This window comes from Aphelocoma coerulescens, chromosome 2 (genome assembly GCF_041296385.1).
Source record: "Aphelocoma coerulescens isolate FSJ_1873_10779 chromosome 2, UR_Acoe_1.0, whole genome shotgun sequence".
Taxonomy (NCBI): Eukaryota; Metazoa; Chordata; class Aves; order Passeriformes; family Corvidae; genus Aphelocoma; species Aphelocoma coerulescens.
Window position 1 is genome coordinate 73,796,744 of NC_091015.1, and position 114,845 is coordinate 73,911,588.

At 39.3% G+C, this 114,845-nt stretch overlaps 1 protein-coding gene across 5 annotated transcripts; it reads left to right on the forward strand.

Annotated features, from left to right (window-relative positions):
- Positions 1–7,640: 7,640 nt before the first annotated feature.
- On the forward strand, positions 7,641–112,294 carry KIF13A (kinesin family member 13A). 5 transcript variants are annotated; one of them, XM_069008025.1, is made up of 40 exons: positions 7,641–8,056; positions 8,283–8,373; positions 47,808–47,820; positions 53,862–53,922; positions 61,276–61,368; positions 61,865–62,045; positions 63,050–63,137; positions 64,411–64,545; positions 65,038–65,150; positions 70,136–70,247; positions 70,649–70,861; positions 73,018–73,128; positions 74,139–74,273; positions 75,432–75,562; positions 77,322–77,408; positions 77,517–77,683; positions 82,837–83,047; positions 87,582–87,744; positions 88,372–88,512; positions 90,181–90,330; positions 90,482–90,646; positions 91,205–91,378; positions 91,898–92,049; positions 92,164–92,296; positions 92,387–92,533; positions 93,500–93,538; positions 94,829–94,928; positions 95,017–95,143; positions 96,192–96,247; positions 97,365–97,489; positions 98,497–98,673; positions 99,060–99,152; positions 99,986–100,138; positions 100,553–100,630; positions 101,159–101,206; positions 101,674–101,785; positions 102,724–102,875; positions 103,422–103,505; positions 108,888–109,977; positions 110,834–112,294. In XM_069008025.1, the coding sequence occupies exons 1-40, from the start codon at positions 8,002–8,004 to the stop codon at positions 111,118–111,120; spliced, it is 5,943 nt and encodes a 1,980-aa protein (XP_068864126.1). In that variant the 5' UTR covers positions 7,641–8,001; the 3' UTR covers positions 111,121–112,294. The 5 variants fall into 5 exon arrangements, with proteins under 5 accessions (XP_068864126.1, XP_068864121.1, XP_068864123.1 ...); XM_069008020.1 differs by lacking the exon at positions 103,422–103,505 and adding an exon at positions 78,801–78,923 and having other exon boundaries at positions 7,642–8,056; XM_069008022.1 differs by lacking the exons at positions 93,500–93,538; positions 103,422–103,505 and adding an exon at positions 78,801–78,923 and having other exon boundaries at positions 7,642–8,056.
- Positions 112,295–114,845: the final 2,551 nt, after the last annotated feature.

A 114,845-nucleotide genomic window follows, 5' to 3' on the forward strand; every position in this document is an offset into this window, starting at 1 on the left:
TTACTTGCTGACGTGCCAGTGTGTACTGTTCTCCTTTCTAATCTCTTTCAAGCAAGAGCTTCTTTCCTTCTCCACACTTTGGAAAGATAGCACATTTGGCTACAGTGCTTGTTTGCAGGCATCGCTAAAAAGTAATTGCGCAAGGAGAAATTTTGGCTTGGCCATCATGGTTAATAGCTCAGCTTACTTAGTAAGCAAGCTTGGTGCATGTACTCCTCCCTCCCCACCCTCTTCCTCCTCCCAGGGGCAGGGCCCCAGTTCCAAGTCTCTCCCATGGTAGCCAGCAAAGTTCATCTTCTCTCTCAAAGCAGAAAGTAAACCAACAACGGGACTGTGACTAAGTGCAGAAGGGTTAACAGGAATGCTGCTCTTTTGTTCCAAGAGGCTGCTGCCACTAATCAGGCTGTTTATATTTACAGCTTTCCCACTCCTCCCTACTGAGCATAAAGCTCACTTCTGAAGACAGAGTCTGAGCACTGCTGTGTGTTTGACAGACTGCATGTAGTATCTGTTTGCTAACTGAAGACACTTAGAGGCTGCAGACTCACTTTTCCTACCTGTGCAAAGGCACACACCTGCACTTAGCAAATGCATAATAATTAGTGATGCTCTGGACAATGTTTGTGAGCCAACTCCCTGCTCACAAGTGCCCTTAATCTCAATTTGGGACTTGTAGTCACAAGAGAACTGCATGGATGTGCTGGAGTGATGCTTGCATACCAGACATTCCTAATCATAAAGATGAAGAGGGGCGAGAGCTTTCTGAGTAGGGGGAATAATGGCAGGGTTGTCCTTTCCTTCAGTTCACTGAGGCCTGCCTACTGATTTAAATTGTAAATAACTTTACAAACCAGCTGTGGCAGTTAATTTTTTCTCAGGCAAAGCATTTGATTTCTAGTAATAGATAGTAGAAAATTGAAAGAAAAAAAAAGGGAAAATCTCTATTAATGTAACATCGATCCCTCTTCATAACTTGATAGTTATGTTAACCACAGATAGGTGATGTCAGTTCCTTTGGGACCTTGTGATCTTACTTTTTAGCAGTACAAAACTGTTTCCTTTCCCTTCCCTTTCCACTACCATAACCTATTATCATCACCATGATGTTTAAAGGCTGCATGGTGGCACATATCTGATAGGGTCAGCAGGAAATGTTCCCTGCTCTACATCACCTAACCCAATCAAGCTCACTCTTAAAATTAGCTTAATTTAGTTCTCTGGTCTTCTGTGTAAGAAGCCATTCATTCCTCTGGGGGTAGAAGTCAATTCATTTCCAGCCTGAAACAGAAACACAGAAGGATTGAGGTTGGCAGGGACCTTTGGAGCCCATCTGGTACAACTCCCCTTCCCAAACAGGGCCACCTGGTTGTACAGGACCATGTCCAGATGGCTTTTGAGTATTTCTGAGGATTAAGTTTCTACAACCTCTGTGGGCACCCTGTGCCAGTAGTCAGTCACCTTCACAGTGAAAAAGTGTTTCCTGGTGTCCAGAGGGAACCTCCTGTGTTTCAGTGTGTGCCTATTGCCTCCTGGCCTGTCACTGGGCACCACTGAAGAGGGCCTGGCTCCCTCTTCTTTGCACCCCCCCTTCAGATGAATCGATATGATGATAAGATTCCTCCCCTTGAGTCTTCTCTCCTCCATGCCAAATGGCCCCAGTCATCTCAGCCCTTCTTAGGAGATTCTCCACACCCTTCCTTGTGGCCCTTCACTAGACTGTCGCCATTATGTCCATGTCCCTCTTGTACTGGGGAGCCCCAAACTGGACACAGCATTCCAGGTGTGGCCTCACGAGTGCTGGGGTAGGATCACCTCCCTTGACCTGCTGGCAGTGCTCGTCCTAATGCAGCCCAGCATTAAAAGGCTGTATAAAAGAGAGTTTACACCCATTTGTTCTTGTCCTAGTGTTTTTCCTGGAACTTCAGTAGCACCATGCTTTTGACTGGCCTGAAAGGAAGCATAAACAGCCATATCCCTTCTCAGTCTTCATTTTGCTAGACTAAACAAACGGAACTTTTTTAGTCTGCTCTTCTTTGATAATGTTCACCATTCCACAGTTCTCCCAGTAACCCTTTAATGGGTCTGTTCTGTTTTGAACTCCTCCTCCTAAATGCTATACTGAGTTTTCCTCGTGGAATCTCAGCCATGCTTTTTACGATGTCATCTGTACCTCTTCTTTCACTGTAGGAAATAACTGAAGTGATAACTGAACTACATAGGTTTTCATTCAGGTATTACTTGGTTGAGTCCAGGATGAAGACCCACAGCTCTCCCTGGTAGAAACAAATTTAGGAAGGTATTTGAGTTGGGGGTGGAGTGTTTCCTGAAGTGAAAAATGGATGGTATACAGATAAATAACATCAATAGCAACAAAAATATAAATAAATCCGCCATTTCTTTCCTGGACAACTAAGGAATGTGAGCTACATAGAACATGACTAGCTGTCACAGGAAGACACAACTGTTGCTCATATCTCAAGTACAATTGCAGGGATGTTAAATTCCCTGCCATAAACCAAATCCCTCCCAGGATGTCAGTAAGGTTCAGTTTGGATTCAGTAAAAGCTTTAGTTAAACCTTTGGAGTGTAGGGAAATGTTTCTGAGCAATATAAAGAAATTTTCTTTTTTCCCATCAGTTTCTTTGCTACCTTTCCCCACTTTTTTACTTCCCATCAGTTTCTTTGCTACAGTTGCATTACTCTGCTTCTAAGCTCACTTATTTCTATTAATAGGGCTTCTCATCTCTAGGTAGTAATGACCATTAAAGTTCCCACAGTAATTTGAAACGATTTCTCTGTTCTAAGTGATAGGAGATGGGGAACAGGCCTCCCTGCCCCCCTTCTTCAGTGAGTGGAGCAAAGAGATTATCCTCTGCAGAATGGTCATGGAGTTAAATGTAGCTAAAATTGGGCAGCTCCTCTTACAGGTGGGTTAGTATCCTTTACTGCGCTGATCTTGGGATGAAGTTTATAAAAGCCTATTGCAATATTGTGTCAGAGGTAGGGAGAAAACATCAGATCTGATCAGTGAAATTGCATGCAATATTTTTTCCCCCCACAGCAAGGAATGTTTCAGCTTGATGGAGATGTGACTGTGCCTGTCCTGGGGACATTAATTTGTTGTAATTGTTCACCTCTGATCCCAGTGTGAGATCTACTGTTGAGCAGCCAGGGTGGGCATGGAGGCAGAGGTAGGGTCTGGCAGAGGTCATCACCCCAGCCAGGTAAAGCCAAACAGGTAATTCAAACCATTTGTAAATTAGCCCGTAAGAACAGATTTAGTCTGTTCATCACTGACAGCCAACTCTGTACAGAGCTGAGGTAGGTTTAAACTGCAGGGCCTGTTCAAAGCTATATACCTTGTGGAGCTTTGAGCAGCACCTGTCAGGCAGGATAATGTTTAGGTGCATATATCCTGCATTTGTTCTTAATGCTGGCAATTCAAACTGCTTAATTTTTTTCTGAGTGTCAGAAGGGCATTTGTCACTGCAGCCCCTTTCTGGGCCCAGAGTGTTGCCATAAATATGCTGGACATAGAGAACAATTTTCATGCCTCCTGCACAGCTTTGGAGAAACTCAAAACAGATCTTTGATAAGACAGAGGTGGCAACCATCCAGCCTGACTAAAGTCCAGCATGAATTTGGAGCAAGAAGGAAGTGGAAAAGCGGCCTGAAAAGTGCCCTCAGACAGGTCACTGGCTAAAATCCTGCCCTCACACTCTTTTGTAAATTCTGTGCATCTGTCCAGCAGGGTTACTTGCAAAACCTAGTGATGTGTGACAGAAATTTGGTTCCTGGTGTACAATTATGGGCAGACATTTGCTTCCCCAGGTGCTCTCTAAATGCATCTTATTAAATGAAAAAGTCAAGTTTGTCTGCATAACAGGACACTCATTTGTGTCCTGTCACAAATATAGTCGCATTTTATCCCACCTCTCCAACATGAAATATTTCTCCTTTCCATAATGACCATGCCTCCTTCCTATGTGCTAAATGCTATTTTTAAAAAATGCACTAATTATTATCCATTCTTCTTTTTCACCAACATGAAAAGTGAATGATTTATCAATTATTTGGTTAGAGCTATGGTTTCTTCCTGTTTTTTTCCTAAGTTAAGCATAATATATTAGATTATTAACCTTAAAAATATCTGTTGGTTTTATTATACAGTGTTTGTTCATTTTACCTCTTTCTGACTGGATGATGCTGGAATGTATTTGGGTTCAAAACAGAATTTGTTTTCTCTGTTAATTCAATTTTTAAAAAATACTCAGTAAAATTTTGGAAACACAAATAAAACTTTTATTTTGGTCAGTCTTATAAAATACACTCCTTGGGTTAAATTTTGTAGTAAAACCTTCATTGTAAGCATCTCTTGGATTTCAGGTGCTATAAAATTAAACACTTTGTCTTTATCACTTTCAACAGCAAAAGAATAGCACTGCTCTCACTGCTGCCAGCTCCTCCTCCTCTCTGGCTCCTGTGACACAAGATGAAGTCAGATGTGCCAGTGACAGCATGCATCAGTCAGGCACAGTAAGGTATGTGGTGGGGATGCTGCTGACAAGATGGATATTCTTGGCAGGCTCCATGACATTTCTCTTTGCCCTTTGCTGAGAAGGGAGGTCACTGGAACACCAACAGGGCTTCAGGCATCAACCTGGATTCACACCATCGCTCCCCCATTTCCATGCCATGAAGCAGAGCAATTGATCCTCCTGCTCAGAATATGTGGGAAGACATAGGCGTGCCTTCACATCAAATCCCATTACCGGTGTTATGCCTTGGGAAGATGAGGAGCATTTGGAACTTCCCACCAGACCAAAGGAAGCAGCAATGTTTTCTTTATGCTCTTTGTTGAACTGTGGATCAATGGGCAAATGTACAGAAATGCTCTAAGGCAAGAAAGAAGAATGAAACAGATGGAAAACAAGAAACAGACAAAAGATTCAAGCCTGGCCATAGTAAAACTCCAAAATTCCTATTGACTGCAGTAGTACAGAGCCAGAATAAAATAGAGGGTGGAGGAAAACAGGGAGAGGAAAGGGAAATCAGGGAAGGATTGCTCCGGATGATTTTGTTCCCATGTTTCCATATGAGTTCCCCTCACCCACCATCAGCCTCCACTTTCTCCAGTTCTCATCTTTCCTCATTGCTGAAGCAGTAAGCTGTCATTTCTCATCCAGTATCTACCATCCATCCATCAGCATGTCTGGGATAGCTAGCAGCTAATTCCGATGGGTTAGTGACCCATCAGTATCCCTTGCCAGTTCCCACGGGGCATGTAAACTGATCAAGCTAACAAATTCTGACAGGTGAGAGACATTCATCCACAGTTGCTACCAGTAGCAAAGACAGAGATGTAAAGGGTTCCATATGGTATTCAATGGGGAGATACAATGCCAGAAGAGAAATGTTGTGTCGGCCTGAATTCACAGATTGCTCTTTGAACTACCTAATGATCTCATGGGGCCTCTATAATATGACCCTATTCCTATCCTGCCCTAATGGCAAAGGTGTAGGCGAGACCAGAAATATGTTCTACTGTAAGCATGCTGCTCAATAGGTGTGGTCAGGTCATGGTACAAATGTTGCCAAAAGCCCTTTCTCGAGAGGGCAGAAAAACCTGGTGGAACCAAGACAACATTTTTGGCAGCTGTTTCTCAGGGTACATGGATGTGAATGAAAGAGTAGAAATCCCGTTCTCAACTACATAACACTAGAATAAATCAGAATTTCACAAGAAGTGAACAGTTACAGTCTGAGTTAGAACAAACTAGGTCGCATCTGCCTTTTCAAACAGTTTTGCATGGCTAGCTTTCTGTACCTGCAAGTGGTGGAACAAAATTCACATGCCTATACCAGACATTCGTAAAAATTTCTTCCCAAGACTCTTCCCACAGCCAAAATTATAGTCAATCTCATAAAGACTCCCTTTAGTTTCTCTTCAGCTAATGTAATTGTTTTTATTTAATCTTGCAATGATGTAGTTTTTCCACTAAGAGGTGGAAAATTGAGACGGAAGGGAGTATTTTCCCTTCCATCTGTTGGCTGTCTTCTTTTTCCCAGCAGTGTCCAAGTTTCACAGAACAACTCCCTTTTTGCACAGCCGTTTCAGACCTCATGCCTTGTCTTGAGCCAGCACTTACTTTGACCTGGGTTCTTAGTCTACAGCAGTAAATAGAATGTCTCGTGTCAGCATCACTCCTTTTCTTTACTCGTTGGGCCACATGCTTATGTTGCATTTCATAATGAACTTCATTCCTTATGCCTGCTTCTACAGGCAAGAAGTCCATGTGCACCAGCTACTTCTGCTGACGTTCTCCAGATGCCCAGCTCTATTTGGTAACTTTTCTCTTTTGCTGTGCTAAGTACATGTCTCGTTTCCTTTCAGCATTCCTGCAAGTTGTGGCCATTTGGGGCAGCCAGGCCTCCTCCAGAAACATTCCTCTCAGTCACTTTGCAAGGCTCTTCTGGTTGGTGTGCTGGCAGCAGGGAAGGGGTTGATCTTCTAAGCCTCCCTCCATTGTTTCCACCTCTGTTTGAAAGGTCTGCTCTTTCTCAGTGCAGCTATCTATTCATCATTGGTTATTTAGCCCATTCTCCCTACAGTGGTTTAGCCCCAGAGTAGACAGAATAATCCCATTTAGGTTTGATCCTGATCCTGTCTTCTGTAAAGAAAATGTTACAGACATCGCTGTTTTGCACTGGGATTCCTGCCAGTTAGCTGCATCGATAATAAGGATTGATTCTTTGGAAGATCTTTTGCTGAAGCTAAGGAAACACTTCTAGGGAGAAAAGGTTTTAAAGGACACTTCGAAAAGAGGCCAATTGCATTTTAAGCTAAAAATCTTTCTTGGCTTGCCCACTGGAAGCTCAGCCATCCTTGGAGCTCTCGGCTGCTGGATAAAGCACCACTGTTTGTAACACTTTCCCCCAATACTGAACTGGCCACTGGTAAATGCACACTACCCTGTCCTGCGGCGTTTGAGCTGGCACTCGTCAGTGGTGGCCCATCGCTGTTTGGAACAGCGGGACAGCGCGAGTGGCCCCGGCTCTTCGCAGGTAGCCCTTCATAGTCAAGGAGGTGACGTGCAGGCTGGAGCCCGAGTTGGGCTCCTTGCTCCATCACCTCGAGGTGCTGCATCGCTTCCAGGCCTCCACGCACGTTGCACCCAGGTCATCCATACTGTGCCAGAACCGCGCCAGGCAGCTCGTTGTTTTCTAATGGAGCGTTGTGCATATTTTGTCAAAAAACATCCCCTGGCGCCACGACATTTTTTTCCGTGGCAGATTGTGGCTTTCCCTTTCCTTGCCACAAGGCAACATGGTGTATAGTCGGGCAAGCCGGTGTCTCTGTGGTGGCGGCGTACACCTGCACGAGGCAGGTGGCTGTCGGGCAGGGCCGGCGGACGCAGCCCACTCCCGTAGCATCCCGCTCCCGCCAGCGTCGCCTTCCCGCGCAACGCGCATCCCTCCGCGCGTGCTCCCTGGGAAGCAGCGGCTGGCCGAGGATGGGGCGGGGGGAGAGGGAGTCTCCCCACGCCCCCGGTGCCGAAGGCGCTCGGATGTTTCCGTCGCTTTCCGGCGGCGCCGCCACCGCCTTTCCCCGCCCTCTCGCCGCCTGCCTGGGCGCCCGCACTCCCGGCGGCGCGGCGGGAGGAGGCGGCGGCGGCGGAGGAGGAGGAAGATGGCGGTGGGGATTGGCAGGGAGGCGGCGGCGGCAGCGGTTCTGCGAAGGAGCCCATCGGCAGCCAGCGCCGGCGCGGACCGCGGCTGAGCAAGGAGGCGGCTGGGGCTGCGCCACCACCGCCCTCCCCGGCGCCGGACCCTCCTCCTCCTCCTCTCCTTCCCTCCCTCCCTCCCTCTGTCGCCTTCCCCGCCTGCCCCGGCCCTCCGCCCTCGCGCCCGGCCCGGCATGGACGCTGGTGCTCCGCCGTGTCGCTGCCGCCGCCGGCGCTGAGCGGGGCCGCCCGCCCGCCGCTCCCGGGAGCGGGGAAGATGTCGGACACCAAGGTGAAAGTTGCCGTCAGGGTCCGGCCCATGAGCAGGAGAGGTAACCGGGGTCTGGGGGCACCTCGGGGCGGGGGCGGCACCGGGGCGCGGCGTCCCCCCGCGTTCTGCCCGGGCTGGCGGGAGGACGAGCCCCCTCGCCTGCCCCCCGCCGCCCTGCCCCCTCGCTCCTGGGGCAGCCAGGGGGGGCCGAGCTGCCCCGGCGGGCCGGGAGAAGGGGGGTGCGCTCGCTCGCCTTGGCTACAGCCCCCCGCCGTGTCTCCTTGCAGAGCTGGACCTGAATACCAAGTGCATCGTGGAGATGGAAGGGAACCAGACTGTGCTTCACCCGCCGCCTTCCAACGCCAAGCAGGGAGAAAGGTAAAACCCCGAGTCGCCGTGCCCTGAGTGAAAGCCCAGCCCCGGTTCCTCCGCCTCGCTCTCGCAGACGCCTCGCCTGCCTTTGTCAGGGCAGCGGTGGGGTCCCCAGGGTGTCGCTCGGTGCTTTTCGGGGCTGCGGTGGGAGGGAGAGGGCGAGAGGCGAGCGCTGAGCGGGGCTGCTGCGTTGGGCTTGCATCCATGGGAAGTAAGGATCGGTTCTTTACCTGGCTTCCTGGGGGAGTCGGAGGTACCCAATGTGGAGACAGAAGATCTCTGTTAGTCTCCCAGGTTCAGAAGTTGATTCTTGATTGACTGCTCAAAAAAATAAAGTGTGGAGTAGGTAATGACTTAAGCTGTGTGTGCTGTTTTCAGAAATTTCCCTTGAGTGTAGGCTGTTAACAACTTGGTGTAACCTGTGGGGGAACAAGAAACGGAATCTGATTTTTATGCTAGGGATGGATGGTTTTTTTATATAACTTTGTTTACTAGTTTTTAACCTATTTGCATTTGAAAAGGCTGTAATTGCTAGATCCTTTATTAGTTCGGTGTTGTTCTGTGAAGTAGCCTATGAGAATATGCTAAAATAATTTTGAAATCTGGCATTTAGTTGTGATGCCCCAGTAAAGAATACCCTTGGAAATAATCCAAAATACCAATGCACTAGACTGTAAAAATAGATCAGAACAGGAAAAGATTTCTTTCCTTTGAGGGAGTGTGGGGAAAGATGGGGAGGTGCAAGGGGAATAGTTATGCTGTATTCTTATCTGCTCGGTTACCTGTTGACTGCTCAAGTTCAGTTGACCTCTTAAATGCATTTAATGCCAAGGATTGAGAAATCATTTGAGTGGGTATGGAGATTTTCAGCCTAGCACCTTTCCAGTACTTAAGCCTTTTTAAAAAATACTTTTGATTCAGTTCGTTAATAATTATGACAAAAACTGTGGTGTGAGAATATTTTTTTTTTGCAAAGGCAGAGTGTCATACTTTTACTGCTTTCCAGCAAAAAAAGTTGAGACCTTTTCTATTTTTGCATGTCTAAGGTGTGAAGGTGCTTCTCATGTTAACCCACATACTAGAATATAGGTGTAATCACACCAGTTTATTTTAAATCTAGCTGGCATTGTCTTCAGAACTATTGTTGTGGCTAAAGTGCTGGCCTGCATCTTGAAAGATATGTGCTTGTTTCCTGCTTCTTTCGTCGATCTTTGTGTGATCTTCTGTAAGTTGTGCTGCATCTCTGGGTCTTAGCATCTCATCTGTGAAATGGAAATTTTGGGGGTTTTAAAAAACTATTCTGTTTTGGAATGTATGGGGGGTTTTATCAATAAACAGGAGCTTGTTGAAATGTATATATAGTTTCTATCACAACAGTGCTATAAAAAGAATAACGAACTCTTCAGAGTGAGTTGAATTGACAGGTATGAAACATAAAATACACATAGAGTTTATAAAGCAAAACCAGAATTAAGATTTAAAAAGCACTATTTTAATAGACTTGAGAGACTAAGGCAGTTTAATGAGGAGCCCCTAATGTGGGAATTTTGCTTGTGCACATTGGCCCACAGGTGTTCAGTGAGACTGTGCAGTGACTGTCTTTTGAGAGCTTATGTGTCTTGTGTTTATCAGGCTTTAATATCTATAAAATATATAAATTCTCTTGGTGGGAACTGGCTTCTGTTTCTACGTCAAGAGCCTTATGGGTGAGCTGTGACGCTTGTGTGCGACCACACCGTCGGCAGCTGTGTTGGCAAGGGATAGCTGTCCTGCTTGCAGCGCAGTGTGAGGCTGGAATTTGGCTGGCTGCTAACTTGTGTGTTTGAAACAACTGCCAGATGTGTTATTGGAAAGAACTGTCAGAAATACTGATCAGAAGTAGGTCTCATTAGTGCAAACAGATAGTTGGGGTGCCTGCTTAATGGCAGACCTTGCATGTAATCTGTCAAGATGCCTAATGGGCTTTCTAGCGCCTCATGAACATCCTTACATTTCCTTCAGTGCTAAACTGCTGGTTTATATATTTTACTCATATAAATAGTTTAATTTCTCATGATGAGAAATGGATTCTGTTCTTCTATGTGTACCCACCATAAAATGTCTGTATAAACTGGCCCTGAACTGCTGAGTAGCTGCTGCTTGTACTTGGATTGATGCCTTGGCAGGGTTAGAGATGTCAAACGGATTTTTGGTTTTCTTTGTGTAGCTTGTTTTTATATAGCTTAACTGGATTTTTCTTTCAGAACAACCATGTCGTTGCAAAAATGATTTAATTTGTTAGGGTGATTAATTGGTCTTTCTCTAGTCTATGCATTATTTTAATATTTTGTTTAGTCTTACCTTTCCCTTTTTACATTTTATCTTTTTATATGGAAATTTCCCTTTTTCTAGCTGAATGGAAGTACAAGTTTGTGCTGCATTTTGGAATAAGAATAAGTAGCCTTCTAAAGCAAATTTGGTTTCCAGGGCTGCTTTTTTTAATTCAGCTGAAGCCAAGAGACTATAGGGTGTAGGAAGTAGAATTCAGGACCATACTCTTTATTTGCTTTGTTCTCTCAGTTATAATTTAAAAGGTACTGACAGAATTTTCTGAAGTAAAATTAGGTAAATCTTTAATAATTATAAAATTTGCTCTCAGAAGAACATCCAAAGTTAGGAAAATCAGATTTTACTAGCTTTGCCTATGCTGTAAGGAGTTTTTGAATTAAATTGAAATTCAGTTGCATTATTTTAATTAGTTTCTAGGCATTATTAAGTATAGTTCTGAAGAATTTTAGATGGGCAAGTAATGCTAGTTTTACAAGTGATGTAAAAGGCCTAAAATCCCAGACAGTGCTGTCATTTGTCCAACTTTCATTATTGTATTAGAGTAAAGTTACACCATAAATTAGAGCGGGATTCTGACTGCACCTCCTAACTCCTAGACCACACAACACTCGCACCGTAACAAACACAGCTACAAAATAGTAATTGTTATTAAATGCAAGTGTTCTGTCTTTTTATAGGCAGCAGGCCTGCTGTTGCCCACAGGCACATGACTTCCAGTGTTCTAAACTAATGAAGGAGGAAAACCAGAACGTAGTAAAACTGAACAGTCTGAGTCTGAAAGGCACAGGAAAATCTTTATCAACTGAAATAATAGGAGACAGAGTTCAAAAAGGAACGGTTTTCATTAGCTGCTATCAGGTATAATCTCTGATGCTGGCAGAGTTTCTGGAAGTTCGTTGTTGGACTCATACCTTTAACCCTTGTTTTGCTTTTACTGGTAGCATTAGTTTCCTTTATATCTGCTGAAGTGTGCTTGTGTGTTCTTTTAATTACCTCTCCTGTCTCTCAGCCATTTCCTTCCCAAACCAATATAGATTTCCATTTTTTCCCAAGAAGAAAGTTTGTGGGAGCTCTGATTTTTTTTTTTTTTCCCTGTCTTCACCTGGGAACCTTAATTTCCTTTCTCAAAGTACTCTCTCTCTTCACAGAAAAAAAAAAACCCCTATTCTAACTTACTGTCTTTCAGAAATGGTTATTATGTTTCAAAGTCAATTGAATCCTTCTGTCCTGCTATAAATGTTTGTATTTGGTTGTTGGCAACAAGGTGCCATATTAAAATGTAACTATAAGATAATTAGAGTATGGAGTCGCAGACAATCTTGCAAAATGAATAATTTTTTACAATGGAGATTTCACATCTCTATGTCTACTAAAGATCTGACTTTACATTATGGATGTTACTTTTCAGTAGGACAAATGAGGTCTTGCTGCGTTGGTTCCTCCTCTGTTTCTGATTGTTAAAATATGCTTTCCTTCTTTCCTTCCTTTCCTTTCAGCTACCCTTTTTAACACATAGGATCTGAAAAGTTTTATTTTGGCTCCCTGATAACAGTTCTTCATGACATGATTTTTCCTTTAGTAAGCAAAATATTTGTCTTGACAGAAATAAACAAGGAACCATGGAGACACTAGAACCGAAATGCTATTTCATCTGTAGTTTTAACTGAAACACAAATTTGTTTATTGGGCAATTCATTCCATTAGAGTACAGTAGCCTGTTGCAAACTTTGCCTTAATAAAAATCTCGGAGCACAAAATAAGAAAGAAGTCCTCAGATTGTAGAGCTGAACTCAAAATCTCACTTTTTTCTGAAAGTGTCTTTCATGCCTGTCTTAACTCTTTAAAAAAACCCCAGCATGTTATGACTTGTTTGTTCTGTCCTCTTCCATCCTCATTTTGATAAGACTAAGTAGCACCAAATCCCAATTCTACTTAAAAAAACCCTCTTGTTATAGTGCTAAATTATTAAAGATTCCAGAATATATGGGGGCTTTTTTTATTGTTTGTTTTTTTTTTTTTTTTTTTTTTTTTTTTTGCATAGGTTTAAGCTCTTTAATAAAATAAATAGCTGGGAACAGATGTGTGTGTGTCTATCTAGTTTTTGTAGGTCATAATAGTTTCAAAGATTAATATCTGAAGCACAGATTTCATCCCTAGGCAGCTTGTCCTAAAACTCTTGTATCCAGAAAACAGCTGTTGCTCCTTCTGCTTTGGAGAAAGCATAGTTTTGGATGGTCTTTAGTACACGGTCCTTCCCTTGGTGGTTGTGGTACTTCATCATTTTTGGTACATTGCTTTGAGTAGCATCAGAGATGAGAGAAGAGCGCTGTTGGAGGCCTTTGGGATAGTGGTAAGTTTTTCGAACTGAGACTTCTGGAAGCTGAAACAGGACAGCTGCTAATTAGTTCTTTATCTGAAGGAATGACTGACAAGATCACGTCTTTGATGTGTGAACTTCAAATTATCACCTGTCAGAGGTGGATCATAAAATAGTAGAATGCGGCAACTTTTATCTTTGCAGGAAGTTGTAAAAGTAATCTGACTTTGACCTGTCTAACTTTCCTGTTAGACATCAGTGTTCAGGATGTGAACTGTTAGCTTTGAACCTTGGCAGAGGAGATGGATTTGAATTATGAAATGTGTAATTGGAAAATGTAATTTTGGGAGCTACTTTTGCATTGCTCTAATCCATTCATGCCTCAGATGTGACACTAGATGCAGTTCCTTGAAACTGTTGCTCTAAAATTCCATGTAATTTGGAACACAAGACACGAACTTGTAGTCCAAAATACTGTGTGACATGGTTCTTGGTTCTTCATGAGGTGACCTGAACTGTGAGTAAATGCAACATCCATTATTTTACCGTGCTTGCAAAATCCAGACGGCTGTTAGGACCTTGTGATTTGGTCTTTAAATGTGATTGCTAGAGGAAACTACTGTTGGAGGCTGTTGGGATTGTGGGTAAGCAGCCTGTAGTACTTAGCTGGCAAAATTTCAGAACAAAAATAGATAAAGTGTTTGAGGAGAAGGAAAACTGTTCTTAGAATGACCATGTTTAGGCAATCATTGCTTTGTAGCCATTCTCTACTTTTGGACTACTGAGTGTTATGTTCAAATATTTCTGAGTTGAGCACAGTCAAATGAGATTTAGCTTCAAACCTGTCCAGTTTTTCTGTTTTGCCGTGTTGGAAGGACCTAAGTTGTGGGATATGAAAATATGTGTAAAAAGATCAGTAGAACTTTAGATATGCTTAGTTTCTGTGTTTAGAAGGTACAGGTACCTATGCACATGTTTATTTCTGCAGCCAGGGGTGTTTTTGAGGTCTGGATTACTAGTCAATACACCTTGAATATGTTGTCTATTGAAATGAATTACAAATTTTTAAAAATTGTAGCTCTCTTAAAATGGAGATTTTTTTTTTCTTTCTCCTTTTTTGGGAGGATGTCAGGACTAAAGGAAAAGTTTTATTTGCACCTCCTTATCACCTTAGTGTAGAGGCAGCTGTCTTGTTTTGAAAACAAGATTCTCTGCTCTGTTATGCATCTAGTAGGTTTATTAAATGTGCACGTGGTAATACTTCTAATTTGCTGTTACTTTAATAGTTAAAAAACTTAGACTTAAATGATGCTTGTAAACATATTGTGACCCATGTGTGGGTTAGATTCAAGATACTTCAGGAAGTCCTTAAGAAGTCCTGGTGCTGCAGAACCTGAGCTCAGGGAGCAGCAGTGCACACCAGCTGCCCTTCTGTGCAGGTCTGTGTGCCGAGCAGAGCTGGGGTGTTAATCTTGGCACAAAATTTCAGGGACCAAGCAAATGCATTCTTGGTCTCATCAGGCCTGCAGGGCAGCATGTGCAGGCAGGCAGCTGCTGTTCAGGCATTCAACATGGTGGTACTTCTAGTAATAAGATTACAGCTAAATCTTTAAATTGACGAATGCACTTGTTGCTATTGTTTGAGACTTTATCAGATTTGAGCTCCTCTGTTCCTCTGGTGCAGACTGAGTAGTGGTGGCTGCCTCTGGCTGCACTGCCAGTGTTCCCTGCATGGACAGACTGTCCTTAATGATGGGAAAGTAGTGCAGTGCCTTTGCTTATTTGGTCCGCCCTGGGCATGGTTTGAATCTATTAATGGCAACAATTACTGCCCGCTGTAGCGAGATGCCAACTGCTGCAGCAGTGCTGTGCAGATGCTGTTGCTTAACTGAGTAATTTCTCTGGTTGTTTGGTATTTTGGGAGAATGTCTGTTACTGATGGTAGAGTGGAGAAGGCTCTTTAAGGAAGTATGAAAGTGTTGGCTGGAGACAGTGAGTACAGCCGACAGCGAAAAGGCCCATGCTGTGCAATGATGTGCACCACACAGGACTCAACTCTTGAGTTAACTTATGACCCAAAGCACCAAATTAACTAACAGTTGTGTCCTTGCCTGGAAGTAATGTTGCTGTGTGTTACCAGAGGCAGTACAAGGGCCGTAGGCTTGTCTAGCTAGTACCTGACTTCGTAGGTTGATCCAAAATTGGTCATCAGAGTTTGAGGGAGCTTCGGGTGATTGTATGTGTCTTTGTGGTTCTTATGTGTGAAGCTTGAGATGGGTGTTTGCTGGGGCGTGATGGAGGAGCTCAGTTAGTTATCTTAGAATATGAAGGTCAAACAGAAAAATGCCTTGCTGATGGGAGTTGAAAATCAATGACTTGAGCTCAAGATATCCATGTTGGTGAAGAGCAGGAGTTACACAAGCTGTTTTCAGTGCCAGAGGAGAGTGTCCCTTTACATAATTCCTCATTTCGGGTGAAAAGTGAATAAGTGGCTTTCTAATGCTGTTGTGCTTGGTTAGTGTTATCATCTGTAATTCTGGCCTTTATTTTTGATAGTTGCCTTCTAATATAAAAATAATAGTTTAAAAACCCAACTGCCAGCCATCAAAACAATTATAAATTCATAACCATATCCTAAGCTAGTATATTCTTTAGTCATCAGCCATACCCTTAATTTGGCATTCTGTTACATCCTAAATAGAGACTTTCTCAAGCACATACATGCTTATCAAATATTCCTACATCACCTTTGGATAATCTGAAGCTAGTGGCTTGTAAGGTGAAACTTTTTCAAGAGGAGGTAATTTGAATGTTCTGTCTCATTTCACTTGGATCATTATAGGGAAATCTGTGTAGTCCCCTCATGAAGCCCCTAATGGCTCATCATCCTGTAGTGACGTATTTGTTATTTAAGTGTTATAACTCATGGCAGAAATTTATACCGCAACTACTGTTTTGACAGATTAAGCCATGAATTTGTTTTGGTGCTTATTAATGGTACAGTGCTTATTCTGAGGTACATCAGTCAGCACAGCAGAAGAAAGGTGTGCCTGAAACATTTCTGGATGCTTGTGTTAGTGCATGGTAACTAGCATGGTTAATGATGATGCTGCAAATGGGTGCAGAGGCTCACTGTGGACTAGCAACAGGTCCTGCACTTACCTGTTTCTTAAAAACTAGTCTCTACTAAGCCTGTGCTGCTGCGTCTTCATGTTCAGTAACAGCATAGACAGCAGGCTAGTAGTGACTGACTTGGAGATTCATGGTGTCACCGCATCTTCTTTTTGCAGTGTGTATGTATATTCCAAGAATTTTAAGCATTTCATAAATGTGAATCAAAGCAGCTGCTGTGGCTGGAATGGCATGCTTATCTCTGCATGTACTTAGGAAGTACTGTTCCATATGTTTAAAAAAGTGCCAGGGTGCATTGTGAACTGTAAACTTTCTATAAAGTAACTTGATGCTTTGTTTTAAAAACACTTTGCTGAAAATGTCAACACTTGAATATTTTCCTCTGAATTTTTTTTGTATTAGAGAATATTTTAGGCTTACAAATGCAATGAAAAAATACACATCATATTTTATTTAATGAGCTTACATTTTCTTAATTTATTCCACAGTCTCTTTTTAAAAATAAGTGTTAATCCCAAGTAAATAGTGTACAAAAGCCTCTAGTCAAGAATAAATTTTCTTCTAGTGTAAGGCTTTAAAATTCTGAATCTGTCTGTTGAGCTTCTGCAATAATTTTTCTAGTGTTAAATGCTAGTATGTGGAGCTGTCTGTTTTGCTTAATAATTCTTACATGATGACAAGGAACAGCAGATCTTAGATAAGAAACTGGAGGATTTGATACTTCTTCTCATGTGGTTTCCACTTTCTGTCTGACTTAATGATTAAAATCGTGTCCAGTGTAGCTGAGGTGGCCTTTCACAAACTTGATTCTTTCAGAGCTGAAGCAAAAAGGATCATGTGAGGTGGAAGGGGTAATTTATCTGCCAAACAAATTGACTTGTATGGTTACTGGCACTGGCTGCAATGTAATTTTTAAAACTTAAGAGTTCTTATTCTTGTTGAATATTTACTTTAAGTTCAGTTTTACTTTTTGATTCAAAAACCCAGGCTTGTTTTACAGTTGATAAGCTTTAGCAAAAGGTGAATCAACAGAGCATTCCCATGGAGGCACAGAGCTGGTGGAAGTCTTCTTGTGGTAAAGCTGCTTTATGGCCCTGAATGAGCGGCATGTCCTGGTCTGGTTGGGAAAGTTTCTTTGTCAGCATCTGTCAGTGTGAGTTTTTTAGATATGCAGTGGGATGTGAGTCTGCAGTGCTCCAGACTTGTTTTGGCTCAGTAGTACCACCTCCCTGAATGATGCAAGTTCTAAACATTTTGATGAGTTTTGGCGTTTTTTTCCTTCCTGTCATACTGTGTTGTCATTCCCTATTTTGAGATACTTCTCAATTTCTTTTAGACTTAAAATATGTTCTCAGAGAATTTTATCTAGCGAAACCAGACTGAAATAAAATTGGCCATTTGGTAAAACAGACAAATGTTCATTTATTCACTGTATGTAGCTGAAGACATTAATACATTACTTATGTATCCTCTGAATGCTGAGCAACAAGTAGTTGAGTTTGAATATATTTTCTTTGAAGAGAACCATGCAGCTATGTAAGGGAGTAAGAGCAGAATGTATTTGCAGACCTCCTGCACGTTGCTGTTTTACTACATTGAGACAAAAATGGGGTTCTGGAAGTCTTGTTCTAAGTGTGTAATGGAACAGCATCCCAGCAGTCATGTTTTGCTGTTTTGGAGCTTCTTCCTGGGTCACAGCAGATATGCTATTCTGAAACAAGCACTCTGGAAGGCAAGCTAGTACTTTCCATAGTGCCCGTTACATTTAAAAAGAAGGAACTTTTGAATAGTTCTAATTCTTCTGGTGTAAATCTAATCCTTGTACCTGCATTTTTGATAGGAGTGCCCTTGAGAAATGCTGCTTCAGTGTCTGCAGAGAAACTGACACATAAGGTAACCCAAGAGATGGCTTGTTAATGGATTTGCTGCTGATGTGGTGGAATATAGGGAAAGGATACTTGGGAACCAGGACAGTGATAGGCAAAAGAGAGGTGAAGAAATGTTTGCCCAACAACATGATGACTCTCCTTAAAGTATATGTTGGAGAAAATCAACCTCTCCCACATCCCCCCCCCTCCCCCTCCCCAAAAAAGCTTCTTTTCATCCTCCTGAAAAACTGGCATTCTCTGGGGTGGTACTAGTCTTCATGGGTGTTCTGGTTGAGATCCAAGTTGAAAACAAAAAGGAAAATCAGTTACTGTAAACAGACCATTGAACACTGGACAGCTTGCTCTGTAGCTTCCTTGTCGAGAGCTTCCAAGTCCTTAGAATGTTTATTGTTTGAGGTGTTTATAACATTGTAGCTAAGTTCATGGCATGTTTTATAGCATGCTTGTAACCCATATTTTAACACTGAATTTTTACTGTTTATTACAGTAAATGTCATGAATGAGAACCTTTGTAAATTGACTGAAATAATCTAGTGGGAAACAACTTGTGTGTCCATCAAAAGGATGATGAAAGTGTGTTTGAAGATGGAGCATTTAAGTGTTCTCCTAAGGTCCCTTTCAGTGGAACAGTAACTTGAATCTTTTACTAAATCTAGTAGATGTTCTGTATCTCTTAGCATTGCAGTTCCATGATTGGATTCTTCTTTACTGTCAGAATTGCTGGGTACTGAAGGAGGGAGATGTTTGTCTTCCCCATGGTGAAAGTTAGAAGTTAGCTCTTGTCAGTTCTATTTTCAAGTTCTCAGCAGGGTGTGGTGGACAAGTACTGAACCTGGATAGACATCAGTCTAATCTCTCCTCCCTTATTTACTCCGTGGGGCTGGCTGCATCCTCTCAAGTAGTTTTTGAAGTTTCAGCTTTGCAGACATGAATGTGTCAGTGGCACTCTTTTTGTCAGAAATGCTAATGATGTGCAAGCTTTCTGTCGTTGCTACCATCTACTGTCACAGATACAAGTTTTGTGCGTGCTCCGAGGAATGCATTGTACCCGTGTTCGGACTTTCAGGATGTTCTCTTGCAACTTTGGGCTAGTTTAAACCCAGAAATGCAGCTTGGCAATGTTGAGTGGGCTGAATGCCCTTAGTGTTTTGCAACACATGTGTTTTCTGAGTTATGGTTCTTCTGGTGTGTGGTCTGACCTGTACTATTGGTTACTATTTCAGAATTTCTTACCTGAATGAGGAACAAATCCATGGCTCATGTGCAAGATAGATCAAATAGACTTTGAAAACATTCTTGTACACGCATGATCAAGGTGTAAAACTAGTTTTATTAAAATCTTGCCAAGCCAAATTGATCTTAATATGTCATCCTTTGTCAAGAAGGTTGTTGTAGAATGACTTCTGAAGGATCTCATGGTTCAAATGTTTTTCTCAAGGTGTTGGCATCTTCATCATGGTTCAAAAAAGAGAGGCAAGTGAGCTTGCCTTTGCTCAGATGGAAGAGGGGAAGTAAATGCTGGGTCTTTGTGGACTTTGAAATGGGATGTTATAAAATGGAATTGCAGAACTGAATTTTGAGTGAGGAATTTTTCATTAGCGGTGTGTACCAAGGGATGGAAATAGAAATACTGACAACAAGCAGTTGTTGTGTAGGAAAAGAAAACTAAAACCAGCTAACTTCATTAATTTCAAGAAACATTTGGATGTGGTAAGAGTCTGACAATCTGTTGACTAGTAGACGTAAGGAACAATGTCTGAGTTCAGCGAGCTCAAAGTGTTTGATTTGACTAAGAAACTTGCATTTTTTTTCCAAGTAATGGTGGAAATACTTTGTATTTGAAATACTTTTGCAATTATTATTCTACTTTTCATCCAAAGTAGAAGAAAAGTTATAGATTCCCTGCAGAACTTTTCCTCTTAACAGAAGCCACAAAGGCTGCTTTGTGTTGGTGTCCTGTGGCATTTTTGGTTGGGGTTTTTTTTTGTAGTTTTTTCTCCTAAAGTACTGTTAATTTAATAGTATTTGAAATGGGATATCTGCATTAGCTGCGGCTTTTCTTGTGGCATGCTCCTTTAGTTTCATGTCTCAGTTTGCAGGTATAGTAGATGACAATAAATTAAGCTGGTATGGAATTAATAATCAAACAACATGTCAACCATTTTTTTGAGTAGAATGGCTATTTAGGCAAAAAAAGGAAACAGCTGACTCCTTATTACATTGAAAATTGAGAACTGAGGGTTGCTCTGACTTAAAATATTAGTGATGATGGTCGAAATGGGAAAGCTACACTGAAGAATCAGTGTGATAAACTTTTAAAATAATTTTCGAATTAATTCTGTATTTGTCAAACCTGAGTTTTGTTTGCAGTATTGCTCCTCACCTACTTTGCTCCTTCACATTCTTATGTTAGTGTTATTAACCCAGAACTGTTGACCTCATTAATGCTGCTCCCTAATTAATGTAATGCTTATCAGAGTTCAGAACCTGTGTGCCCTTTCATATGACTTTTCAGGGTGTTTCAGACCAACCTGCTTGCTCAGAGTCTTTCTTGTTCCTTAATAAATGGCTTCTCATTCTCTTCTAAGGATTTTTATCAACTTTTTGGGAGACCACATGTAATTCTGCTTTAGTTCTACTTGTTTTGTGTAATGCTATTCACTATGCAGGCAGATCCCTGGGGAGATCATTTAGGCCGTGGGTTATTTATGGCAGAGGTAATTAGCTGAGTTGCAGCTCCTGAAACAGAAGAATTGCAGCTTGGTGTCGTGGAAGCTGATAAGCTTTGTGGGGCCTCACGTCCTCCCGTGCAGAGTCAGATCGGGAGACTGAGTGCTGGACTCCCACAGTCTGTGTGTCTAGCAAAGCTTCATTAGCCTGTGCTGCCCATGCTGTTCCTGGTGTTTGTGGCAGTGTTGGAGTCAAGAGCAGTGCCAGGGACAGGAAAGGGCAACAGGTAGGTGAGTGTAGGCCTCCACTACTGCTCTCCTAGTTCACATGCAGTGCAGGATGAGCATGTGTTCAGGTAATGAGGCAAAGCTGATGGGGGTCCCTAAAACTCAGGTGTGAGGACTGGCTATATAGAGATAACTAATGGACACCATGGTGTTGATTTGGTGTTTGGGAATACCTGTCACATGCTTCTGAGGGTACACTCTGTTATCTGAGATTTTCCCATAGTGGTTCAGCCTACTCCCATTTTGAGTAATTTGACTGTAATGGCAATACAGATGGTACTAAATGGAACTGTAAAACTGTGTCTTAAGTAGTATTTAAAGTATTCTGCTGAATGCTAGAAACTGAGTAGTTGAAGTACTTTGCCAAAAAGTGGGGTAACACTCATAGATTGATTTAAATATACCTGTTGACCTTACTGATTGATATGAATATTAAGTTTAAAGCACAGTTATTTGCAGGACCAGGAAAAAAATAATCATCAGGAAGGAATACATTTTTCACTGTTCTTCTTTCTATGAAAGAGACTTTCCATTGTGTAACTGTGGTATACAGCATCACTTGTGAGCACTTCATATCCCAGTGCAGAATCCCAGAGCTCCCTTCTTAACTGCCTCTGAGTGGGTGCCAGCACAGGCCACAGACTCTGCAGTCTCTGGGTCACCATGCGTGGGCCCAGTAGCCAGGCCTGACTTAACACCCTACAGGTTTTTTAAACATACATAGCTAATCTAAGTACTAAACCTCATCACTTCTGTGCAAGCAGATCCATAGATAAAGTTTATGCCTTTCTCTGTTCTTCTCAAGTTTAACTTCCTTCTTCTTCTACCCTTCATTCTCCTGACCTTCTACCTGCATTCTCCCATGCTCTTTAAAGATACCATGTAAAGTGTTATCTCCAGAAATGATGGTGCTTCAGAAGAGAGCTTGAACGCTGTTAGCAATTCCCAGAAGCACTCTGCGGCCTGCTCTAAGTTGGAAGCTTTGATTACATTTAGTAGGCTGCAGTTGTTATGGTTGTGTGTGTGTGTGTTCATGCCTCAGCTCTTTTGTCTGCTTTCTGGCTCCCAGTCCTCTCAGTAACTTTCCTTATAGTAAGTACTCACTGACAGGGATTGGGATTTTTTTATCCTATTATTAACTTCTTTGTATTTATGTTTTTGTGTGCTAATTGGTAAATATCTTTCTCCTGTTCTGAAACATGTCAGGGCTGACAGCTTGATTTGATTCTAAGATGTCTGATTTAGAGCTTGGTTGTTTTTTGGTTTTTGTTGGGTTTTTTCTGCTGCAGTAAGACAAATCTTACAATGGAATAACTTTTTCCATAATGCTGTGCTTAGTATGCTGCTGCTGAATGGAAAGGCCTCAGTGAATTTCTGCAGGGTGGTACAGATTCTCATGTTCTCAAACTCTCCGTCTCTTAACCTGGAGTGCTTCTTTGCTCATGGTATCCATGGTGGGGCTGTGCTCTTTTTTGGTACCTAATCAGGTGTTCTCCACTGCATGAAAGTGTCCATGCACCTTCTCTATTTTTGGGCATTAACTTGTTTCTTTGCCACTTTTTTTGCTTTGTTTTATGCCCTGAGTTAAAAAAATCTGGCTGGAATCAGTGTTTGGGGTTTTTTTCCTGCGCAATAAATCTTCAACATGGATAAAATTTTCACAGGTAATGGCAGTGGGAAGACATTTCAAAAAACTTCTACCTTTCAGTATAATAATACAGTAGTGTTCCACTCTTTGTAAACAAATGTTCATAAAAAGATAAACCTGTCTCTGCAGTCTGAGATCACAGCTCAAAAAACCATTTTGATGGGATAGTGTTAGCTGCAAGCTGACGAGTAGGAGTTAAAGAAGAATGAGCAAGTTTTTAAGAAAGAAGGATTATCCTATCTTTAAAATATTTGAGCTGTGTATAGACTTTGGGCTATTTGAGTAAAATTCCATTGAGAATACTGTATGTTGTTTGAATACATGTTTTTAAATGTCAAAGTGTGTGTAAAGAGAAACAAATTGTTTAAGGAAAAAAGTATTTTCTGCCAGCAGCACACTGTGCAGACTGCCAGTCAGAGTTCCTGTGATGATGTCTGCTATCAATGAATGTGAGAGTTGCATAGTGTAGGAGGTCAGTTTGGGAAGGTGATTATGATGACTGGCAATCTTTGAGTAAACCGTGTCAAGAACTAGGTAGCAAAGTTGTTGACTTTATCAGTGTGGTCTTTAAAATATGATAGGACCTGAAAAGATGCAAAATCAAATTTTTGTTAATGATTATAGCCCTGTGGAATTTTAGAGGCTAGATTCTTTACCTTCCTGTTTCCTGTTGTCAGTTGATTGTGTCTGTACTGTCCATCACTGTATCTCTTGGAGGTTAACACCAGTTGCTGTGTTGGAAAGGAGTAGATGTATCCATCTTTCTTGTAGTGGCTTTGAATATGAGAAGAGTAATTTTGCCACCCAAGTCAGCATGCCACTGCAAATTCACTGGGCAAGTTCTGTGGAGAGAGAAGTTGTTGATCCCAGGTAGACATTTTTCAGAGAAAAACCCGCTAGGACTTGTTTCGAGAACATTGCAGTGTTTATGTGGAGAGCAACATGTGGAATAAATCCATGATCAGAGGTTTGGTGAAGCATGTGACAGGAGTTACAGAAGTAGTTGGGCTGGGCATGCTTGTATGAAATGCTGGGTTTTTGGGGAATGGGACAGGCTTGAATTCAAAATTAAAATAGATTTTTAATAGTTACATTTGAACTGGGCTTTGGTTTTTGGTTTTTTTGTTTTTTTTTTTTAACAAGGGCTGCAAAAGCTTGAATACTTCTTTTCAGAGTTTTAAAGTTTACAAGTGAAAAATCAAAAGAAGAACACAGATACTTTAGTAAGCAAATGTAGTAGTAAGTAAATCTCTGCAGGTTGTATACAAGTTTTGGTTTTAAAAGATTGTAAAAACAGTGTATTACTGGTTTTAGTTTGGGTTTAGGTTTTTTTACATGATATTTGGTATAATGATATAATGTTTTGGAAGTAGACATCAAATAGCTCCTATTTTCCACCCCTTTGCCAGAATTGCCTTTTCTGAGCACTTAATTCTCTGGGAGCTCAAAGACAGGTGAGGATTAATCAGTTCTGAGCATGTTCTTGTTGTCAGAAGGTTATTTTTCATCATGTTCCAAATTTTCTTGAACAAAGTGTTCCAGCTGTCTTCATTCAGTAGAGATACCATCAATTACAAGTAATTAACAGGTCAAATCAGATTATGATCTGTGGGTTTTCTTTTTGAGAGGAAAAACGATTAAAATGTCTGTTGTAATCTAATAATTTTGCATATGGCAGATCCAACCTGAAGTAGTTTCTGAAGAAGAAAAATGTATTGTGGATGGTTTTTCATATTGAACATTAAGAGTTTAAAAGGTCACGATATGAATGAGTGCTGAAATTCAACAAGTTTATGAGAGGCCAGATTACTTTGGCTTAGTAGTTAAATCTCTCCCATGCACCTTCTTACTTCTGGCTTTCTGAAATGAAGTGCTGCATAACTTACTGCTGAAAGTTCCAGGGCTTTTCCAGAGAAAAGTGAGTGGAGCTGTAGACCATTAACTTGGACTGGATGAACAACTGACCTTGAACCCAAGAGTGTGATCAGGTAGTGCCTTGCACATAAGGTGAGGTGACGTCCGAAGTTAGTACTCTTCAGCTGTTTAATACTGTGCCCTGAGAAGTAATGTCAGTGTTACACAGTTCTCTTGACAATGAGGTGCTCTGTATTTCCATTGATAGCAGTTAATTTTTTTCAGCTGTGATCCTTAGGTTTTAAATAAGAATATTAAAAAATAGCTATTTTACTACTGCTAATGTTAGGTGGATAACTTCATAGATACATCATGCAAGGAACAGAAGGTTTCTTAATGAACTAAAGATTAATAGCTGAATGCTCAAGTCCCAGTGAAGGGGTTGGGGGGGGGGAGGGCAGGCCAGAATTGCACAGTTAATTATTGGAAGAAACTGCTAAAGGAAAGAAGGAATATATCTGCTAACTTGAGGAAACAAGATAGGTCTTTCCTTTTGCATTTGATCACCTAGTGCTTCTCCTGTTTCTGGATTGTGTGGTGGGTGAGACAAGTCAGCCTCCTTTCTGAAATGTGGAATACCTTGACCTCCTGCCACTTGGACAAAGCTGGGATGGTGGCTACCATCTTCTGAGTTTCTGGTATCACAGAAAACAATCTTCAGTCTTCAAGGCTTTCACTAAGAACTACACCTGCACATTTTTCTTTCTTTAGTACTGTGTCTCAGGTTGCAGGTGATGTGGGATATTGGTCAATCATGAGAGTTATAGTAAGAAAATCTTTAAAAAGTGAACAGTTTCATCTGAGTCACAGTATGGGATTTCCTAGGTTTGAGAAAAATTATGTGATAACATATTTTGCTAACCATCAAAGGTGGTAATTAACTTCTTTTCATTGCCCATGTCTATTAGCTAGGACCACCTTCTTTTAAAAATAGCTTTTCCTTTGGTATTTGTCTGCCCTGTGTGTTTGGGCTCAGCAGTTTAATGAAGGATACGAATCAGAGATGACTTGTAAGTATGAAAAATTGGAGTGACCTGCAGGCAGAAGGTTGACCACTGAGACAAGTACAGCTTTGGACAGAAGCTGTAGGAGGACAAAAGAAAAAAGAACATTATGCATTATGAGCTGTGTCAAGAGGGTTTCTTAAAAAATGTGTAGATGAGAAAGAAAAGTTTGGGGTGAGCATGATAGAGTCAAAAGCTGGTAACAGTTCACAAGATAATTTCTACTGCATTTGTACATTTAGTAAGATAAATTAAACTGTTCAAGTTGTGGTTCCTTGGTGTTGGTGCTTACTGATGCCTACAGTAACATTGCTGTGACTTCAAAGAGAAGGGAGAATGGAAAGCCCACTAAAATAGTTGTTAAATTTCATCCTTACTGTCTGCCAGATTGTAGTTCCAAAATTCTGCAATTTGCAAGCAGAGGAGCATAAAATTCTCCAGTGTGTATTTAAGATGACAGATTGCTTGAGCAATCCAGTAGTTTGTCTCGTCTGTTTAAATTATAAAATGACATGTAAAGTCTGAATCAGTGTGCAATTAAGTGATGGTTGAGTGATAAAAAAACTGTTTCCTGAACACTTGCTTCAGAGATGCTCATTCTTCAACAGCCTCTAATAGCATTAGAAAGGTCTCCGATTTTAGAAATTTATTTCAGTTTGTATACAGGGAACAGCATATTGCCTTGATGGAGCAGCTTTTCTTTTTTTTAAAGTAATTTTGGCTCAGTTGATAGACATATTTAAGAAAACACTCCAGCATGTAATTGTGAGGCTTTTTGTGATTGTTATTAAAAACAGGTGCCAAGTAAATAGAGTAATCTTCTTTTTTTAATGGTGAAAAGGTTCATGGAGATGCTTAGTCGTCTCTCTGAGGTAAACAGAAACTTTGCTGTGCAAGACTGCTGTTAATGAGCTTGACTTTTATTATTGCCAGCTGAACAAGCAGCTCAAAGCAACTAACAGAATTTTATATTAGTCCTATACCAGCTGGAGTCAGCACAGATGGCAGTAAAGTTTCCATCACAGTGCAAAGAGAAATGGCTGCTCTGTTATAAACATGGAGGAGTGTTAGAGATCCCAAGTAATGTATTTGCTAGTATTTGTTAAGATGTATTGAGTATCTGTAAGACCAAGTCTTGAGGCGATGTTAAATTTCTCTGAACTTATTATTATGGACTGCAGTGATGTGAAGAAAAGCACCTTTTAAAATAATAATAAACTTCTTTCAAAAAGGAAGGGAGGTAATGTATTTGTAAAGAAACAAGGTTTATTGATCAGATAGTGAGTATGTGCAGTTAAAGTAAATTAGAATCATCGGTGTCTTGGATTTGGAGGAAAAGGTAGAGACAGAATTGCTGGGAAATGTTTTCTTTTTCCTCAGCTTGTGGCAGAGGTGCAGAACAGAGGCAAGGTTTCACATAGGGGCTGTGGGAGGTTGTAAATAGAATGGTCAGTGTTTAGCATTGGAAGAAAAATCCTGTGATACAAATTGAAGCTTAGATGAGTGATTTAGTTGGAATTGGGTCAGAAGGCACTGCTTGCTATTGGAAAGGGAAAATTGCTGTAAATCCCTTATCACAATTTTCTGAGATTATGGAAGTAATTTACAGTAATGAAGAATAGATGACTTCTAAAAGCTCTTCAGGAATTAGTTTGAAAAAAAAAGTTCACAAAAGTAACTTGTCTGTTTTGACTTTCTGTGAATGCAAAAACATTTGAAACTTTTTCTCTGAAGAAATACATCTGCTTGTGTGTTGTTTGGGGTTTTTTTAAAGTTTTTTCCAGACTTAGCTATTCTCTAAGTTATGGCATGAAGGAGAACAAACCATTAAATAATTGCTTTGACTGTGGAGCTCTTTGCAGGATGTGGGTAAAGCAAACAAATGAGCAAACCTGGAGGGAAGAGGAGGGCTTTTTCATTGTTCCCTGCCAGGATGACCAAGCCTCTCCTTACTGTAGGCAGCAGGCAGAATCTTTAGCATCTCACATAATCCTACAGGTAAAATGAAGTGAATGTGTCTTTGGGACAGCTTTGAATTACAGTTGTTCACATAAGTTGGTTAATGGTGTGATATACTGGAAGAATATTTCTAAGGCTGAGGTATTTGAGAATTCTTAGCACTTCTTCCACTGTTAATCTATTGTTGCTGTTGGCAATGAAGAAAGAGTAAAGGTAGGCTGGGTGTAGGTGTGTCTGCTGCTGTTGGGCACCAGAGACATTCAATTGAATTTTGCCGTGATGTGCCTCCCTTCTGGAGAAGAGTTACTATCAAGGAATAAAATTTTAACTTTGGTTTTGTGTTTGTGTGCCAGACTGCCAGGTTTTGATACCAAATTAAGATGTGTAAGAACAATAATCTTTCATTCAAGAAAATCTGGGGTATATTTTACTGTGGTGGACAGCTCAGGTCTGACCATGAAAGTACGATAGGCACATGCGGATTGCTGGAGTATAGTCAGTGTATAGTGCATAGGGTATACTTTTTTTTTTCTTTTTGCCCTTTTTCTTCATGTGTGAGGTGTGTTTTTGGAAGAGTTGCTGTTGAATGACGAGTTTTTCTGAAGAAAAACTTTCTTGAGACAATTCTTAAAATGGCCCAAGACAAGCTTATTGAGATTTTTATGTTTACAAAATCTAGCTTTAAGCTGCTGAGTTTGTTGGAAACAACCACTTCACCCAGATTTTCCTGTATTATTTTCCCTGCTACTGCCTCCCCCAATTAAAAAACATGTTTCCAAAATCTCTTTGGAGTTGTTTGCTTATGTGTCCCTCTGAAAGCTTAACTAGGAGATGGCTACTCATACTGCAGTAGCAACAGGTTTACACTGGATGGATTTTTTCCTTTGGAAAACTAGTAGCCAGTTTACCGGGGTGCTGTTGTTTGTCCATTGCTGTTGTTTGTCCCAAAGCATGAAATAGATAAAATGCAACTTTAAATTGCATTAAGTTCTTGCTGTTTTGGGATCTGATGCAGACATTTGTGGTCCTGTGGTTTTATAGACAGGTGTCTGTGTTGGAAGTACCTTTAGAAGCAGAAATAATGCTGTGTACCTGTACTCATTGTACTATTCAGAACTTAGACCTTTTCCTGACGTTCTCTGTTGTTTGTTTCTCTACATTTTAAACAAAGAAATTAACAGTCTCTGGGGTTGTTTTTTTCCAGGCCTCTGATTAGCATAGTAAATATTCTTGAGTTGTATCACTTGTTTGTGCAGGTTTGCTGCATTTCCACAGAGCTTCCTCTTTACTGTAATTTAGTGTTATGTTTGACTTGAAGTGTGAAACTTATGGGAACAAAAGGTCTGGAAGGATAGTTCAAAGACTGGGTTGCTTTTTAGGCAAGATTCCTGGTTAATTTTCATGCCAATAGTTAGAAAATACCAGTAAGGAAACAATTGCTTTTGTTGGTAATTGTCCCTTCAAATGCTTCTTTAAGGCTGTTCCTTAAGGAGAAAGGCACACGCTTTGATATTGCAATATTTTTATCACTGTTTTTCTGAGGAGAATCTTTTGGAAAAATATTAATTATCTACGAAGTATTAATACAGTGTAAGAAGGAAGATCTCGTCTCCTGTGCCTCACATATTTAAATGATGCTGAGTGTGCAGTTTTGGTGTTGTTTGTGCTGTGGGTTGAGCATTAATATGCAGTATATACACATAACATGCCCCGGGACACAGACACATGAGTCGGTTAATCCACGGCATTTCAAGCACTCTGTTTTGAAAGATTGCAGACACCTCATGAAACCCCTAAAGGTAATTTGTCTATAGAAATATGACCAAGTGTATCTCTGGATGAATTCATGCTGCATTTCTCATGCTGAAGTTCCTGCCTTTCAAGGCACAATCCTCTGTTTCTCATGTTTCTGACAGCATCTCGTTGGCGTGTACACCTGACTTGATCTAAGGTTATTACTTGCACCTTACCCTTTCTGGTCAGGATTCATAAAGCATTATTTCTTTAAGTTCTTGGGAAATCTTGTAGCCAAATACTGAAGGGTGATGAGTCTAGCTTGCCATTGGATTATCATTGGCATTATTGCAACTGTAAGTGCTGGGCTACTGCTTTTTTCTGCTTGGTTTTTATATATAATTTATTTTCCCCATGGAACAGATCAGCTGATTTACACATTCTTTTCAGGTATTTTGGGAAAAAACCCCATTCTCTCACCTTGTATTTCTTTAGTGTTGATCCTGTTATATGAAGATATTCTTGCAGAATAGGAATTTCAGAATGAATTTTGCAGAATGCTGGGTTTCCCACCAAGATCACCGGTGGGTTAGAGAGCTCTCCCCACACACCCTTATCTCCTGTTCATCACATCTGACTGGACTGTTGCTTTGGAAACCGTTGTAATGTCGCAAGTGATTTCATTATGATTAAATGAGGGGAAAAAATAGAACAAAAGAGCACATTCCTGTTTCAACATGCAACTTGGAAACTGAAACTGTCTCACATACATTCTCTGTATTTCAGAGCGCTTTTTGGTAATGGCACAGATCTGTCCTGCTAGTCAGGAATAAAATCTCTACGTTGAAATTCCTATTATTTATTTCCTTTAATTAGAATCAGTAATCAACTGATGTAGTTACAAGGATAACTGGCTTATACTCTATTAAAAGCTGGGCATAGTTCTGTCACAAAAGAACCATTTAGTGTTTACATTTCTTTGTCCATCACAGAGACTTAATTAGTTGTCTTTAACACTGAGAATGTTGTAGTTTCCTATTCTATCTGGGAGTATTTTCTATTTATTCCTAGTATCTGTATAAATATTCGGGGTTCTGAAGCAGGTCTGTAACTGCAACTAAACAGAAGATTATAAAAATGTGCCAGGATGCTGCAAAATTTTTTGGCACTGTCTCAGCATTGTTACTGATCTAAAGAGATTTCCATGTTTTTTGTGGTTATGTTGGAGTGTTTTTCTCTGTTTACGCTTAGTAACTTGTCTAGTAAATTTAAATTTTCAATGTTATGTGGTAAATAAATGAAACTTACTTCTGACTGAAGAACGGGAAGCCAGAGTTATGGTTTCCTACACCTGCCCCCCTTCTTTTTTTCTCCTTAATGCTCTAGAAGCTGTTTGCTGAAGGTTGTGTCTAGTTTTCTAAACAGTAAACTCTTCTGCCTGTGCAGCTTGCATTCAAAACCATAGAATGGTCAGGAGCCAGATCAGTGATTGTTGCTTGGAGGTGAGAGAGACAAGAACAGGAGGAGACTCTGCAGGAGTTCCCACACTCCTTGGCACTGTGGTGCATGTGCAGTGCTGGTTGGATGTCTCGCTGGTTAACTCTGGTCCTCAGCTCTGGGTCTGGGTCACTCCCTGGAGTCTGTGGCAGCTCAATGTGTTGCTGCTCAGGTGCTGGTGTTTTGCTGGGAATCTCTCCAGAGCAGGTTTCTGAGCCACCAGCCAGGCCTTGCTCTGGGCCTTACAGGGAAGGGGGCTGGCAGTCAGAGCACTCCTTGCTACGCTTGCTTCTGTGCCAAGCCCAGATCACTAACAGGTCTGCGGAAGTTTAAAGTGCTTGGCGTGGACAGCTTGATAAGTGCCGCAACAAGCGAAGATAGTTTGGGATATGTTTAAATCCAATTTTTTTTTCATTCTTCTTCATTCGACTTTATTGTCACTGGTTTGTTACAGTGAATGAAGTGTTTGATGTGTGAGATAATGTTACAAAAGCTGGTGATGTATAGAAAATAAGGGGGGTGGTAATAAGGTATAGAAAATAAGGAGACATGCTGCAGAGACGCTAGACTAGTATTTTTTCTTCAACTATATCACTATGAACTCTTAAAATTGACATTTACAGCCATTGATAAACTTTTAAGTCATTATTGCTTTCAGGTAAATTGTCATTTTCTTCCCTAAGTGTCCAACACCTTCCTTTTTGGCAAAGCAAAATGAATAAGCCTATCCTGAGTAACACATGAATTATCTTTTCCATTATCTCTCAGGAAGTTCTGATTGTTTCTGAAACGCTGTGTACTACTGATCTGCTACCTGAGGAATGTGTCCACTCCCTCTATTGTATAAGTACGTGGTGTAACCATTAATATGAATCTGTTTTTCTCTTGTTCTTTCTGGAAAAATAATTAACGATATTAAAATAGTATGGTTTTTGTACAAAAAAATAATTTTTTCTGAATGTATATTTGTGTAATCTGTCTAGGTTAGATGCAGATGAGCATCTTATCCCTAAGAATCTCTGCATAATATCATGTCTTTTTGCTTTGTGGCTGGAATGCTAAATTAATTACTGAATCATAATCTCTAATCTTCTTGTTGATCAAGACAGCCTCTTTGTCATGGTATTTCTGTACTATCAAGGAAAGTATTGATTTATCCAAAAATATATGCATATTCCTGGATAAATCAAATGCTGATAACACTCACATACAAAGTGTACACTTGTTCAGTCAGAAGTCTATCAGAGTAGTCAATCATGAATTATCATCAATTAAATAAAAGCGATAGGATGTGTAAATAGGTATTTAATTCACAAAATTCAGATGGACTTACGTTACTGAACATATTTGGTATTTTTAGCAGATACACGTTGAACTGAGGCACTATATTTGTGGAAGGCCAGTTCTTTCTGAATTCTATTTATAGACTGGCCTGGAATGTTCACATGATTATATTGTTTGTAATCTTGGGTATTTTTATTGCCAGTGATGCTATGGCAAAGAGCTTCTCAGTATTTCCATTATACAATTTTATTTCCAAGCTGTATACCTAGTGCCTAACATAAAGTTTGGCTTGGAGGTTGAGGATGTGACTCCTCTGCAACGGAATAAATCCTGTCTTTGTATTTTTGGAAGAGTTATGTGATTACAGTGACTTGTATACATTTCATTATCATGTTGCTACAACAAATATTAAAACATGTGGGAGTTAAAACAAGATCTGAAAAGTATCCGTGGAAAAATGGTCAAAGAATAGACAGAAAACTGAAACTGCGAGGCTGCAGTTTGTGAGTTTGCTCTGATACAGTGGAGTTTAATCCAAAATGTCCAAGGCATAAATGATTTTGAGCTCAGTTAGTGAGATTCTGTTGAGAATGCAGGCCAGAATTAATGTTGGCAGTATTTCAGATTTTTTGTTTCAGTGTTCTTCAGTTTTATTAGGTTTACTCCAGTTCATTAGCACAGTGTTTAAAAAAAACCAACCAACCAAAAAAAAAAAAACAAAAAAAACAACAACAAAAAAAAAACCAAAACAACAACCCCAAAACAACCAAACAATTTCATTTGAGGAGAGTAGAAAAGGAGGAGCAAAAAATAATGAAACTGTCAGGTAAATAATACCACTTATCTGTAGTTGTAATAGAATATGTCAAGGTGAAAAGGAGAAGAACAATTTTTTTTGTTTTTCTTGTTTGGGGTTTTTTTGTCAGCTGCCTAAAGGAATTTGTCTGTCTTCTACCTGACGACCACTGATCATCATTTTCTTCTATAAGGGGAAAAGAATCTTTCTCTTCCATTTGCCTGCCTTCACTCCCTTTCTTTTCCTCCTTTCCTCGTGGGTAGAACTTGATAATGTTGCCTTTTCTTGACAAGCTGGGTTGCATTTGATTTAATGTATACAATGTTATTTTCCTGAGGATTTTTTTTTTTCAGTGAGACAGGATTTAGGAAACTCGTGATACTTTCTGCGGCACTGCACAGAAATTGTATCTATTTGTAACTGCCCAGGAGTCAAGAGTTAGATTCTCAGAGTAACTGAAGTAATTACCATAAATATCTTATGCAGATTAGTCTAAAAGAGTGCCATTTGGAAAAGCTAGGCTTCTATTAAAAGGTTACCAATTTTATATATCATTATGTTGTGCAGTTAACTTATTTTTGTCTGAGCTTGACAGTAATTTTTATACAACTGATGCATAACTAAAGAAAATGTATTGAGCCTTTGAGGTTTGTTTCTGTTTGTTCAGGGTAGGTTTCATTGCCTACAAAGAGGTTGTTTAGATTAGGAAAGACACACTAAATATGAAATAATTGCACTTCTGCTTTTCTGTTGACTAGTTAGCTACAGGTGTTGCACAGAGAAGAAGATACACGTGTGTTCAGTAGGGCAAGCAAAGAACATCCATTTTTGTCAGAGGTAGCACAACGTACATTAAATAAAAACCAAATTGCAATCCCAGAACGTAGCCACTCAGTTTATACTATAATAATAGATGTGGAAAGCTGTATGTGAAGGAAGCTTTTGTGTGTTTCGCTTATCTTGATCCTCAGTATTTGGAAGGTGAGGGGTAGAAAAGCTGAGATGTTTGTATAATTTTCCATTGCAGCCTGTTGAGAAGAAAACTGCAAATAAAGCTAATATTTTTAGTCCCTTAAATGTGCTGTCTCTAACCTTGCTTTTTTTTTCTGGAGTACTATTTCTTGGATGCAGCTTTTGAATTGGATGATGCCACATAATTTATGTATAATATATTTAAAGGAAAAAAAAAAGAGTACTGAGATTTGGTTGTGCATACAGGACCTAAGGTAGAAGGATATTTTGCTTTTGAAGGATATGTCAAACCTCAGTACTGTCATTTTGATTCTGGACTTTTGTATCATTTTCTTTTATAATTGCTGCATTCTTTTAATCTGTATCTTTTTCTTCTGAAACAGCAGTAAATGGTATGCTAGTAATGGCATCATCATTTCAGATAATTGGGAGAAGCTAACCAACAGTAGTTAACTTATCAACACTTAGTTCAAAAAACTAGTGTCTAGCAAAAATATTTATAACATTTTTAAGACACACTTATTTTGTACATTTCATTTCAGCAATTCCTATATGAATAGTATTGGGTGTATAGTATAGCCAAGGTTTTGCACACGATTTTGTTCCCTTTGGAAGGAACGTGCTCTTCCTGCAAGTTTCCTTAGCCTGTTTTTTGTAAAGACTTCTGGAAGTTTCAATACTGAAAATAATTTTACAGTTCCAGTGAGTTATTTTAAGCTATCAAGGCACCTGATATTCGTGCTTCAAGTGTTTTGGAGGAAAAGAAGCCAGCCACAACCCACGGACTTGTGAGTTTTAGCTTCTCCCACTTAATAGAAGTAACAGAATCAGTAGGCATGAGCCACTTGTCCAGCCAAAATCCTTTCTTTCACCCCCAGACATCTGGTGTGGAATCCTGAAGTGGTCTCTGCTTGGTCTGGTATTTCTTCTTTTGTAAATGAACCGGAGAAGGCGTGAATATGGCTGTGATGGAATATATTGGCAAGACAGTGTTGTTGTGGCTGCTGCTGGAGTGTGGCAGCCACAGAAAGCTGTGGGAGGACCTTCAGGTGGGTTGTGGCTGAATGATAAAAGGGTACATGAAACTCATTGTGAAACACAAAGCTCTTCTGACCTTATGTACCCAGCCATGGTTTCTGGGCTCCCTGTTGCCAGGTGAATCACTTTGGAGTTGTGCACATTCAAGGGAAACCTCAGCTCAGTGCTCAGCAAGTGGGTGAAAAATGGCAAGAGACTGTCTTGACCTACTGGAAAAGCATGTCAGGAAAGAGCAGGGAATGAGGGAGGAAGTTTCATGTCTCAGTACAGCTGCAAAGTGCTCTTGACTGTTATGTTTTATTCTGGCCCTCCTGTCTCAAAAAGGTCTGCTGGAACTAGGAAGAGATAGAGAAAGGCTGTAAGGGTGGTGAGCTTACAGACCACTTCTACATGAGGAACTAATAATAAAGCAAGAAGTCTTTAGTCTAGAGGAGGACAGCTGGGGAGGGAAAAGGGATATGTTTTGAGATCTGTACATCCATGAACAGCAGGAGGAAGGATTTACTGCCCATTGCCTTACAAGAACTATGAGACTTTAATTATCAGGAGGTGGATTCAGAGCAAGTACAAAGATAAGTCTGTAATTAAAGTGAGAATTTGCCACAGGATTTCAGCTTTTAAAAGTCTGATTAAAAAATTGTTAGGTAAATTAATATGTAAAAACCCAGCCACTGAAGGCCATTAAGGTTAAACAAACCAGTCAATTCCATCTGTAGCTTCTCACCACCCATGGCTGGTGAGAACACCTGTGTTCTGCAGCTGCACTAGGCTGCTGCTGAGTTTTCTGCTGTGTTCATCAGGTGGCTTGATTAAAGGACCTGATGGCTGTCAGAGGCAGGATCTGCCCCTTCTGTGATATGGCAGTGGTCTAGCAGTCAGTACAGCTTCACCCTTTTTTCCCCAGGTTCATGTTCCCAATTACACGTTGATGTTTGCTGCATACATTCCCTGCATTGGGACAGCTGGTTTCTGGTTCTGTAAAACTAAGATAGTTTTTCAAATAAAGAATGATCAAAGCAAAGTATTGTTCCCCCCAACCCTCCCATTGCCTTGCATTTTTCTGGCAGAAGCATAGCTGAATGTGAGAGGCTGTGGCGTGGAGCTAGGAACAAGGAGTTCGAGAAGAGCAGAAACTTCTTAAACTGGCTTTGCCTCTTACAATTACAGGGAGGTATTCCTAGAGCAACTGTTGCCAGTGTCTTAGTCTGAAGCTTACTCATTCTGCCTCAGACCTGAAACAGCATGCACACTTAAAACCTTACCTGTTTTTTCTCCTCCCCCATCTCCTGCAGAGATAAAACTATCTCACCTGCAACCTAATTAAAGACACAATCTCTGCTTTCAAAGTTTTCCTTTCTCTGAGATATTCTCAGAAAGAATTTGCTAGCTAAAGTAGTTCTTCAGGTTTTGAAAATAAAGCAATTTCTACGGTTCTCACCTCCTTTCTGGTCTCTAATGCAGACTGGTCTCTGATGTGTCATGATTCTTCCCTTTGCAATTCACAGAAGAGTTAGGCAATAGTTCTTCAAGAGTACTGAAGGAATATAGCAGGGGCTGGAAAGAGTTATGCTTTCTGTGCAAAAAGATTTTTTTCTTTCCATATTTTCCAAATTTTTAAAATGCAGCTGTTCCTTCATAAACAGCTCAGTATGAATGCAACATAGGAACTATGCCCTTCTAAGAGACTCTTGGTAGTATTGGACTTGGTAATATCTCGGACTTTTGTTGTAATCTCTATATTTCAGATTCACTATGCTTAAGAAATACGAATTCAAACTGATTTGAAGAGGATAAGAACTGCAAAACCTCCCTATTTAGAAGTGTGTTTAGAGCTGCGAGGGAAGCGCAACGTATGAGAGCACATGTAGAAAGCCAAGTTTGACTGAAGGGTTAAATTACAGGACAGTGTTGGTACAAGAACAAAATTATTGAGATTAAATTTCTTCACTATCAAAATATGGGAAAGCTTTCTGGACAGCAGGAGAATGAGTCAGAATAATTCAAAGTCAGTGCTGTTCTGCCTCATGAGAGGCAACTCAATCTCAAAAGACTTTACGGCATTGTTGCCTGTGACAATTACAGACCGTATGACCTGGAGATTCTTGCTCTCTGTTTTATTGCTTTGTTCAGCCAGCTACTATGTATCAGCAGATGTAAACTCTCTCTTTAGCTGTAAGAATAGACATAAATAATTTTTTGGTTTCTGTCTTTTCAGGAAATACTAAAAATCCATTTTAGTTCTTAATTGACTGGTCACATTAATGACTTGTGTACCATTATATTGTGACCTCTTTCTAGACTTTCTAAAAGCCATCAGTGTCTGTAAGGTCTGAGATGGCTTCTGTTTCTCTTCCACTATCTTGTAAACTGCATTCTTGCCGTGCTTGTGGTCCCGTGAGTCCACATTTACTCTTTGAAATCACTATTTTTTATATTGAAAACTGCTTGTAATACTTAATCAGGAATTTTACTCTTGATCTACACTGTAGTAGTGCTGTTTGTTTTCAAATGAATTGAAATTTTTATGGGACAGAGGCCAACTCTTTTGGGTATTGTAAAAATGAAGTCTATTGTAACAAAACAAATAAATTATGCTGCTCTTCTGTTTTTGAATTAAGCACTACAAATGCTTGCATAGAGCTATGGACTCATTCTCCACGGAGGCACTTCAAAGCTGTAACTGTCTTCCCTCTATAGTAGAGTCTCTATGTGAAGTCAGCAGTAAATCAGCTTTGACTGTTTTACCCGTTTACATTGCTGACTTGCACATGCAAATCTTTTTAAGTTTTATTCAAATTTGTACCTCATCCCTTCTCAGTCTTGTTGACTATTTTTTCAGAGTTTGTCTTTAGGCATTTCGTTTCCACTGCAGCTGCCACCATCACTTTCTTAGAAATGACTGTGACCATCTGCTTGGAACTAGAGAATTTGCTACAGTGATGTTAAAAGTATACTGTCCCAGCTGGTTCCCTGAAAATCAAGAGGTGAAACTTGAATGCCCAGCCTTGCCTGGCACCATTCAATTGATGAGCACAGTGAATAATTGTCTTCGCAGAAGACTGCCTGTATTTTTTGGAGATGTGGAAAAAATTTGGTCATAAAAGCCAGCTATGAAACCCCACTGAAGGTTGCTGAGCTGCCACAAATTTTATATTACACTGGATTTATTTTTTTCTGTGAAACTACTGTATACGGGTTGGTGTGGGAGCACATGATCTAAGGATTTTTAGAGGTGTTTTTTTTTTTATTGACTTTTTAAAAATTGACACAAATCTGGGATTATAGTAATTGTTAAAAGTTCCTGAGTCTCAAGCCTTGCAGATCATATTTTATACATTTATATGTTAATATATTTTTTATATTTATATATGTAATGTTCATGCTACTGCTGTGTACCACAACGTCTTTAAAAAGTGATTTTAGCTTTTTTCACAAGAGTGTTGAGGTTGGAGGCCATCTGGTTCAACCCCCCTGCTCAAGCAGGGCCACCTAGAGCAATATGAGCAGGACTGTGTCCAGACAGCTTTTGAGTATTTTTAAGAAGGGGAGTCTACAACCTCTGTGGTCAACCTGTGCCAGCACTTGGTCACATTCACTGTGAAAAAATGGAATCTCCTTTGTTTCAGTGTGTGCCCATTGCCTCTGGTCCTGTCACTGGGCACCACTGAAAAGAGCCTGGCTCCCTCCTCTTTGTACCCTCCCTCAGATATTTATATACCTTGATGAGATTCCCCTTGAGCCTTCTCTTCTCCAGTCTGAACAGTGCCAGCTTTCTCAGCCTCTCCTCACAGGAAAAATACTTCAGTTACTAGTATTTAAATATTTTTTTCTTGTGATTTGATTATTCTCCATCATATCAAGCCAGACTTCTTAAAGAACATGAATTCAACCATTTAGAATTCAATTAGATCTAGCAAAAGAATTTGCTTAATATTGGATTCAAATATCATTTGGGTCTTTTAATTTGTTATCTGTTAATATATTTCAGTCATAAGACCATCCTTGTTTTCTTAGCCCTTCAAAGATACTAGACTTGTATTGTTACTACAAGTTGAAATATTTCCTATTTTGTTGTACAAAAGCAGTGTGTACTTCATTTTTCAGTCTAGGAAGACTTAGGGGTCTTGGCTTTTTTTTCCACAGTGCTCATTGTAGTGGTGTGTCTGTCACTCCTGTAATTTGTGATTTGCCATGTGGCACCTGGCAAGGAGGTGGTTGTCATTTCCACCAAGTACATGTTACATACATCACATAAGGCCTGGTAGAGGGGTCTGGCCTGCAAGCTTTGCTGTCAAGAAAGGAAATGCTTGTGGCTCAAAGTAACGTAGTATTTATACGAATTGTCACAAATTCACTGCTCACTGGAGAAGGGGAGCCTGTTAGATACTTTTTTTCTCATATCCCTTGTCGTGTAGAATGTTCTCTTTTACCTTTCTGGTATATACTAAAAGGGCATCTAACCTCTGTCAGAGGTCCTGGAAAAAAAAACCTCTGAGTACCATAGCAGTTGCCACCCATCTCTGCTGGGAATGATCTATTCTCAGATTGTAGAAATGCATTCAGGTTCTACCTTTCCTTGATAGATTCAGTAACTTAGTGCTTGATGTCACCTCTCTGTGGAGGTGGTTACCTGCCTATTTTGTTAACTGATAAACTTGGAGCACACACCGTGAAGAATTTTTCTAGCCTTTGGATGACTTGTGTGGTTCATTTCATGGCACATGCTGGGTTGATTCCTAAGCTTTGCAAAGCTCTGTGGAGGGATTTCTAGAGATGTCACTTGCATGAGTGCTATATAAGAATAAAATCTCCTCAGTACTTTTAGATGTCGATCCTGCAACAGCTCAGGAGATCTTATTTACTATTTATGTAGAGTTGATTTGAGTTCACTTTCTTGGTATATTGTTCCACATAATAAACTTTATTTATCCCATGAATCACCATCATCATCTTTCTCTGTATTATGTCCACTTTCTGATAAATGGTAGCAGTTGTTAATGCTGTCTATTAAAGCAAATAATGTCATCTCAAAGTTACCAAAACAGCTGGTGTTGCAGCCAGCTGAGATAGACTTTTTGTAAAATGGTTTTGGTGAATTTGCTATGCTAAAGTGTATTGTCATCAAGCCTAAGTTTTAATTTTGATTACAAATTAATGAATGGTATTTTCCATCTGATAAGTTCATTTAATAGTCGTGTCAATACAAACACTTTGTAGGATGAAACAAAAACCAGTAATTTGTGAGTTTTGCTGAATCTCAGACAATTTTTTCATACTGCAGTTGTTTGAAGAATGCTAACATAGATTGGCAGAGCTGTGTGAAAGGATGAAGTGTCAAACCCAGTTAGCATCTCTCTTGAAATCTCATTAGTAAAATAAAGTAGATGACAATTGAATGATAGTTTTCCCTGTTATGATAAAGGAATGTGACAGTGAAACCTGAGGGTTCTTGTCTGTAGTCCAGTCAGAATACATGGTCAGGACTGGTGCACATGCAGTATCTTTTAAAAAATATCCTTGTCCTGATTGAGTATGAAAAAAATGCTTATCTTGCAGCAAAAAGAGTGGGTTTTTTTCCTTTTTTTTCCATTTGTTGAGGAAAGTAAGGTGTTACAACCAAAGTTCAGATCCAGTTACTTGATTTACACCTCTGCTTTAGTTCTTTCTGGTACAGTCTTTCCACTGACAAGAGATCTTCTGTCTTCAGCCTTGTCAGTGAAGCTGTTAATGGCTCTGGTTATGTCCTTTCAGCAAATTGTAATGCCTGAGTTTTGAACCAGCAAACTAACAAAGTTAAATTTAATTTATGAAATGCTGTGTTGCTTATCAAATTTCCTTCTCATGCTCTTGGAAGTGATCTATCTTGGATTAAATACTGTATATAGTGATAAAATAGCAGTATATTTTTCCAAAGCTTTGAGCACTACCTCCACCAGGGGTGTGTATCTTCACTGGTGTTTTGATGGTTCTTACAAGCAGCACTTCTGAAGGAATGTTAAAGGAGTAGTAGTGTTGAAAGGGAACATTTTCCATTGACATGGGAAACTCAGGATGTAGTTATAGCTGTGAGTAGCTAACTCCAGTGATGGGTTGGGTGTGAGAGTCCCCATAAAGTTTGTGCAGAGTTGAAATGCCGGTTAATACTCGGGGTGTTTTCTCCTCAAGGGCACTGATAATAAATGCAACAGGATAAGAATAAGAGGTGCTGCTCATTAATATATTCACCTATTCAATAATAGGTGCATATTCATCACATTCAGGCTAAGAATCATTCACTGGAGACTGCCCTTAAGGGCTAGTAGATCTTGGGTTCTGAGCTCAGATTTTTTTCCCCCTCCCTCATTTCCTTGATTACTTAAACCTGATTAGGTGGTAAAAATCTACTCATTTAGATTCTTGCACATTCTATTTTTTGAAAAGGAGGGGAAAAGAATTGCTTTTAAAAGGTACAGGACTACTTGCTAATGCACCTGGGAATATTAGGTAGACTTTCATTCCTTTGCATTTTTGTCATGAGGCTATAGCTGGATGTTAGTAAGAACAAGCTTGATATCCTTGTGATTGTAGTTATGTTATACTTGTAATTGGTGTAGCAGGTTTTCATTACGATAACTAGAGTCTTGGATAAGTTTTGAATTAGTATGATTAAAGACTTGGGGAAAACAGATCATTTAACTTGGGTTCTAGATGGAGTCTCAGCAGGATTGCATTAAAGCTCTTGAATCTCAGAGCAGAGTGAAAATTTTAGTTAGTGTTTGCCTTTTCAGTAAAGCTAAAATTAACTGAAATGGGTTTTAAAAACCCCAGTTTACTTTATGTGGAAGAGTATTCAGGTTTTAGTTTTTTAGTGAGTTTTCTAGCAGAGTAATAAATTAATCTTTCTGCTGGTGGATGGTGACTGCTCTCCTAAGCCAGTTGCTGTGTGTGAAGTGCTGTTGCATGTAGGGCAGGTATCAGTCCTCTTTCAGGCTGTCAACAGAAGTTGTTTTTACATGACATCAAGGCTTCTGTGTAAAAATTAGAAACACTTGAACTTCACATCAACAAATTGTTGGCATTGGAATAATAATGCCTTGGGCAGTAAAAATATTCAGAATTTGGGAGTGAAGGTAAGTTAGCAGCATGATGTTCCTGGACAGCTGTCACTTTGTCTTCCATCTTGTAAATGTCAGAATATAATGCCTTCCACTTAATTTAATGAGCTTTGGTTAGTTTCATTCCTGTAGTGACTGAACTTCAGTGGAACCCTGTTATGGTGAAATAGCCAGGCGTCTTTGTTTCTTTAGTGCCATGGAAATCACTCTGCTACTGTAATGTCTTGTTTTGTTTAACTTGCACTGCAGTATTTGTCATTCTGATTTCAGTGTCTGACTTTTCTCTGTTTGCATGTGGTAGGTTTCCATAAAGCGTGTGGGAACAACTTATTATTAGAGTATGCATCTGTTTCTCATGGTGCTTCTGATTATGATCAGCTACCACCTTATTATGCAGGCACTTGCTCAAATTGCTTTACTTGTTAAAATGTTTGGGGTTTTTTGCTGTTCTTCAAAGGATTATTTTGTCTATAGAACAGGCTTTTGCTGGGTAGGAGGATTAATCAGGGCATGTGCTGCTCACCTTATGCAAGCATATAAAATAACTAATTATTTCTATTTGGGTATGTATGTGTGCTCACACAGTATATAAAGTAACTCTTCCAGGAATCCCAGTATTCAATCATGATGCCAGCTTCATTAATCAGCTGTACAGGAGATAACCTAGACAAGCACAGAGGTGGAATGTTGTTCCCTTTGAGGGCATTGTCCCTGCCATTTACTCTACTCTGTGTTTAGAAAATTCATGGGAGAAATGGGCAAATAAATGTCCTTTTTCGGGTTTCTTTGTAGAGAAAGTGGTCTACTACCAACAGCTTGCGGTGTATAATCACCTGAAACTGCTGCTGTGGCAGACTGTGATCTTTATCTAGGTAGTTTAGTACAGTGTTCATCAATAATATAAAGCCAGGCTTTTTAAGGTGCTTGGTATCAAGCCGGCAGGTAACAGCCTGCAGTGATAAACCAGGAGCCAAAGAAGGGTCTTAGAGCTGCATGACCTTACTGTGAAAGATAGGAGAAACACAATCTCTCTGCTTCTTCATAATTTACACTGTTTGCAGTTAGGAGTGCTGAGTGCTTGCTGTCTCTCTTGTTGCCACTCTGGAAGCTGCACACTCGTGGATAAACAAACAGTGCAGTTACTTCTGTCCTGGATAGTGAGGCACACTCCGTATGATGGTCCTTCCACAGGTTTGCTCCCTTGCACTCTGCCTTTGAGTGAGGCAAGTGCATGCTGCTGGTGACATGCTTAGCCTGAGCTGTAAGGCAGCTGGATTTTAAAAAACTAAACCAAATTTAAACCCACTCAAAAATACTATAATATTTGTTTTGAACAGCTGGTCTTTAGACTCCAGAGATGCTGGAGCAGTGAAATTTAAGAAATACTATTTTTATCAGGATGATCTTTGCAATTTGACCATCTCTGTGCTTACAGAGGAAAGACTGTTTTAGCTGATGAATTGAAAAAAACTTGAAGACTTTTCTCCATTTTCTTGTATATTAATAGTTGCTTGTAATAATTCTTTTGACCAGTGACCCTGAAGAGTACATCAATGACTATGTAACCACTGAATGTAAGCAATTAAATATTTGGGAAGTCAGTGAGTACCATGAATTTGCTGTGGTTGCACATGTGATGAGAGCAAAAAGTTTTTCAAACTCAGTGTCTTAGACCTTGACTTTTGGTGTAGTCATCTTACAAGAGCTGCAGAGTCATCTGGTTCATTCATTCATAGATACTATATGTGGTTATTTAAAATAGCTGGTTATGGTTGCTTCATCTTGATTAACTAATGTGAGAAAAAAAGAAAAGAAAAAGAAAGATAAAAAACCCCCAAATACTTTCCAAAAAGTGAAATAATTATAGTATAATTGTGACCTACTTGGCTTTTTAAAACAGTTGAATTGGAGATAAATTGGGCTGTGTGGATGTTCCAAAGAATCTAAGACCTATTTCTCAGAGACGCTTTGTTCCTTTGTCTCCTTTAATGTGGAGTACCTGGTTTTACACCTACCTTCTCATTTTAAAATGTACCTTGTCCCTACTGAGGGTGACTTTCTTAACTAGGGGTTGGGGGTGGGTGGGGTGATGAAGCTTCATTATATGAAATGGAGAGAAAAAATAATTCTTTCAAGGTTTTTTTGATGTATGAAATGTCTTTCCTTCTGGTGGGAGCAACATTTGGTTGGGAATGCTGACAACACTCACTAAGGAACAAAAAAGGTCTTGTTTTGAAAGTTACCAAGTCTTTAAGGTAACAATATAGCATATTTCTGGATGCTCGTAGTGCAAGGGTGTCTTCTGTTGCTTCCTGTTGCATGGGATTAGTTTTCTAATCAGAATATGCAATGTCATCTTGTATCAACTTTTTGTGTGACAAAAGGAGAATCCTAGAGAGAATGTAGATAGTTAAAAAAAACTAAGAAAGAACCTTTGCTGCTGTTAAATTACTAGCAAAATGCACTCCTCTCATGGTGTGCTGTCACAGGCAATGGGTTGAGGTGCTAGAGAGAAAATGTGAGTGCAGTCAGGAAGATTTCTCATTCATGTGCTGACACAGAGCATGAGAACTGACATTTTGTGAGTCATTTCTCTGGACAAATGTGGGAAAGATTGAGTTCAGTTTCAGCAAGAGATAACAGAAAAAAAGAATTGACATTAGCACAAACCTTTCTGTAACCTATCTTTCTTTATCTAGCTTAAAGTTTGAGGTAGCTAAGCACTCTGAGATCTTGATGTGTGTTAGCCAAGCAGGGCAGGAGAGGCTTAGTACTGTTGTGAAACAAAAAGCCTGAGTAGATACCCACAGCAGACACACTGTTCAGCACAGTTAAAAAATCATTCTAGTGATACTTTACTAAAGTCATGATGGCTTAAGGACAAAGGCAGGAGGAAGTCCAGAAATTCAGTGGACTTTGTGGTCATGAAATTCATACTTTTCCTCTGACCTGTGAGAATATTTTTCAGACTCTTGGTGTTATTTGCTTGGGTTTTGAATTCCAGGCATGTGAAAAAAAGTCAGTCTTCTGTCTGATTATACAGATTGAAGATGCCCATCAGCTTAAACCAAAATCCTCTATTGTGTAGATGCATTTCAAGGTTAGGTAACTTTGATAATTTCCTGAAGTGTATGCCAGCTGTCTGCTTCAGAGGAGATTTTGTTGTCACTCAAAAGGCATACCTGTATCTTCTCATTGACACCATGCATGACTAGACATGGAATAAATATTTTAGTTGTTGTATCTCTGATCTGTTGTCCATATGTGTGTTGTGTGTGTGTCCCTGCCTCTCCAGCCCCAGCTATGACACTGAATGACCACATCTGTATGGTCACTGTTTGCTAAAAGTTGAGACAACTTCAATTATCTATGAAGCTGAAAACTGCTGGTTTCTGGAAATGCAAAGAAGTAAGAAAGCACGTATTAAAAAAAGGCAGCAAAGCAAACAAAAAAAAAGTATGTAAAATTTGGTTAGGCTAATGCAGGCTTTTATAGCACATCTTTAAGCTGCCACAGATGTGATTTCTGGTAAACTGTAAACAATTCTTTAGTTATTAGTTTGAGTCCTTTGATTGAAGTATTTTGGAGTGTTTCCATCTGAATCACTGCCAGAATGATGGTTACACTGAGTTGATTAGCTGGAATATCCAAATAGCTTCAAAATCTATCCTGTGAGTTAATATAGCTGATTTATTCCAGAGGCCTTTGATCATGTTGATGCGGAGTTGCTGGGAGTTGCTGAAGTTGGTATTAAGAGTTTGGAGCAGTTGGATGTGACATATGGTAGGAAGCTGCAGCTCCTTGTGCTTTGAAATCCCAGAGATCAGTGATGCTGCTGGGAAGCTCTGCCATCCACCAGGGGTTTAAACAGTGACTATTACACTTTTCTTGAAACAGACATCAAAGTAAAGTTAGAGGAGACTTCCAGAAGGTAGTGGCTTACACTGCTTAAGTAAATGTCTTAAGAATTATGTGTCAAACCATTTTTTTACTTCAGTGGTGTTCTGTACCTTTTTCCATTTAGGGCTTATAAGAACGATCTCAGGAAGAAAAAGCAGTTGATAAGCTTTCTGTTGGACTTTACTTCCAAGTAAACTGTTTAGGACTTCTGCTGAACCTGTACAGCAGTCTCTCAGGAATTCTCTAGTAAAGCTGATATAATCCTGAATTATTTTTCAAGGTATGAGTGTATTTAAAAGCTTTCCAAAAAAACTTGGATGACTTCTTTCAATAGCAACTTCTCTTGGAAGTTTAGAGGTGGTGCCGGGACTCTTGTCTAGACAAGCTGATAACATTGTAATTGCATCACATCTGAAAATGGATTAAAATGGTAATATTCAGGGTAGAGCTAAATGTATTTTTCAATTAGATAAGTGCATTCTGCACAAGTTCTGAACCACCTGTTCATGAGCTAGCCATGGACAGAGCTGTGTAGTCACCACTAATGAAAGGGTAAAGCTGCAGCAAGTGGTTTGGCTGGAAGGCAAATGATGTTTGCATTACACCAGTCCTGTGTCCCAGCTCTGTAACTTCTGTTTCAGGCAGATGTGTCATCTGAGGTCCGAACTGAGAGTAGGCAGAAAAGATTGCATAAGATGTGTTTGTGGATTTGCATCCCTTCAGAATTTTTTGCTGAGCCCTTGTATTGTGGGTTGCTAAGAAAACTGCTCAAAGTGTTTTGTGTTTTCCCTGCCCTTCTCCCAAGTTGGTGGGGTTGGTGTGTACACGCTGGTGAATGAAAGCATGGCTTGGTCCCTGGTGTTTCTGCTCTGAGAGTGTAGCCTCTTTATATCTTTGAATTTTGTGTAATGCATGTATTGCTAAACTTTTCATCCGTATCTTATCTTATATACCATACTGCATTCTCTGCTTGTCTTGTTGTTTGCCTGTAGACCTTTCTCATTGTGTTTTTCCTCTTCATCCACATTTTCTTTCCTTCATCCATGCTTTTTTGATGTGAAGAGCAAGTGGAAATTTCTTCTTTCAATATATAATTTAAACACGTGCCTAAGGTTGTAGCTTTGAGGAATGGCCTAAGTCAGTCTAGTTCTGCACTGTGTGTTCACCTCCTCTCTTGCATTGGCATCAGCGCGCACAGGGCTGCATAGTGAGACAGGGCAGCGATCTCGCTTGAAACCAATCCCACCAGAAAAACCCAAGTTGATTTAATTTATAATGTGGCCACATGCCTCCCAGCAAAAGCATAAAAGCATTTAAGGACAATTTGAAGTACTCTGAGCTGGTGTCTTTAGACTGGGGGTTTGTCATCCCTGTACTATTTCTGATAGTTGGAGTTTGGTGTGAAGGGTGATGGTGTTTTTTCATTGGTTTCTTATGTGCTGTGTGGGCTTTTTGTGGCTGGGGAGAACACAGCCTACACAGGTTTCTTTTTCTTCCTTCTATAATCTCTGCAAGAAACATTTGCTTGACTCTTGCCTTGGACATGCTTGTGTAGCACTGCTGAAGTCAATGGGGCTTCATCCTGGCACCTTGGTCTGCCAATTTGCGGGCTTGGTTTATTAGCCACCAGAGACGGGCTGTGTTTCATCTTTCATGACAAAACAGATACTTGTCTTCCTTCTGGAATGCAGTTCTGTTAGATTTTTATATTTACAAAGAATCTGATGCTTTCCTTTTCATTTGGTACTGTATTAGTAATTAAATAATTATTGGTTAAAAATATGTGGTGTGTCATTTAAATATCTTCTGATATGATTACTCTTAAATACATTGTGAATTTAAAAAGTTCAGATTGTAGTAATGACATACACTGACTTTGTTTCTTTTTTTTTTTTTTTATTTGATCCCTTCTCTTTATGTGAATGGTGTATTCATGCTTCTCATCACCATTGCTGGGTTTTTTTGCCAATGATCCAGAAAACCACCTAAGGTAAGTATTTTGTCTCTTTTTACATTTTTATCTGCTTGAAAATACTGACCAGTGCAGCAGTATTGGGCATATTGCTGTAGTATGTGATCAAAACAGCTTTGATAAAGGAAAACATATTAAAAAAAAAAATCTGTTCTTCAGACTTCCAAGTTAAAAGCTTCATAATTTCGGAAGAATGTATTTTAATCCAACTGACGTGCAGGAAGGCAGATGGCTTGTTAAAGCTGTGACCAGGACAAGCCGAAATTTTAATGCAGTCGTAAAACCATTTGGAAGACTGAATAAGTGTTGTGTGTAAAACATTTCATTACAACAGTTCTGCTTAAAAGCTAAAACACAGTTTTTAAAAGGCGACAAAAAACACCAAGTAATAAATAAACCATTTTTGTTTGCACTTGACGATAGCCAGGAATTACTAATTAGTGTAAAAGTTGACAAAGTGCACCATAATTCACTTGGTAATGACTGTCTCTGTTTGTAGTGCAGAGGAAGGGTGGGAGACCAAGTGATATGTACCTATTGGGACATTTAATGAAGTTCTTCTGTCAGTTGATATACTTAATAAAAGAGAGTTTGATCGTTGTTAAACATTTTTGTATAAGGAGGAAAACCCTCCTTCTTTCTGTTGTTGTAATTCCACCAAAAAAAAAGGTTTTTACAAGGGCCCTCATTTCCTGTAGTACATCATTTGTGTTCCATTATAGGCAGATAAAGTTATTCTGGGCATTATGTAAAAGCTTATGTATGGCCTTTATTTCCTTGATAAAACCAGAACAGCTGCATGCTTGTGCGTAAATGTCACATTATTGTTAGGTATAGTTGGATGGTCATTAATATCCTTAAGCTATTGTGCTGAAATTTATGATGTTATGTGAAATGTTTATCAGATTGAGACAGAAGAAGGTTAGCATCATCAGTGGAAAATAGGCATTGCTGGGTTTGTAAAGATGTGATATGACATTTCTTGATTTATACAGTTTTTTTAGGGTACTGCACACAGTTGATTTTCAAATTAAAAGTTTTTAAATAAAGTTTGTAAATATTGGAAGTCTCTTTATCTTTAGTGTGCTAGTTTATCATCAGTCATGGATAAATTGTTTTCCCAATTCAACTTGGTAGCTCAGAAGCTGTGATAGGAAAATTTGTATAAGGATATTAGGGTGCTGTTTTGCTATTTCTACAAACATCGCATTTAAGTGTAATTTTGCAACAAAGGTAAAACCGTTGTTCTGAGCTGAGATCTGTGAGCTGTGTCCCCAGGTCCGTCCCTTTGGATTTTTTCTCCCTACTTCTTCAGCCCTGTTGTACGTCTTGTGTTTGTCATACAGTGACCAACTTTTTTTTTTTTTCAGTTCTTTAATTGCTTCCACTTACATTAAACTTACTGGTGTAGACTCTGTCTGCCATTTCCTTGTGTATGTCCTTTATTACTTATCTCCTTCAGCAGTTGTAAGAGGGATGTAGGAACAGCTGCCTGGTGAATGAAATCTTCTCCTCCTCAGTTCTCCCTTCCTTTTCTTTTTAGCAACCAGGTAGCCCCATAAGTCACCCAACCTGTCAGACTGACTGCTTCTCAATGAAAGCAAATTGTGGTTAATTGGCCATCTCTTGATCAGATGGAAATGGCTATTAAACATGGGCTATACATTTGCAACATTTTATAGCTGCAGAGACAATGTCTTAGGGATTATGTTCAATCTGGGTAATGCATGCTAAATGCTGGAAGCCCCAGACTCTGCCTGGCTTATATTGAGGATTAGACTTCAAAAGAATAATGAATGTGAAATTAAACTCCTTTTTAAACTAATTATGTAATTTGGCTTGAACTGGCAAGCAGTTAATATTGGATATGGTACTCATTACCTGTAACTTGCATACATAAACCCTTAAAATTTTTAATTCTTCAAGTCACTGATTAGGAACCTTAATGAAAACAAGTTCTGCAGGATGTTTTGCCTTTTAAAATGTGAACACCCCTTTGGCTGTCTTTTCAGATTCTGTGAGATATTACTGCAGTAGCAGGCACAATGGCTCCTGTAGTTTAAAATCTAATTAAAATCTGCAATTTCATTTTAAAGCCACAGGTACAGATGAATTTGAGACAAAACTCTAGATTTTTCACTGATGTATGAGATGGATGCATGGGCCTGCATCCCAGTTTGCCTTGTTGAAGAAGCCATAACCTCCAGCTGTCTCCTTAGCAGAATAACCAGCTGCTCTCCTAAACTGCTGCAGGTGTTTGCTGAAGCCATCAAAGCCTCATACCTTTTGTTTTTCTTAAATGTTGTGCTTACCAGAACAAATATTTTGTACAATTTCTAATAGTTGCTAACACTCCAAGTATAGTTCCCTGTAACCTAGAAATGGCATACTTAACATTTTGTAATGTGCACACTTACAATGACTCTGGATACAGTAGTACCAGGATCCAACAGTTCCCAGCTAGTTCTTTCTCATAAATTTCCATTTTTATATAATTGTCCTGAATGTACCCAGTTCATCCCTTCATTCAAAATCTTTGGTTTATAACCTTCTGCCTTAGTGTGGCAGGTTTCTGGCAGCTTCCTTTTATCTAGCTTTTTCTTTTAGATGCTAGGATGAAGTATGAGATATAGAATCTGGCAGAAAATAAGAAAATTTTAAGGCTTGTTTAATTCCCTCTGTTGTTTAAAAGCCCAGAACATTATTAATGAGAGTTAAGAATACTATTACACACCTTCCAAAATGTAGTTAAAAGCTAAGTAACATAGGATGCTTGAAGTTTAAAAAGTTGTGTTTGTGTCACAGATATCTCTGTTCAAATACATTTCAGTAGTTTTGATATAGTTGGTAGATACAGCTTTGGTACAAGTTGGTAAAGATTTTTGCTAAAAGGGCATTTTCAGTGCCTGGTAATGCCCACTTTGAATATTGGCCATTGAGTTTGAGACTTGAACATTAACAGAACTTCTCATGGCTTTGATATTCATATTTACAGGGGGGTTAATACCTTCTTCAGAAAACTGGATTCTGGGGAGAAAAAATTAATAAGAAAAAATAATTATTCTGCACACTTCTATCAGAAAAAAAGAGTAATACCCACCACTTCTGTTTTAAGGAATAATAATCAGTGAAGAGAGGAGAAAGAAGGGAGCACATTAAATAATACTTAGAATACTTAGTTTTTTCTTCATGGCATAGGTTCTGTGTCTTGACCCCAAGTATGCTTCCATGCTCAACTTGGGATTGCTTGTCCTGCCGTTCCTGCACTGGGCATCAGAAAAATATAAAATAGTTACCTTTTTTGTCATCTTTTCTGTACAAGGGTTACTCTTTTGGTAGGATACTGGCCTACAGATATTACCCATAAAGTGCCTTCCTGATGTACATGTTGAAGAGCCTTGCTGATTGGGACCATGTATCTTGCTCCTGTGTGCCTTATTTTTACTCTGTTAATTCCTGCGTTTGCAATCTGTTTTCCCAAAGGTCTCAGTTGTCCATACAATTCTTTTGCTTGGGTGAATCCTTAATGTATGGTGGCTGGGAATGTTCAAGGTTGCTACTTTGTCATCACTAATCAAAGAAACGTTTAATTGTTCACCTGCCTGTTCTAATGGAAAGGGGAGTTTTGCTGCAGCTGCCCTGCATGTTTTGCAGGTAGTGCATGCCCCAGCAGTTTCTGCCTTTTTGCCTGACACTTTCTTTTTGAAGTAATCTTGTTACTTCTGTTAGAAGGATTTGGCAATTTTTCAGAACAGATTTTATAAATAGACCAAATCCATGCTCTGGCTTTTTATGTTTAGTATGAAAACAAACTAAAATGCTATATTTACATTCGTTTTATCTTGAGACAGAATTTTTCTCTTCCTATTGCATAATCATTTTTGACCTTTTGAAAACCAGTCTGACCAATTTTTACCATTTAAAAAATATCCCAATAAAATCTGCTTTTCTAAGAGAAACACTTGGCTGCAAGCACATATTTTAGTTTTAAGAGTGTCTTTGCAAGAACAGTGTTTAAATTAGAAGTCCTTAAATGATCGTGTCATCATTTTCTGTGTTAACCTAGGGGAAAAAGTGTAGGACAATAGATTAAATTGGCCTACAGTACTGCTGTATTGACATTTAAGTCATTATGCATGAGCATGTATAGCTGGGTAACCTTTTTAAATGGTCTATGTGATCCACTGCAGGTAACAGTTTTATGGGGAGAAGAATGGGCAGTTTTGGATCCTTACAGAAGGGTGTGGGGATTTTTTTTGTGATTTAATTGCTTACCATTGGAGCATTGGAGAGACTAGGTATTGTTACCAAGTCCCCTGAGGAAAATCTCCATACAATTGGAATATGAGAAGAGAAACCATAGTTCTTGGACTACAGAAGTTAGGAAAAGGGTTAGTTTTCTTACTGATGACATGGTTTTATGCCTATATTTGATGATCAAATGCACAAAAGGTAACTTAAAATGCTCCCTGCTTATGTGAACGTCTGAAGACGAGGTGAAGTAACTGCTGCATTTTACTTGCAGTTCAGTGGCCAAACGACATCTTTGACTCAGTCACATCAGGGAACATCCTGATCCATGATAATGTCTGATTCTATTTGTGCTGCAGTGACTCAGGCCTCCCTGTTAAATTACTGTTATGAGTTTGTTTTTTCTTCAGAAGGGAATTCCAGAACTCTTCAGTCTTACGGACTAAGTGTTGTCTCAGTATTAAGTCTTCTCTCAGGCCATTTCATGTGTTTTGAATTAAGCTGGAGGAAAGGGAAGGAGGTGAGGTTACTGTGCTAACCTGATGTTACCTTCTGGAATATTTTCAGCAATAGACATCTTGGGAAGGGTTAGATTACAACATATCAGTAGATTACATTGTGTAGCAACTCTGAATAGCAGGGACTTCAAGATGTTCTTCATCCCCAAAAGCCAAAAGAAAATGATCCGTCTTCTGTCCTTACCTCAGGATTTGTCTCTAGGCAATTTACATGTTTTGGCTATCAGAGCCCGTGGCTCTTGCCCTACACTGACATGCATGCTTTGTCTCACAAAGGAGATTACCTGTTGGATGACCAGGCAAAGAAAATCTTGACCCAGGCAAAGTTTTATTAAAAAGGTGGTTTGAGATTTTCCCCACCTCTTGTGCTCCCCCCAAAAAACCCAAACCAAATAACAAAACCAGAATCTATGCTGTTAACTAATCCAGAGTCAGTTTATCATGGCAAAATGTGGAAAATACACTGCAGCTTAAGCTGTGTTTGTAGCAATCTAAAGCTGTAAAAAACTAATGTTAAATACCTCAAATGTGCAGGAAAAGAAACTTAGATCAAATCTCAATGTGTTAAGTGGTTTTACAGGACACTGTTCCAGATTTGCAAGCCCTCTGAGCACAATATTGAATCTCATTCAATTTCTACCTCACTGGAACTCTTGACTGAAGTGATCTTAAGTCTTTTCATTAAGAGCAAGCTCTGATAGCTTGTTTCTCTAATAGGACTATGTCTTCTATTTGTAGTGTCCAAGCTTCCTCTACTGAGATGCAGTACTGTGCTCTTAGTTTAGGCAGGTAGTCTAATACTATTTATTTGCTCCTTAAGGCAAATGTAGACAGTAGATAGTAATGCTCTTCACTGAGTATCAGAAGTCCATCCCATGTGGATGGACTTTTCTGTGCGTTTGTGCTGATGTCTGCTAAATAGTCATCTGACCCAATTCTGTATACTGGGTCCTTGGGGTGCTGTTTGGTTACTCTTGGCAGAAACATTTGTCAGTGCCTAGAGAGGTGTGGCATTAATTATTAGGTTTTGTCTGTGTTTTGAAATCTGTATTAGGGGATAGAGTAAGGAGTAATCTGTATAGTGTGTCATACAGATAGAAGTATTGAGCTTTTTAACTCTCAGGATTACACAAAAATGTTCCTGCTGGTGAAGCCTTTTTACAGTCTTGATTTAGGATCTGCAGAAATAGTAGAGCCTAGCTGCAATTACACTGTCATGGATATGTACTGCTTTAAAAGAAATGTCTTGTAGCTGGAGTTCCTAATTTGTCTTTTTATGTGCTTCTACAGGTGTTTGCCTTTGATCACTGCTTCTGGTCCATGGATGAATCAAACACCACAAAATATGCAGGTAGACTATTTTCTATACATTGGACAGTGTAAAGAATTTGAGAACATATGGGAGTTTGGGCCTTTGTTTTGTAGAGTTGGTTTGGGGTTGGGTTTTTTTTTTTTTGGTATTTTGCACTGTGATGCTCAAGTGACTTCTTCACAGAGGCAGACTTACACTTTTGCGAGGATTGAGTCATCTGAGTGCTAGCCCCTCAGCTGAGAAGGAATGCAAGTTTTAGGGTGCCTGGGACACTGTTCAGGAGGGATGCTTCTACATCTAAGCCGTAGTGTTCTTTTTTTTATTACCTGGAAGAGCCTTTTGTGATTGTTGCTGTCCCTTAAAATTTCATTTCTGCAGCAGCAATTACTTCTGACTGATGCTAGTGATGAACATGTGTGTTTTTAGTGCTCTGCATCTCTGTGCATGAAAGGGGAATAAAGCGTGTTCTCCTCAGATGGTGTGGTTGTCTCAGGTCTTTCAAGTGATTCATAGTCTGACTGTTCAGATCCCTAATGTGTTTTGAGTGATCAGCTTTGTGACTCCTTCCTCCCAAAAGCTGGATAATCCACGCAAGAGCGTAATCCTAGCAGTTTTCTCATAACTGGATTTGTCTATTAGTATATTGATATTTTATAAGAGGACTTGTTTTGGTAGAGAGAGCTCTGAGCACTGGGATTTCATGACTGTGGTCCATGGAAAGGAAAAAACCCCAAGCATTGTTTAGATATTCATATTATGAAGTTTTATGGCCCATAAGAAATCTTGAAGGATAATAGGGTTCATTACCTCAAAGTTTGAGATCAGTGGTCTCATAAATGAACTGCCATATACGTGTGTTAAAATATATCCCTGACTACTGTAGCCTCTGGTATGAAATGCCAAACCTTGAGGATTGCACTTGGTCATAGATTCTGCTATATTTCTTAATTGCCTGAGCAAAGAGAGGCTACTTCAGGAAAAGAAGTTTTTCACTGGTTCAGCTTTCAAGAGCTGTGTTTGCACTGAACAGATGCGCTGCACAGTATTTTTAGTTCAGTCTGGAAGAGCCTTTGGAACCCACAGCACCTTGTTATGTGCCTGCACAGCCCTGTTTCCTTTAAAAGGAAGGAGGTGATGGTGTGCACCCATATCTTCACCCCGTGTGCCTCCAGTGTGCCACGTGGGAGTTATGCCTGTTGGGTACAGCGTGGCACTAGCCCACTGGCAGAGAAGGGATAGATCTGAGAAACACTCCTAACCTGTTAAACTTGTTTTTGTCTCAGTTGAACCCATCTCCAGGTGAATTCAGTGGGGCTCTAGATGTATTTATTTTTCATTTGAGTCAAAGCTAGATCTCCCTAGCATGTTTCAGAAGTTGTAATTGGATTTGTCTTATCTGAGAACTGAAGTTTTGTTATCTGTATGTAGATTACCCTCTTGTTGGATTGGTTTCTAGAAAACTGTGCCTTGCATCTCTTCCATTTTCTTACTGGCCAGAAAGTTATGAGGTGTTTTTTGCCTGTTACAGTTAATATTCCTGCCTGGGAAAAAAGAAAATCAAAACTGCTTTTTATGTTGGCTTTGGGTTTTTTTGTTGTTTTGCTGTGGGGGGAGGGGGAGTGAGGGTGGGAGGTGGGGAAGGTTGTGTTGTTTGCTGGGGTTTTTTTTCTTGATGGAAGGCTGTGTGGGAGGCTTTGGTGGTGCTTTTCTTTTCAGAAATATGCTAAGAATGTGAGCTTAAAGAGTTGCATACAAAAAACAATGGTTTCACTGATTTTGTTGTTGTTGTGTTTGTTGTATGGTCTTGAAGCTATCCTGTGGCTGCCAGCCCTTACCTTTTAGAACATAATGAATTTGATACAATATCAAAATAAAAGTAATTGAAAACCAAACCCAAAGTGTTTAAGGCTTAAGTTACTGGGTTGTTGGCTTGTTCACCTGCTTGGGCATGAGCTGATACTTCCTGTACAATTTCTTGGTTTAGGTCTGACAAACCAAATGCTGATATGGCAATATTTCATTTTTTATATATTATTAAGACTCCTCAAGTCTGTTTCGCAGCTTGGCCTCAATGACTGTGCTTTTTTGTTAAGAAAAAAAGAAATTATGTTAACTGGATTTGGTTGGGATTTCTGATAGCTTCTTTGCCTCATGGAACAAACCTCCATTGTCTTAGGCACCTTGCAAATATACATCTTGTCTTACATCCAGAGACTGTTAATTCTGTAACAGTCTTTGGTATAATCTTAGAGTCCAAACAAGCCATCTGGCCACCTGACCTTTTGAGCTAAACTGGTATCTTGTGGATGCTGGACTACAGAAGGAATCCTGATCTGGAAGCTAGGTGCATTAAACGCTCCTTGCCCAAAGTACCTTTCTGTGGATGTGTAAGTTTAATGTCACTGGCAAGGGCTGGGATTAGTTGCAGAATTAAAAGGAAACACGTGTAAAGCTTGAAAGCTAAGTCCAGAGTGCTCGAAAATGTAAGCTGTGTATGAGCTTTAGGCTGAAGTAAAATTCTTAAAAAAGGCATGTGCGACAAATTTAGTTTCTTGAAAAACCCTTTTACCTGTATCACAGAAATACAGTGGAAGATGATACAGTGAAAGGTTTAACAAGTACTAGGCTACCCTATCAGTCGTTGCTCTCTGTGCAAAATCAAAATGTGCTCATCTGGCATTGTGTTGAATAGATAGATAGTTGTGTATCACACTGTATTAAAGATTTTGCTGATTGATGGATGGGACATGAGAACACACAGAATGGTGGGCACCACAGGCAACATATGTGGATAGCTCTTCCTTGTTATTTTTTTAAATGACCACAAACCCAAAGTTTGTCCACTCCTGGAAATGCACATTTGTTACAGGATCTTTAAAACTATCACACATGATCAGACTGGCTTTATTTCTCACTTTATTGATTAATCTATGGTACTACCATCACTTACTAGTACTGTTCACTGAAAAGCGAGATTCCTGTTTGGATAAACTTAATTCTCAGGCTCTGGGGGTGCAGGGCTGACCCTGAAATGGTATTTAGCCATCTCTTTCTTTTGTGAGAGATCTTCACCTTATCTGGCTGAACATCAAGGCTTATTTTCTTCATACTAATTTTCTTTCTGTACTCAAGTTCAGGAAGTACCTACCTTATCTTTCCAGGACTTGAAAACCTAGGTATACTGTTGCTGTTGGCAGCAGAATTGCTTTTTTACCAATTTTTTTTCTGTTGAAATGGAAACTGCATTTTAAAACTCTAAATGATCCAGTGATATCACCAACAGAAATAGTTAAGGAAACCTTTGTGTGACAAAAAACTTCTAGAATCTTTGAAACTGTCCTTGCAAGACTATCTCTCATAAAGACAGCAGGGTGTCTGGAGTACAGAAGAGAAGTAAACTCTTCACAAGACTTTGTGGAACTGGTGCTCTGATCTCTGTCCCCCAAGATGAGGGGGCTCTTAACAACTTGATATCCTGTGTTAGAGCCCTGTCCAACCTGTCCTGGAACACTTCCAGGAACGGGGCCTCCACAGCTTCTCTGGGCCACCCGTGCCAGTGCCTCGTCTCCCTCATAGTAAATAATTTTTTCCATGTATCCCATCTAAGCCTACACTCTTTCAGTGTGGGAGGCTTTTTGTTTGTTTGTTTTTTTGCACTGAATATTGATGCTGTGCATTTCTGAACAGTTTGTGTCTGTGTCATTCCAAGCAAGGAATGGCTTGTGCTGATCATCACATGGTAGCTTCTGCACCTTTTTTCTGATGATTTTTTTTTTTGAAAGACATAGTTGGGTGTTTGGTGAAAATATGGATCTCTTATTGGAAGGGGGTGGAAAAGAAGTCAATGAAGTAGTTTTTGAGGAGTGAGGGGAATTTGGTTGTAGGACAGAATGAGTTTGCCTTGATCTGAAAGAGGGATGAGCTTTGTCTATAGGTTGCAGTAGAGGTGTTTTGAGAATAAGCAAAACAGCTTATTACCATCTCTTCTTGACTTGAATGGGTGAAGAGTCAGTTCATGGCAAAAGGACACACCTGCTTGCCTTGAAAAGCTCACAGAGACAAATAACTGCTCAGCATTTTGGTGAAGAGGAGGATATTGAGAAATTCTCAAAGGTGAGAACAAAGAATTCTTTTTACAAGCCTGGACAACAGTAAGAGCCTATTGAAGTGGATTTTTAAAAGGAAGACAAGAAACCCTTCAGTTTGGGAAGGATTCAGGAGATGGCATAAATAACTACTGCTGCACTTAAGCAGGTCCATTCCTGGGACCCCAGACTGTATCAACTTGCCCGTGGATTTTTCATAAACTCCCTAACCTGCATCATGTTTGGCCTGAAATCTCAGTTGTGTGTTTCTACAGCCTATGTTGTCCTGAAAGGCCATACACCTGACTTTGAGCTAAGCTGTAATTTTATAGGAAATATGTATGCTGACTGCAGCACTTTCTTTTTTAAAAGGAAGCAAACCAGGCAATTGGCTTAAAGAACTCTACCCTTCTACCCTCATGAGAGATAGTGAGTTGTGGATTTTGAGCAGACACAGGTGTCTTGTCTATTTGTAGTTTTGACTTAACATTGAAGCTGTTCCTGGTCTGCAAGAAGAATTCACCAGACTTTGCTTCCCTTTCCTCAAAAGGATGAGCAGGGAGGAGATCCTGGCCTGTGAGAACTGGTAGCTCATTTACTTACCTGTGGCACCCTGGCAGCCTTGGGCATGCTGTCTCCAACCTGCCCCTGTTCTGAGCAGAAGGTGGGAGAGAGGATGGATGTTTCTGGCCTTTAATTGCCTCTGTAAGATGCTGTGTTGTCTTAGCCAGCTGGAAGATTGGGAATTCCAATCTTAATAAGGGTTACTGTAAGGGGAAATCCTCCTGTTAAGCAAATTTATTTCTTTTTAAATTTCTCCCATTTGATGAAAATTAAGTAATAAGTAAAAACCCCTGCTTACCTCTTGAAATGCCAGACATCTGTGGAAGAAAAGAAAAAGTATGAATTGCAGGCAGTACTGATTTATTTAGCAAAACAGAAATGCAGCAGTGTAGGCACTGGATCTGCATTATTTCTTTTGACTGTAAGTGCATATGGACATAATTCTGTATAATACAGAGTTTGTAATCAGTTTGCAGACCCACTAATAAAATTCATGGGGGAAGCAGTGAGGTTTCTTAATGAAAAATAGAAAAATATCATGGATGATATACTGCTACCCTCAGTGCCCTGCATTTGCAAATTAATAAAATATCCATAATTGAAGTTCAACATTTTGTGTTCTTTTCTGCGAGTGCACTTAAAACCAAATCTTATTTTATCCCATGATCATTTAACTGATTACTGTGAACAGCACTCTTTAATGACCCATTTGTCCATGTTGGTATTGCTGAAGCTCTTAAAGATGTAATAAAAATATCATTTTAGAGTTACATAGGAGTGTCTGATTGATTTTCTGTTTGTGATGACAGTTTGAAAGTTATGTATTTCCTGAAAAATAAAACCGACTTTGCTGGTGAGATTAAAGTGGATTCCTTCCTCGATATTTAGCAGTAGAAGAATCTGTAGGTCATCCTATGGTCATTATTACCATGCACAGTTCTAATACACTTTGGTATTTGCTTTTTTTCCTTATGAAACATGGAAGAGGTTACTGGTTTATTGCTTGTCAGAAGCGGGTGATAGAAGTTTTTTCCTCTTCTGACAAATGGTTTTATCCTATGCTCAAAATCACTTTGTAATGTATATGTATTATAAGATTTATACTCATCTTCAGTCTTTGCTTGTTTTTATGTTCATGCTCAGCAAGCAAGATAGTAAGTGGCTCCCTCAGGAGCTGGTTAGAAAGCAAATTTTTGTTTATTCTAGATTCTTGGTAAAATCTTCTGCTGATACATTTCATTCATCAGTAGTTGAACATTCTCTATTTCCAGCTTGTTGAACAGTGCTCTCTCAGCATAGCTACTATAAAATGACCAAATGACCCCTTGTTGAATGAGAAGTGCCTGAATGTGCATGGTGAAGGAAATCAAGTTACTCCAGAATACAGCAGATTTTCCTCTGGTTTTAGTTCCTATATTTAGCATTTCTGAGCTATGTTAATCCAAGTCCAGTGACACTTTGGAATTTTAGAAATTCAGCTAGAAAGATACACAAAGACCATTTGATAGTGCATCACTGCACTTGTTTTTTCCTTACAGGAGAAAAGAAATTAGGTTCTAATTAAAGGAAAATAAAAGTAATGTACTTTTTTGTCCTGTTTACATGCCTGTAAAACATTCTGCAGTCATTCCAGAGGTGGTTCTGCAGGAATTTTCTGGGCTACAGAATGTAGATGTTCTCATAAATAATTGTGTAGCTAGAATATTTTTGATGCCAGTATATGCCATTTTGAGACTACAGAAGTCACTGCTGCATCCAGTGTAAGAAATAATTTCTCCTAACTGACAATTGCTGAAACTCCCATACCAAGATGAGAGACGCAGCTGATCACAGCTGTTCAGAAAGTCACCAGGCAGAGAATGTAAGTTTTAAACCATACACAAGGTGTACAAATCCTGTCCTTAGCTCTTTTTGTTTTGGGTGTACATACAGCTGGTGTAATTGTCTGATCAGAACTCAAAGCATACAACACATTGACCCTCTTTGTGTTATACAAATTCTGGACTTTCCTATTAAAAAACCCAAACAAAATCAACTACTATGACTATTTTCATCTGCTACATCTGAAAGATTGAAGTGCATCTAAAATCTGCCTGCTCAGGGAGACAATTTTCAGACTACAAAATTCTGTGTCTGACATATCAAATTTTATGGATTTGGCAGAATATGTCCTCAAACAGCTCTGTTGAAGTCTCACAGCCTCCTAATATGCGTTTTCTCCCTGTATGTCATTGGAATGCTTTTATCTTGGATCCAACATCACCTTGCCACAGGGTAAATTGTAATAGCTAATGGTGAAACTTGAGGCCAGTTCCCAAGAGAACAGCTACTTGTATTCCTGTGTGCCCCTAATGTCCCAGTCACCAATGGGTTTAATTGAAATTTTGTAACAGAATTCTTTTGGGTATAGGTTGTGATTAAATAATGCATATTAATTGCAGAAACTACACTGAAATAATAAAAAATTAGACATCCATGTTATTTTCTAAGCATTCAACTTATATGACAACTTCTGAAGAACTGCTCCCTTCACAAGATAGTCAGCAATATATTTAAACACGGGCAGCTGTTACACTACGATCAGGCAATAGTTTTAGTCTTAACACTGTTGTACATGATGAATGTGCTCATTCATCAGTGCTCTCATTAGTAAAAAATAATGTGCAAGCCTTTTTCATTCTTGTTTTCAGTCAGTTTTATTATGTTATACAATTTAAAATAAACAAAATTAATTACTTTCTAGGTCAAGAAGTGGTGTTCAAGTGCCTTGGCGAAGGAATTCTTGAAAAGGCCTTTCAGGGATATAATGCTTGTATTTTTGCTTATGGACAGACAGGTGAGTGCCCTAAAGGGGAAGAACACTTTGTGCACATGGGAAGTAAGAACAACAAAACATAAATATTAAGGTAGATAACACTTAAAAATTGTATTTTGAAATATCATTATATTACCTATACATTTAGCACAGCCAGTGACAAGTGAATTTCTTAAAAGGAGCTCTGTCAGTATGATCGTGGTTGCTACCTGTTGGGGCCTCTTTCAAAGCCTGAAAGGGGTAGTTCCTACAGAAGGCTCATTCAGTTTCTAGTGTTTAAGTGTGTTCCAAGGGGTCCCAAGTAATGTCCCAGCTGAAAGAAACCTCCTGGATAATTTCTCTTTTTGTTTACCTCTACTGTGTCCAAAGAATAAGCTATCTGTCTGGAATAGCATGTCATGTTTTTCTGATACATGCTTCTGGAGCAATAAAAAGAGAATTAAAATGTGCTTTTTAAACAAATGAGTAATTCAGAAAATATATTCTAAAGCATCTTCTTCTCCTTTTTTTCCTTTAGGTTCAGGAAAATCCTTTTCCATGATGGGCAATGCAGAGCAACTGGGTCTGATCCCACGGCTCTGTTGTGCTTTATTTCAGAGAATCTCTGTAGAAGAAAATGAATCTCATACTTTTAAAGTTGAAGTGTCCTATATGGAAATCTACAATGAGAAGGTCAGAGATCTGCTTGACCCAAAAGGGTGAGTAGCTTCACTTTCCCTCACAGCTTTCTGAATTTTTGTCTGAAACTCTAAAAATGTGGAAGTTCCTGAGAAGGTTTTTTCGGAATGTGTGTTTGTATTACTTCCTTAGAGAGAATTAGGTATCAAACACCAGAAAAAAAGAGAATATTCATATGAAGTTTGTATATGAAATAGTAACTGGTGTGATCAATTTAAACATTAGAATACCATCCTACTGATGCAAACAAATAGTGTATGAAGTACTTTACCACCAGAAAGCAAGACCACATACAAGTAAATTCTGGGGTGTTTTAGCCAGGTGATCCAGGCAGTATTTGTGTAGAAATTTTCATCAGCTAGAAGAAATTTGTAGCTTATTTACACCTTGGTCCATATGGTTTATATGTTGAACTTTTTGAATGTGGAAGGATGACACCTTAGAATATACTTAGGAATTCTTTCTCCTGTTTTGTCTACACAGAAATACTGGTTAGGTGCTCTGGCTTGGGGATGTGTATACAGGAAATAGTTTGATAGGACTTTTTCAGCTGGACATTGATAAATGTGGCTTATATTTCAATTCTTGAACATAACTGCAGAAGGTGAAGAAGTAGGCAAGTTAGTTAAAAAGGTAGATTTGAGACTGGGTATGTGTCAATAAAGGGTAACGCGAGAAGAATTGAAGATTTAGCAATTTGCAGGGGGGGAGGATTTTTAGTTTCCTATTTTTGCTGAGCATTCTTTCTGCCAATTAAGGCATTTCAGGTTTTGTTCCAGCCACAAATACAGGGGTGGGAGGATGCATTAAAAATAATTCATGTATACAGATCAAAACTGGTTCAATTGGTTTGAGTCTTTATGGTTTGAGTTACGAATTCTGGAATACTTTCTTCTTCCTGTTAATATTTAAAAATACATAAATTGACTTCTGCTATATAAAAGGTACTTATTTCATATTACAGTAACTTTTGGATATCCATGCTAATTAGTAGATTGTGCATACAGTGTACTTTATTCCATAGGAGTCGGCAGTCCCTCAAGGTTCGAGAGCACAAGGTGCTGGGTCCATATGTCGATGGCCTGTCTCAGCTGGCTGTTACAAACTTTGAGGTAAAACTAAACCAGGGACAAGTTTATAAATAAAACCTATTTACACGAGCAATAGGAATCTCAGAAGAGGTAAACTAATGTCTATCCAGATATTTTGGCTCGTGAGTGATTATGGTCTCTGGCACTTGCAAGGATCCTCTCTAATTCTTCAGGAATATTTATTTCATGTGGAAGCACTAATTTTGCCTTTATGTTAGTTACAAATATACTAGTGGTATCTCATTAATTTGCAGTTTTCACTGTATGTACTATATGCCATGAACACAATGTTTGCTTAACGCAGGAGATAGGAGGATTCTAAAACAAGGATATTAGTCTTCCAGCATGAATTTGACTTTGTTGTTGAATACTACATTCTATTTTATATAGGTGTGTATATAGGTAATTCATAACCTAAATCACAACAGCATCTAAGCCCACTTGATTTACCAAAACACATTCAACTAAATTAGTATTGTGGAAGCCAATGAACCACTACAGGCACTATGGAAATAATTAAAGCAGTGCAGTTTTATGAATTGTGTAGGACTTCTCTTTATGAGGAAATTGATTTGAAAGTGTTTTTTTAAAAAATATTAATTCTTTGTTTAGTGTTATGTTTCACTTTTTTATGGTTTTTTTTATTTTTCTGCAGCATCTGTGTATATTATACAGTTATAAAAACTGCTTTTGCAGCCTTTATGGTAAATTGCTTACTTTGAGAGCACAACTCCTTTGTGCAAATTCTAGTAAGTGTTGTTCATTCTTAAGCTTTGGCTGATGACTTCTGAAATTGTTTTGGAAGACTCAGCAAGCACATATATCAGGCTCTGCATAGTCGTCTTTGTTCTACACGTGTGGGAAGGTAGAGGTTGAAGTGAGGTAACTTTTTGAGCCAGTTAAGTGAAGATAGCATTAGTGCAGTTCGGTAAAGAGACGCCCTGTGTTCACTTGTGTAAGTGAATCTTTGCTGGCTGGATTCCTGGCATTAAACAAAATGATTTGTAATGTGGATGTCACCAGCATATTTCAGCAGGAGATAAGGAGAAGGTGCATTGACTGTCGTTGCTGGGCTTTTAAGTGCAGCTTAATTTGATTTAACATTGTCCTGTGGACTCACACGCCCTCTGTACCAATACATCTCAAAATGTGCAAAGGATTTTCTCATTACTTCTACCTTCCCTTGTTCCTCTCTCCCACATGTACACACCCTTCCACCTAGACAGGGATTTTGTTCAGCAAGCACAATACTTTACTTTTATCCTAGCATTACTTTTTACTCTTTTTGCTCTAGGATATTGAGTCACTGATGTCAGAGGGAAACAAATCACGAACAGTTGCTGCAACCAACATGAATGAAGAAAGCAGCCGCTCTCATGCTGTGTTCAACATTATAGTGACTCAGACACTCTATGACCTGCATTCTGGTGTACGTGTTTCTGTTGATTAATTTATGAAATTGTGGTGGATTCTTCTTCCTTCCTCTTCCACATACGTGCTTTGTTTAGCTATGCTTTGACTTTTGATGCCATGGGGTCCAGTAATCAAGATTAAGAGAACCCTGGAAGAGTGAGGAAGCACACCAGATAAACAGTTGGATCACTTTTTAAGATTATATTGGCACCATGAAACCTTCTTAGGTCTTAACAGTTGCTGGAGTTAATGTGTTTTAATGGCCTACTCTGCCATAAGGTGATTGATGTTACCATGTGGCTGATTCTAGTTCCTTAATGCTTCAGGCCTTTACCAGAAAATAGATGGGTGATTTTTAAAGAGCTATAAGACCTCTGACAATTCCTTCTTTTCTCATGTCTTGAATGTGATACTTTAACCCACATTATTATGAAGAACAGTGTCAGGCATGTTGGTGCTTCATGCCAGTGTTCCTTAGCTATTGTTCTCCCATGTCCCATCTGTGCAGAATTCTGGAGAGAAGGTCAGCAAGGTCAGCCTGGTGGATTTGGCTGGGAGCGAGAGAGTGTCCAAAACGGGAGCTGCAGGAGAGCGCCTGAAGGAAGGCAGCAACATAAACAAGTAAGACATTGGCGTACGCAGGCTGCAAAGCCTAATCTTGAAGTAATCACTGTTGGTTCCCTGGCCTCCTCTTGGTGTGCTTGCCACAAGTCAGCTCAAATGAGCTTCATCAGAAGCAGTTCAATACGGCTCTTTCAGCTGCTCTGTGCTGAGCAGCATGTGTTTCCTGACATTGGGATAGGGATCCTGATTCATACTTGACTCAGATGAGGGCTGTATGAATTTTATCTGGAAAAAGTGACAGCACTGCTCTTTAATTAAGCATATACCTTTTGTGATTCATGTATACACCCTGTCCCCAGGCTCATGTGTTTGTCTCATCATCTGCTCAAGGAAGAATGCAAAGTTGCAGAGTTGAATGGCTTTGTTCCAACATGAATTAAAATATGTAAGGGTATAATGCACAGTTTAAGAAAATCGGTTCAGAATGAGGCTGTGTTGGTTTAGCATTGCCTTGGGCATTTGTGCTCAAGCAGTGACAAGTTTCAAAGCACGTTTTTAGCCATAATTACTGTGTTGGTTGTCCAAAAGCAAGAATTTAGCGCACTATTACTGTCTTAAATATACTAATTTTTTGGGAAAGAAAGAGTCTAACTGTTACATTAAAAGCGACTGCTTTTCTCATTTATTTTAAAGTGTTACAAAATGTTTTGGTATGTTAACAATGACAGCACAATATGTGTATGAACAGCATAAATACTTACAGTGATTTAAATTTACCTCTTAGTGATTTGAACGTTTGCTCTTTCTAGCTTAGTTTCTAATCTACTTTGTGTTTAATGCATCACATTGGTAGCCACATTGACATAGTTCTTATGAAACAAAATGATGTGGCTCTCTTTGCCTAATGTCAGATACTGTAACCTTACCCCACAGGTTCCTAGTTAAATTCAGATTGGTTTTACTAGAAACTGTATTTGTGTTTTGCATAAACGAAGGTGAAATTAAATGTTTCTTTCTATTTTTTGGGAAAGAATTCAAATTCCAACTCTCCCAACAGCTATTAGCAAATTGCAAACGTAACTATAGATACGGAAAGACTTCAATTTTTTTTCTTTTAGGGTATTTGTTCAGTGTTAAACTGGTATGGTATCAGTGCAGTAGGAGAGGGTTGTTTTGTCCATGCTGAACCTCTTTGACAATACAGAACTTCAAATTAAAACACCAAACATTTCTGTAAAAGGTATTTTAAAAAGAAAACCGGACAGCTCTACATTTTCCATTCAATTAAATTCTTATATGATATAAATCTGTATTACTTAGTCCCTTTATTTAACATTCTCTATTTGGAATCTCTTTTGAAACTGATAGGCAAAAGAGAATTCTTAGTGCTGTGCTTGGTGTCTTCTCTTAGAGTTTTGCTGGTGGAGCTTTAATGAAGTCTGACTTTTTTAAGCCTCAAAATTGAAGGTACATGTTTAATCAGACTAGTTCTTCAGAGAATACTGTGTGCAATCTTCTTTAGGGTGCAATGCAACTGACTCCTTAGGGAAAGGTAATAATTTTTTCTGGAGTGATACAGTATATTTAAACCATATACCTTACTATGTCCTCTCTTTTTCTTATTATATTTCTTTTATAAAAAAACCCAGTAACATGTATTGGTAGAATGTGTTACATTTAATGAGATAAAAAATTGAGCTGCTGGCAAGTAAACTTGCTGCTTGTTTTATGTTTTATTGCTTGAAGAAGAATGTGGAAATAATGTGCCTGTTTTGTGTCTGTACCATTTATTTCTGATGAAAACTGGCTAGAGCTGTGGTAGATGCCACCTTGGTCCCACAACTTTTCCTGTTGAAAATATTCTTTATTGTCTTGGGGACAGCATGTTGCAGTGGGGGGCTGCTCTCCCACTTACTGAAGCAAATGAGAGTTGTGTCATTTTGTGTCAACATCTTCCTCACGTTGTAATGGAGATGGCTTCTGGTTTTTTTCTCAGAGCTGATGTAGATTTGCCGTGATAAAGGAAGTTTTTGGGAGACTTGCCATACCTCATAGGAAAACTGGATGTGCTTGTTCCTTCCCAGAATGGGCTAGTTCCCATACCTAGTGTAGAAAAGGAGGTGCTTAACAACTCTTTGTGGTGTAGTCAAAGAACTTCTAGAACACAGTAGTAGGAGGAAGCAGAATAAACAATCTGTCAATTAGTGGGTACAAAAAAAATACTTTCTATGAGCAGTCTGCAGTTTTATCCCTGATTAGTAAAATCATAGCTGTTGTCATTTTAACTTTAGAATGCAAAAAGAAGATGTAGGCGGGGGCAAGGAGTGGGTTGGGACAGGTCTGGCTCCAAGCTGATTTGAGGGAGGGTTTTAGAATTCAGAGTTAACTAATAGAAAAGTGAGTTTTGCTCATTGAGGAATTTGGTTCTAAATTGTACAGAAGTAGCTTGCATGAGTGTCACTTAGGGACAGAGTTGTTTCCGTGGGATGGGGAAGCGCCATTCCCTTTCAAATGCTGTTGACTCAGGCCCGTGGTGGGAGTGTGCAAGCTTCCCACTGCCCACGAGCAAGGTCAACCTGGTCGTGCCTGAGGAACAGGGACAAGGAGAACAGACAGCATGCAGAAATGGCATTTTCCTGTAATCTTGCAGCAAGTCCACTCTGCTGCTTCTGGACTGACTCAGTCTGCTGTGTGCTGCAGGCTTAGGCCTTCTGGTTGATTCATTATATAAGTACCGTGAGATAGGATCAGAGTAATGACAGATCTCTGATGCGTCATTCAGCATGAGGCAAAGAAGCCGATGAGTCCTGTAATTTTGTTGGGCAGCCATTTCTTTTGCTGCTTCCCTTAAAGTCTTTAAACAGCTTTGTATTATGAAATCTCAAGCAAACTACATACATGATTCCAGTTGGCTTTTATTGCCGATGTTAACAGTTACTCTTAAAATACGATCAGTATTTATAAGGAGCAGTAATATTATCACATTTTTAATCCCATGTTAATAAACTGTACCGTATCATTTCCTTTTCATTAAAATGCAGTACCCATAACTGAAATTGGTTATTCCCCAGTTGGGAAATAGTTTCCAATCACAGGTCTTTTTGAATCCCTGTTCTTCCTACTTTCCTTCTGACTGTCCATTTCTTCCCTCTCCCTCAGGGTTTGGCTTTGGTTTTTAAACTTCCCCTCATTTAAAGAGGGAAAGAGGAATCAGAGGAAAGTAGTCCAGGGTAGTTTTTTAGCTTTATACTCCTTGGACTCCATTGGTAGTATGCTGGTGGTGCTTTTCAGTTGTGCTGGAGGAGGTTGCTATAGAGCAGCATGGAGCATCCTGCTGTTTGCTCTTGCATGTTTAGCATGCTGTCGTCTCTCTGTGGAGGTCAGAGACTGGAAGCAAGAACTAGTTCTCTTTTTTCTATCCTCCCCTCACAAACATTCAGAGGTTATTAGGCTTTTCTTTAGGCCACAAAACTAAACTTAACTTTCTACTTTTTGCTCTGAATTTTTCGGAGGTGAATTAGAAAGGTATCCTACAGGCAAATTTACAAAATAGAGTGCTCTCTTGGGAGTTTAGGTTACCTATCCTCTCCTTAAATTTCTTTTAATTTTGCTCTGAGGTCTGTGCTATTTTTATATGCAATATGGGACACCTTTTGCAGCACACATAATGGTTCTTGTTAATTTATCCTAGGATGTCTTCCTTGAAATACTCTTCTGCAACATTTTGTCATTTTCTAAGTGTTATTTCTGAACCTGTGGTGGTTTCAAGCAGCACTGAGGCTCTGTTATAAATACTGTGCAAATGCTGCCTATAAACCACAATAGTATTACTTCTTTGAAAAGAAAACACAAGAGGGTGGAGTGGAACAGTACAATTAAAGATTTATTTGACTATCTAATTGCAATGCTGCTGAAGCTTTTTCCTTGGTACTTATAGAGAGTAGATGGATATTTGAGCATGAGTGTGACAGACCCAGAATTCTCTTGGGCTTCAGCGATGTCTGTTTTAAAACCCTTTAGGCATCTGTTTAATGTTCTCAGGCTCCTCAACAAGCTTGTTATCTTAAATATACTCACCCCAAGAGCCCTGATGTCACTTAAAATTTGCACAGTGTTGTATAAGAATTGCATAATATAGTGCATATATACTTTGCATGGATTGCTGACACAGTTACCCCTGTTGGTAGAAGTTGTACATGTACCAAAATGAACAAGTTGGCTATTTTCTTCACAGTTTTTGAGCGTTGTTTGGGATGCAGGTGTCTGCTAAGCACTTTGGGGGCTTTTCTCTTTCATACTTGTGCAGCACTTTTGTAACTGGGAGATTGTTTGGTCTATGCCCCCAGAAGAAGCTGCTGAGGCTCTACCTCAATTATAACTCAGCCCATTTGTCAAGGGACCTCCTAATCTGCCTCTTCTGATCAGCAGCCTTCTATGGCTTTGTGATGGCTGGCTGGTCACTGGTTCACCAGGCAGATGAGTTCTCCTGGGCCATAGCTGGATTTGTTCTGAGGATGCCTCCTTATGGCTGGAGAACTGTTCTGTTTTAGCTGGCGTTTGAGTCAGCATTCTTAAAACATTGTTCCCAGGGACAGGGGTTCTTGCCATGCTGCCAACACTGACTTGCAACACTGTCATGGGACATGTCCAAATCAGGAAGATTTTTATCCTCTGAGAAAAGGTAGATGTCTAATCAAGGACAGTGATTTTTCATATACTGAAGCAGTCTATTTTACATTTTTCAAACTATTCTAAGTATTTCAATATAGTCTTTCTGAAGTATAGTCTTAGTACCAACTGAGATGAAACACTGTTGATACCAATTTTTTTCCTCCAAATGTATAACTTTAAAGAAACACACTGCCTTGTTTGGACCAGGGCAATGGGCTAGCTGATCTCTGGCAGTCATTTCCAGCTTAAATTATTCTATGATACTTTCAAAATTGGATGTGAAGCTCTGCAGAGCAATCTCTTTTTCTATGTTTTACTAAATCTGCGTTTGGAATATGTGTTTAAGCTGTTCGGCTGTTTTGCATTTATAGATCACTGTCAACATTGGGCTTGGTTATATCATCACTTGCTGACCAAGCAGCAGGGAAGGGGAAAAACAAGTTTGTGCCTTACAGAGACTCTGTACTCACTTGGCTTCTCAAGGTAATTTATATTTTCTATTCACTATGTTCACAAGATGTCAGCTTTTTTGTCATTTGTAGCATCACTGTAGTATGCTTCTGTGTACGTGGACGTCTCATTTTTTTTGAAGAGATGAGTGAAGGAACTCTCGTAGCTATGGTATTCCATGGGCAGCTAAGTGTTTCTTGTGTCAATTCTTTGTAAAATCCTGCTTGACTATTTTCAGTTGTAATGGAATCAAATGTGGTAGAGGTAGCTAGAAATGTTTATGAAATACACAGATTAGTTTATATCCAGAGTACATTTCAGTGCCTAAATAGTACTTTCAGTGCCTTTAGTAAGTATTTTAAGTCTCTTTGTGAAGACACTGTATAGTCTCAGAACAATTTTTAACCCTCGAACTTTCTGTGGCTGCACTACAGGACAACTTGGGAGGAAACAGCCAAACCGCCATGATAGCCACAATTAGCCCAGCAGCAGACAACTACGAAGAAACACTCTCAACTCTGAGATATGCAGACAGAGCCAAAAGGATAGTTAATCATGCTGTGGTGAATGAAGATCCAAATGCTAGGGTCATCAGAGAATTACGTGAAGAAGTTGAAAAACTGAAAGAACAGCTCTCACAAGCTGAGGTAACCTTATTCACAGTACAATGTAAAATGAGTTTCCCAAGGAAATACCATGTTCTGTGTGGAAGACTAGCTTTTTTACAAAATGTGGAAAGGAAGAGTCTTGCACCTTTCTTTGCTTTCTTTGCTTTCTTTGCTTTCTTTGCTTTCTTTGCTTTCTTTCTTTTCCCTTTCCCTTTCCCTTTTCCTTTTCCTCTTTTTTTTTTCTTTTTTCTTTTTTCTTTTTTCTTTTTTCTTTTTTCTTTTTTCTTTTTTCTTTTTTCTTTTTTCTTTTTTCTTTTTTCTTTTTTCTTTTTTCTTTTTTCTTTTTTCTCCCTTCCCTTCCCTTCCCTTCCCTTCCCTTCCCTTCCCTTCCCTTCCCTTCCCTTCCCTTCCCTTCCCTTCCCTTCCCTTCCCTTCCCTTCCCTTCCCTTCCCTTCCCTTCCCTTCCCTTCCCTTCCCTTCCCTTCCCTTCCCTTCCCTTCCCTTCCCTTCCCTTCCCTTCCCTTCCCTTCCCTTCCCTTCCCTTCCCTTCCCTTCCCTTCCCTTCCCTTCCCTTCCCTTCCCTTCCCTTCCCTTCCCTTCCCTTCCCTTCCCTTCCCTTCCCTTCCCTTCCCTTCCCTTCCCTTCCCTTCCCTTCCCTTCCCTTCCCTTCCCTCTTTCCTTTTTTAAAAAAAAATAATTACCATTTTTTCCTGAATCCAACATAATGTATGCTTATCTTTAACAATTTTTAAATGAGGACAACATAGTACTGATGGTGACCCTTGTCAGTTCTTGAGGAACTTCAGGCCAAGCAATAATTGATGCAGCACAGATAAGGGCTAGATTACATCTTCATTGTGTAGACCCACTTATTAGTTAGAATAACTGATTAGTTAGAATTATTTAGAATATTAGCAGAATTTTTTTTTGCATTGATGGACTATATTAATGTCAAATGGAAAAGTGTGAGAAGGAAAAGTGTGTTGTTATTGGACAACAAAATTTAGGTGACATTTCTCTCTGACTTTTGAGAAAATCTATTAAAAATTGTCAAAAATGCAACACTGAAAACCATCAACAATTTGTTTCACTGCCTTACTAGATGTCACTGTGTGATTGATGCTTGTATAAGATTTATACTTCTAATTGAAGAATAACGTATTCAGGTAGGATAGTTTCTTTGGTATCCAGGATATCTGGACAAACTAGGCACTTAACAAATAGGAAAATATTTTTGATCTTTTCAGGCAAGATGCAAAATACTGGTAGAAAAGGAACAGAACTGTGTTTGAGGGTAAATTTGTGGGGTGTTTAAATTTCATCTTCATTTAAGGTACAGTGTTACTCATATGAACACTTCCTTATAGACTGAAGTGGGAAAATCTTCTTTAAGGAAAAGAAGCCACTGACTTTTTTCATAAATAAAAACCTGTTCTAAGCCCTTATTTTAATTTGGAAAATATTATTATAGCATGTTGTTAATTATGTTGGCAGGCTGTGGCTGAACACAATCAGTAGGAAGGTGTCCAAAGTCTTACTAATTATTTTGTTAAGTGTTTTTTCTTCTACCTTCTGTTAAAAACAGTTATATAGAGTTATAGGCCAGCCTATTAAATTGTTACTTGGCACTGGACATATTCAAGCCCTTTGCTTTTGTTTCCTGTTGTGAAATGAGAAGCCTGTGTTAGCTCCAGAACATGCCTTCCTTTGAAGGTAATCAACAGGGTCCATCTGAAAGCTTTAATGCAACTCTAGGAACACTTACAAAATAGAATAGAAGAACAAGAACAAGATAGAATGGAAGCTTAAATGTCTAGAGGAATCTGTGTTTGAAACTACTGTCGGAAAAAAGAATGCGCACTTGAACTTCAGACAGATAGGAATTAAAAGTTTTAAAACTCACATATTTTTATACAGACAGTGAAGTTTGAGTGGCCAGGCCCAGAGATTTTTTTTTTCTTTCCATTAGCTCTGGAGCTATGTCAGTCTTCAGCTATTTCAGATCTGGACCATTTATATGTTGTTCTTCCTCTTCCTTTGCAAGCAACCTATTTCTTCAACTTCTACCATAAAAAACCTGGAGATAAAGTAGAAATCTATACTTGTTGCATTTGATATTATGTTTATGTGTTCAATTTCCTTGTGCAAGCAGTGGTAAGAATAGCTGAGGGTTTTTGCTAATTTCTACCTTTTAGGCCATGAAGGCACCAGAACTGAAGGAAAAATTGGAAGAATCTGAAAAACTAATAAAAGAGCTAACAGTCACCTGGGAAGAAAAGCTAAGGAAAACAGAAGAAATTGCACAGGTACTTCAGAAATTTTCAGGAGGAAGGCCAGATACTCATATAGTACTAGTCAGCTGAACTTCATGAGCTTTAGTGAACTATGCTGTTTTCCTCACCAGCTGTTTGAAATGTCTCTGAATTTTTGTCTTTTCCCCTTGTTTCTGGTTTTGGGGTGGGTTTGTGTGTTTGTTTCTTGGAGTTTTTTTTAAAGTCTACATTTTATTAGCATAAGTCTAGCTGTGTCATGATATCATTGATAAAAGCTAATATTTGATTTTAAAATAAAGCATCAAAATATGTTTGGGCAGCTCATTTATTTATAAGACCACAATGGGACCTTGAACATGCTTCCTTTGAAGTAACTAAGAAAGTGAAGAACTACAAAAGAATCAGAATTGTGGGTGGTATTTTTTGATTTTGCTTTTAATGTTTTCTAACCAAAAAAGGAAAATGTGTACATGTAGTCACTAGTGTTCTATTATTATTATTATTAAAAAAAAAAGGCAAGGGGAAAACCTAAACCTAACCAGCCAAACAAAAAACCCCAACACCCAAACTGTAGCAAAAAAAAAAGACACACGGGATCAAGTAAGTGCTTTATCTGAATTAATAACAAAACTGCAAAAGAATAAGCCTAAACTGTGGCATGCTATTTTCTAAATCAACTATGACTATGATTATCTTTGAAGTAATTGGAACTGACATTCAATTTTTGCTAACATAAAGACTCAAAGCCACATTGTATTACTTACAAGTTGGTTTAATAAACTCAACAGAGCTGTGTTGGTAAGTTTAATAAATTTAATAGGACAGCGTAAGTAAGCTCCACTTTGGGGAGGCAGGTGTTTGAGAATTACTAACTTTTATGGCTGGTGTGTAAAATTAAATTCTACTGACCCTATGGTACCTGACCAGTGTCTGGTGGTGATACACAGAATGCATACTCAGCATGTACATCTTCAGCTTTAATTCCTCTGTGTTTGTCCCTACATATTGCAGCAGGCAGGATTAACCTATTTTTGTGCTTGCAGGAGAGGCAAAGACAGCTGGAGAGCATGGGAATCTCCCTCGAGTCGTCAGGTATCAAGGTTGGGGATGACAAGTGTTACCTGGTGAACCTGAATGCTGACCCTGCACTCAACGAGCTTTTGGTTTACTATTTAAAGGTAAGGCTGTGAAGTGGATATTTACACAGAACAGAAGGACACTTGGTTTGAATTTCTGGCTCTAATTTGTTACTCAGAGGGGATGAAGATTTTTTTTTGCGGCAGCAAAATAGGATAGGCCTCCTCTTACTGTTTAGGCTTTTGCACCCTTTGCAGTTCAGCTTCACTGTTTTCCAAATTGATCTTGTGATTGCCAACAGTGGGAGAAATGCTCAGTGTGTGCCAGTGTTGAGATCAACTCTAGCTTTTCCAGGCAGGATGTCCATAGGGTTGCCTTCTGACCTGAACTTCAAGCAAGAGCTTCATATTAGATGCTTCTTTTTATTAGGGAGCTGGGGATTGCTTTAAAGATGCAAAGAGTTAATCATAAAGAGATGATATTTAGTAGTAATCAGTAAGAGTAACACAGTCTTCAGTGACAAGGAAGCTTATGAGAGAGGAGGTTAAGAGAAGCACTGTTAAAAATGTACAGAAATGTATTTTCCCTGTGTCGTTAGCTTTTGTACCATTCTGTTTAGCATTTCCTATGTCAGAGTGAAGTAGTGTCAAATACAAACCTCATAAGTTTGTGGGAAAATGTGAACTGCTTGTTGATAATATATGAAAGACAATTCTGTCTATTTTTATAGCTACTCTTCTGCTTTGGTAGCTGAAGGAGGGCTTCTGCATTTTAACAGTAGCAAATAAAACACAGCCTCTCAAACACTAACAAAATAAACTATTTCAGCCGAACTTAAAATATGACTTGGAATTATGTAGAGAATAGTACTTTTAGTTGAGCTGCTGTATAGCTGTTTTCTGAAAAGCAGAGAACTCTGCACCTTGTTTTACTATTCATGCTGTTCTCTTAATTATGCCTATATGACATGGCTGGTTTTCTTCTGGTTTTTGTGTTTAATGTATGTATGCAGGCATAAATACTTTTAAATCAGAATTTGTGTGTCAACTGCTTAATTTTGCTTTAGCTAAAACTATGGAGATGAAGTTCAGGGCAGAACAACAGTTTGTGTGTGACTGTTGCAGTCTTCAGATCTGCTGTGGCACCATTTCTGCTCGACAGACACACAAACTGTGCAGTCTCAGCACTTCAGCTAATATTTTCTTAGTTATATCAACAGTGGTAGTTTGCTTGTCTCTTAGTAACAGCTTCTTTTCTAGGATCACACAAGAGTTGGTGCAGATACCTCTCAGGATATACAGCTCTTTGGTATAGGAATCCAACCAGAACACTGTGAAATTGATATTGCTTTAGATGGAGAAGTTACACTCACACCAAAAGAAAATGCCAGGTAAGGAAGATCAGCAGCACTTTCCATTGAAATGAAAATTTGCTTTTCTTTGACAGAAGATGACTTTCATGCATTTTTATTTTACACAGACAGAAGTCTCTTATGTTCTCATCAATGAGTATTTTCAATACAGTTGACTTAAACAGATACTTGGAGGGAAATTCAGTGTTTAAAACTAAGATTTCCCTGCGCATGTGAACACCCACCCACTCGCTCTGCAGGGCAACAGGCTATCAGTGGTTTGGCTTGGAATAAACCATCTAAAGAAGGTGTTTGGTAGGAGTGAGGGGCCATTGCCTGTCTGGATCTTGGGTAGTAACAACATCCCTGAGGTGCTGCTGGCTGTCCTGGCCTGTGTGATGGGATAGTAGCCTGAGTCTTGATGGCAGAGAATAAATGGTGCCTCGTGAGTAGTTCCTGTTGTAAAGTTCAGTAATTTGTGAGGAAGAGGTGCTTTAAAGATCTGAATTATTTTCTAAATCCTTGATTACTGTTGTGTCTAGTTAATATGCAGTGTAAAGTCACGCTTCACCTTTTGTTTCTACTTCCGTATTTTAATTATTTTTCATTCCAGGGACACTGTGGCTCCTTGGGTGGAATTGTAAATGTCTTTGTCACTTGATCTCCAGTGGCACATGATAAGCAGTACCTTTGTCCTTGTTAATAGTCATGCTGCTTGTCTGAAATTTGAATATCTAAATAATGTACAGATTAGTATCAGAATGAGAAACTAAAGTTTGAGAGACACTTAAAAAATCCAATTTCTTTCATTCTTCCTTTAGTAAAATGCATTTGTATTTTTCTTCTGCAGCCTACAGTACAAAATTTCAAACAGATGGGATTCAGGCTTTTGGAGATAGTGTTACTGTACTGGAAATCAGTCATTTTGACTGCCAGGAACAAGGGCACATGTCAGTGGAAAAAACATATTTTGTTTTACTCATGCCTGATCTGCAATGCTTAAGTAACTGTTTTTGAGATAATAGTATCAACAGAAATTTAACTACCAGAATTTAATTGAAAAAAGTTAAGTAAAGATCTGATTTAAAATGAAATGCTTACATGTTTGTATTGACTTATGTGAGAGAGACAACTGAAATGAGAACACTGCATCTAAAAAGGCCTTTTTCATTTTACTGAAGTTTTTTCCCCTTTCAGATAAAATGGTCTGCTTTGTGACTCACACATGCAGAAGTTCAACAGCTCAATTTTTCCCATTTTGTGATTGAAACTTAAATACAAGGAAACCTACAAAGAAATACAGCAGTATACCAGATGTTCACAAAAATAGACCCTTGTTAATAATAGAGACTTCATTTGTTGAAAAAATAAAACTTGGATCTAAGAATCTTTTCTTACACTTGAATGCTGAATATGTTAACAGCGTGTTTTACAACTGTGTTGACTGAGTTGTGTCTTGGAGAGCTCTATCAGTAGGATTTGCATACAGTCAAGTTTAGAATGTTTATAAGAAACAAGCAGTGACCCAGTTTGAGAAACAGGCATTTGAAGAAAACTTTGCAACCAAATCACCCTTGTCTGTATGTTTACTGAAGAGTTTTACCAGCCAGAAGCAGAGGGGAAAGGTGCTAATTCTGACAATAGAAATCAGACCAGTAACTTTCCCATTGTTCCTTTCATGAGAACCTAGCAAGTTCATTACCATATGATACAAATGACTGCCAGTAGATGGGAGAAATAGCAGCTCTTCAGTCTTTTATTTTCAGGATTTCACTGGAATTGTATTTTCTTCTTTCAGATCCTGTGTAAATGGTGCACTGGTATGTTCTGTGACTCAGTTATGGCATGGAGATAGAATATTATGGGGAAACAACCACTTTTTTAGGTAATAGTTCATGTTTATATTCCACCCACTTTACATTCAGCCTATTTTTTTTCCTTTCATTGTTCCACATAAGCTTTTTGTATAAACTGAATTTCCATTTTTACTCAGAATCAATTTACCAAAGAGGAAACGTCGAGATTGGCTGAAAGACCTTGAGAAAGAAACTTCCTTAGGAGAGCATGATCTCGATGCAGCTAGTGAAGCTTCTTCAGAACCAGACTACAACTACGAGTTTGCACAAATGGAAGTTATTATGAAGACACTGAATAGTAATGGTAAGGCAACCACCAGATAAAAATGTTCCTTTGGATTGTGTAACAAATTCAGCCTGGAACTCAATGGCTGGGTAAAACAAGCAGTACTTGTTCAAGGGGCCTTTGGAGGATTTTCAGGATAAGATATTTTACAGAAAAAATGATAAGTTGTGCATATATAGATATGAAACATATATAACTCTATATATATATGTAAAAAAATATGTGCACCTAAGTATAAATACAGACACAAATTAGTAGTTGGTTTGTGCCCTGACACACAATTTTATTGGTATGTCTGCTCTCCTTTATAGTGCAGCTGAATTGTAACCATAAGCCTGTCAAATCATCATTTACTAAGTTCTTGGTTTTGCAAGTTAATGCAGAAAAAAAGGGTGCACCATGTATGGCTCAGTTAGCTTCATCCTTCTTTTTGTATCAAATATTACTGACACCATTTTAACCTTATTACAAAAACATTGAAATGATAGCAAACCAAAAGCAAATGCCAGCTTGTTTTTCAACAATTGATCACTCTCAATATTTCATTTCATCTTTGTTAAAACAAATTGTGATGCTTTTTTTGGAACAACACAGTAAGATATAATATAGATAAAATAATGGTATGCTGTATATAAAACAATATGGCTTTTTCATGATTTCCAGAAGGCAGGTCATAGTTCATATGATACAGTAGCGTGTGGAGAAATGCTGAAAAACTTGGTAAACTACTGAATGCTTTGTACAGGTGTTTTAATACACAAAATCTGAGAGGCAAATACCTTGGGGTTTGGTCCCTGGCCACGAAGACACAGTAGATTGTGTTTCATTGCTTTCTGTTCTCCTTTCTTCATATCTTCATAGTATTTCCATTGTTTGCTATGGTTTGCATGTTGAAATACAGCATTTACTTTTTATTTCATCTCCTCTTATTCTTTTACTTTGTCTGTTTTGCCATTCTGCAATGTACAGCATGATGGTTTCATATGTTCAATGCAGCAATGCTTTGCAGATTTTTTACCATTTTATTTTTAATGAAATTGCTTGTGTGAGTTACAGGGTCAGGTCACTTAAATTGGTATGACATTGCTGTTTGATAACAGAAATATTCTCATTATGGTTCACTCATTCATACCAGGAGATGAATTTCAGATGAATCTGCCATCCTGGTGGTCTTCAGTGTTGTCATCCCTTGTGAAGATTCTGTTGCCCATTTTAAGGCCTCAAACCATCCGATATCTGTGCCAAAACTGGGACAAAGGTTTTGAACTCAATTGGCTCGTGCATGAGGCTGCTGGAAAAGTCTGAAAGCATTAATTGATGCTTGATCTGCTTGTTACTAACTGGAGATTTGACAGAACTGTATCAGTCTACAATGAGTCAGTGTTCTTTGAACAGGGGGTCACATTTTTTGGTTTTCCATGTGTTGTTATCCAGCTGATTGAAACAATTCTTCACAACATTCCAGTGTCTTTACATTTTAGTTCAGCAAGCCTTTCTGATTGTGGTCCAGGCCAGTTTTTGTTTTGGCTGGTTGCTTTCTGTGTCTTGGTGAAGTGCAGTTCAGACCTTGCTGTTCCTTAAAGCTCTTTCTTCCCTACTGCAGAACAAACGTTTGCAGTCATACACATCACACAGTTCCAGAAGTGTCATATCCCAATTTCTGCTGCTTCTGCTCACTCCCACATAGGTGTTGCTTAACTAAATTGGAGTAGTAAGTGATAATAAAATGCTGACAAAACAAGTGACTGTGAGGATCATAGCCTGGTCTTTTGATTTGAAGTTAGATGAACAGAACCTAGCAGCACTTTCTCAATGGTATAGCTAAAGTACCTTTTTTCTGACAGGCTTCCAGTTTGTTGTGTAAGAAGTAAAGCAGCTTTGTTACAGTACCATTTATTTATTCATCCTTAAAATGAAAGATAAATATGAGTAAGGAAGAAGAAATAACTAAAAGACTGAAGACTGTTAATTCTATTATACATATTCTCTGGAGAAGTCCTAAGGGGGGAATGAACAGGTATTTAAAAAATTTGATTAGATAATTGTTTTATAAGCTTGCATAGATACAGCCCAAAGCAAGAGGGTTTGGTTTTCCTTTGTTTTGGCTTTTGGGTTCCCCCCTCCCCTGGATTTGTTTGAGAATTATAATCCTCTTTAAATAAATAGCCTGGCCTCTGGTGCAAACACATTTGTTTTTATGGCATGTAACCAGTACAACAGTGTCACAGACTCCATCCGGCTCCAAAGAAGCTCTGAGGAAAATGTGTGACTTTGAAAACTGCTGTAAAGAAAACATCCAGATTCTTTCCTTCCTTCAGCGCGTTAACTTTCTTTGTGGGATTCTGTCAGATCAGCTTTGTACTGCTTTTTTGTGATGCTGGTCAAACACAGAATGCATCAAAGAAGTTTACTTTATTCCTGTATACTGTGCAGTGGTTAAATAAACAATGTGATTAGGTCAGGCAGCTCCTCATTTTAGCAAACAAAACTGTTACAGCTCAGAGAGAGGATTTTCATAAAACTTAGCAAAAGCAGCCTCTGTCATAACCCTCTTCCAGCTTGCTTAGAAAAATATACCCGCAAGAAATATTAGGGAATTTATTCAGCATCAATGTGACTGGATTAACAGATTCCAGATGTGAATTAAGTGACATTGTAGCAAGGTAATAAATGCTGTTCATCCTATGAAGAAAATACATCTTTTTGCTCAGTGTTAATAGTCTATGATTTTGCAGGGGATTAACTGCATATGAATATTTTTTTCAGGGTCATTGAACTCTTGTCACATAAATATGTAAAGGACTGGGACTTGCAACTTTTAACCCTGTATGGAATTTGCTGTGTATTTGGCAGGCACTGGGTAGAATCTTTCTTAATTTATTTGACTTTGCATGAGGAAGCTAAAATTTTAGAACACGGTGCTTTAATTTAAACACTATTGTAGTTCTTTTGAATTGTAAAAAATCTTGACTGTTTATTTCTTCAAATTCTACCTAGATAGTTTATAACTCACACCATATTTTACTTTTTTCCTGTGACAGGTTTAGGGTTTTCTTTGTAAACTCTTTCAAAAGCTGAATTAAAAAGTTTTCTAAAACTGTGAATTTGCGTTTTGCATTACAATACAAGCATAACCCACCTTTTTTCCTTTTTTTTTCCCAAGCAGTACAGGATTATGTTGCAATTGGAAAGTTTTATACTAGGTTCTTGCATCTTGTTCCAAATATTTATCGTGGTGTAATTTGATCCTGTGATGGTTGTGATCCTGTAAATCTAGGTGGCTGAGAAGATCACTTTTGTTAAAAGAAATCTGCTCCTTGAACTCATAGCTGTTCTTTGAGCAGTTTAGGAAAGCCTCATCTTAATGAGTCAGCCTTAGATTCATTTCCTGTGTTTGCAGACACAATGGAGGGATTTTAATTTCTTCCATGTCTCTTCTCTATCATCTGCGTAATACTTGATTTTCTCAAACATTCTTATCTATAACTAAAATTGGTTTGGGGATTATGCAGCAAAGCCTATGTATTTTAAGGTAGTTCTGGTATTATCTGGAAGAGTTAGGAGGATAGTGATGGTGGAGATGAAGATGAATAACTTGGTTTGCAGTCCAGAATTTTAGAATTTGGTTCAGTCAGGGGTTTTTGTTGCACTGTCTGTTTAAAAGCTAATAATAGCTAACTTCTTTCTGAGAATGTAATGTACTAAAAAGTAATATTTCTGGTTATTTTAAGACTCTCTTATGCATCACTAGTTTGCTATTTGATTGCTATTTATACTGACTGGTTTTTAACTTTCTGCTTTATAATTACCATTGTCATGGTATTTATGATGCCTTTGTGTGAAGCCAGTGATTTCTTCCATGAATAAGGCCAGGGCCACAGAAGCAACTTGCTGAAGTGTTTGCAAAAAGCAAGGGAAGATGGTTTATAACTAAATCACACAGATTTGGTATTTTGGTTTTGTGAGTTTTTTTGAGTGGCACACCTCTAGTTCCAACGTGGGACAGTGTAATTAAATCTAGGTTTATTTTTCTCCCTCCTTTGTGACAGACTGGCATCCTTAAAAGTTGTAGAAGCACTTTTTACTTTATTTTTTTTTTTTTTTTAGTATATTAATGAAATGGATGAGATATCACAGTTATTTTAGAGCTGACATATTTTGCATTTGAAAATCCTGGCATGTCCTAGAGCTGCAGTACTGCTTCCCCTAACAGTCCACCACTCCAACTTTGGAACTCCTCTCCCTTCCTCTTGTGGTGTACAGAATCATCACTTGGTGCTGTGGTGTGCTGTCAGTCATCTGGATTGGTCTTCTTGCAAACCACTTTTTTTGCTCTATTTGAGCTTTTAGAGGTGTGATCATGAAGCAGGTATATATAGTGGTAGTACATAGAGCTTACTGTATTAAATGGCTCTTTCAGAGGCACAGGCTGGCATTGGACCTAAGCCCAGCAACAGACAGAGTAATGTTTCATTAATTTGAATGCACTTCAGATTTATCCCTAGCTGATTGACACAAGCAGTTTTGTCAGGATAGAATATCCAAGCGGATATTTGTTCTGCGTTGATACTGAGATGAAAAGTGGTTTGTAAAGCTAAATGCAGAAGTACCCCCCCAGGACATATTTTGTCTGCCTCAGTGGTGTGCAATATATTAGTGCAGTGTGATGTGTGACCAGTCAGGCCATTTGTTTGTCTCGGTTTTCATCTGCAGCTCTCCAACATGTTTCATTCTCTGCCAAAGCAGAGAAAGTAAATTGCTTTTTACTTCCTTAAGTCGTTTCCTCCTCTGCTTAACATCATCTTCCCTTGTGTTTTGCTTTGTTTTCTTATTAATTAGTTTCCTTTTCCATCTATTCTTTTTTTCCTACTGGGATTCTGGAATATATTATAACTATACAGCACTTAAATACACAATGGACAAGGGTCTTAACCATTGTTCTAGCCTTTTGCATGCCATTTGGGTTTTGGTTTGGTTTTTTTTGATTTACCTATTTAATGCAATATTTAATAATTTGGCTTTTGTTGTGGGGTGCAATTTGTGTTTGCAATGACTCTGGGGTATGTTGATTGCTGTTAACAACTAAGTAATGGGTGTTCTGTAATGCTGAAATGGTGTTTTCTCACATTTCCTGGATTTTTTTTTTTTTTTCCCCCTTCCCTTCTTTTTAGACCCAGTACAAAATGTGGTCCAGATCTTGGAGAAGCAGTACTTGGAGGAGAAGCGGAGCGCTCTGGAGGAGCAGCGGGTGATGTACGAACGCGAGCTGGAGCTGCTGCGGCAGCAGCTCTCCCCAGAAAGGCAGCACCAGCACGGCAGTGACAGGCTCTCCTACACTGCTCAGGCTGCACAGCAGAAAGTGAATCTCTGGGCAGAGGAGAGGTGAGAATACTGGAGTTAAAACAAACAGTAAGAATTACAAAGAGTGGAAGATGGGGCTTGAACCCGCCATCCAAAACCATTAATACTTTTTGTGGAGTTGATGTGCAGAACAAGAGCTGCGCTTCCACCAAAGTGTTAACATTTTGTTTAGGGTTGAGCTCTGATGTGTAACGTGTGCAAGATTTAACTCACAAAAGACATAAAAATTTAGCTTTTTTTTTGAGCAGTATTATAGGTCGGTTTTTGGTGGGGTTTTTTGTTTTTTTCTTTTTTGTTTTTAAATTTGAAAACTGCTTATGAAATGTTTGGTTTAGCAATTACTGTTTTAGTTCTTGGAAAAAAGGAAAGAATAGTGCAGAAAGGTAAATTTTTCAACTAAGACTAAGGAGTCCAGTAAGGAGTATTGTGTTTTGCAAATCTACAATGAGAGCATAATATTTTGCAATAAAAAACCATAAAAAATAGAGAGAATGGGGATCCGTATATATGTATGTGTTTCGAATTGTAAGCCCTGCTTTAGAAGATAATTGCTCTGGCTGAGCTGCTTAGGAAGTTAAAGGCTTGCCATGAGGTGAACTGGCCTCTTTGCAAAGGAATAGCATGGCACCTGAATGCAGCCTTGGTGAAAGACCATTTTGAAGTTTGCTGGAAGAGTTAAAATGCAGTCTAGGAAGATGTGAGCAGAGTGTTTGCATTTTGACAATGAGAGAAGCTTGCTCTTGGTATCATTAAGGAGAGAAGGATGCCAGCTTCATGGAGAAAAGTTTAAGGGGCAGCAACCAAGATGATTTAAGTTTTATGAATACCAGTGAGTATTCTGTCATGGGTCTAATTCAGCAGGAAGAATGCTTAGATGGTCTAACAGGTTTCTTGTAAATTTCTTTCATCTGTTTCTTTTAAAACAGAAGCTTCCTTATTCACTCAGTGATTTTTTTCTATATATAGTGAGTTTGAGTGCTCTTTTCTATGTAATTATTTTTGCTTTATTCTTCACCATTAAAAAACCAAATCCGTTTACAAGAGGGATCTAAACCAAGATAGTCAAGATTGTTTTGCAGCTTTCAAGTTGAGAGTGTTAGAACAGAACAGATCTTGGTTTAGTTTTTGTGCAAGATTTTATTTTGTAATTTCTGCCCGGTTTAGCCTGGGAAAAAAACCTAAACAAATAGCTAACTGTTGACCAGCGATGACTAGAATGTTTTTCATGGCAAGTGTAGGGAGAAGTAGTTCTATGATTCAACATTAATTAAAATAATTGTTTACCCCTGTAAAAGCTAAAAACAGAATCACTGGGAACTGAATGTAAAAATGTTGCAGAGTCGTGGCTGGGATTTGCAGGTTCTTTTAGAGCTGCACAAGAAGTGCAGAGTGAGAAACATGTTAGCTGGAGCTCTTTCTATTCAGAACTGCTTTGAGCACAGCAAAGCCATCAAGAAATCATTGATAGCACTGAAGTAGCAGAGAAGAGAACGGGGCTTACTGGCAAGGGAGGCAGTACCTCTAAAAAGATGCAGCAGAAGGGAAAAGGAAGTAGCAAAAAGCATGCCTGTCCTTGAGAGCTGAGAAGAAAAAATGGTAATTGATTCGCTTAAAATTAACCCCCGTAACCACGTAATAACGTAAAAAAAAGAGAATCTGGAGTGATACCAAGGCTAAGTGTTCTGTCAGCTTTTACTTCTCAGGCGTTTTTAGATGTTTCTGAGGAGAAGCTGTGCTTTGAACAAGAAGTTTTGCCTCTGAATTCCATGGGTGAATGCTTTACTCTGTGTAACTGTTGAACTGCTTGAAGCCTGTATTTTGCTGCATTGTAAAAAAGAGGAGAATGGTTTCTCTTTGGAGTGATCCATGAGGTGTCTGATAATGTTTTAGTGGAACTGCCATTAAATAAGCAGTTTTCTGGAAGAACTCATTATCAGTTTCCTGTCCTCCAGAAGATCCTCTTAGGTATACTTTTTATTTATTTATAGTTCTAGAAGAGGTTTTGGCTGCTGAAAGAAGAGGAAAAAAAAGGAATCTTCTTAAATAAGAAACCAGAAAAAAAAAATCTTTGAGTGGTTTCTGCTGTAAAAGCATGGCAACATGTTGCTGAGAGGATGTTTACCAGCCAGCTGGCCGGAGGGCAAGAAATCCAGGGAAGAATGGGAAGACTGGATGTGAAAAATGTGCAAAAGTTCCAAGAGTCTGGATTGCAGGGGATTTGATGGATGCAGTTTTAGCTGTCTCTCTGTTGCCATTGCAAATGAAGCTGAGCTCTACTGGATCAGCCAGCAAAATTAATTTGATAGGTATCAGATGTGGGCATGTATCTGTCAGATCAGCTGGAACACATTGCACAGAGGTTATTCCAGCTTTCTGCTGACTGTGGAAGGACAGATGATACCTGGCCTGGTGTTAAATCCTGTTGGCATAAAGTTAACCCATTGTAACTTTGAACAAATTTTATTTGTTGTATTGGTGGTGTACTGGACCAGGGGTTTAGTCCAGCATATCCTGCATCTGGCATTGGGAACCCCAGAGACTTGCAATGGTACCTTGTGAGTGTCAGTTGTTTCTCCTTGTCTGGCTTAAGTGATTGTTCCAGGATTTCATGTTCAGTGAGTATTTGCTCAAGTTAATACCCTAGTGGAGCTTGTCATATGTTTCATGTAGTAAGAATTAATAAATCCTATCTGAAACATTTTTTTTTTGTTTTGTTTAACTTTTTGGAAGGGTTCTGGCACAGCTGTATCTGGAAAAACACAACTGTTATAAGAACTGCCCATAATAATTGGTTGAGTTACTTGTAAGTTCTTCTTACAGTCTTAAAACATTCCTTTCTCAAGAAACTAGCTAAGATTGGTGTGGGAGACTCCCAAAAAGCATTCCAGATGTTGGTGTCCCAGATTAAGGAAGTGGCTGGCTGTAGCTGGATCCAGTGGCTCTTACAGCACTTACATAGAGATCAAAGCTGCCTTCTGTTTCTCAAGTTAGGCAGTTGTCTTGCAGTGGCTGTAGGTGTAGTGCACTCTCAGTATCAAATACTTTCTTTACCTTAATTTTCTGTGTGAGTCCAGAATTATAGCTGTCTGTGGAATGTGTCACTTGCATGCTCTGGAATTGCTTATTTAATTTCAATAGCCTGGATAACAGAAGCAAGAGGCAGAGGGAAAGGATTTTTCCATCTAATGCTGGGAGGAGATATGAAGGAAGTTACTAAAAATCCACTGATAGTAGCAGCTATTTAAGATCCAATAAAACCCACCACTGTTGCAAACCTAGGCTGGATACGGGAGAGAGGGAGAAAGCTGCATGTTTTAGCATGTTGAAGGCACCAAAATTCAGGGCTGTTTGCTAACACTGCTGGTTGTTTACAACTGTGGTCATGGTATCAGAGGACTGTCAGAGTGCAATTTGAATTAGCCATTCTTTGGTATTTTTTGGAAAAAGATAACCACTCAAATGGAATTCTGTTGGTGACTGAGAGGCATGTTAGCAGCAGGCAGACTTTGCCTGTATTCATAGGAAAGCCCTTGTTCCTCCTACAATTGTGTATAATGTAAGGTGTTTTGTAGAAATGAGAAGTGTATGTGCTCAACATGTACCATAATTCAGTAGGACTTTGCTTAGAGAGGCTAAAAAATCGTACAGGGGAGAGCTGGTGACTGAAATATCCAAAATTTGGTGATGAGTTTTATAAAGGTGATGAGACAGTAAATGGTGTTGAGATTACAAAGAAAGGTAGAATGAACTTTGCTCAGGGGATAATCATGATAATTTTAAAAGGTAACTGAAAAATGAGAATCCCAGGTGAGGGCATATCCTAGTACACAGGTGTATGTATAATATGTGTCATGGCAGGTTTGCCAGGTGTTACATTAGAGTAGATTTGCACAGACAGGCCTGAAAAACCTCTTTGGAATTTGTCCAGAAACTGAGTGCACAGGCTTTAACCTGTGCTCATTCATCTGTTACTTAAAAGATACCTTGGGTAAATAGGATTTAAGGGTTTTTTATTTCTATTTTTTTTAATGTGTACGCTTGAGTAAGTGGGGGGTGGTCTGTGGTCTGTAACACTGCAAAGCCCTTGGTGTGATACAAAGCTGTGGCCTGCAGTGATTGCAGGTTCTAACATCACGCTTGCAGGAAGAGCAGGTTTTATCAAGATGAAGTCTCACATGTTGGGACTGGTAGATTCTGTGGAACAGGACTCCAGATTAAAGACTAAACCAGCTGCAATTATTTCATTTCTTGAAAATGCGAAATGCCCTCGGGGCTTTAAAGAAATCATCACTGTACCAGCTCCCATATTACTGTGTCCTTTTATTTGGACATCACTGTACTAGACATGCCTCAACAGTAATTTGTTTGTTTAATATGTGATCACTGCTTTTCCTCAATAAAATTGTCTGAGTGTTTTGTGTTTCTTGACACAGTGCTATGCAGCATTTCCTCTTAAACTTGTTTCAGAAAAGTCTTTGTTAGCACCTCTATTTGCAGCTTTCCAATAATAGAAATAGGTTTCTGTGTATTTTTCATGTTACCTACTGCACCACAGGGATGAATTGTTTCGACAGAGCCTGGCTAAACTTCGAGAGCAAATAGTAAAGGCAAATACTCTAGTGAGAGAAGCAAACTTCTTAGCAGAAGAAATGAGTAAACTAACAGATTATCAAGTAACACTTCAGATCCCTGCTGAAAACCTCAGTGCCAACAAAAAGGTAATGATAACAAAGAATGCTGGAAAATGTAGCTTTGTGACTAAACTATGTAACATTCATTGAGCTTGAGCCCATAAAATGTTACTTTTGTTAGATTATGCATAGACAAAATAGAAGTACTACCTGACTAATATATTGAAAGTGAGTAATTAAGTAAAAATGGCAGAGCATTAAGTATGCCTCATGCTGTTTTCAAGTGTACGATCACCATATGTGCGTGCAGATTTGAACAGACATTTGTTCTGTTGCTGCAGAACCTGCATTTTAGTTATGTCTGCAGACATTAATGGGTTTTGTTACAGTTTCCTACAATTTCATGTCTTAAAGGGTTTTACAGTGCTGCTGTAAATATAATAGCAATTAGGATAATATGCTTGTCCTAAGGGCTTTGATTGAGTGTGTTAATGTTCCTGTGGGAATGGTCATTGTTTGAGAAGGATGAAGAGATCTGGGTCCTCAGAGACGTTTAGGCCATGCATTTTCTGCGGACAGAAGCAGCATGACTGGCATGCAAAGAGAAGCTGCATGTTCTGTATTTTATTCCTTTCTAGGAATGCAATTTGAGTGAAGAGTTAAACCACTTAAATGCACCTTTCCTACACTGATGTTTTTTTTCTTCTGATTTAGAGGGGTGCAATAGTAAGCGAGCCTGCAATTCAAGTGAGAAGAAAAGGAAAAGGTACTCAGGTGTGGACTATTGAGAAACTAGAGAACAAATTGATTGACATGAGAGACCTGTATCAAGAATGGAAGGAGAAAGTTCCTGAGGTATCTTACATATTTTCAAAATGGAGCAAAGATTGAGTTTTTCTTTAAACCCCTTTTAATATATTGTAGAGAGCAAGTGCAATGACTTTGTATATGAAAGGTTAGGGTACTATGTTTTACTTTTAAAAACCAAAATGAACAAACTAAAACCCAGAACAAAACCAGTATGACTAATACTAAATATTCAAAATAAATATTCAATATTTATTATGCCCATGCATAATAAAACACAGGTATGTCCTATCTCACTTGTGTTCTCAGATGTTAAGTGTGCTGAGGTCAGATATAATTGTGCTGAGGCAGTGACTCACAGTGCCACTAAGAGCATATGTTTACCTGGCATGCAGATGACCACCAGCTCTGAATGGAAGCAGCAAGCTGCATTAGAAATAAAATTATTAAATTGCAGTCAGTGTTAAAGCTAACCAGGATGCTGCTTAGATACACTTACGGCACAGAACATATTAGTGGGATAAAACTTGATTTTAAACTATGAAATATTCTTTAATTGCATTTGTATATTCTCTAGCCTTAAAGCAGTGAAGAAATCAATTGAAGATACTTAGTCTCCCTCAGTATTTCCATCAAAACCAAGTGGTGTTTTGTAAGAATTTAAGTAGCACATTAGCCTTGGCACATTAGCATGAGATTTGTCAAAAACTTGCTTGTTTACTGGAAAGAGACATGACATTTGGTGTTCCAGAAGACACCGTCTAAGTATCCAGGTAGAAGTGCATAGGAAGTATATCTTACTGTCTTGTGGCTGATAGGAAGCACCTAAATTACTTGTATTCAGAATCATTCTCAAATATGTTTGAACGACTCTTGTACCTTTGTTACATGCTTTGGACTGGACAATGGGAATCTCTAAAATCATAACACAGGGGAGGTCAAGCACTTCATCTGTGCCCATTGAAGACAACGATGATTTTGCTGCTGACTTTAGTAAGAACTGATAGCACATATTTGAATACATTATGTCTGCCTGAGCCAGGATCATCCTTTCCATGACCTATGTTGTCCATAATGCATGTGTTCTATGTGCTACATAGAAACACGTAGGTCAAATGCATGTGTTGGAAGACGAAAGAGAAGAAGTGGTGAAGGAACTGCCAAATTCACTGAGGAGTGCCTATCATGCTAGGAATCTGCATGAATTATTTGTGGCTGTATGGGGAATGCTGCAGGTGCGATCTCAGTTCTATGGGAGTCATAAGAACACTTGTAGGCTTAAGTAGGAGTCATCCTGCACCTTCTCTTTGCCCTTGTAGTGGTAGTCAGCAGCCAGACCAGCACAACCTGAGGATGGGTAGACCTCTTGTTTAAGAAGTATAAACAGAGCAGAAAACATGAAACGTCTTGAAATCAATGGCTCCTGTGATTGTTCACAGTAAAGTCTGCTTTGCCTTGACGTTGCTGAAATATGCAGGTCATCATATTATTATATCCCTTAGTAAAGAAAGGATTGTATAATGTCTCATCTCAAAGATTTCATTTCAAATTTGTATTATGATTCCAGTCTCTTTCTGCTTGTGTAACAGGAAGGAACAGAAAAGATGGGTAGTGAAGTCATTTTTGTGCCATGATCTTTTAATCCTGTGAGGTTATTTGATCTCCTGTTCCCATGCTGATGGTTTTGTGACATCTCTTTCAATATCTCTAAAACAGATAAGGAAGCTGATTGGCAAGAGAGGTGATCCTTTCTATGAAGCACAGGAGAACCACAACTTGATCGGCGTTGCCAACGTGTTTCTGGAGTGCCTTTTCTACGACGTGAAGCTGCAGTACGCCGTGCCCATCATCAGCCAGCAGGGCGAGGTAGGGCCGGGCTGGGAACACTGAGCACTCCTGCAGGGCTCCTTGTGCTGGAAGGAACCCTGTGCACCAGGGGTTTAACAAGCAAATGGTGCCTGCTGTTTCCCAGTGAATTTCAAATTGCCATGTATGTTTTCTTTGTAATTGCCTTCAGGTTGCAGGGCGGCTGCATGTTGAAGTAATGCGTGTCACTGGCTCTGTCCCAGAACGTGCAGTAGAAGGAGATGACTCGTCTGAGAACTCCAGTGAGAGTGGGAGTCTAGAAGTCATGGATAACAACGGAGAAATTATTCACAGAGCGAAAAAGCTCTCCTGCAGGGTGAGTGAGAACACCTGATGAAGTTTATGGTTTCAGGCCTCTATAAGTATGTAGTCAGCCTGATATAAAGTACTAGGCTATGTAGACTATTGCTTGCTGAAAAGTCTCCAAAAGGAGAGACTTCTCTTATTCCAGCTCAGGGTAGTCCAGTCAGTGGTTGTCAGTGGCTGATTTAATTTGTATTAGTTTCTAGTAGATGTACATCTGCATCATAAATACTGGTGTTACAAGGACTATTTGCAGACACAGAAGGGGAAACAGTTCCCTGTAACTATACCCTGTAGTTTGATCACCCTATGTAGTATCTATGGGTGGTGTATGGATTAAATTTCTTCTGTGATAAAGCATTTCATTCTCCACTCGAGCTTATCAGCTTCCTCAAACGAAACATGTACATGGGTGAGGTCCTTACATCTACATTTATGTATATGCAAAATAAGATTTCCTAAATGGGAATGTCCTTACTGCCCTTTAAATTTCTTCTTGGCTGTTGGTATTTAATTTTCAGTTGAAGAAGAAACAATCATATTCGTGACAACATCTGTTTTGTCTCCTCAGGTAAAAATAAAAGAAGCAACCGGACTGCCACCTAATCTCTCCAACTTTGTCTTTTGTCAATACACATTTTGGGATCAGTGCGAGTCAACAGTAGCAGCACCAGTGGTAGACCCAGATGTGCCTTCACCTCAGAGCAAAGATGCTCGTTTTACAGTGACCTTCTCTCACTGTAAGGTAAGTATTTTTATTTTGAAATAGTGTTACTAGGAGGATCATACGTTTGAGAGAAACTGTTCAGAGTCTGAACCTTATTTTGCTGGGGGAAGAAGGAGAGAGTTGAGTCATATAACTAATGACTTTTGACTATGCTTAAGAATGCCATAATATTTCAGTTCATCACTTCTTCAAAATGTAGCAAAAGGAAAAGATCTTTTAATTAGTGGTCTTTTAAATTCAGATGTCATCTTTAATATGTGGAGAAAGCTATTATTTATATAATGACTGATTATATACTTGTTTGGCAAGCTCAGTAGCTTAAAAGAGATCACTGGAGCTGTGACATCACTTATGCAGAAGCATGAATTACTGAGATGATGAGGTTTTACAACTTTCTTGTCCAGAGTTGAGCTTTGTGATGCATACTGTATGGTTTTATCGGGCAGGAAATTAGTTGTTCGGTGTGTCCTTACAAGCAAATTGAGGAGATGCACTTATTTAACATGGTTGAATGTGATTGTTTTTTCTCATTGCCAGGACTATGTGGTGAATGTCACAGAGGAGTTTTTGGAGTTCATTTCAGAAGGAGCTCTTGCTATTGAGGTGTGGGGTCACAGATGTACTGGCAATGGCAACTCTGTTTGGGAAGTTGATTCTCTTCATGCAAAAACTAGGACACTGAGAGACAGGTACAAATAAATTACAAATGAACACATCCATCAACTTTCTTAAAATTTTTTAGTACCTGTGCTGCACAAAATACTTTGAGGCAACCATGAGTTTTTATGGGGATGTCTTTTTAGATGGAATGAAGTAACTCGAAGAATAGAAATGTGGATTTCCATACAAGAATTGAATGAGATGGGTGAATACACTGCAGTTGAACTCCATCAGGCAAAAGATGTAAACACAGGGGGAATTTTCCAGCTTAGGCAGGTACGTATCTTTTGCTGGCCATCTTATTCATGCTTAAATTGATTTTTAAATTTTATTCTTAGTTTCTCTCTACCTCAATTTCCTGCTTAGGGTCATTCTCGCAGAGTTCAGGTGACAGTGAAACCCGTGCAGCATTCGGGAACGTTGCCTCTCATGGTAGAAGCAATTCTTTCAGTCTCTGTAGGTGGGGTGACTGCCAGATCAACCAAACTGCAAAGGGGCTTGGACAGCTACCAGGTAAGGCAGTAATTTCTCATTTTGATGTGGTTCTGCTGTTCTAGACCCAGCCTGACATAATTCCAAAAGAGACCTTAGCACACTGGTACGTGATTTGCAGTTTTACATGTGTTTGAGGTTAATACATGTAATGTGAGCATGTGGTGCTAAATCTGCTTCTTTTTTTGTTTATAACTCAATGTATGAGTGATAAAGTACCAAGTGTGGCAGGACAGAAGGAATATGGAAATTGTTTTTACCTTTATGTGTATAGGGGATTAATACTAGATTCCTAGTGTATTAGTTTCTCTACCTTCTAGGGATGGTGAAAGTTGAGGAGGGGAAAAACAGAAAAAAAAAAGAAATTTAGTAGAGAAAATGTAGTGAGATACTATTTAGCTTTTCAAAAACCACCAAGTTGTTATTTGATAAGAATCAAAAACAGTCATCACTGAATGTGAAAGGGATATTCCACATAGCCAATATAGTCCTTAAGAAGCATAAATTATTTCAGCTGATGCCGCATAAATTCATATTGGAAATAAAGCATAATTTTAACAGTGATGGCAAAGAACAAGTGGAATGGGCCACCCAGGGAAGCAAGGTGCCTTTTGTCAGAATTTTTGCATTCAGTTCCACAAGTAATTCCAAACCTGGATACAGATGAAACTGTAAAACTTGAGATTAGTGATCTGCTTGCTCAGTTGTTTTTCTGGCACTGGATTCTGGGGGGTTTTAAATTATCTTTTTTTTTTTAATAAACATATTCACTAATACTCAAATCATGGCTGAGCTGCTACAGTCTGTAATGAAAAAAAAAATCTTTCTACCTATTAATAAGACTAGTTATTTGAGTGTTGTGATTTTAACATTTTACAAGTTCGTGGCAGAAATATTTGTATTCATGTTTTGGATTATTTCTGTGAATTTCTGTTGAGCTAAATGCATGGATTTTTGTGTTTTACAAAATGTATTTTCTCCTACCAGAAGGAGGAGGATGATGGTGGTGATATGGATAGTTATCAGGTATTGCTGCTGTTGCTGTCAATCCTGCGGCATGGGGCACAGCTAATGCTAATGGCCAGCAACTCTCAAATGAACAAGCAAAAGCGGCTTTGAAATACACACGTGCTGTGCATTTTAGAGGCTACCTGGGCTATAAAACACTGCTATTTCAGTTTACCTTGTGACTTCATACTCTTACAGTGTCCTCTCTTCTCTAGTACTCTGCAGTCAGCTCTCCTAACTGGCTACATGAATTGCTATGGGAATAAAAGATTTGAAACTTTAATTTAGAATGAAAGCAGTTTCCTATGAATATCACAGGGAAAAGAGCCAGCAGCTGCAAGCATCCTTTCCAGGCAAATTATGCAGCATAGGATATTTTGTTTGTTTTCTAAAGAAAATATAACCTTTTAAGTTGTGCAGTTTCCTGAAATGCTTGAGTGAGAGAGAGTGGAGGATGTGAATGGGGGGTAGATACAGAAGCTTCAGTGAAGCAATTTTGTTTTATTTGCACAAAACCCAGCTTTGACCCTGTTTTTTTGTGTGATAAGTCGCAATTTAGGCAGTATAACAGAAGACTCATTTTAAAAGGTGACAAAGAGCAGAAGAGGAAATCCCCCCCAAAGTAAAATAAATTTCAGATTTCTACATAGAAGACTTCTTTCTAATAGGCAGTCTTACAGAAGTAAAACCAGTTAGGTGAGAATGCTGACATCCCTTAAAATGATGTGTTAGGTTTCCTAGCAATCTCAAAAATATAATTTAAAGGTACTAACTTCTTGCGGGCTGTTTATGCGCTTCCTGACATATCACAGAGAAGAACCAACCAGATTTTCTGTGATACCACAAAGCATGATTGCATGATGGGTTTTGTTTGCATGAGAAATCTTTTAATTGCACTGATAGCAGCTGCTAGCAATGGAATTTTGTGCAGGTTTGAGGGTGTACTGACCTGTCTAATCTTTAGGAGAACTTATGATCAACTGATGATACCGGGTTTTCCTCTTCCATATGCTATTCAAAAGTTTGATTGCCACTTCTGTGAGTAATTAGCTCATGGTGTGTAATCTGTTCAGCAGCAGAGGCAGTCACATTTTCTTTTCTCCTGTTGGAATCTGAGACCTGAAAGCAAATAAACTTCCATTCATGGGTGATGAGGTACTTAATCAGTGTGCATGTCATTTGGGGGAAAAAAGTTTTCTGCATCATGCAAGCCATTTAATATAAATTCTGATTAAATTACCACAAAATTCACTGCCCTTTATTCTTACCCACATAGTCGGGTGACTTTCTTCTCTGTTTCCATGCTAGGAAGAAGATTTAAACTGTGTGCGAGAAAGGTGGTCTGATGCATTAATAAAACGCAGAGAATACTTAGATGAGCAGATCCAAAAGATCAGCAACAAACAAGGTTTGCTTGAAGTCTCTGTCATAAGAAATGTATGCCCTATACCACAAAAAGTGTGTCTCGTGTGTAATCCTAATCTCTTCCACTGTAGAAAAATCTGAGGATGATATAGAACGGGAAGCCCGGCTGGTGGAGCAGTGGGTAGGGCTGACAGAAGAGAGGAATGCAGTGTTTGTTCCAGCACCAGGCAGTGGAATTCCCGGTGCCCCCGCAAATTGGTACGTTCAGAAAAGCCACTGGAGTTGTCAGCTTTTTGTCCATAAACTTTGTATGCTGCAAGGTACAAATCTAAGGATATTTTGGACTTTCCTATATTTTCCTGTAATACTACAAACTGCTTTCAGCTGGGAAGGCTTAGAAAGTCAGGTGCTGTTCTGAATGTAAGAAAGATTTGCTTAGCAAAGATATTACATAGAGTAGCTTTGAAGTAGCTTTCAAGGTTTGAAAATCACCTTTGAATATAATATAGTATTTTACAGTATATATATAATATAGTATTTATACAACTGAGAAGATTATCCAGTAGTTTGATTCCTTTCATATCAAAAGGAGTGATTGAAAGACGGATGGTAGAAAACGTGATAATGTCATTGATAAAGGGTGGAGAGGGAAGAAACTCTGATTTCAAAGGATGTTCTCTGTTTCATCTGAATTTGCAATATATTTCTCTTTAGCTTCATTTAAATCTGTGTTTTAACTAAGATCTTTGGAGCTGACATGTAAAAATGAGGAATGCAATGTGTTTGGTTTGGGAAAGTATGGACAAGAAATACTCCTAATTAAGTGTACACTAATGTCTCCAATAGTATTTGGGGAATAATGTAGCAATACTCTTTTCTCGCCATTTTTCCCCTTACCCACCTGAAGCGTGCTGTGATCATATAGCTAAAAGTGTGTTTATGGATATAAAGACTGCCAGTAGTTACATATCCAGTTTTTTGAAGGGTTGCTGACCTTTATATATGAGATGACTGCGACCAGTTAACTTCACAAGGAACAGAACAGGATGTTTAAAACTCTGGTCCTCACAGCAACTGCCACGTGCTGTGTGGTGTAAATTGAGTTTTGGCAAAGCTCTACATTTAGCTCTGTGTGTAGATAAACAAAAGGCTGTCTGTGCCACACAGGCATTCAGAGGAGCCATCAAAATGCTGCCAGCTTTAGCCATTGGTTACAATTAATGAATATTGTCAGAAGATCTGTTTGCCCAAATAAGCTTAGGTATGAATTTGCCTTCTTTGTTGACAGCATTTTGTTTTGTTTCAGGATTCCACCTGCGGGAATGGAAACACATATACCTGTCCTCTTCCTTGATCTGAATGGTATGTTGTAAAAGCAGATTAAGAAACTTGTGGAGGGGGAAATGGGGGATTAGTTTGGGTCAATAAATTGTTAAATGGAAGAATGAACCTGAAAGGTGTAAGAAATAAACAAGTCCTGGCAATGACACTGTCTGATATGGCTTGTAAAGTGCTTTTTCTTCTGGTTGTGTATGTTGGCATAATTAAGCACAACTATTTTAGAATAAAGATAAAAGTCAGGGAACGCAAGAGTACAGTGGTAGGCTGTACAACAGCAAATAGCGTAAGAAAGCAAGCTTAGTTTGAATCAAACAGCAGATGAGGAAATCCTGTAAGCATTTTGATGTACAAATTCACATGTCATTAAAACACTGATGGAGAATCTCCCAGTGCTTTCAGAGCTCCTTCCACTGACATATCTCTAGAGTCTTAAACAGCTCATTTAATGAAGACTGTGTTAGGGCTATAATGAGCATTTTTTAGAGAATCTAAGTGTTCTCCCTTTGAAGGCATTTAGTTTTAAATATGAGAAGAATAATGATATATATATTCTTAAGACACAGATACACAGTGTAAGTAACAAGAGAAGAGGTAGCTCCACATTTAAGGACTGTTTAGGAAGCAAGTCTAATTATAAACCTGAGCATAGAGCAGAAGAGGATCCACAGTCCGTATCACATCCAGCAGTGAAATGGGCTACTACACATATTTATATAGGCAATGCATCAATACCTGCTTTAGTGTATGCTTTTGGAAAATGCAATACCCTCCTCCTTCATCTGTGCTCACAAGGAATGTTTTTATCTTGGTTGGTTTTTTTTTTTTTTTTACTATCAGTAGAGATTAGCCGGCAAAAGATCAAATAGGATATTTAAACAGGTTGACTGTGTCATTGCACACCTTTTGTTTGTTTTTTTGTTTAGCTAAAAGCCTTATGTAGCCAGAACTGCTGTTCTCAATTTCTTTTTTATGCTGAAATAATCTTCAAAATTCTGCATATTAATAACATAAAGTAGGATTAAATGTATGATTAATTATGGCTAGGCCTTTATTAGGACTTTGCATTACAACTTTGCCTCTGTATATTCATACCCTTTGATATAAAACTATTTCATTCTTTGTACATTTGTTTCATTAGCTGATGACCTCAGTGCCAGTGAACAACTTATAGGTCCCCATGCCTCAGGAGTTAACTCAATACTACCAAAGGAGCATGGGAGCCCATTCTTTTATCTGCCGATCATAAAACACAGTGATGATGAGGTAAATTGTTAGCAAGCCTTCTTCTTGACAACTGCAGCTTGTGTTAATGCTTTCTTCTTATGTTTTATTTCCTACTTCTATGTATTTAATTATTATTATTACTACCCTTTTGTCTTAGAAGTACCATCTGTATCTATTGCTGCCTTTATTTTCTGGCCTATTTATTTAGAATTGAAGAGAATATAACTTGTTAGCTCTTTTGCCTTAATTCAGAGATGACAAGTCTTAGCTCTTGGCAAAAGAATAGTTCAACTGTCTGACTAAAAATCCCTTTTCCTGCTTTCCTCGTACCTTCATCATTCCTCTTGCAGACTCTTAGTTCTTCAGAAAAAACTACTTGATTTATTGTGCACGCTAGGCAAAGCTTAATACTTAAATAAAACTTTTTTCATTTGTAGCACAAAATTACTGTTTTTTAAATATATGGCTTGGGAATTATTGGAAATTAATGGTTCTGAATCCATTTTGGAATTTCTTAACTGACTCCTTCCATGTTCTGCGCCTATGCGCCTACTCAGGCCATTGTTTGAGACGTTTCCAGAATAAATGGGACAGCAGAGTTGGGGAGAAGGGAGACGGAAGGAAAAAAACCCTTCTGTTGGGGGCCATTATAACCTAATCCAACATAGATGGAAGATTTTACATTGAAATTAATATACTTTTAATATAGTAGCAGTAGGATTTGTATTGCTTCATCCAGTCTTCCTTCTGCTTTCCTTTCTGTCTCCAGCCATGTGAAGATTTTTTTTGGGGGGGGAGGGTTTGCACAGTGCAGGGATTGTGGTCATGATTGTTTGCCCCAGTATCTTAATACCTCTTTTTTGCTTCTTCTGATAAATTCCTTGTTATGAAAAGGAGGTTGGACTCCACTTTGTTCAATGATGCTGATTTTTCTCTCATTAAGGAATTGTTTTACTTCAGGTTAAATCATTGCAAATGATACCTGTTGTTAGACTAATAAAATCTTTAATTTCCCTTTCCCTCTTCCACTTAATTTGTCTGCATAGGTTTCAGCCACTGCTGCCTGGGACTCTTCTGTCCATGATTCAGTGCACCTGAATAGGGTAACTCCTCAAAATGAGAGAATTTACTTAATAGTGAAGACTACTGTGCAGCTCAGTCACCCTGCTGCAATGGAACTGGTATTACGCAAAAGGATTGCAGCCAACATTTATAACAAGCAGGTAAAAAGTTCATATATTCTTTTATTCCTTGTTTTGTTTCATATTCTTAATTTAATGAATGTGCTTTCTTAGCTGCTTGCTTAATTTCATGAGTCTTACAAGAGGTAAATGAAAACTAGGTTTTTATAGGTTGCAGTGAAGCTGTGTACTGGTATATTTCTTTGAACTGTCCATTTTTCAACTGATTGAACTTAGTAGTGTTGTATACAGAGCACAGTGCTGTAAAGAGTGCTTAAAATGTCATAAATGCTAAAAAAAGTAACTTAATAAATTATGGTTCTGATTGCCTTTGTAATCAATCAGATTTTGCATTGCACCTTTTTATTTCTTAGGATGTCATAAATAATAATTATCAAAACAGTAACTGAAAATTACTTTCTTTCTAGAGTTTTACCCAGAGCCTGAAAAGGAGAATATCCTTGAAAAATATATATTATGCCTGTGGAGTGACGTATGAAATAGTATCCAATATACCAAAGGTAAATTATACTGTATTTCTCTGGCAAATTCACAGAAACCAATGGAATTGACCTACTGCAGTGGGTGATACTGATTAGAAAGTAAATGTCATGCTTTGCTGATATGAGGCAGCTTGCCAAAGTGGATGTACTGAAGTTCAGTGTGAGATCGTGTTTATCTTTAAACAGTTGAAAACTGTGGGGATTTATTTTCTCTTCCACTGTGTTTAACTGAGTTTTTGTAGCAGAGTTATTTTTGAAAGCCCATTAGTGTCTACAGGGAAAATACAGGGGGTACTCAGAGGAATTTTCAGGTCTGTGAAACAGAATAGCTGGGAAGCTGAGTTCACAGGAATATAAATTACCTTTTATAGAAAAAACTCATACAAGTTGTAAATGTACTATAAGATTTATTTTAAAGGTAAACAAACTGGACAAATGAAAAAATAAATAGTCTTGTCACCGTGTAATTGTCACCTTGTTGTAGTACTATTTAAATTTTAAACTCTAGGGAAATCACAGAATATTTTAAGATTTGGGAAGGAAATTACATTTCCTTGCCTAAGAAGTTGCCATTAGTTGAGCCTTAACATACACAGTTTCAGGTTATATATGCATTATTTCTGGAAGTGCATTTACTACAGCAAATGCTCAAAACTTCTCCTAAGCTTGATCTCTTCAGCATCATTTGCATCTCTATTGAAAAGCCCTGGATCACTGACTGTAATTAGGCTTGCTGCTAAGTTTAAGATGCCCAATTCAAGTTAATTTCTGGATTGAACTGGTCTGAAAAAGTGAACTAACACAATTGTCTTTACTTTTTGAAACCTTCAATGGTGTAACTTCTACTTTAGGCTACAGAAGAAATTGAGGATCGTGAGACCTTAGCACTGATGGCTGCAAGGAGTGAGAACGAGGGCACATCCGATGGCGAAACCTACATTGAGAAATACACACGTGGTGTGCTGCAAGTGGAGAACATTCTGAGCCTTGAACGACTTAGACAGGCAAGGAAAAGGCATTTCTTGCAGCCTTTGTGCTATCTTATGAGAATTCAAGAAGAGATGATTGATCTTTTAAAAATACTGTGTTACTTTTTTTTTTTAGTTGGGTTTTTTTTTTGAGATTGTTGGACAGATAAATGTAAGACTAAGTTACTTCTGTGAAATGGAAATTCCCAGTGGTGGTGGATGTAGTAACTAAAGCTGGCAATGCTGTAGTACTCAGAACCTGAACAGGCAAAGGGCAAAGAATGAATTGCAGACAGAAGCTTTTGGTGGTTGTGTGTGCAAGTTAAGGTTTGTGAATACAGGCCCTGATTGCTGCTGTTAGCTCCACTGAAAAAAAGTCCCTATCCTGCTAGCTCAGTTCTCCTGAGGAGACCATGGCATTGCTGTTAGTGTTTTGTTCTCTTTACACAGGCAGTCACTGTCAAAGAGGCTCTCTCCACCAAAGCCAGGAACATCCGCAGGAGCATCAGCACTCCGAATGTGCACAACGTAAGGACACTTCATCATCCAGTGCATTAGCACTGATGGGGCAGGGGCTGCTCTCTGTGTGCTGATGTAGTGCTTGCACAACGAGATACGGTGATGATTACTCTGTGCTGGGACTAACCAGCCTGTGGAAAGCGGTCATGAAGTGAAACCCCTCCCCACCGTCCTAGGAGATAACAAAATTAACAGGGAAATGGGAGGGTTGGTTGAAACTCTTCTCCTTTTATAAGGATATCCATTTAGGAAGTAGTTCACAATGACAACTGCCCTGATTCAGATTACTTTTATCTTCAAGTCCCTTTTAACTTTTTTTACAGTGTAAAGGGGTAGTTTCCATTTTGTGTGCATTTTATGTGATCTCCTCTCACCCACTCATACAGCAGAAATGTAGATGTCTTTTTACATCATCTGGTCTGAAAAGAGGGAACAAAAGAGTTATTAGGACTAAATGATCACAGTGTTTCCTCAAGGTATTATATTTCATAAATAAAAGGCAGGCATTTTGTCATTCTATCTGTTGGTGTTCCGTAGGTGTCCTGTAGCCGACTGGATCTTTCTGCCTGCGATGAAGATGACAAGGTATGGAAACATAGCAACAAACGGCTCACATTCCCAGATTTCCCACCCCCACCAGAAGCAAGAATTGTTTGAGAATTGAGGGGAGGGGAAAGAAGGAAAATAGAAATATTTTTTCCTTTAATAGTATTTAAAGCAGTTGATTTACATAATATATCTTCAAAGTTCTGCACCAATTACATATAATTTTGCATTAAACCTTATTGTCCTTCTCTGCTTTTCATATTGGAATTATATAAACTGATATTTAAGAAAGAGAGCAAAACTTTAAATACTTACTTACCAGCTAATTAGCTTTTAAACAATCCATTTTTGTGCAACAGGAAAATTGTCTGAAGTCAGTAATTGACATACCTTTGGTTTGTGGGGTTTGGTTGACTTTTAAAAAAAACAAACACCTAAGTTTAGCTATTATTTTTTCCACATTTGCCTGCATCATCACACAGATGTATGTATTTTTGGTTTTTTAGGGTTGGTCTGAAAGTCACCTAGATATATCTGACTGTTGTTCCAGTTATCAAGACGTATCATGCTATGGTACTTTACCCAGGGAGTCACCTCGCAAGAGCAAAGATGGCAGTGGTGAGACTTCATATATGTAATGACAGTGCTGGTGGATTTTTATTTACTGCATTAAATTGAAAATTAAATTCCCAATGCTCTCTTCCTACTAAATGTGTTATCCAGCTTCTACTCAAGGAGCTAAATGTAATCTGGAAATAGGGGAGAAAGGGAGAAATGCGTAAGACATCCAGGAAAGGGTGTAAAGTTGAGGGTATCCAAAAAACCAAGAGGAGGGCAGAAGAATGTGCTAAATATAAATCAAAACTGTAGAAGAAAAAAGAAAAAAAAACAAAAAATGACAGACACACAAAAGAACAAAAAGCAGCTGCTGTTATTTTATGAATTCTAAAATAAAGGTGTTTTTTTTTAAAGTGGGAAGTGTCCTTAGACAGGTTCTTTACTTGATATGTGGATATTGGCTGTGCCTCTGTGTCGGTGTGTCACAGGTGCCTTATTTCCTTTAGGTCACATTGCAGCATGCTCTTTTTGACCAGGTGGTGCAGGTAGAAATACCAGTGCAGTAAAGTGGAACTGAGGGCTTACTCATCGCTTCCTTGCTTATAATTTCCTTTTTCATCATCCTGGCTGTGCAGGATGGCTGGCTTGGTTACAGAGCAGATTTGCAGTGTTGTGGGCAGAGGTCAGGTGAGGCACAGGAAAAAAAGAGCTTGTCAGTACCAGTTTCAGGGATACTTCCCACTGTTTTTATGACCAAGATGAAAAGGAGAAATGTTGGAGCCTCAGAATGGAGGGGGCAGATACTGCTGTTTTCTGCTTTCCTTCTATTTCCAGACTTCTCTGAGGATCTCACTGAACTCTGCATTATTTCATGCCTAGGCCAGTGGTTAAATACTAAAGCACGGACATTTTTCTGTAGCCAGCAAGTTATTTTGAAATATGCTTTTGCAGTCAGGATATGAAGAACTGAAATACACTATTTTTGCTTTTTTACCTAGGTGTTGTAGCAGAGAATTCCCATGCTTTAATGGCCAGCCCTTTTAAAGCATTTTCTCCCCAGCCACCAAAGTTTTTCAAGCCCTTAATGCCAGTGAAAGAGGAACATAAAAGGAAGACCCCACTTGAAAGCCGACCTCTGCTTAGTCAAGAGGTAATCTTTGAAAACCACCTGCTTTTTTAAAGGCGATGGAGTGATTTTGTGTACTTGGCAAATCATTTGCATCTGTTGCAACAGAATTTTGTAATTCTCTGGTAAAATTATTCAGGCCACTCTTTATATGTGGTGGAATTTTGCTGTTTGCTTTTTACCTGAATACTGGGTTTGTGGGTTTTGGGGTTTTTTTTACTTCTTGGTAAGTATTCTCCTCTACAGGATACTTCTGTTCTAAAGTAGCAGTAACCTACCTTTTTTTTTTAAATTCTTCAGTAAGATGTTGGTGTGGTTTTTTTCATAGATCAAACATAATTCTGTGAAACTATTCTGGGGTGGTTACAATTCTGGCCTTTATTCCTCACTCTCAAACTCTGGGAGGAGCGCATGAGTTTCCCTAGCCATTAACTTGAATTTTGATGCCTATATGGCCAGCATGGGTGTTTCACCTTCATCTCATCTCACAGCTTTCTAACTTGGCACCCATTTAGCACTGTGGTCAGAGCTGTGGTTTGTGTGATGTGTTGTGTGTCTCAACCTTTGCAGAGCATGCCTCCATCTCAGGTGCACTGTTTTGGCTGTTCTGTGCCTGCAGGAAGCAGTGCCAGCAGCATGCCTGAGGAGAAGATTGTAAGTTTTGTACCAGTGTCTGTCTTGAGGCCTGGTGGTGGGCTCAGAGCCATTTGGTGGTGGGCTTGAGGGACTCATGCTACTGCAGCAGGAAAAAGAAGTCATGATGTGGATATAACCACTTGTGAGTGATTGTAGGTTATGGTTATAACAGTTGCTTGTCTGGCTTGCAAATGCACTCTGTCATTGGAACTAACTCCACTGGGGGTTTTGTGTTTTGTTTTTGTTTTGTTTTGGGTTTTAATGTTTATATGTCATTTGTCTTGTGGGGTGGGGGGAGAGGGGAGGCTGTAGTGTTTACAGGGCACAAATGATCAAGTAAAGGATTGGTTAGTGAGCCATGCTGTTGTCACTCTAATATACCTTGTATGTTACCTAGATTTTGTGACTATACCCCAGAGTAAATGGAATGATCCCAGTTGGTGTAAGTAACTGTGCATTTAGGTGTGGGTACACTTTAAAAAGCTTATAATTGCCTGGCGTGGAAGTAATATGACTAAAATAAGACTGCCGCTCTTAATTAACGTGCAGCCTGTCTTCATCATAATTAAGGTGGAAATTGAGGTGGAGGGATTTTGTTTTAATCTTCATCTGCTAAATCCTTTTCTCACTGCTGCTTCAACAAAAGGTGTATCATCGTTTCTGCTGTATGATGGTTTTGGTTTTGGGGCTGTGGAACATGGCTGCAAATACTTGCTTTAATCAGAGCTATAGATTTAAAATTCAGAACCTTCAAATTATTTCCTCTAAGTGTTATAGGCCACCTTTCCACAAAATGCCAGTGATGGATTCTTCCTATTCAAAAGTTATTTTCATTCCTACCATATAGCCAAGCCATTAAAAAACTGTTCTGGATTTCTAATGCTATTTTGTAGGTTGTTAGACCAAAGTATCCCGAGTGTTGTGTATATTTGAAGCTTGGCTGCTGCGTTTGGGTGGCAGCTGTTTTACTCTTGATTGTGTTAATTTTCCGTAAGGTAGCTGACGTGCTGACTCACACTGAGTCACTGATACAAATAGCATGAAGGTATTTGGAAGAAAAAAATCTAGTGGGTTGAAAAAACATCCCTTGGAAAGTAAATTGTTACAAAACTTTCCATAGCAACTTGAGGGCAGTTTTAATCCCTTGAGTGAAAACAAAGTCCCACCCCATGCATGCCCTGAATTAACCCAGGCACTTGCCTGTGCTGCTTTCCACAGATATGCAGAAGCTTTCAGAGCTAGAAAAGAGCAATATCCTGCCACCAGGCTTTTCCTACTAGAAGGGAGCTAATTCACTGAACACTGTAAACCTGCTGTAGCCAACCATGGAAAGAGCACTTCTTTCAGTTCTCAGCAGCTTGCTCCTGCTGGCTTCTCCCTTGTATCAACACAACTTTTTGTTTGGTTGCATAGGAAGTGAGATCAAGGGAACTGATCCACCCAGTTAATGGCTTGACTGCCTTGGAGTTATAGTTCATTTGGATCTACTCCTCTCTCTGATGACCTTTTAGACCCTTGAGTGGGTCCTGGGGAGACAGGCAAGAAGTAGCAGCCGCTAGTGGGGAGGAGGTTGACATGCCTACTTTGTGGAGTCCTGCCAGCCTGTGGTGTTGTGTTTAGCAAATGGTGCTTCTGAAGCGTTTTATCACTTTAGGAAAGAAGCCTTTGTAGGATGTAGGCTTCCCAGACTACCCCATTTTTCAGAGCTGCAGTGAGTCTTATGTTTTAACTAGGCTGGAGTATTCCAATATTCAAAACACATCTGTCAAAGGAAGGGGGGGGGGAAGAAAGCAGTTAACAAAAAATATTTTTATTCAGTTGGCCTGAAATAGAGCATTCAACCTGAAATTTCAGAGAGTACTTACACGTGCTTGATAATGCAGCTATATCAAAACAGCATGATATAGGGGCCTGTTCTATATAATACAGGAGTGCAGTGGCTTATGTTAAGGTCAGATTGTATGTTTTCATATTAAGTGTATTTAAATACTGCCAGTAATTAACATGTCCAAGGTGGGGTTGGCTAAGAGGAAAGCCTCCTAGCATGCAATAAAAATTGAGGGATGCACCAGTGATACAACCACTAGGTAAGTATTACTGATTTTTAAATTAGTAAAATGGGAACTAAGTTGTTGAGGTTACTTGAGAGGTGTAATTTAGGGATTTGAAAGCTCGGATGCTTTAACCCTTAATGACACAGTATCTTTGTTACAAAGCAGGTGTAGGGAAGCTGCTCTGTGCTCTTGCTTATTTTGCTTCTTTACTGCTAGAACTTGATGTATAGTCTTGTTTCCTTAGTTCTTGCTGTCATGGCCTTTCTGTTACCAGTTCTTAAATCTGCTTTTCATTATAGTCATTCTGTTACATCCCAGGGAAGTTGCTGAAGTTTCTTGACCAGTTTTGCAAAGGTTTTATCTTTATTTATACCAATAGCCTGAGCTGTACAAAGGCACCTTCTTTCTTTTTTTCCCCAACATCTCACATCCACAGAAATTTGAAGAACTCTGATATTGCTTTGTTTCTGGAATTGCCCAATCAGGAAACTTAAGAGGAGCTCTGAAAGGAAGTATGTCTTGTCCCCACCAGGGGCGTCTTTTGTCTGTCACAAGGTGGTGTCTCAGAACCTATTCGCAGCATTCTTCATAGCCCATGTCCTAGTAAGGAGATTGGTTCTCTGTACCTTAGCTTTTGTACTTGTGATGACAGATAACCCTGAAATGGCACATGACCAACACTGTGGTTACTTGTTTGACCTTTCCTAATCAAGTCACCAGTGTCTGTGTGTCTGCACAGCCGTTTCTCAGTTACAGCCTCTTAACCAGTCTGATTCTGAACAGGGACACCACCGATGTGGGTTTTTTTCAGTCAAATGAGGAATCCTGCAAGTTTCAAAGGAGACACAAAAAACTCTGTTATAAAAATACCTTTTGGTCTCAAGGGGACATTTAGCTAGTATCGACTAGAAATACTTCCTTCATTAAATGTTTATTAGTTTGGAGTTCATATATAATCTTCAACTTGAAAAAGTATATTTGATAAAATCTTAGTTTTTAAAAAAAAAAAAAACCAAACTATCGGGCTCTGCATAGAACAAAACTTTGTTTTGCAAAAGTGAAAAGGGCAAAAGGAAAGAAATATGCAGAATGATTAAGAAAACATCCCTCAGAGATGAGCAACTGGTATCCTGCAATATGCAAAAAAGATGCTTTGCATAAGGCTTTAGTGCTTGGAAGGGTATTCTTAATCTCAGGAAAGCAGGTATTAATTTTTTCCTTTACTTCTAAAGGAATTGTGGATTTCAGATGTAAGTAGCAAGATTTTCAGTAGTATAAATAATACTCAATAATGACATTTCTAACACTATTGCTCCTCTTCAGAGAAATAAAGAATTGCAGACTAAAGCCTTCATCCAAATTCTGTATGAGAGATAACTCTGAAACCATGCTGTAAAAATTAGTCAGCAAAGGATGCCAAGCCTTAACTTGAGCAAGTATTAATAATCTGAAATGTGGTTGGATTTGTTAGATATACTTAGACAAGTAGAGACATCCTGTTCAGATACTGATAGCTGTGCCAACAAAAAATTAATATTATTGAAAATCTTGAGTCATCTTAAGAGGCAACTCTGCATGGGTGATACTGAATTCTATTTTTATTCATGAGTTTGAACATGGTAGGAACAGAAATGAGACCTTGTGACAGATAAGGGCCGTCTGACCTATGGGGAGAGGCTGGAATATCTGGAGCTGTTTGGTTTTAAGGAGACCAGTCACAGGGGCATCTTACCAATGTATAAAAACACCTGATGGGCCAAGGCAGACTCTTTTCAGCAGTGCCCAGTGACAGAACATGAAGCAAATCAAAACACATGAGATTATTCCATCTGATCACAAGATGGAACAAGAAAACACTTTGTCTACTGTGAGGGGAGTCAAACACTGGAATGAGTTGTGCAGGAAGGTTACAGAGATCTCAAAACCCACCCAACTGGACTCTGTCTTGGACAGCCTGCTCTGGCTGACCTGGCTTGAGCAGAGGGCGATTGGGCTAACTGATCTCAAGGAGTGCCTTCCAATCCAAACAATTCTGTGGTTATTCTGACATGGGCAATCTGAGCAAATCTGTTTCCTGTCTGGGCTTTTGAAGTTTTGTTACACATTTATTTGAGCAGTCTTGGCCATTATGAAGTATAGCAAACACTTTCAAGAGGATGCTTATCCTGATGTGTTGGCACTCCATGGTCATCTGGTTAACTGTTCTGCTTTTCCTTTGACATTGGTGAATTGAGGTGTCTGAAAGCATACAGCTACTTCAGATATCATACAGATCTGCCTTGATTAGTATTTGAAATTTGTGATGCAGATAAAGGAACTGAGAAATAATAGGTGCTTAAGTTTCTTTAAAGTACTTCAGCAGTTTTCATTTTTCCTAAAATACAATTATTTCTAGTAGAAATTTGCTGTAAACTAACCATTCTTAATATATATGTCTGCATATACATATGTTTATACCCACATATATATGTATAAATGAAGACATATATGTATATAAAAAAGGAAGTACTTAAAAAAGCATCCATATGGAGTCCTGCCTACTGTATTTTATCTTGGGGGAGCAGCCCTACCATGTTGCTGGATTCTTTCTCAGATGCACCTTTACAGACTGAAGTCCTCAGCTTCAGATGGACTCTGTGAAAGCCACATCTGTGGTCTGGTCATGGTGCATCTCCACTCATCACCCAGAGGAAATTCAGGGAGGCACCTCCAAATTCTGCCAGGTTGATCAGTATCACTTATTTCCCTCCAAACGTGTACATGTATGGGTACAAATGCTTCCTTGAAGGTTCACTGTAATACTTGATCTTTTTGCTTGTATATTCAAACATCCTGAACATGTTCAGGTGGGATAGCCAGGGGTAAGCAAAATTATTTAGCCTCATTGATACCAGGTTAACAGAAAATCCCATTGTGCAAAGTTTTTAACAATCCCAAAGTTTTTTAATAATCTATATTGTAGCAGGGACTCTGTAAGGCCTTTTTCCATTCAAATTTATGTTTATCTTGTTAGCTGGTGAATTAGCTCTATACAGTACCTTCAGTAGGTTTAATTAGTCTAAATCATGGCAGAAAAAAAGTTTGTGGATGGAAACATATAACTTTCCTTTTATTGCTTTATATTTTCTGAACTGTTTAGAATTTATTTTCTCAAAATTGAATAGCTCAGTGTCGATAGGATATGTTCCCAGCAACTCTTTTCCATGGTGTCTTCCATTCCAGTTAAAGAATATTAAAGGTATATATTTCTCCATGCTCAGAAAGGAAGAAAATCAAGGATGGTTAGTTTATTTTGAAAACCTTGCTGTCACAGGTTCCTAATCCTAATTCCTCTCTTCATTTGCAGGACTCTGAGGAGGAAGACAGTGAGTTGGAGGCCATTAATAAGAAACTGATAAGTCCACAAAGTTTTCAAAATTTCCGGCCTTATGTACCGGAGGAGTTTGCTGACTTCAGTATTTACAATGCTAGCCTGGAGAACAGGGAGTGGTTTTCCTCTAAATCAGACTTCATGAGCTCACGTGTTCTTGAGAAAGAGGTATCCCGCAGCCCCACCACTAGCAGCATCACTAGTGGCTACTTTTCCCACAGTGCCTCTAACGCCACCCTGTCTGACATGCTTGTTCCCTGTAGTGATAGCACAGACCAGCTAGCCAGTCACACCAAGGAGCTGGACTCTAGTGATCCCTCAGGATCATCCCTCGCACATGATTTAAGATCTTCTTCGAACAAGGAATGTCGAGAGTCAGAGAAGGAGTTAGCGAGAGAGAAGTTACCTGTGTTACCACTGAAAGAAAACAGTGCCTTAACGGAGCAAGTACCACTGTCATTCAGTGCCACTGACAGAGACTCTCAGCAGTTACCCAGAGCTGGATCCCTCTCAGCTCTAAGTTCCTTGGATGGCAAAAACACCATTGAATTTTCAGCAGTGACAGTTGAGCACACGACGGATGTTCTGGAAGATCACTCCTTTACTGAGTTCATGGGCGTTGAAGATGGGAAGGACTTTGACCATTCAGCAGCTCCACAGTCGTGTTCCCTTCTGTCCTCTAATGGAGTGAGCGCCTCGGAGTCACCCCGAGGCCCTGGCAAGGGGCAGAGCACGTGCACAGGCCAGCAGAGCTCTGCAGCAGCAGCAGGTGACCGGCTTGCGGATGCTGTGGAAAGCCCTTTTGGTTCTGGACTGGTGAAAGAGACTTCAGACCCTGAGACTTACCCCGATGCTTCCGTGGAGGATTATATTACGAAGGACCACTTGGATGGTTCTGATTGTGAAGAAGGTGCTCCTGCAGATCAAGGCCATGTCTTGCCGAGCTGGGTGGCCGTGGGTGAGCAAGTCTGTGTTGGAAGTAATAAGATGGGCACAGTGAGATACGTTGGAACAGTGGATTTTTCAGCTGGAATCTGGGTTGGAGTTGAACTCAGTGTTCAGCTGGGTAAGACTAAATGTGTTCTGGGTTATCTATGCAGCTAGTGTGACCAATTTTTAAAGTCTTAGTACAATCATTCCTTCCCATTCAGTCCTGGGAAGTACCTCCAGTTTCATGAACCTTGGTATCTGGTACCCCCAGTTCTCATCTTCTTGGTTATAGGGATGCTCTGATCCCTTTTTAACTGTCTGAAAGCCCTGCTTTTGCATGTTGTGGTAGTTCCCCATTGGTACCCATCTGTTTTTACAGATCAGAGAAACAAGCAAAGCCTAAATTTGGCAGATTTTTTTAAAATCAGTGTGCACACATTCATGAACAGTGCTAACAATGTGCGTCACTTGTCAGATAGGTTTGCTGTCAGTGGCTTTTAGAGATTTATTGTTGTTTTCCACTGGGGAAAGATGAATTCCAGAGCACAGGTTTTCTTTTCTTCACTTTGGAGGGGTCAGAAAAAGTCAGTGCTCTGCAAGCGTTAAGAGACTTCTATAGAAATGCTGTTTCTAAGATTTTTTTGGGTAGTTTAATAGATATATCACTTATGCCAGAAGTTTGTCCCAGCTAAATTTTAAGCTTTGCAAGCAATTTGTTTTGAGGACAGTTTATTTTGCAAAATGAACACGTGCTTGACTTTTTAAACTGTTAGTTAACAAAGCAATATTTTAGAAAATAATCTTTTTGGTCTCATTTCAAGCCCTTCTTTCCAGGTTTTGTTCTCCGTAGTGTATGGTGAGCATCTGGCTCCTCACTCAGCAGGAACAACCTTGACTATTTGACAGATAATCAAAGCTATTCACACTTCAGGGCCTCAATTGTGCTAATGGCAGTACCAGCATTTAATCCTGTGCATTTCTTTCCCTTGAAGGGAAGCACGATGGAATTGTGAAAGGCAGAGAGTACTTCCACTGCAAACCTCGACACGGTGTTTTCGTTCGTCCAGGGCGCCTCAGCAAAGCACCAGCTCCCGCAAGGAAATCAAGTAGCACTTCCCGGTCTCAGGCATCTTCCACTTCAGAGAAACGGAAGAGTTCTGTGCTTCAAAGCTCATCAGTCACTCCCAAGACAGGAGGAGACGTCCTCTGCCATTCAGGAGATGCAGCGGCTTCTGCTTTTTCTAGGAAACAGGAAAACAGGAAATCTTGGATTAACTAAACTGCAGTATTTTTGCACTTACTACACGCATCACTGTGTAGAAAACTTTACGGATTTTTGAAGCTATTGTACATTTTAACCTGTCCATACGGAATGTGTATTCTCTAGAGTCCTTGACTTAATTCTCTAATTTTTTATAAATAATATATATATTATATATATATGAATGTGTACCTATAGTTTGTCTGCCAGTGGGCAGATACGGCTGCACACTAAAACACAGTTAAAGCTGATCTGTAGATAACTGAGGTACTGGACTATTTGTTACACAACAACTTGGGAGATATATTTTAAACAACAAAAGATATTTTATTGAGGAAAAACCAGGATGTAAATCCATATTTGGAAAAAAAACCCCAACCGCTACGGTTTGCTGTTCTTAATTACCAAAGAACTTGTTTTAGACTGACATATTTGCTGTTTATATCTTTCTATTGTAAATGTTTTAACTGGTAACTTGGTGCCATGTTTCTTTCAGTCACTGGGCACCGTGCAGCCTTATGTTCCATGTTTAAGCACACTGAAATATCCAACTGCTTCGTATGTTTTGTCTTCCTAGAGGCCTGCCACTGTGCTGACTTGGCATTGGAATGACTGACGATGCCTGAAGCTATGAGTCTGGCATTTCACATGTTAGCATAAGCCAGCCGGGCAGTTTGACTGCAGAAACAGTATTACTGCAAGGGTGTGAGAGGACAACATTTTGGGTTTTTTAGAGGGTTTTTTGGGTGTGGGGGTGGGGGGAGAAATGGGAAATAAAGAAGCAGTAAATGGATCATGACTGCAAACTTTGCACTTGTTACTTGTTGGTTATTATCAAGATGAAATAGAATCTGCTAAAGTAATTTTAATCTGTAAAGTTTATTTTAATAATGGGAATGATGGAGGGATTTATGTCTGGTGCTCATGAATTCCTAAGAAGGTTGTTCCACATGTAGATACTGTAGATGCCTGTACAAGCGTTCTGGATATTTGTAAAGCAACATGGTAAAAAATGAGTGAAGTGAATGGCCTGCTGTATCCTTTCTTTGTTCCTTAGCAAGTGAATGATTGAGATACCTGGGACCTTACTGAAAAGCTGCTGTTCTTTCTTTGATTGTTGTGTACAGTAAGCGGACTCTCGTATTTTACTATTTACTGTAAAGAACTGTAATTTATATACTGCCATACTGTATTTAATTGGTGCAGACCTATTGTGTGTTAGAATACAGACTGTTTACTTGGGATTTAAGAAAAAAATGTTTTGCTTGTGTTTGGTACAATTAGGCTTCACGCTCAAAGAGAGAGCTGTTTCTAGCTGGTGCTGCTCAGATGCAAAGGACTTGGTGAAAATGCTGAAGGACAGTGTGGCTGGAGTGGAACACCGGATGGTATTAACCCATCTTACCACTGAGCCTCAGAGGAGAATAGCAGCCCCCCGCTGTGGATGCACGTTCCTCACCTTCTGCTTTCCCCGTCCCTCCCAGGAGGGGGAGCGGAGCCGGGGAACGCCTGCCAGAGAACAGCGTCATGTGGGTCAAGGGGAGATGGGACAAGTTCCTGGAAGACAGACAAGAGAGGATCACTGCTAAATATGTAAAGGCCTCAGCTGCCTGCAGCACGGTTGGCAGCTGGGAGGGCAATGTGCTGGGGGGAGGCAATGAAAGGAGGGGCTGTGAAGTGCAGTGCACTTGCCCTTGCCATGGCTTTTGTCTCTTCTAAGACGGGATTCTTATGTGCAAATTGATTTTGGTGAAATGCATATCTTTACAGAACAGTTCATGCTTCTGGTGTCCACCTAGAGTTGCTCTTACTGCATTAATGACACTGCTGCTGGAGGAAACTACTGTGACAGAAAAAAAATTATACAGAATTATTTTATCGGGCACAGATGATTGTAGAACTCTGCCAGATACCAACACCAAACACCCCACTGTCTTGAAGTTAAGTTTAGATGTCACTTTAATTTTAATATTTTTATAAACCTTTTAGCAAATCCACTTACACATTTGCATTAACATATTTGTCCAGAGCCACTACAAACAATTTTGAAAATCAATGTGGCCATTTCCTTATGGCAAACATTCAGTATTTACACCAGGTTAGCATCAGCCAGCATCATCTGGGGCTCTTCATTGTTTCAGACCACTGAGAATACAGAATGCATGATTGATTGCTTCAGAAACACTGCGATAATTGTGCTGTTGGAGTAGGCAAGCTGTAGGTGCCAAAGAGACCAAAGCAAGCCAGCCTTGTGTCCTTCTGCACCCATTTCACATAACCTGTGCTACCGTGAGTTGCCTTGTTATTAAAAAACTGTAGTTTTGCAAACCTTGCATGTTAACATGCCCTGCCCTGGGTTGATGTAAAGTTAGAAGGAGCACATGTAACGAGTCCAGTGATGTGACAGAAAAATGAAAGCTCTTTGGTTGATGTGCTCCTCAAAACTCTAGTACATAAACAGAACCATTTTTTCCTGTTAGCAAGGTTAGACTAGGAATTTGCTGTCTTGAACTTTGGATTCAAAGTGGAAGAAAATCGTGGTGATAGTGCAACTGCGAATTGCTTTTTTCTTGGTTTTTAATATTAACTGGCAGCTAAAATACACTGCCTAATAAGCACGGTATACAGTCCATAGCAAGCTCTCAATTTAAAAAAACCAAACAAACATCAGTCATGATACTGAATAATAGTATGCAAAGCCAGTCCCTCAATCAACAAACCTGCCGTCCTGTTTGTTTCCCCAGTCCTCACAGAATTACTGGATTTTGACCATCAGAGTGGTAAGAATGCAAAGTAAGATCACGCTGGTTTTCACCTTGTTTTCTGAGTTTATAATGTGCTGTCTTTCCGAGCATGCAAGCCTGTATGGAGGCACGGAGTGCTCAGGGAACAGCTGGCAAAGCTCAGCGAGCACCAGCACAAGCGTTTAGTCAGCACCACTCACTGTCTCAAGGTTCCCCCACCAAAGGCTTCCTTCGAGTTTGCAGCTGGAGGCAGAGTACAAAATGCTGGTACTCTGTAAACAATAACAAGTGCCATGGAGGAGTAATGAGGGAAACGTCGGCTGCCAGCCTCTGGGTGTTCCCTGCCCTGCCCTCAGGTGAACTCGCTCAGGTAACGCGTCCTGTGCCAGCAGGAGCGGGAGACGGGAGCTGCCCCCGGGGCTGGACAGGCTGCTGGTGGACTTGAAAAGAGCACGGTGGGACTTGCCTTTCAGCCTTTCCCCTCTGCAGGTAGATGTTTTGGGGGCCTCTTCATCTGCTTAGCTGGTAATTTACAGAGTCCAAAGGGAGGGAGGAAAAACAAGTGTCAAAATCTCTGACTGAAAAGGACCGTAACGATTTAAGGTTGTTGGGGAAGGGTGGAGAGGAGGTGGCTGGATGAAAGCAAGCGCCGCCTTCTTTCTGCAGCAAAACATGCTAAAAGCAGCTTTTCTCATTAAAAAAAAAAAAAATAATAAAAAAAAATGGAAATCGTGTGCTGTCCAAGACCAGCGGAGTTTTCATCCGTGAACGCGTAAACTGCGAACGCCTCCAGGGTGGACCGCGGAGAGGGATGACGCTGGAAAGCCATCCAGCTTTCCTGACCTATTTTGCGTATCACTCCAGCTCATCCACGCATCCACCCCGGCCGCCCCTTCTCCGCGGGAGGGCGGAGCGGCGCCGAGGCCCGGCCCCTGCCGGCATCGCGGGGCGGGACGTGCCAGGCCGCACGGGGTGAGTGGCGGCGGGCGGGCCGCGAAC

Coding starts and splice junctions, on each gene's coding strand:
- KIF13A (XM_069008020.1), top strand. CDS start 8,002: ATGTCGGACACCAAGGTGAAAGTTGCCGTCAGGGTCCGGCCCATGAGC. Junction 64,546..65,037: donor TCTATGACCTGCATTCTGGT/GTACGTGTTTCT, acceptor CCATCTGTGCAG/AATTCTGGAGAGAAGGTCAG. Junction 96,248..97,364: donor CCTCTTCCTTGATCTGAATG/GTATGTTGTAAA, acceptor TTGTTTCATTAG/CTGATGACCTCAGTGCCAGT.